At 41.6% G+C, this 144,179-nt stretch overlaps 1 protein-coding gene and 3 long non-coding RNA genes across 6 annotated transcripts; all 4 read right to left on the bottom strand.

The window, feature by feature from the left end:
• Positions 1–20,608: 20,608 nt before the first annotated feature.
• Positions 20,609–23,202, bottom strand: LOC307020467. The gene is made up of 3 exons (XR_013802899.1): positions 23,085–23,202; positions 22,009–22,131; positions 20,609–21,452 (listed from the first exon to the last, which is right to left on the bottom strand). It is a non-coding gene; the product is annotated as an uncharacterized lncRNA (long non-coding RNA).
• A 16,754-nt stretch (positions 23,203–39,956) lies between these two features.
• LOC307020466 lies at positions 39,957–43,425 on the bottom strand. The gene is made up of 4 exons (XR_013802898.1): positions 43,309–43,425; positions 42,691–42,804; positions 42,571–42,611; positions 39,957–41,533 (listed from the first exon to the last, which is right to left on the bottom strand). It is a non-coding gene; the product is annotated as an uncharacterized lncRNA (long non-coding RNA).
• A 14,911-nt stretch (positions 43,426–58,336) lies between these two features.
• On the bottom strand, positions 58,337–63,043 carry LOC307018546 (uncharacterized protein). The gene is made up of 2 exons (XM_079648828.1): positions 61,243–63,043; positions 58,337–58,371 (listed from the first exon to the last, which is right to left on the bottom strand). Exon 1 carries the CDS (start codon positions 62,989–62,991, stop codon positions 61,987–61,989), a length of 1,005 nt encoding a protein of 334 aa, XP_079504954.1. The 5' UTR covers positions 62,992–63,043; the 3' UTR covers positions 58,337–58,371; positions 61,243–61,986.
• Positions 63,044–63,055: 12 nt separating this feature from the next.
• On the bottom strand, positions 63,056–134,341 carry LOC307018548. Of its 3 annotated transcripts, none has more exons than XR_013802427.1 (5): positions 134,208–134,341; positions 73,853–73,989; positions 71,694–72,067; positions 69,820–71,420; positions 63,061–63,446 (listed from the first exon to the last, which is right to left on the bottom strand). It is a non-coding gene; the product is annotated as an uncharacterized lncRNA (long non-coding RNA). The 3 variants fall into 3 exon arrangements; XR_013802428.1 differs by lacking the exon at positions 134,208–134,341 and adding an exon at positions 87,070–87,266; XR_013802429.1 differs by lacking the exon at positions 134,208–134,341 and having other exon boundaries at positions 63,056–63,446; positions 73,853–79,847.
• Between the last annotated feature and the right edge of the window lie 9,838 nt (positions 134,342–144,179).

Below are 144,179 nucleotides of genomic sequence, written 5' to 3'. Positions count from 1 at the left end.
CAGGGGTGGAAACGCGTACAGGAGGACCGGAGGCCAAATGTGCGCGAGCGCGTCCACGCCTAATGGTGCGTTTTGGTCGCGCATTGAAAAGAAAAGCTGACAGTGAGCATTTTCTTTTGATGCGAACAGATCTACCGCGGCTCGGCCGTAACGCACCCACAGCTGGCTCACAACCATTGGATGTAGAGTCCAGTCTGCATATAGTGGTACGCTTCTGGACAGCAGGTCTGCTCCGAGGTTCATCACACCCGGTACGTGCGTCGCTCTCAGAGAGAGGAGACTGCCGCAGCTCCACAAGATCAGTTTGCGTGCCAGCATGTGTAACTGGAGAGAGCGCAAACCTCCTTGTCGGTTTATATACGATATTGTGGTCGTATTTTCCGTCCTCACGAGGACATGGTGTCCTCTGAGAAAAGGCAGAAAGCATTTTAGGGTGAGGAACACCGCTAAAAGCTCCAGGTAATTTATGTGCGACCGCTGGAGGTCTCTGCTCGAGAGACCCCTCACCGGACGACCTTCGTAAATACCTCCCCAGCCTGTCAGACATGCGTCTGTGGTGACCACCTTCCGTGAAAGGACAGCACCCATAGACACGCCCCGTACCAGAAAAGTCGGATACAGCCAGTGGTGCAGTGCCATTACGCATTTCACAGTAACCATCACTCTCCGCGCGCCATGACGCGCGGGTTTAGTTTTAAAGCGGCTATCCAGCGCTGAAACTCCCTCATGTGTAACCGTCCCAGTCGTACGACCAGGATGGCTGACGCCATGAGCCCCAGTAACCGCAGGCATGATCTGAAAAGAACATGTTTGCGCAGCTGGAAATGAGCGAGGCAAGCTCTGAAAGCTTTCACTCTTTCCGCTGACAGGCAAAGTAAAGGGCACCGAGTTCAGGTGTAAACCCAGGAAGAGTACAGTCTGTGCCGGGCACAACATGCTCTTTTCTGTGTTTATTATGAAACCCAGGTTGAGCAGGTGCTTTACGAGGACATTTGTCTGCGTAATAGCCTCCTGTTCCGACTGTGCGAGAAGCAGCCAGTCGTCTAGGTAGGTTGCCAGGCGAATACCCTGTTGTCTTAACGGGGCTATCGCGGCTTCCGTACACCGTACAAACACTCTTGGACTGAGAGACAGACCGAAGGGAAGTACTCTGTATTCGTAACAGATCCCCTGAAATGCGAACCTCAGATATTTCCTGGGTGGATAATATACTGGGATATGGAAATACGCATCTTTCAGGTCGACTGATGTAAACCAGTCGTTTTGTCGCACGAGACGCAGCAGAGATGTGTGAGTGAGCATTCTGAATTTGTATCTTTTTAGATACGCGTTCAGAGCCCTCAAATCTAGTATTGGCCGAATTCCGTTCCCTCCCCGTTTGGGAACGAGGAAATACTTGGAAGAAAAGCCGCTCTGACTCCGCTCGGCGGGTATTATAGATATAGCCTTCTTTTCTAGAAGCGAGAGGATCTCTCTTTCTAGAATGTGGGCTGACTCCCCTCGGGCCTGTGAATACAGAACGCCCGAGAAACGAGGGGGGGTGACAGCGAATTGGAGTCTGTAGCCCCGTGTAACTGTCTTGAACACCCAAGCAGACGTTGTGAGCATCTTCCGCTGTTCGCTCCTTAGAGCCAGCGGAGATGTCACGTCTTTTGCCCTCTGAGTCTCTATTTGTTGTGTTATGGGGCCCTCTAGTGTCTGAACACGGTGGTACCCCGATTTGACAGTCCCCACCGACACTGCGCATGCGCGTGACGGAGGTGCCTTCACAACCCCAGCCGGCACTGCGCCTGCACGTGACGGTGGTAGCCTCACAGCTCCAGTCGTCACTGCGCATGCGCGTGGCAGCGGTGCCTTCACAGACCCGTTCATTGTCCGCCTTTTGAGAGAGGCCGTAGCTGCTCTCAAAAGGGGAACAAATGGCGGGCTGTTTATTGGTTTTATTGTTTTCATTGTTTTCTCTTTCATTTTTCTGAGCTGCGCCCTCAGCCTGAGGCCTGGATGCGTCAGCGGAAAATGCTTTATCTGAGAAAACAGAACAATATTGTGACATGTGTTTTGGTGCACTTGAGGATGGCGTTGAGGCATCTCTCGAGGCAGCGGGAACACATCTGGAGCTGGGGAACCTTCCAGCTCCGTCACCGAGGGAAGAAGAGGAGGCTGTCAGGCCGCCAGCTTCTTCTTCCTCGACTGCTGGCCGAAATTCCGGGTTGGCTGCGCCTGGGCTGCAGCCGGAACCGGAGATTTTCTGGGCCAATTCGCCTTCGTCTCCTGCCTGGGCTGGGGACTCGGGGTGGGCCGTAACCTCTGCTGTTTCTGTACTTTAAACCGAGCAGCTGAGGTAGCTTGGGCGAAGGACTGCCGCTGTGAAGGCAGCGGCTGGACCCTTCGAGGAAGACAGAGGTGGAGGGCCTCGTCTTCCTTCTTCTTGGACTCGCATCTCTTCTGCATAGAAGCGAGCGCAGATCCAAAAATCCCCTCGGGAACGATGGGCATGTCCAGCACATCCTCTCTTTCCCGGTCTGGGAGGTTGGTGAGGTTGAGCCATCTAGCTCTTTCCTGCACGACTATAATTCCCATTGCCTTTCCCGTGGCCTGGACGGCGCAGCGTTGAACGCGGAGACAGATGTCCGTGATCGCGGCTATCTCGTCCAGTACTGCCGGTCCCGGATTACTTGACAGATCCTCGCAGAGCTCCGCTTGGTAAGCGGTTAGCAGCGAGGAAACGTTCAAAGCCCTGGCAGACAATGGGATGTCTAGTCTGGCTTCGGCACGCTGACACACGGCCTGCAGGTCCATACTCAGACAGGGCGAAGCTGGTGTGCTATCGCCCGGGAGAGCAGCCATCGCTCCCGGCGTTGCAGCCTGAGCCGATGACATGAAGACGTTGTCTTCCCGCTCATCAGAGTCGGACAGGAGGAATCCAGAGGTTTCATCCTCTTCGTCCTCCGTATAGTCCAACTCCAGGACATCTTCTGCGGGCGAGACCATGGTGAGGTCCAGCCGGGGGCCCCAGCTTGGTATAGCGTGGGGCCCCGCTCGCACGTCTCTCGCTGCCACCGAGTCCCAGCCTGACACGGCGCGGGACTCCGGTTCTGCAGCTGCCACTAATGATGAGCCCCAGACCGACACAGTGCGGGGCTCCATCTCTGTGGCGGACGCCCCCGTGTCTTGATTTCCGTCCGGTAAATCAGAGGACATGAGGGGGTCCTGACCCGACAAGCTAGCTTGGCGAGCTAACCGTCGGCGGAGGCTCTTCACGGTGAAACAGGCACAATGCGCGCATGAGCCGGGGTTGTCGATAGCCTCCTGGGCATGTTGCAGCCCGAGGCAGGACGAGCACACCTGGTGTGCGTCTGTGTCCGAAATCTCCAACCCGCAGCCGCAGAGCCGAGCCTCCGATTCCCTGGCTCCTCTGGTGTGAGGGAGAGACGTGTCCATCTTGTCCACCATTATGGCGACGTGGGAAGGACGCGCTCGTAGCAGGTGCGTTGCTGAGAAAAGAGAATCACAACCTGTCGTTATGAATGAGAACTTGATGTTGTGTAATACATACTATTTTGAAGCATCTGGGACCTCATAAACAATGAATACAAGATAATTCCAACAAACAAAACTGAACACAGAAAAACATTGAAATAGTAGCATCATATGAACCTGATGTAGAGAACAGAGCATCTTATGAACTCGATGCATAACGGAACAGAGTATCGTTGAACTCATGTCGTGAACTTTTCATGCATGAATAACAAGCACTATTTTAATAGACCTTTAGATCGGTGAAGTGGTGTTCCATCTTTTGTCACCAAAGTGAGCAAGTACTCCCTGGCTCTTGACTAAAAATGCTTTCCTCTCTATCCTATTCAAAGCACCCAAGGGAGATTTGAATCCTTTGGCACGAGGATTGCGTCCATTCATTGTGTCAAACAGCCGGTCAATAATCTATAAAGAAATATCGGCATCTAAATCACTATCATTACAGTGTTTCATTAGGTATCAGATAGTTGTAATCAATACTCATCTATTCAAGATATAAAGAGAACAGAGTACTTATTTCTAAACTGTATGTTCAACGTGCAACATGCAAACTTAGTATTTGCTTGACTTCCTTCTCTCCATAGGCCTGCTTTGTGCTACAGCAAAAAAACAATATTTAGATACAACTTTTAGCAGCAGAGACATAACTTGTACAAATAGGTCTACAACAATTATCATTTACCTGCAACATCTTACGTGCCAACTTCAGCATGTGGCATGCATCCATCATTACAAATACTTTGTCACCAGTCGAGGGATGCGGGAAACTGGTTTTAAGTGGCTCCTGTGGGTTTCCCTTCAGCTCACACCCAAGTTGGTTGCACATGCTGACGTTGGAGGCATACCCATCCATCGTGACAGATACCACCCGAATGCCCCGTGCATGCAGCTCCTCCAAAGCATGACTGAGAAGGACCCTTTGTGTTTCAGTTGACAGAGACTTCGTCAGGTAATATGCAATGGGAGCCTTCCAATGTCCTTGTAAGCCAACCACCATGAACACAAGAGCCTCAATAGCAACATCGGTCTCATTGTTTCCATCACCCATGTCTACAAAACCAGACATTGACTGGTTATGTGGATTATATTGCACATGTTTTCTGATGGCCATGGCATCCAACATGAGTGCAACACATCCATATTTAGCCTGGTCTTCCTGGCATCTTCTCTCCAGCATATCCAGCATCATCTTGTTCAGGCCAGGCTTGCCATCCACCGAACACAGCCACCTGTAAACAAATTGAGAAGTAGCTATTTAACGTATTTGCAACCGTAATTTCCAAAAATGAAATTGAACAACATTAAGACTACCTTTGTAATGTATGTGGATGAGGGAGGGGAACATTTTTAGTCTCTCTGAGGTATTTGTATGCCTTTGGACCATGTAGATAGAGTGTGAGGGCAAACTCTCTGTGGTCCTTTGAGTACTCATGGCCCTGCTTTGCCTTGAAGTCTATTTGAAGATCTGAAATTGTATGAGAAAAAATTAATCCCCTTCATATAATAACAAAGGAGTTTAATAAAGAGTGTAAGAGTAAGATGCACGTGAATTTCAAAGTGCTAATTTCATTTTACCTGAGTAGAAATCAACCCTCTCTTTGAGTTCTTCATTAATGAGGTTATTTTCCCTCAAATCCCCCAAAAGACTCCTCACTGTGGTCTTTGCCCTCTTTTCTCTCACCATGGCATTCTTCCTCTCTCGCTCGAGATTCTCCACTCTTACTAAAGCTTCATTGAGTCTGGCCTTAAGAGCAGTAGGAGAAGCAGGCAAGACATAGCTATGATCCTAGTAGAAAGTGGGATGAACATGGTCTGAGTGATGTTTCACTTCACACACATCACTTTGACACAACTAGAGTATGGCTCACATTCTTTCTTATAGTCATCACCTGTCAAAGCCACTGCCAGCATTGTGTGTGTGTGTGTGTGTGTGTGTGTGTGTGTGTGTGTGTGTGTGTGTGTGTGTGTGTGTGTGTGTGTGTGTGTGTGTGTGTGTGTGTGTGTGTGTGTGTGTGTGTGTGTGTGTGTGTCAGGGATGCATGTTCAACATGTCTTCAATTATGTGTGTATGGGTTTATTTGTGAGTGTGTTTAATATGAGGGGCAGCAAACAAGATACATTTTACTTTGTCTAGGACCATTATGATATGATGTTGAAAATAGAAATACTCACATCATTAGGCTGAGGTTGTGAGTGTGAGGTTGAAGCTTCTGGGTCGTCCCGAGGGGCCACAGACAGGCTCTCTTCAGCTTTTCTGGAAGTAGACGTAGTCCGGCCCTTTTCCGGCTAAAATGAAGAAGCATAATACTTGAAAAGAATATATATATATACACACACACACACGCACACACAGGGATAGGTATTTCACCCTGTCCTGTTATTGATAATAGAATATTTACATTTATGAATGCTAATAGCCTTATGATGATACACCTACTCTTTGTAGGTGAACCGGGAAGCTGAAGATGGAGGGAATAACACCATCTCTGAGTCGGACAATCTGTCCTGTCCTGTCAAGCTCGTCCTGCTTAAAATGCTCACTGCAAATCACGGATGACTCGCGGATGTGGTGGTCACTGCATTAGGAGAAACGAGCTGCGGTTTCAAAATACAAAACGCGGGGAGACCAGAGCGCTTACTGAGAGATTATAGTTGGCCAACTGTCACTGTTGTTGAGGGTTAGGGTTATGTTTATTTGACAATGTGATCACATGATTCCTTCGGATGTTATTGCAGAGCTGCTGAAAGCTAGCTAGCTAATGTAGCTAACCTTGTCGGTGCATCACTTTTTAGTGTCCCCTGGTTTCCGTTGTCATCATTCTTTAGTAAACCCTGCACATTTTTGCTCAAGTTGCTGAATGTATTCTATGCTACATGGGTTGTCAAGTGGTTGAAGGTGTTTTTTTATTTGCACGTGTTATGGTGCATAATGTTTTTATGTCTGCTTCGTTTTAGAAGCTTCAGCGTGTTTCTCATGAAGAGAGTGTTTTCGGTCATTGAACTGGTTTGCACCAGTCGGCTACCATACTGTTTTCACTGTGCCCTTACTGTAACTTCTACCAGCATATAATATAGCAGGGACAGAAGCCTGAATATTACTACCAAAGTCTCAAGTAGATGTATGGATATTCAATGTTACTGTCCTTATCTATTTAATACAAGTACAGTTCATGCTTGTGTAGATGGATAAAGTCACCTTTTTAAAGATGGCATATTTAAAATGAAATGTCCATTTGTTGATAGATGTTTGCCTTGAATTTGTTTGAAAGCTGTAAAAAAGTGAGTATATTAAAATGGGACATTCCCTCGTATTCACTCATGATGATTCGCTACAAAGCTTTATTCACAAAATATTATAAAGAATTAATAGCAGAAATAAACATGTTTCTACCCCTGGTATAATAAAAAGTATTCTGGATATAGTTAAATTCCACCTTCATGATTATCAATTGGTGAGTAAATTGTTTTATAACGCGACCCTTTTATTTATTTATTTATTTATTTAAAGTGTTTGCATACATTAGGGCGTGGTCACCTTGAGTGACAGCTCTCTACAGTGAGTGCTGCTTCTAGCTTTCTGTCTCTCTGCTAGCTCAGTAAGCTCCAGGATGCTACAGGGGCGAGGCTGTGAGGCTGATGCGGGGAACACAACTCGAACTCGGACGTGTTTGTTGTGTTGGTGCCTGGTGGAGTATTCTTCATTTAAATATCAGACTTATCTTATGGCTCTGCGGTTAAAACAGACCGTCCCTGAATGCAGTTTCTTCGGTAAGTGAAATTCAAGCACTTTATTTCTTACTGGTCTTTTTATTCAGCTAACGAGCGAGAGGAATTTCCATCTGTGCTAACAATGCTATTGGTAGCATACAAGTTAACACATATTAGAGAAGTGTAAAACATTAAGAAGGATTATACTGTAGAACAAAAGGCTTCTGTGTGAGGTTGGTAAAATAAGGTCATGCTTGTACATTAGTTGGTTTGCTAGTTAGGTAACTGTATGCATTCTTATTGTTCATTTAAATGAGCTATGCTCGACGATGCAGACAGCTAGCCAGTAGTGTTGAAGACCAGCATACTGTATATGAGATTAACCTCACTATAAGATCTGTGATACCTTAGATTATTATTGAAAGTTTTGCTGAATAGTTTCATGTTTACTTACCTTAAGCAACGTAAAATGTGCAGACGTAGGTTAGCCGGCTAGCATCACAGAGCAGCACTGAGCGACTAAAGCGACTTGAACCTAAAGGGTCATCACCCGAAGATGAAGAGTTGTTATGGTGAAGGCTTTACTCATTTACTCTCTCACTCAAAACACGGAATCATCTTCATCTTTCTACAGCATGTTGCTTTCATGCAGTGACATAAGTGGACAGATTTCACACATAATATTAAACTTCAGCAGAGTTGAAAGCCGGCTGCTGCTGCTTGTCTTCGCGGTTCTGCTGTCAGTTAATGATGATTTTCAATTTAACGAACACAGTCATTGTTTTTTTACTTTTATTTTTAGACAATAGGAGGAAATTGGAACATTGTGCATGCTGGACTCAACTACATGTCTGAAGAATAATGTGAAACTTTTCTAAAAATGCAGTTTAGGTCAAAGAGAAAAAACGCTTTTAAAGTGTTCTGCAGTTGCAATAATAAGGAATTCAAAGTCAAGAATGAAACTTTCTGCAGGAGGAAACTTATTTACTCTACACTAAAACTTTAATGTAACTTCCATAGCATAACTTGAATTTGATATGCTTTGACAGCAATTATGAGCAAACTTTGTTGTGCCTGACAGAAGCATGCAGATATCTAGCAACAACGTTCATCCAGACTTCTAGCCCAGTGTTTTTTAAAGCATTTAGCACATACGTTGGTGGTTGGAGGACACTTTGTAAAAGAGGTAACTGTTGTCCTTTAAACTTTAGAAAGGGTAAAGTTAGGATTTGTTAATGCTATAATATTTAATCTTATTAGAGTGATGATTACCAACTGACCTCTTCTGCCTTCATAAGTCAGTATTACATGTTTCCCCTGTGGAAGCATTTTGTATTTCAGCACTCTGATCTCTAGATAAATTATTCTACACATATCCCTTTTCATATCCTCATTTAATAACCCATTAATCAACCATCTAACACTCCACCACTGCATGTGTTGTTCTTTTTAACCCTGTCTCGTGTCCCTGACTCTGCTGAAGTCACTCTGTGCATGTCGGCACAGGTCACTGCTGCAGACACATTTTAAATTTGTCCCAAAAGTAAATACTAGTAATTAGTTCCTCAGTTCCATCGTGTTGTGTGAAGCTGTCAGAGGAAGTGTCAGGTATTCTTCACTGTCAGACTCTGCTTTACTCTCCTGTCACATATAACACTCATGTGACCTGAAACATATGCTTTGAGAAAAAGGCGCATTGCATCTTAATAATTATAATTCAGCAAGCTGCAGTTAATGAGTAAATCAACAAATTCAGTTTTAAAGCAAGTGGAGAAAGAGCTCTGTTTTCTCTTATTACATAAATCAGCACTTTGTAATTGAATCCATTTATAGACAAGAAAGTCATTTTCAAAACCACTTGGTGTGTTAATTATGTGCTGTGTCCACATTGAACATTAAGACCTTACCTCTCACTTTCGAAAAAAGTATTAATTTAACAATCATCTATGGACATATTTTTGTTCATCATAATGTGTGGACTGCGTATTAATGTGGCTTAGTCTAGTCTCAAAGTGACAGGTTTGTTTAAAGGCTTTATTTATCAAATGCAAAGTAGCCACAGCCGTTTTGGATCCTGAAACAATGCAACACAGTATAATTTACATCAAGAAAAAGGCATCAAAGAGTGCAATAAACGTCTGCTGCATGCAGAAGTGACTTGTGTCTCTTATATCTTCATATGTGTGGTGTCCTGCTAAAGACGGACATGTTTTATTTGTGTTGAGATAATTGTGTTGAATGATATGATTAAATATAATTAATGCACAAACTCTGCATGCCACATGTTTGTTGTAAACAAGGCCATGAACAAGGTTGAAACAAAAGGTTAAAGGGACATTTTCAAATGTAGATTGAAAAGAAAACGTTAGTATATACCTTTATGGATTTTATATTTATTTTTAAAATAAATGCATAAATCCTGGCCTTCCCATTCAACATTCCTGCCCTCCCCCAATAAACACAAATTGTGTTATTTATAAAAAAAAAATACGTCTTCATCTGATGCAGCTTTTACTGTCAAAGGTTTTTGCGACTGGAAGCACGCATTATAGACTGATAAAGGACTGCTAAGACATGCCGCATCAAAAGAACACACTTGATGTTAGAGTTTGTGGAGAGAGAGACAGATACGTGAGGAAACAAATAAGGAAATTAGTACTTTGGTGCAGATCAGCTGGCACGGAACCGTTATTACGTGTCAGCTGTCGTTGATATTATAGCTTTTTTAGCTGTCAATCAACTCCCTCTCAGAGGTGACCACGATTCACTCCACAGCATGTCCGAGTCAGGCAGTGGGCTCTTCCTATCGCTGTTTGAGTATACGCTGCACAAAGATGCAGAGTTGGCCAAAATAATGGAAAGCATTCCCCACAGCAACATACACCTCTCACGACATGCAAAATGCCATAATAGAACTAACAGCAGTTCATCGTCTCCGTCTCCACTATTTCTCTCCAAGTGCAACAATGAGGAAGCTGCTATCCTTAACATTGTGCCTTTCTCGTGATTTACCAGTGTTTGTGCTGCAACGCACACAAAGTTTCAAAAGTGGTTTCTATGTTGCCCTTTATTTGTGTATGTATTTGCGATAAGTGTGCCTCTTTACGCAATGCTGTTGGCCTTGCTGTTTGATATTTGTGCCGCAGGCCGGCAGCACATGACGGTTTTGTGTGCCCTCCCATGAAAATCATATGCCCTCCCTGTAGATTTGTTCTGGCGCCGGGTCTGCATACATTACTCATCCAAGGAGCTCTGCTTGTGAGACATGGAGTACAGGACTGCAGTCTGGCATGTTGAACTGGCTCTATTGGCCATATTTTCACATTTCATTTCCTTTTTAGGAAAGAATCATTGAGCAGCATCTGAAAAGCCAACCGTAAGCAATGCAAATGACATAAGTAGCATGTGAGATTAAAGGGTGTCACATCACAAACTCTAAAGGAGACGGAGGGAGGTTTGACATGTTTCAGTAACTAACTGCAGCACCAACGTGTTCCCTCTCACTGTCAATGTATAGCTATGTAATGTTCTGCAATCCTTATTAAATATGTGTGTGATTACACATTAAGTATGTTATTAGTTGACATGGCCTCATCGCTATAAATGCATAAATCCCAGGATGCATCTTGATGCTTGGGATTTCTGACTAATGTCGCCTTGAATTGGGCTGTCAATTTGAACTATATCAGATTTTGCTTATCATTCTTTGAACTAAAGTTTGTGACGGATGATTTGAAAGTGATTCATTTTGCGTTTTATGTTCAATTTTTTTTAAACCTCTTACTAAAGAAGCGACTCTTGAGTTCTGGGGAATTCTGAAACGTCAAAATATTTTCTGATAGAATTTTGATGCATGATTTTTCTTCCAATCCTCTCCCTTCTGGTTAACATTTGGAACAACTGCAATGAAATAAAAGTATGCCTGTATATAAATACTCCTAATTAGGACCCAGAAATAGAGGAGGGCAAAACACAGCGCCGAGAAACACAGATGAGATGCTGGATTCAAAGAGCTGTTTGCAGGCTTTTTTTATGCATTTGTGGGAACAGCAGGGTTCGTTTGCAACACCCAAGGGATCGTACATTGGATTGCCAAGTCCCAGGAGAAGAGGCGGGGGATCTTGGGAGGGGGGTTACAGCGTGAGTGGCAGATCTGTAGCTTTGCTCTCAAAAACTAGTGATTAGAGGAAATTGTATATACAAATATTGTGCTTCCTACCATGCCACACGGGCCCAGTGATTCAGAATCAATGTGACGTGTAGATCAATGCACTGCACAGAATAGGGCTTTAGTGTAATCACAAACTATTATTCCTGCCGTTACTGCATCGTGTGTAACACACACACACACACACACACACACACACACACACACACACACACACACACACACACACACACACACACACACACACACACACACACACACACACACACACACACACACACACACACACACACACACACACACACACACACACACACACACACACACACACACACACACTTAAACTGCCTATAGTTGCACTCAATGTGCTGTTTATAACATCAGTTGTTGACTTATTGGGTAGACTGACCCATGTGATGGAATGCACTATTAGAAGACCTTTGAGCAGCTGTTAGCATGCTTTAGTATTCCCAGCAGCACCCACATTGTGAGTATGCGTTCTTACACATTGTTCAATATCGCATGTGGAGGCAAGTTAAAAGTGTTGGTGATATTTAATGTGTCAATATTGAATCTTAGAGATTTTGTTAGCTGATGGGGTTTGTAATTTGGATTTTACTCACTTGTTTGATAACTCTGAATAAGTAAAGCTGGATTTCTAAACAATGTGTTTTCGTCATGTCATATTTTAAATGCATAATCCCAAAGACAAACAATGAGACATAAGCACACACAGTTTGGAAAATCCTAAACCGTCAGTTATAGACTTACTGTGGTAATGCACCATCTGACCTGCTTTTAACACAGTCCTGAGTGCAGTGATAAGAGACGCTGCATGACTCCTGCCACTGAGCGACCACACACAGGCTCCAATAAAAGAAAAACATCACCCCTGCCTCCTCAACCTCTCAGCTCTCAGATACTTCTTGTTAAATCTGGTGACCCTTTGACCCACCTCGCCTCCTCCACATCCAACAGTCTTACCTTGCAGCTTTAGCCAGACCCACAGGGATTTGTGATGGATGTGGCCCGACAGCAGTCTGGAGTTTGGATGAGTTTCTAGCAACTTGTCAAGGGAGAGGTGAAAAAGAAATGCAAGAAAAAGTATAAAATATGAGTTGACAAACAAGATAGATGGAGTGTTCCAGAAGCCTTATGTGTTCATAGAAAGATCATATCATCAAAGCAGTTTGCTTAGGATCTGCAAAGTGTTCCTCCATGTCCGTATCCCAATCTGCTACTGAATGCATCACAGTGCTCCGACTGTAGGGTGATTGAGGGCCATATTTTGAGGATTTGTCAGTGCTGCGCTTTGTCTTAATATTAGTGTATGATGTGAAGTGGAGTTGGCCTAAAACACATTTGCTGGATCATAAACTTTAGGGAAACTGATTGGAAATATAGGTGCTTGCAAAGAGGGCAAACTAATTCGATTTTAATAAACTGAAACTTCATTATCTTCAAATGTTGCAATATAATTACATTCAGAAATTAAAGCTATGAGGAATAGAGGTATAAGCAATATATGGGGTTTATGAATGATTGCTCGTTTAGATGTAAAATCTCAAATAAAGAACTTAATACTAGTGGCTGTATGGTGGAAGTTAGATAATGACATTTCATTGATTAAGTCAGCAAGTCAATATGATGCCATTAAAGGATAAAAGTGTCAGTGAGATTTCATCTAAAAGTATGGATCACACTTTCTGGTCTTCATTGATTCTGTTTTTTGTAGCATATTTGGCAATATCCTATGACATCTATTCATGTTTTATTACGAATGCACCAAAGACGCATCCATATTTATTCACCACTATCGATCCACAATCCAATTTTACAAATGAACCTAGTGAGCTCACCACTAAACTCCAACTCTTAAACTAAAACACTAAAGTCTGCTGGCAGTTCAGATAAACAATAAGCAATGGACTTAAAAAAGCCCTCTTATGTCTTTGAGATGCAACAATGAATCTTGAGGAGTTTCTTAATAAACACAGATGTTGATCTCTGTAAAGGTGTTCTACACTAAGGGAATTTACATATACAGGCTTGGTGCTCTTGCAACAAAAGTTACACAAAGTAAAAAATCAAAACTACAGCATGGCAAACTTTGCAACAGGTTCCAAATATATGGTATTTGTCTCTGATCTAAACAGCCAGGTTTTGACGGCCACATTCTCAACTGCAGGCTTGTTCTTCTCCCCTTCCACAGATCTGTGGGCAATGATTCAAATCTCTACAATAAATAGAGATAATTGCATTTCACTGAGCTGAGATCATGAGCAATGAGTGGCAAGGACTTTAGCAACAGCAGGCCTCAGAGCTTTGCATGTGTTTTTTTAAAACCTGAGTACATGTCACTTTAATGACTTTATGAGGAAGACGGATTTGCATCAGTCAGTGTCGAGAATACACGACACTCAACCAAAGCACTAAAACCATGAGAAATTGACAAAATAGCACCGTGGTCTTATAACCTTCTTGTGGGGCTTACATCTCTATGAGTCCTGGGGTGTACACACTATTCTAGTTCCCACGCTTCATTGACTCCTGCAACTCCCAACACAAGTGAATGTAGGTTCCTTTTCTTATGAAATCCTGAATTTGTGAATTGACAGTTCACTCTCATCCACTGTAATTGCATCATTCCAACCAGCCTGTCCTCCTACAAAAAACGACCAAATAGGTTGATTGTTCAGCAGCTTATTACGACCCATAGTCAAGTGTAGCACCTCTAGTGGTCGTGTAAGAAGCAACATGCTCCCGTTTATTCACAAATAACCCTCTTTGGAAAATCCTAAATTGTAGGATAGTTCGGCCATTAAAATGCTTAAAAGATTTGTAGCGAGAAGTGAATATTGTACTTTTAAAATCTACGTCAAGCGGATGCGTAGGATCTATAGTTTGATAGATATTACGAAGATGATTTGAGGTCCCGCCAGGAGAATGTGTACTACGTCTTTATGCGGCTTCCATGTAAAGTTAGCGTGGGTGAAAACAGTATTTCCGGTCTAGAAGTTTTCATAATAATACTGGATATATTCCCCTCACTGTCAAATGATTACAAAGTGATATCTGCATTACTCATCCACTAAAAACATCAGTTTATCCTTGTTAATTACACAATATTGATTGGTTTAAATTGTGTATGTGGCATACAGAGCCATCAGTGGGTTGATATACCTACATTATTAGTAATTACATGGTTAACATGATTTGCATTTAGTACAGCTCATGTTCAGAGTGTGGTGAGAATTGTCTGTGTGTTTTCTGATAAGGAATGGTTGGTTTATTGTTTGAAAAATGTAGTGTTATCTAGCAGTATGTAATGTCTAACTCCGACCAGCAGAGGGCGCGTTTGCTACACTGTGTTCGGGGACAAAGAGAAGTCTCGCGTGAATAGAATTCAGAGAACGTAAACACACACTTGAGTGAAGTCGCGGTGTGTGTGTGTGTGGCAAACTGTGATAATAAGATACATATTTTTGCTCTTTGCAGGTAAGAATCGAGAGTTGGAATTGTGTAATTGATGGGTGTATATGTTATGTGTGAGTTTATGATCCCGGTTGGATTTTATGTAGTAGTGTTTATGAACGTTACTTGTTCAGCAAAACGTAACGTATTGAAAATGACTAGCCAGTAGTTAGCACTGGTGGCCTAGTTAGCTTGAGCGAGCGTGAGGCGGGAGAGTAGAACTATGACCCGGTCTAAAGAGCCCGGACTGCTCGTGTATAGTTAATAGATAAATAAATAAGTTAAAAGAGATACATAATTGATTTGGTTAATGTGACCATGTTCGGTAGACATGATTGGCTGACTTTGTATCGGAGCAACAAATTGATATTGAATGTACAAGATGAAACTGGTCTGGAAAAGCAATGCAATAGACATGATTATTTTTTGGATGTTGATGCAGATGTTCATTATGTTTCTGTGTTAGTATAGTGAATACGTTTAGAGAACGTAAACACACACTTCAGTGAAGTCACGGTGTGTGTGTGTGGCGAACTGTGATAATAAGATACATATTTTTGCTCTTTGCAGAACAAAATAAAAGACTTTCAAATTAAATGTGTAGTGGAGGGCTACTTCACTCTGCACCACGCTACATGTACAATGCTTTTGTGTTTTTAACCTTCGATTCAGAGAAACAAATAGTTTTTTCTGAGTTTAGACACTACAGAATTTCCGAAGACACTACACTACCCAGAATCCTCAGCTATCGTTCGGGACTACAACATCCGCCTTGCTTTACAAACCCCGTGATTAGTCCTCAAGCTCTGTGATTTTGGATGTTGGAGTGGCAGTGCGACAAGGTTACGCTGAGCGTCAAACCGCTCTTTGAAATGGAATGTAACCACGGCAGACTATCCAAAACTGGACTCGAACGTGCCCCGAACTACACATGCTGGCTAATGTGTTTCGCAACATGTTCTATGGCACGTCTCTACTGGGAATTGTAGTTCTAAAAGACATTTTCATATTTCCCATAATTACAAGTTGCCAGTATTAAACTGTTTACACTCCTGGAGGTTTAGGGGATACGAAACACAGTGGTGTTATCAAATGTAAAACATATAATTAATAAATGGGTGAAAATTGCTTGTGTCCATAATGGGCAGCATTAATATACCCACATGACAGCTAAGGTCAGAAGAGCTTTATTTAACAGCTGGTCTTATGTCTGTGACCCCTCCTGTTGTTAATTGATAAGCCTGAAACATGCATTTGTCAAGGTTCAGAGACACATTTTGCAAATATGGCAGTGGCCATCAATCATCTTAAGATAAGATAAGATATACTTTATTGATCCCAAATCTGGAAATGTTTTTGCAGCAGCATTTACTACTTTGTCCTACTCCACTACAATACAGAGGTTAACCTGGTATTTTTACTCCACTACATTTATTTTAGTTACTTTGCAGATTCTGATTAATGATGTGAAATATAAACAACCCTTAAAGGTGACCTATCATGCAAAATGCACTTGTGTGCGTCTTTTATACATGAATATGTGTCCCCGGTGTTCCAGGGAACTCACCAAGTGTCAGAAAACACAACCCTCTCTATTTTCCTCCATACCCAAATCTCTTAAAAAGGAGCTGCAACGGATCTGATACAGACTGATCCAGATTTGAACACTTCTATGACGTCACAGAAGTGGCGCTACGGCTATTGGGCCAACTCCACCAATCAGGAGGAGACAGCCACGGACATTGCCGTTCGAAAGCGCTGGAGACGCTGTAGTACATATGCCAAGCCTGTAGATGGTGCTGTTCTCACAGAATCAGCCCATGCTAAGACAGTGTTAAATTGAGCGAAATGAGGAATGGCTAAAATGCATGATCTGTTTGGTATTTTGAAAAAGAAAAAGTATAAATATGCCTTCTATAGGTATGGTCCTACACTATATTATTCAAATATAGCATGATAGGTCCACTTTAAATCAGACTTTAGTTACACCTGAGTCAAATTCAGGGAAGGTGATTGTCAAGTGCCAAAATAAACTATGCAATATATTAGACGTTAAGTACTTTGTCAGACTTCATATTTATTTGTTGATAACCCCAAAGTTTTGTTCTTATTCAAAAGAAGACCTTAACTTAAAGTATTTTTTCATGTTTAAATAAAGCCTTATTAGTTTGTCTGTTTTGCACATCCTCCTGTTAACCCTTTCATGCATAGAGGTCACTACAGTGGACAGCTATTCAAAAGGTGTTTTCTTGTATATGCTTTTTTTTTTTTGCATAGTTGCACGATCAGCCACTACATAGGACCCTATTGCATCATCCCATACACTGCCACTCAGTGGAAAGTCAGTGTAAGTGCATGATACATGTCTCTAGTCTAAACTAAGATGGACGACAGAAAGCCACATGGACCAAGTCACCCATCTATATCTTGCCAATCCTTTTTATGGAAAGCGGCCCCTGCAGGTATAAACAATGTGGTGGCATCAAGTAACAACTAAGGAATTATATAATTCATAAATTCATAAATTATCAAAGTCTTGATTTTATGTTTGCAGGAAATCATGATTAACCACCTGTCCACTACAGTGGACGTCAAGCATCACTGGCTATATTTCAACTACAATGAATACTGGTACTGCTGCTGCTGTACCCAGGGCCGTCCCTCCCTACAGGCAGATCATGCAGACTGTGTGGGGCCTCACCTTGTGGAGGGGGCCACACCTTGCGGAGGGGGGCCTCATCTGGGGCGCACTATGCGCTTATGTGGCGCAATTAGGGTGGCGCAGCACGGTTTCGCCGCTGCGAGGCTCCACTAGCACTCATCAAATAACTGTGCGTGGGGCCTCAAATTGGCCCCTGGTCCTGGTTATTCTTGAAAATACTTCATCTGCAATATCTTTTTGGGCCGTAAATCAATATACTTATGTTATTATAATGTAATTTTAAGTTTGCACATCTTTATTTATAATTTTTTCAAAATGTACATCTCTTCAGTTCGAAAACCCTGAACGCATACTGTCTACCTGAGTGGACATATAAAAATCTCTTTGATTCTTAGATTAAAAAAAAAAAAGTTCAAATCTTGTTTTTCATGCCCCAAGAGCAATAATAATACTTGGTAAAAAAATCCTGATTGAGGCTTTCATAATTCATGCATGAAAGGGTTTTAATTAGGGCCGGGACTTTAACGCGTTAATTAAGATTAATTAATTACACGTTAAAAAAATGTACACATTTTAATCGCACTTATTTTTGCACCGCGGAACGTTTCTCACTGGATATGTTTCAGGGGTACCGATTATACTGTAGCACCAACTAAAGTTTATGACTTCAGACAACAACAAACCGCAGTGAACAATAGTCAAACATGAACGAAGAAGCTGATGAGACCGCTTTGGTTGGCCCCATGGATGGGACATTTTGTTTTAAAAAACGGACGGATGGAAGCGTCGATAAGAGCACGGTTGTTTGCAAATTATGCAAAAAGGAATTTGCATATCACCGCGGCACATCAAGCCTCAAGTATCACCTCAATGCAAAACATATAGCAGCTAGCGTGGAAGCTAGCGTGGATGTTAGCCCGACTCGGAGTACAAGGACCCACACCCAATTCGCGTTGATCAAACAGTGTTGCAACAGAGAGATTTTATTTTTCATCAGGATATTGGAAGAATAGTAGGGATTGAGGTCAATCACTGGCACTTTTTTATTTTATTTTAAATGGTACACTTTATGTTGAACTATTTATTATGTTGTTGGTGGAACTGGCACTTTATGTTGAACAGTTTATTGTTTTGGCCGAGGTTATTGAGAGAGTTGGACTGAAATTGATTAGATTTTTTAAATCAACTGTTGGTAAATCAACAAAGTCTGTTATGGCCTCTGAAGCAACAGAGAGATGTTTTCTAATAGTCAGGGTTTCCAATGTTCTGAATGTACTTGAAAGTATTGTGTTTTACTTAAAAAACAAAGTGTTATAGTTTACAGAAGGTCTACCTACCTATAGGCTACCTGAATCTCTGAAATGTACTATATTCCTAAATATGCTATTGCTACACTTTATGGCAAAAATTGCACTTTTCTGTTGGTCTTGATTAAGTACCACCTTGAAAAAAATAAACAATGTTTTGTTGCTTAAGCTTATGTATTCAGTCAATATTCAATGGTATGCTAAATTCCATGTGAAAAAAATTGCTTCTCACTGTTCTCAGGTCAAATAGTTATATGTGATTAAAAATGCGATTAATTTCGATTAATTAATTACAAAGCCTCTAATTAATTAGATTAATTTTTTTAATCGAGTCCCGGCCCTAGTTTTAATATCTTTGGACGTCCTGCACTAAACTGTTTTATTGTAGAGATCACTAGAGTATCTTCTTGATATCTTCTATTTTATATTTATATCATTGACCTTCTACTTTCCCCCTATTTTGTATGTAGGCTACTCTTAATATTTAAATGTTTTCATCAAACAAAACTTATTCAACAACAACATTCAATAACGTGCTTTAACCACTAGGCGGTGCAGGTTAAAAAACCAGTGGTGTAGTTAATAAAACATAATAATATCAAACGTGATATTACGATTCACTTTATTGTGAAATTAATACAGAACGATAAAGAAAAATCAGCCTCTCGATTTGAAGCATATGCATTGTGCCATGAACCTATATAGACCTGTCAACTGCATGAGGAGTTGGAAAGGTAGTTTCTGAAGATGTTACAAATAACACACAGCATACAATGCCATAATAACTTTGTATTATTGGTGTAGGACACTTATGTATGTATAACATCTGAGGATGTGTAGTTTTATTCATGTTTTCACATAATTGTACAGGATATTGCTATAATATTTCACAAATTGTTGTTCTATAGAACTAAAATATGTGAAATATTATAGCTGATAATGTGTATATATATATATATATATATATATATATATATATATATATATATTATATAGTGTAATATATCAGATATTAATGTGTATATTACATTACATGTCACTTATTAGACGCTTTTATCCAAAGCGACTTACATACTTAATACTGTGTACCATCCCCACAGGAGCAATTTGGGGTGAAGTGTCTCAGGGACACAACGACATGCTGACTGCAGTGGGGTTTGAACCTTTGCCCCCCTGATCCGAAGACCAAGGCTCTATCCACTGCGCCAGGGCTGGGGAACAATAGTTTTGCAAGGGGGGGGGGGGGGGGGGGGGAGGGGGGGGGGGGGGAAAGGAGAAGAAGGGGGAAGAAGGGTGAAGAAGAAAAAAGAGGGCGAAAGAGAGGAAAAAGAGAAAAAGAGGAGAAAAAAACGAAAAAGTAAAAGTATTCATATACAGAAGTACTTTAATAAAGACCAACAACATATGCGTTTGTTGACTAATAACACTTGTGTTATGCAATTAACCATTAACACATTTCTATTAAATATTATATATTTCTAATAAATATTAAGTAAAACGTATCTACTTCTTTCAAGTTTATTACATACAATTATTATTATTTTCTTTATCAGGGATAGTTTTGAAGTAACCAATATGGACCTGTATTGAAGCTCATGGTTTGTGTGCTGTGGATAAATAATTAAATGTAACCATTGCATTTAATATGAACTAAGAAGGTATTGGTGTTATGATGTATTTCTTTTAACAAACAAAGAGAAAACCTATAGAAATTCTAAACATATCACTCCACTCAATTATTGGACAGTCACATACTTGATAGAACCAAACCTTTATTTTAAAGTAGTTCAACTTAATACAATGTAAAACAACCCATACAAGTAAGTAAGGTGCAGTATAACAAAATAACACTCTAAATGAGTTTTAACATAAAATAAACATTATCATCAACTTAATAAAATATATATAAATAAATATCAAACTATACACCGAACTATATACATAAAGAAGTGTCCAGTGTCCATGCCTCTGGTGGGGGGGATATACATGTTGTTATGCCCTCCAACCATTGCTCCTTTGGCACAATGTAGTACTACTCACTACTCCCTGTACTGGCAGTGTCCAGTGTCCGCTGTCCCAAACCTCCCACACCTTCACACGTGTTGGGCAGTACTTTGTGGGTCAGTGTTTTGCTGTATGGAGCAGGAGCAGGACTAGGAGCAGGAAAAGCAGAGAGGCTGGCATTCAGAGCCTGTGGAGCAGCGACCAGGACAGGAAACTGTGAGCTCACTGGTGTATATATCATGGAGCCCAAAGGTGGAGCAGGGAAGAGCTGCAACACCACCTGAGGAGCTGAGGGTGGAGCAGGGAAGAGCTGCAACACCACCTGAGGAGCTGAGGGTGGAGCAGGGAAGAGCTGCAACACCACCTGAGGAGCTGAGGGTGGAGCAGGGAAGAGCTGCAACACCACCTGAGGAGCTGAGGGTGGAGCAGGGAAGAGCTGCAACACCACCTGAGGAGCTGAGGGTGGAGCAGGGAAGAGCTGCAACACCACCTGAGGACCTGAGGGTGGAGCAGGGAACAGCTACATCTCCACCTGAGGGCCTGAGGGTGGAGCAGGGAACAGCTGCTTCACCTTGCTTTGATGCTTTGTGATCTGGAATGTGACAACAGCGAAGTTGAGGCATTTATTAGAAATGATCTATAGCAGTTCATGTTTCCAGATTTGTAACCGAACACATTTATAATAAAAACTAGTTTTTAATGCTATTGTTTATAAGAGAGTTTAACAAACATGGAAATCAAATACACAGTCACGTTATATTTGACCTTTTTGGTTGAGTCCATATTTAAGATGGAACCAAATGTGGAGGTGATGCTGGCCTTGATATGGTCAATTTGGGAGAGGATATCCCTGCCGTACATGGACAGCACCCAGAGACTGCTTGGGAGGAGGCTGGGCTCTGGGGGCTCCTGGCAGACCACAGGGACGAAGCTGGGGTCTGGGGGTAACTACTGGGGGTGTGATATAAAATGTATGCATGAGGCATTTCTTAATCTGAAACTATCATCATTATGTTTTAGTCTGGAGTGAGTCACTCAGTGTAAATCCTTTGATTGATAATATTTGCACCAGTAAATTGTAAATGTTCAGTAATATACTTATCATATGTGAATAATAAGTAATAGGTACACATGTTTCTATACTTTACCTTCTGACAGAGGTCACGTCACTTCAGTTTCCTTGGAGCGGGTTTATCCCTCCTGAAGGCCAAAGCCCGTCCATTCCGCATCTCCCATTTCTTTATGGCTTATAGGTTTAGTGATCATCTAAACTTGAAGTAAAATAACAATGCAAGTGTTAGAAAGAACCACACTGCAAAACGAACAACACTGACACCATGTTAACCATTATTTATACAGGTTATCTACACATATAATCATGTATAAACACACATCATGTTCATAAACGGTGAAGTTATCCTTTTATCCATAAATGATTTATATATGTATATTGAATTACAATTAATGTAATGTTATATACAGTATATAGCTAGCTTGAATATATATTCAACAATATACTTTATCCTTCCTGGAGCATATAACACACTTTATCATATCATAGTGAGCAACGACCCCTTATCTCACATAAAGATATTTATATCATATAATATATGATATACTTTAGGTGTCTATATGAACAAATAAACTGGTAAACATAAACTCATAAAACGTCACCAGTAACCAATAGGCATCTTAACCAAATCTGTAAAGTAACTAAAGGTAAGCTATTAAACACATGTAGTGGAGTAAAAGTGCACCATTTACCTCTGAATTGTAGTGGAGTAGAAGTACACAGTAGAAAAATATGGAAACACTCAAGTGAAGTACAAGTATTTCAACATTCTACTTAAGTACAGTACTTGAGTAAATGTTCTTAGTTACTTCCCACCTCTGTGTATACAGTATATGCTGTATGACTACTGTACCACTGCTCACAGAAGTGTAGTTACTAATTACAACATGCCAATCATACAAGAGTCGTTTAACAGCTTAAATTACTGTTGTCAATCGGATGTATAACACATGGCTGTGTTGACATTGATTAATATAATAACGTGTATTTAACCTAGACACGCTAGCATTAGCAATGCTGGCTTGCTAACTTTATGCAGACTGAAGTTGCCGAATATACCGTAATGTAAAAGTTGACGCCAAAACGACGGTTGTAAAAATAGGTTTTATGACTGTAAACGGGAAAATAGAAACATATAGTGTTGTTACTTACTCTACTTCTGATTCGTCCCGCGACTTGTCCACTGTCAACCAAAGCGTGAGGGGGCGGGTTCGGGTAGAAGCCGTGCCGTGAGTGGCTCTGTCCATTGTGATGCCGTGACGTGATTGGCTCCGTCCATTGTGAACTCGCGTCGTGATTGGTTTAAATCCAATCTCACAATGGACTGCGAGTATCATGATTGGGTGATAGATTGGAATTTGACAGACGGTCCTGCACCAACTAGCGCCACACGCCTCCGCGTATACTTAAGCAATAGCTTACGACAGGCCGTGGTATATGCTCATTATATCACAGCTAAGGGGCGTGGTTCGGCCCGACGCGAAGCGGAGGGTCGACAACCCCCTTAGCTGTGATATAATGAGCATATATCACGGCCTGAAGTGAGCTATTGCTTTTATAAAACGGTTACCAAGTGTGGCAATATGAAAGAAAAATACACACTCTAATTTAAATAGTTTTTATTAATAAATAATGATGTTCAAAATAAAATAGTCCCTCCGTTGCCTTCTGCACGAAACCTAGTGCGAGGTGGTTGCTATGCAACAACACTAACAGCTAGCGAACATATTAGAGCGTTGATCCATTATTTGGCTATTTATTTACATTCATTTTTCTATGTTGTCGTTTATTGTGCATCCACTGAAAAACTGTCCAGCATCAGTAGCATGGCTTACGTGGTTACTTGTATAGGTTGAGGCTCTAATCTAGGCTGTTGCTTGGCGTGGCGAGAATATTGCTCCACTTTCTCCGGTTCCCGAGATTGGGCTTCCGGTAGCTCTGGAGAGAGCTTTCGCACCTGTGGCCACTAACGGTCATAATTTCTCTGCTTTGTTTCAAGACCCGCATCAGAAAACTTTTGAATGGTGGTACTTTTCCAGTTGGTCTACCTGCTCTTCACGTAGCTCTGCATGTCGTAGTTTAGGTGCTTTTTTTTCTGGAGATAGGCACTCCTCAATCCACTCCTCCATATTAAGACCCCCCCCGGAGGTCGAAGTTAATCTTAAATGTTTCCATCTTATGCTTTGTAAGTTTGTTTCGTAATGGAAGAAATGCAAATATATTTATAAAACTGACAAGTCAAATCAAGCAATCTGATTGGTCGATAGCGTTTTTGCGGACCTCTTTGATTACAGATTTGAAAACATCGTTGCTTGCTTTAAAAGTAGCACAATTCATTATGTCAAACCTTGGAGAGTATCTAGATATCCCTGCCCTAGTGCTAAAGGAACTGCATTCTGAATATGTTTTGCCGTTTGATGTCTATGTCTGGGCCGCTGCGTAAAAAAGAGGGTTTCTGCCCCGTTACTTCTCCGCTGCTTTCTTGTTCCAGTTTCAAAAAAGCAAACTGCATGCAGTTTGCTTTTCAGCCCAACTGTATACTGTTTGTCTCAGGCGCGGAGGGATACTGACTTGTTGTGAAAAGTAACTTACAATTCTACCCGTGGTATACGCTCAGTATATCACGGCTAAGAACCAATCAGATTGCTTGATTTGACTTGTCCGTTTTATAAACATAAATATCTGTCTGTGATGTCAAATCACATACAGAAAGGTATATCCGTCATTTAATGGTAAGCTATTGAAATTGTGATTCCATAGATGTGTCTCCCATCACCCGAAACCCCTGACTATTCTCTCAACTCAGTATTTACATTCTTATATTAAAAGAAAATCAGTAATATCTTTAAAAACAACAAGTCCCTTTCTATCGGCTCTGCACCAGCTGTGTATTTATGGTGTAAATATAACCTACCAATCTACCAATTAGATCAAATATAAAAGTCAGCCGAATTAGTGTTGATACTGTGAGGCAGAGTCCTGCATCGGGTCGGGTATCCGCGGGTACCCAACGGGTGACCCGCAAAAAAGGTGATTTGCGGGTGGTATTTTTTCAAACGCTTTTTTCCGGGTTCGGTTCTGGGTAAAACAAAGATGATGCGGGTCGGGTTGCGGGTGTTGCATAATAAATATATTTAAATAATAATAATTTAGTTTAATGTTTAAATCCTCAGACCTCTCCCCCGCGGGACCGAGCATATTCATAACCTCTGCAGCGCATCTATCTGCTGCTGAGCGCGCCACATTCTGAATGGCTGAGGTGAAACTCTCTAGCGGAGAATACAGCATTTTCAATAACTCTTCCTCAAGAGCGAAATCCAACGTCTGGGAGGCTTTTGGTGTCATCCTAGATGCAGAAAATAACCAACATCCGAGGCTTTTTGAGCCAAATATGCAACTGCGTGTGTTAATAATTGCACGTTTTCACTGCTTATATATATGCGGGTTCGGGTCGGGTTGCGGATCTTGTGCCGACGGGTCGGGTCGGGTTGCGGAACTAATTGGCAATATGTGCGGGTAGCGGGGCGGGTTCGGTATTGCACATCGCGGGTGCGGGGCGGGAGCGGGTCTTGAAAATCAGACCCGTGCAGGACTCTGCTGTGAGGAGACGTATTGTGTGAAGAGAAATTGAAGATGTTGTTTAATTGCTGATATATTTATGATCCACATCACATATTCAGTTTCGGCTGCAGTTCTTTCAGTTTGTCTAGAAGTCTTCTCATCAGGGCTCTATAAATAAAGAACTACGGCAGATATGTAATATTCAATGCAGCCGAACCGTGTATTACAATGCCGTTATGTGATGACTTCCAAAGAGAAAAGCAAGCACACTCGGAATAAAGTATTATTATTTTTTTTTTAAATGTTTTCGGATAAACACCATATCCCAACGTGCATTGCGGCTAAAACATCCAACCACCAAGCTTGAACGGTAGCTGAGGATTATGGGTAGGTAGATGTTTTAGGGTTCATCAAAACCTCTGAAAAAAGAAATGTGCCTCTCAGAATCGAAAGGGAAAAACCTATGGGAAAAACACAAAAGCATTGTACACAATTTAAACCAATTAATTTTGTGTAATTAACAAGGATAAACTGATTTTTTTTAGTGGATGAATACTTCAGATATAGCTTTGAAATCATTTGACAGTGGGGGGAATACGGTTTTATTATGAAAACTTCGAGACCGGAAATACTGTTTTCACCCCGTGAGTGTTGACGCTAACTTTACATGGATGCTGACGTTACACGTTCTCCTGGCGAGACCTCAAATCATCTTCGTTATATCTATCAAATTAATTTTAATAACAATTCAAGTTAGTAGCTATTAAAGGCATAAAAAGACAGAAATGTATAATTCTTTCTTTAATAGAAATGTTTCTTCTGGCCGTTAAGCGTCCAAACTGGGCTTTTCTGGATAAGCGCATTTTTAAAACATATTCATTATCCATGCCGGTTTCAGTTGGATTATTTGTCACAGTTGTTTCGACCAGATCGGTCTCCTCCATTTTGTAGATTATTTACGACTTTTGAATCCACATAAATACATTGGCAAAATCCGGCTTACTTTGAGCATGTGTTTTAAACAGTTTAATCCCTTTGTGAATTGTTTCCACTTCCGTGCCGTCCTTTAATTTCTTCATACAGCGAGAATCCAAATGAATGAATCCTGAGTCCAATAACCATCAAAGTCACTCCAATAGTGCTCCTTAATTACGCTTTCATCCTCCTTTAACAAAAATACTTCACATTCATCCAGTTTGTGACAGTAGTTGTAGCATTTTTGAGACTTTTAAACTTTAATTACCGCTGTTGCGCCCCCCCCCCGCCCCCCCCTTGTGCCTGGGTCAACAGGAATAATTTGGGGGGGGATCTTGGGAAAAAAGGTTGGGAACCACTGCTATAGATCCTACACATCCACTGGACGTGGATACTGAAAGTACAATATATACGTCTCGCTAGAAATCTAATCAAAAAGCATTTTAATGGCCAAAATATCCTACAATTTAGGATTTTCCAGAGAGGGTTATTTGCAGTGTTGGGCAAGTTACTTTTAAAAAGTAACTAGTAATAGTTATATTTACTGCTCTCAAAAGTAACTAGTTACTTTATTAGTTACTAAATTATAAAAGTAACTAATAACAAGTTACTTTACTTTAAAAATAATAACAATACAAATACAAGTTTTTGTGTTGTTTTTTGCTGACTAGTTCTCTGAAGGCAACAGACTTGACCGCTGCGATGGACAGCATGTCCTCAACAACATACCTGGCAATCAATCTGTTTAGTTGACTGGGTGACATGTGGTGATCTAAAAAAACGTTTTTTGGCTGTTTAGATGGTGTTCCTCCATCGGGGTCACTGCCAGTGGTTGAGACGGTGGGGTCTTTGGCGACTAGTTTTATAGCCACATGTACATTAGTTAGGTGCTTCAGGAGATTGGCATTGCTGTTTTTCGATGTGGACAATGCTTTCTGTCCTGCACACAGTTTACATTTTACCGTAAGATTTTTTGCGTCCATTATCCCCACAAATTGAAAATAGTGGTTATATTTCCAAGTTGCAAATGCGCTGCTGCTCTCGCTGATACTTGCATCTGCCATTGTGTGTGTGTGTGTGCTGGTGGTGAGCTTTGCCGTGTGTGCGTGTTAGCATTAGCAAGTGTTCGTGTGTGTGTATTTTCCCCATAAGACAAGACCCGCCAAACTCTGTTTCTGATTGGCTTACCCTGAAATGTTACCCCACGTTAACCAATCATCACTCCTCTCTGGTTACTTTCACTTTTCCATGGTACTGTGAGAGGACATCGCTGTATTTGCCTGTAAGTTACATCCGCAGGGAGATTCGGTTCAGTTCCATCACATAATGTAACGCAGTAACGCACCCATTTAAATCACAGTAACTATAAAGGCGTTACTTAATGGGAATAGGTAACTAGTAACGCTATTAGTTAACCGCAAAAAGTAGTTGCGTTACAGTAACGCTGTTGGGCTAAACGCGTTACAAAGTAACGCGTTAGTCCCAACACTGGTTATTTGTGAATAGAGAACCGCAGTGACGCGTCGTAAAACCCGGAAGTAAACTTCTTCCGGTTCCTTCTTGAAAAAGCAATGCAAATTCTCCATAGGATTTTGGAAAATAACTCGAAATAAGGTCTGTGGTTGACACACATTTAAGAGAGGGATCACGTTTTGTTCAGCCGGATAATCTCCACATGTCAACCCTACTTTTATAATTTTTGAATCATAAATCTAGTCACCAAAAGCGAAATGCTAACGTTATGCTATAAACGAACTACAAGCCAGTACAGCAGCAGGGTCGCACGACTTCAACGTCACGCCAACTTAAGATCGTTTCAACTGACTTGCACTGAAACTGCACTTTGAACACTTTAAATATATTAACATTTTAAACTGTATACCCCGGTTATCTAGGCCCGTTTTGTTTAATGTATACCACGTTTATTTAGGCCCTTTTTGTTTTATGTATACATGTCACACTGTGGGAAACAATATTTTGATATTTCTGGATGTATAACACATTTTTGACAATAAAGCTGAATTTGACTTTCACGTGCTTGCATATTTTAACAAAGCTTTTCATTTTAGCCACACTGAATTTAACTAGAAGTCATGGCTGTGTCAATTACCAGTCTGATATCGTTTTACAAAGATGACAAGAAGAGTGTAGATAGAGGAGAGAACCACTACAAGTCAGGACACGTTACAGTGCAGCCTAGATGAAGGTGTGCTTACCGGTGTTGTCAGGGCTAGCATGAGGGACAAGGTTTATAGTGTCGGTGAGTAGTGATAGCAAGAGTACCGTTAACCTAGAGTTAATTTATTCACATTAATTCCCATCAACAAATCAATTGTATGTGTCACATTAAATCTTTATTAGGCAAGGCAAGTTTATTTATATAGCACTTTTCAACACAAGGCAATTCAAAGTGCTTTACAAAAAATGAAAGACATTAAGAAAATGGCATTTAAAATCAGTCATTAAAAAGAAAAGCTAATAAAAGAAACATTAAAAGAAAAAATACATGGATAAAAGTTACAGTGCAGTCTAAGATATTAATAGTTGAATTAAGAGCAGCGACAAAAAGAAAAGTCTTCAGCCTGGATTTAAAAGTAGTAAGAGTTGCAACGGACCTGCAGGTTTCTGGGAGTTTGTTCCAGATATTTGGAGCATAATAACTGTACGCTGCTTTACCATGTTTAGTTCTGACTCTGGGGACAGAAAGCTGACCAGTCCCTGAAGACCTGAGAGATCTGGATGGTTCATCATTTAGCAGGAGGTCAGAAATGCATTTTGGTCCTAAACCATTCAGTGCTTTATAAACAGCAGCAGTATTTTGAAATCTATTCTTTGACACACAGGAAGCTAGTGTAAAGACTTCAGAACTGGAGTGATGTGATCCTCTTTCTTAGTGTTGGTAAGGACTCGAGCAGCGGTGTTCTGAATCAGCTGCAGCTTTCTAATAGATTTTTTAGTGAGACCTGTGAAGACACCATTGCAGTAGTCCAGTCTACTGAAGATAAAAGCATGGACACGTTTTTCCAAATCCTGCTGTGACATAAGTCTTTTAATCCTAGATATGTTCTTTAGGTGATAGTAGGCTGATTTAGTAACTGTTTTAATGTGACTGTTGAAACCAATAACTAATTTAACCCGCTGACAAGAGAGCCCACCTCCGAAGATCGTGACTGGCTGAGGGACAGACTCGGGGGCAGGTTCTCAGGAATTTCTTGGCTTCTCTCCCCCGAGCCAGAAGAGGAACACTACAGCTTGGAAACACTTACTGTTCCTGAAATTATCAAATCTGTTGGGCATCAGGGACCTGAGGCAATTGTGGCAAGCATGGCATTGTCTGAAGAGCAAAAGAGGGCAATTCAGGTGGCTACCACTGGTCAGCGAACCAACCCAAACTGGCATTTGTTCAGGAAAGGAAGGTTGACTGCCAGCAACTTTGGAGCTGTCCTGAGGTCAAAGCATGTGACTGCTTCCTTTATTGCCAGGGTGCTAGGGAAACAACAAGCCCTTGATGGTGTTTTGTCTGTACAGTGGGGGACTATGAATGAATGTGAGGGCGTCAGGGCATTCACCACTGCAACTCAGATGCAGGTCCATGAGTCAGATTTGTGGCGAAAAAAAAGATTTGTGGCGATCCCTATCAGGATTGTTGGGGGCATCTCCAGATGGTCTGGTAGGGTCTTCCGCTGTGCTGGAGGTAAAGTGTCCCTACGGAGCCAGGGAAATGACAATTAGTGAAGCCTTGCAAATCAAGGGCTTCTGTGTCAGTAAGGAAGGAGAAACATTCAGCCTGCGTGAGGAACATCCTTACTGGCACCAAGTGCAAGGTCAGCTTCACCTCACTGCAAGGAAGAAGAAATAAAAAAATTGTGAATTGTTTTTAATTTACATTTACTCGTCTTTGCAATGTTGTGGTTGTTAGAGTGTTAGGTTTCCTATCAGCTCGTCTGTTGGGAAGATATAAAATATTAGTTTCATGGAAGTCACTCCGTCACATATACTGTAAGAGCATTAAGACATACAGTACATAGGCTAAAACAAAACATCTAAAGATATAACCTTGCACTTTGATAAGTCTCGTGAACATTTTCACTATTTTGACATTTTTATAGATGAAAATTGAACTAAAGAAATAAATGGTAGATTAATCCATATTGAAAATAGGTGTCAGCTGCTACAATAATTATAATAGTTATATTTCTTCATTAATTAAGATAAGATATTACTGTATTGATCCCAATTTGGGAAATGTTTGTGTTGCAGCAGCATAACAAGAAAAACAAAATATAAGTTATTATATATACAAAAGTATGTGAGGGATGGAATATTAAATTGAATATAAATGTAAAATGTACATGTGATTTTACGTCCAAGAGAAGCTATGGAGCAGAGAGTTCTCTGCCAGCCAGAGGTGATTTGTTATTAGTTCAATATGTCAAACTGATTTCCCTGACTACAATCTTTAGTTACATGGTGAAACGTTATGCTGCTTGTACTAATAAGACTTATCATATAAGCCACGCAGGTTTTAATAGGATGTATTCATTATCTTGACTTATGTTGCGGTCTTTTCAGCAGCGCCATCTCTATAACGGCGATACAGTCACTACCCATTATTTACATTTCACCGTGACATGGACAAAAATGTAATGTCAGCTTACCTCATGGCACGAATCCAGACTCTCCTTTGGAAAACTTTGGCCGGGAAACGATAGAACAAGCACGTTTCATGCGAAGACCTTTGGCTGCAACCCGGAGCAAAGCAACAAACCATTGCGTAGCTAACTAGTAGCGCTAGCTTTAGCTAACGTTAGCCAACGAAACGAACTGCCGAGTAAAATTGGAAAACACTGGTAATTAATTAAAACTACGGTGTTAAAAACGACAATTTCAAAAATACAGATTCTAATGGTCAGATATAGATATACAGATACTAAAGATAGGCAGGTACTTGCTTTCAAGCAGAACACAGGGGAAAACAAATTTAGCTGGAGTGTTTACGTGTTCGGCGTAATGACGTACAACGGCCTCGACAATTTCTGTAGTCCTATTCAGCCATTCGGTAACAACCATCGTTTTTCAGACACGTAAACTCTTCAAAAATCCCCAGTGGGGTCACTACTGATGTATTTAAAGTCGTAGAACAAAACGTGATTTACCTCTTAAATTTGTGTCAACCACAGACCTTATTTCGAGCTATTTTCCAAAACCCTATGGAAAAAATGCATTGCTTTTTGAGGAAGGAACCGGAAGTGCTAAAAATGCTAACTTATTTCCGGGTTTTACGACGCGTCACTGCGGTTCTCTATATAAGACCCTCCGGAGCGTTTGCATTCAACGGGAGCACTAGAGGTCGAAAACTTTAAAATGTGATTATAGGTCATAATAAGGACCTGAACAATCGACCTATTTGGTCGTATGAGTTGGAGGACTTGTTGATTCGAACATAATGTCCCGATTAAGGGACGTGCTTCCAATAAACGTTGTCCTGCAGGTGTTCAAATGGAAAGGCTGGCTCTGGACATATAGGGAACCCCTCCTCACTTGATGATTACCAAGCCTCATGAATGCAGAATTCTCTTTTTTCACATGTAGCATACACATTAGTGTGTTCTGTAACGAGGGAACGTCCGAAGTGGAAGCAGACCCTGCCTGGAGACACAGGAGTAGTGCAGGTCTGCCTCTCCTGCAGGCATTTTATGTTAGTGTCACCTACCATGAGAATAGTTATGCAGTACTCATAATGGCCCGCCAGCATCAAGTCACTGGAGAGTCCTGACACCTATGATCTGGGGAAATCTCCACACAACATGGTTGGTAATGATGAATATAAATGCAAATGGCAACATGACAGGGGGAAACAAATTACACCCATCACTTGGCCAAATTGCTCCAAATTGAAGACGTGTTCCAAACCTGAGCATATTGCACCACTGGTTTATGAACAAAATAGAATATAGAAAACAAGGTAATAGCTCATTTTCACTCCTCGGTTACCATGGCCTGAGGAAGGCACTGATTTTGATGTATGATTACACATCATTAAGAGACATTTGAACTGTATCTTTTGTTGTTGTTGTTGTTGTTGTTGTTGTATTTCCATGTCCTGTTTTCAGCACAGGGGATCCATAATTTGCCTTTTGTGTTCTCTGAGTGCATAACTAGAGTAAAGCCTGTACAGGCTCTGTTGACATTAGTTCCCTCTCCTGTGTACGATGGTGCCCTATTGAAATGCTTAGGAGAGCAATGGGAAATCATGACCAATGTTTAAAGTAACGTGTATCTGTCTCTGTATTAGTGTAGCAGTTGTTGCGATATGTGTTTTCATGGTGCTAAAGCTTTCCCTGACAGACTGACCGCGTGTTGTTGACCTCCCTCCATCCCATTCCCGCTGCTAGTCATTTATTTCCTGGGCACCTTCAACACCAACTAAATGTGTGCTTCATTGAGAAGAGCTAACATGGGAGGGGAATATTGTCTCTTTTCCCCCATTAAGCCACAGAGGATAAAAGAACCTCCTCCTTTTCACCCCGCCACTCACTCCATGTTATCCTCACATTGGGGAATGCAGGCAGACTTGAGATCAACGGCGCGAGGTGCAGAATACAGATCAGCAGCAGGGAGAGCTGCTGCCCAGACTATTAGCATACCTAATTGACCTCTGGCTGAAAAACCCCTGTGTGCTGTGACTGACCCCAGCCCCTGCCCCCCCCCCCCCCCCCACTCCTCACACATCCACCATAATATTATTTTCCTCAGTGTCTTCTTTGCCGTTTTCAGTGATAAGTGAGCATTGTTCAAGCCACCAGTATGCTTGTCTGCTGCGTGCTTTGCAACAGAATGAAACCCCTGTGAGTCTACGGTTTGTTTTGTACTTTCCCCCTCCCCCTAACACCCTCCCTGCTGTCATCCAGAGAAAGGATTCACCGAACCTTGACTAGAGAGGAAGTGAAACTCTGTTCCCTTTAATTGTTTCAATGATTTATCTAAAGTAAGGCCCAGGGGCCTCATTTATAAAGCCTTGCGTAGGATTGACGTGGGAAGGTTGCTTACGTAGGACAAAGCAAATAAATACGCACAGACATTTTCCGATTCATAAAAGACTGCGTACCGGCGCAGGCCTTGCGTACTCCACATCCTACGCCGGTTTCCCTTTATAAATCACAATCAACTCGAAATGCGGCGCAGCTTTTGCGGGCTTCACGTAACGCCCATATTTGGCTATAAATAGTCAAAGAAACGCCCATTCATTCATTCATTTTGACTGACTGCATGAAGAAGATAGCAGGAAATGACGACAGAACAGCTAATAAAGACATCTTACACCGTGTCGGATGTTGGTTATTTTGGGGAGGTCGAGATACATCTTATTGTTTGGTGGATGCAGTTTGAACCAGAGTAGCAGCATGGAGGTCGGATCGTCACAAAAATGAATAAACAAATGGTCCGAAAATTTTTAAAACCTCTTAAGCCCCAAGCCTGTTTTTCAGCTCGAAAATGACATTCCCAGAACAAATGACCATATCTTCCCTTCTAAAAGGGTTAAATTAATAATCTTTTTTTCAAAGTAATGATAAACCTGTGAGTTGAATGTAGATAAATCAGAATCAATATAGATGTTTTTTATTTTAAAGAAAATTCAGATTGAACATGGTAAAAAAAATTAAATTATAGTGTCCGTCCAAAATATATTTTGTACTTATAGTGAAAACTAACCTTGGATGATGGATTAGTAGACTAACAACTTTAGGAATCCAAAGTACAACATATAATAAGTACCATGTATCAAGATTGATGCAAAACAAGTGATATTTGACCTTTTTAGACAGATTTAGCAAAACCTGTTCTGGTGTCATTTGGGTGGATTTTCCTTATCTCTGGCCCCCCTTCTTCGATTTTGAAATGTGACATCTCTTTCTGACCGTTAGAGCCAATAGATTCGGAGGGAAATCGTCCCGCACACACTCATGTTAAAAAAAAAAGATGGCGTCTTCGTGCATTCAATCTTGCTACAGAATGTATGAATGGCCTGCTCTGATGTTTGAAAACGGAATTGCAGTTTTATTGCTTATAGATTATCAGAACATTTCAAAGGGGACACAGCCACATTGGATATTAACCTATGGATTAACGACAGCATCGTTGTTATCGTTGTAATGCCATTGAAGACCAGTTTAGACCAGACAAAACCAAGGTAAGCCATGTTAGCGTTGTAGGCTACCTAGCGCCACATGTTTTGATGTACGTTTTTGTTGATAACGTCGCAAGTTTGCATCTTTCAGAGGTGGGCACCGTTAGATTATGTGTCTTTACGATCAAAAACGATGTGTTCGATGTGCAACTAGGATAAGTAATAAGGGAGCTAGGAGACATTTTCGGTGCAGTAATAGGTTAGCATTTTTCGCTCTGGGCTAATTCAGAGGCTCACTTTTAGCATTGTGTGGTTTTAAAAAAAATAAAAATGAAAAAGATCAGTTTAATGTGTTTTTTCCCGTTATATGGATATAAAATATTCATAGTTTATTAAATATTAAGGTTCCTTAGACGTTGTTTCCTGCAAATGACGCGATTTCGGCCCCGGAACCGGGTCCGTGGGGCTTAAAGGGGACATATCATGCAAAATGCACTTTTGTACGTCTTTTGTACATGAATATGTGTCCCCGGTGTTCCAGGGAACTCACCAAGTGTCAGAAAACACAACCCTCTCTATTTTCCTCCATACAGGTCACATTCCGACCATTATTGTTTTTTTTGACTAAACAACATTATTTTGTTAAATAACAACATGGTGATGTTTTGTAAATGATTACATGTCTCTTATTTAGCACAGAGCATGATATCCGTGACATATGGATCTTAACAAAGTTCCTCTGTACATCCAGCGTACTGTATCTGACTTTATTTCACATGAGCTCCAGTGTGGAACCCCAATGATCAATGATCCATTGCAGCTGGCTTCATTATAATTACATTTATTTATCACGGGGGTGGTCTCAAGTCAAGCTGGAGGTTTGCCCTTGAGCGAGGGCAGATCACGTACCAATCACGGCCCTCGCGTTTCAAACTGTCCGAAATGAGGTGCTACATCTGTACCCTGTATCAAGATTGATGCAAAACTAGTGGCATTTTTAGAGAGATTTAGAAAAAAAAACCACTTCTGGGGTCATTTGGGTGCATTTTCCAGATCTCTGGAACCCATCGTCGATTTTGATGATTGACACCTCTTTTGAACCGTTAGAGCTAATAGAATCGAGGGGAAGTTCATAAAATCCATCTAAATTACCTATTGGTGAATGAGTGATGCCAGAATGCCCGAAACTGGAAGCTGTCATACAATCTCGTAGCAGCATATGAAATCTCCGTTATTGACATAAATATGATGATGGATTATCAGTAATCATTTCAAAGTGACACAGACACATTGGATTAACCTTCAGCAGCGTTTTTATCGTTTTAATGCCATTGAACACAACTTTTGATCAGAAACAGTAAAAGGTAAGACATATTTCCCGATTTTGCTTCGTAAAGCTATGTTGTGTGTTGTCTGGGTTTGCTTCCCCTGCCGCGAGTTTTGATCGCGATGATACTAATACCCCTAGAATCCGTGGAATCTCAGCTGTCTAGCTAATATCTTGTTTGTGCTTCGCGTCGGGCCGAACCACGCCCCTTAGCTGTGATATAATGAGCATATACCACGGCCTGTCGTGAGCTCTTGCTTAAATGTATACTAGGGATGTTAAGATTCACCTATTCGCATCGGTGCACCGGCATAAACGTTCAAGATGCGAGTGCACCGGTTAAAAGAGTGCACATCGGCTACAGTTTGGGTTGAACTCGCGATGCATCGATTGTAGTGTCTTTGCATGGTAAAAACCCTCATCCTGTCAGCACTCAGCAGAGACGATCTTTGATCTTTGCTGCGCTCTACGGAGGCCGAGAGTCTCAGTTATCAACACACACGGAAGTCGAGGAGAAAGAGAAACACAGCGCACCGAAAAATACCTACAAATCAAACGTTTGGCAACACTTCGGATTTTTCAAGAAAGACGGACAACTTGAAAAATCGCTCGCAAATTATTAACGATGCCGAGCCGCTTTAAAGTACACAAGTAGTACGAGGAACTTAGCGACGCACATAAAGAGGCGACATGGGGCGCGGCTGAAAAGAGAAACCTGAAAGTTAGACATATGAGTTAAATCACCCAGTGAGGTGTTCTGTCCAAGAGATTAGTGTTTAGTTTACAGCAGCCTGTGACTGCCAATAACAGATTAAATGTCTTCCTTGCTGTAAGCAGTTATGATAGAGCTGTTTGGGAAAGGTTATTTGTATTCTTTATTGTTCATATAGAAACCACTGCCTTCTGCTCACTGGTGAGTTAGCCTATGGATGAGTGTTAAGCACATCAGGCTGGCAGCTGTGTGGGAATTGCACTATGGTAGTTATTTACACATTGTTAATCATAGGCAATGCATCCTTAAATTGTTTAACTGTGAGGTGTTATACAATTGTACTGTACTCTGGAGAGTTTTTTAAGGTCAAAAAGAAACAGCATGATGGGATGTGCAGTACTAGTAGAGAGAACCAAATATGTAAAGCACTTTTTTGTTAATTTATGATTTGCTGCATATGAGGAATAAAACAAAAATCTTCTGTCGTACCCATAGACTGTATATATAAATGGACGTAGGGTACGTGAGGTCACCCATAGGATTCTGCAGAGTTGCCGAGAAGCCCTTAGTAGGCGGAGTCGGCCACTAACGGCTCGACAGTGACGTCAGAGTTCAACTCCCGCCTTCTCCAGCCTGCTCCAAATAAGGGCAAAGAGGCGGAGCCGAGGCGGGACCTGCTGCCACCGAGCTGAAAGTTCCAGTGCTAGCTGAAGCTACCAAGCTAAGCTAACATGCTCCCCATCTGCACACTGCCGTGGCATTTTACGTTTCTAAGGTAAGCGGACATGAAACTATTCAGCAAAACTATAAATAATAATCTAAGTTATTGAGTTTTTAGCATAATACTTCAGAATCTTAAAATCCCTTAACATTTGTATGCAATTGTGCTAAATTCAACACTGGAATCAAGCAAATATTAATATGTTTACTTGACATTAGTTATTTATATTTTGATATCACTTAACTATACGTTTAATAGATTTAAGTCAAGCTAAGGTACATGTGATGGTAGCTAGTTAGTGCTCTTACCTGTGAGGCCTCCTCCAAACAGCATAATAACCAGACTGTATCATTAAAACTAAGTACCAGTTCTAGATCGTTGACTTTAGACAAACAATTCAAAAGACAGAATGTATTTAAAGACCAATCTTTATTTGAATGTGTCTCTTAACCTGATATATTAGTAATACAGTAATAGTATTGACAATCTAAAATAATTGAGCAACTCAACAGTCAACTTTACGTTTCTTATTGTCTAAAGCAGCGATTTTCAAAGTGTGAAGCGCGCCTCCCCTGGGGGGCGCCAGAAAGCTTCAGGGGAGGCGCAGCGTGAGACACAAAAGAACGAGAAAAAGACGAGTAAAGTGACACTTGCCCACTTGTGGCTGTCTGTGGAGACCGAGTTTCCCCACCTCGCCAAAAAGGCTGTAAAAGTGCTCATTCCCTTCACCTCCACCTACCTGTGTGAGTGCAGGTTTTCCGCATTGACTTTGATCAAAAGCAAGTACCGGTAAAGGCTGCAGCCAGAGTATGATCTGCGTTTATTCCTGTGTGCATCAAAGACGCAGACTCATTGTTCCCACTAAAGTAGGGGTGAGTGTAATAAGGAGGCAAAGTTGACGTTCAGTGTGTTGCCGGGAGCATATAAGGATTTATCCACCATGTTGAAAATGTTAAAAAAAATATGTCTTGAGAACACGGCGTGCGGAAATATACGGGTCGTGCTGCAGCTAGATGTGCCTGTCCTGTGTAAGAAGGTGTCGGCGACTGACATGCAAGGAAGAACGGCTGTCCACAGGCTGTTCCAACTTTAACAACTGTATTAACTTCCAGGGTAGTGAATTGAACATGCAATTGTAATTGGGTGTGTGGTATATTTTCATGCACGGACACGCATGTTCCACAACACACAAACTGAACAGCACTCAATTTTCCGATCGCTACCAGTGTCCTTGCGATCTTGTTATAATAACAAGTGCACGTTACTGATGTAATATGGTTGAGACCATTCGGGCTTATTCTAGAGGGGTGCAAGGAATAGTCCAAGTAGTGGGGGAGTTTTATACAATATGTTTAAAACATAAAAATAAAAATGTTTTAAAAAGTTATTGTTTCATGTTTTAAGGAGGTGACGCTACTCAGCCAATCAAATCAGTGCAGTCAGCACGATAGATTCAAACACACACACACAGAGACGAGACAAGACGAGAGAAACAGTCGGAGTAATTTCAAATGGCGGAAGGTAGACAGCGAAAACAGAGCATTTAATTACATTTTCTCTTACTGGACCTCTTTGAAATGCAATTGAATACCCCTGCATTATAGCAACAACAACAATAATAATAATAATAACAGCAATAATAATTGGGAGGGGGGGCGCGGCTGTTCTTATGTTCTCTGAGGGGAGGCTCACCTGCCCAAACTTTGAAAACCCCTGGTCTAAAGCATTTGTTATTTTCATTTTCCCCCTCTCATATTCAGTGTGGACGGATTGAGACAGCGTGGTGTCCAGAGAGCTGCAGAGACTTCAGGGAGAAACCTCCGTGTGATGGACGTCCTGTCTGTTGGTTTGTAGAGGACTGAGGGTCTTTCCTCAGCGAGGGGGACCAGGCCTGATGGAGGAGCCCATGCTGGGCAAAGCTGATACCAACTGCACAGGCCTAGTCTGTCACTTTATTTGACTAAATGTGTTTACTTATACATTTAATAGTTTTACACCTTCTGTCCATATGTGCTTTTTATTTAAAACATGTTTGATTAAGTTTTGGTTCACATTTCAATAAATTGTATTTGTATTTGCACTCCTTTTGTCCATTATTCTTACTGAAAATGTTAGATTACACATTCACATCTGACTGAAGATTGGCCCCATTTATTTGTGACGTTGCAAACTCTGTGGTACAAGGCACAAGTGATGTGAAGCTCATAAAGCGAGGCAAATAGAAATAATCAGCGGATGGAGTGTAGATGTGGAAATAGGTGCATTCGATCAGCTGACTGTTTTTACAATAAAAGTAGTTTCTTAGTGTACACTGAAAAAATTGATACTTTGGACTAACTTAAAAAAAATGCACTAATTTGTTACAGCTAATTTTTTTAGTTTATTCCAACTTGATTTTTCAACCTAAAAAAAAATTAAGTTGAGTTAAGTGAAAAATATTGCTTCTGTCTATGATATATATTTACATTCACACAAAGTAATAAGATGATTCATTCTGAAGACAGCACAACATTGATTACTTTGTTATAACTTCATTTTTCCTTTTGGACTAACCTCATATTTATATTAGATCTAAGTAGAGTTTTTAAGTTTGTGAAAACAAATAAAAAAAAATACTTCATTTTGTTGCAGGCTATATTTTTTATCATAGCTTAAAATATTTCATTTTATTACAAAGCAAACACTTTAATGTACATCAATACAATACTGTGTTTTGTTTACTGTAAACAAATTACATTTGACTTATAACACTTTGTTTAGCTCAGTTCACATAAAGACAGGAATATTCTCTTCAAAAGACCTTAACATTTATTGGGATGTCTTTAAAATATGCATCACCTATTCTGTTTTATAAAATACAATATTTTTTTAATTAAAAATAAATACATCAATAAATTAATACAATTAATTGATTAAATTATGCAACCAATTTGCACTTATGTAAAAAATAAATAAAAGTAAATCAAGATCACTTTGGCTTTTTTTTTTACAAAACTCTCCTGTAGCCTTAACCACATGCATATTAACATGTTAAACTAGCTTGCATATCTCTCCTTTAAAATGTAAATATATAATGCGTTTAAACCTGGCTGCCTTTTAATTAAACGTATGCATGACATCTTGTTTTTCTTTACATTTTTAAACACTTCAACAATATTTTCTCCAGCTCTTAATTACAACTTCAGATAAACATGTATTAGCCATTAAGAACGGTTTAAGTAGCATTACCAGAATCTGTGAAGTCACATTCTTTTTTAACTTCAAATGAAACATACAGAGGCCAAAGCAATTAAGCAACGACAAATGCAGTTCAATCCCTAGCATTGCAAGCTTTAAACAAGGTTGGCCTTTTGTGTCAGTTCAATAATTTCAACCAGATACGAGTTCTTGTAGAGACTGAGCTGGAGGGTGTGGACAAGATGTCAGTATCGTCTGATTGAGCAGACGCTGCTTCTTCACAGACGGTAAAGTTGTATTCTTGGACACCATCATCAGGTATTGGGATGACCTTGATAGTTGTCAAATCTTCAAGGTCAACAGAGGATGTCAGGTTGACTAGTGCATCTCCAATGTCTCTGTATTGATATTGCATTCTACAACGTCCACTTATAGAGTGCCACAGTGACGCGTCCTAAAACCCGGAAGTAAGTCAGCATTTTACCAATTCCGGTTCCTTCGACAAAAAAACCAATGCAATTTCTCCATAGGATTTTGGAAAATAGCTCGAAATAAGGTCTGTGGTTGACACACATTTAAGAGACGGATCACGTTTCGTTCAGCCGGATAATCTCCACATGTCTACCCTACTTTTATAATTTTCGGATCATAAATCTATTGATCATAAATCTATCAATTAGATTTATGATCCGGCTGAACAAAACGTGATCCGTCTCTTAAATGTGTGTCAGCACAGACCTTATTTCTAGCTATTTTCCAAAATTCTATGGAGAAATTGCATTGCTTTTTTGTTGAGGGAACCGGAAGGAGTTTACTTCCGGGTTTAAGGACGCGTCACTGTGGCACTCTATTTCACACACTTTCCTGACTTCATCAGTAAGCTGCGCCATTGTCTCTGGAATTCCATTAGGCAACACTAGCTTCCTGGTTTCATCGGGATTCAGAAGAATTTGTTACTTGGCTGGCGTTTTCACGGTCATCTCAGGCAACCCAAAAGGAACTAGAAAAAACAAGAACATAAACAATAATATTAGTAATAGTGCAATGATACACTGACAACTGAATGTCAGTGTATGTCTCACAATAGTGACATGCCTGGAATGACAGAGCAAATGATTGCCACCAGTAGCTCTCAATAAACATACAGATGTGAGGATTGACTTTACATGCAACAATATTAATGAATTGCAGTCTTGTATTTTTAATTTACTTGTACAATACATACTTTTTCTCATGTAACTTTAATATTTTTAATTACCTTACTTAACATTTGGGTACATAACTAGATATATTATCGCTTGAGATTAGAGTAGAGTAACGCAGTGTCCACACGGCAGCGTGCGTTGAAGCTAAATTCAATCACATCAATCTCCCGCCCCGGACACACAAGCACGCGGTTTGATTGGCTAGAGCTTGTACTGGCATATAATTTGATTGGCTGACGCTTCTGTCGAAGCTTGAAAAGTTGAACTTTTCTCAACTTTTGAAGCGAGCAACGGAGGCAAAGTGAAGCGACGGAAGCACAATGCAGTTCGGCAAAGCGTGACATCAAAGTAAATTGGACGATGCGTTGAAGCTTCAACCAGGTTCAAGTTATAAACTGAGCTCTATGGGGGTTTAAACAACAACAACACACACTTAAATATGAAAAGGTTCAACTACAAAAATCATCTTGGCTTGCGCAGCACGCTCACAGGCATAGATTGCGCAACCTTGGAAGTGCAGTGCAGGCATATTGTCATTCAAGAGATGCGTAGTTCTTTTGGAAAACATGTTTTGAGTTTAGCCTATTCACCTCGTTAGCATAAATAATACTCATTACATTGACACATGCATTATTTTTGATCAAAATAATGGTTGTTGGTAATAGCGACCCACACAGATGTATGATTTCACTGCGTCCGTTGGCTCCCACATAACTCAAACCCTGGCTTCAGCGCACGCTGCCTTGTGGACGGGCCTTAAGTCTCCATTTTGGGTTTTTCAATCCTTTTTAAACGTACATGAAAACTAGTTGCAGTTCATTTTGGAACTTACCAAATCAGCATACATTGTGACCTTCAGTGGAAACAGCAAACCTGTAAACACAAAGGAAATAAATAAATAAACAAGGTGTATTTAAACAATCTTAACCCAGCATAAATCACACACCCTCACCCTCAAAGCATGGTCAACAAGACGGGCAGCGTGTTACAAGGAGATTCGGGTTGTTTCCCCCTCCCCACTGTTTACAGTCCCCTCTCCGGAGCGGAGTGGTCCGACTGCGAGTTGCTGCGGAGCATAGATACACCTTCAGCCACATAACTATAGCGGTCCCAGAGCTTTAATAACGGCTCGCCAAAAGTATAAACATCTCTAACGCTGGCTGGGGTCTGGCTCTTAGTGTATTTAATATTCTGCTGTGTTTTTTATGAGCTGAGCACGCATTGAAAATGACCTGGTTTAACAGCTTAAAAACTAGCTAGCACGTAGCTAAACTTGCATAGCCCCATATAAAATACCTTATGTGAAACCAATATAACATTTGCAACTATTTAAACTTTTCACTAGTCAAACCGACACAACAAAAAATCGCCACTTGCATGATAAATGTATGAAAATTATCTGGTTAAGCCATCCTTAAAAAATGGTTACACGTGGTTAAACGTTGCTAGCTAACACATAGCCAAATACAAAGACAGATGGTAAATGAGTTGTTTATCTTGACACGACACTAAATGGATAAACATTTAAACATAGTTTAAAACAAAAAAAGCAACCATTTCAAATCCTTACCTTATTTAAAAGTGTTTCTGGGTCAGACACTCTCACAGAGAGTGGGTAGAGGTGTAATGGAGGCTGCAGCAAATCTTGAAGTCACCTTGCTACGTCACGTGGTCATGTGACATGCTTTGAAGTGAAAATAACGATTTAGGTTGAATATTGTTTTTAAGTTATTTCAGGGGGGTGTGTGTTTTGCTTCTGGGCAAACGGAAAAAATCATGTCAAAAACGGAAATCATGATTCTTAATTAGACCAATTTAAAAATGTACTTTGATTAAATGACACAGTCGTTGCACTTTTTTCAGTGTACTGGTCTTAAAATCTCATAGCATCCGCTTTTAATTTTCCTCTTGGATGTTCTTCTTGACCCTCAGAGAAGGAGAAAATGTCGTGTCTTTCAGGCATGTCCTTTCCGAACAAAAATTACAGGAAACATAAAACATATTATTGCAGAACAAGTGTGTTATTTATGAAAGCGGTGTGTTTTTGTGTTTAGGGGCTGTAGATATAATTATTTTGTAATAGTAATGTTTTTTTTTATTTCAATAGTGAGCTACAAAGACAATCAGATTATGAATGAAAAGTATGAAGTTTATCAACATTGAAATATATGTTATTATCAAAATAATATTTAACTGTTATCAAAACGTAGTGTAACTGTAGAAGCTTGCTCTGTTGTCTCACTGAAAGAATAACTTTTACCACTTTTTTTACAGATAATATTTAGAGATAAATAGTAGCAGTTCTCACTATGTGTTAAATATCTTTGCCTTTAATACATTAAATTAGAAAGCTGACAAAATCATATTGCTTGTTAACATCTAAATGTAAAAAAAAATTCACAGAAAAAACCCTCAACTTCACTGTTGTGTAGGTGATCTAGTATTGTTTAATTGAATGTATATCAGTGTATTAAAGTCAATACTTCATTCATTTAAACCAATATCTTTCTTGATTCTTTGTACAGTATGAAAAAAAGAGTTTTTGTACCTGAGCTGAAGTTCACTGCTGTGAGGAGTCCAGTTATGTCTCTCACTCTCTGGTCCAGCCTGTCTGCATCACCAGGAAACCTTAAACAAACATATATATGTAAAGTACCATGTGTACAAACAATATAACTGATTCTCTTCTGTTGAACATGTTGGAATGTGTATTGTCCGAGTCAGGGTCCTTTTTATTTTACTGTAACTTTGGAAGTTGTGTTACCAATGCTTACTGTTTATTTGATACCCATTTGGTAATGCAATTAATAAAAACAACAAGGTTTGGGTTCGTTCTTCAGATGACTGTGACGTTAATGTGTAAGCTCAATAATGAACTCCAGCTCAACTAACCATATTGTAATATCTAAGTAATCATCTTGAAATATGACATTAATAATTGTAATATACACACATCTTATTGTGAGGTTGATTTCACATACACTACTTCGACATTAGCTTGTCTACATACTTGAGCATAGCCAATTTAAATTAACCTTAGTGATGCATACAGTTCCTACCTACATAATAAAATATCTCTCTAAGTTACAAGGATGACCTTATTTTATCAACCTCAAACAGAAGCTGTTTGTTCAACAGTATTATCCCACTTTACGCTTAACACTTCTCTATTTCGTTTTAACCTTTAATATACAGTCTATGATTTTAACTTGGATGCTACGATTAGCATCGTTAGCACCGATGTAGCTACCACTCGCTTACACGCTAACCCAAGCCTTAACATTCATTGCGTAGATTAAAATCATTAACACATAAATAAAGCACTCAAATTTCACTTACCGCAAAACCGCATGCACCGTCTGTTTCAACCGCAGAGCGAGTCACAATAGCCCGATATATAAGCATGAAGAATAAAACAACCACGACCGGCTTCAAGTTGTGTTTCCTGGATGAACTGACCAGGCAGAGTCCCTGTAGCTAGCTTCACGGAGCAGCTAGCAGAGAGACAAGAAGCTAGCAGCAGCAGTCACTTGACAGAGCCGTCAACTCATTATTTAGCATCGTGTTGAATCGTATCATATCGCCCCAAATCGCATAATGTTGAATCAAATCGTATCGAACTGTATCGCAACAGGGGTGAATCGTATCGTATCGCATCGCCTGGTGTTTCAAATGTATCGTTAATGTATCGTATCGTGGCAACGTATCGAGATGCGCATTGCATCGGCCTCAGTGATGGAGATGCACATCCCTAATGTATACGTGTGTGTTTCCAATTGTTCCCTGTTGGTTTCCTGGTTTAAACCTTTTTTATTCTTATTTTAGTTTTTCCTTTTTTTTGCTATTGAGTGCTCAGTTTTAAATGTATTGAAGCCCTTAGGTTATTTCTACCTGCCTCTCTTTTGTACTGAATCTGGATTCAACCGCCTGCACATGACAATACATCAGATAAAATAAATGTATGATTGGTTGAAGATACTCAAAATATTTTTAAGCGTACAGGGAAATTCAGAATATTTTTGTTGTAGTTTGGGCGAACATACTGATAAATCTCACTAAGCCTTTGACTTTATGGCTTAAGAACCACTATTGAATTCTAACAATACAGATTCACTACAATGTTATGACCAATAGAAGTAATGTTCCAAATGACAACCTAGGCTTTAATAAACAGTTTTTCCTTAAAACTATCTTAAAACTCAGGCATTACACTATTCTCTACATTCAGTCCATTTGAAACGATCATTCGGGATCATTTAAAGAATAAGAAGCTATTTTCAACAATTGTGTTTTATTGACAAAGTAACTCTTCACACACCTCAATATTACTCAAATTACAGTAGCATAATCAAGTCATAGGAAACATAATGTCTTACAATGTCATATTCACAAAGTGCAATGAGGACTTTGAGTCAGACTCAACTTCACTAAGATTACTGAAGCATCATGGATGAATGGCTATACCACCGGTATCAGGCAAGGTGTCCCACACACTTTTCTTTCAGAACTCTGAGTGATCTATCTGCGTTGGACACAGTGGACATAGCCTATCCAGTATTTCCTAACAGGATGTCAAACCTCAGTGGAAATCCTCACTGAAATGGAGAGAGAAACCTAGCTTAAATGTGATTAGAAGTAATGCAGGGGTGTGGACACGGTCATCTGCACTGAGAGTTTGAGCTACGACACTTGGGATTTATACACTGCCACCAGTTCAATATTTGGCAATACAAAGCAAGACTTCATTAAAACAACTTGAAACCAAGCCACGCTTCCTTGACTCCTGCAACACAAGTCATGAATCTTCCCATGCACTGTGCTGTTACGACAACGGGGCACCAGTTGGACAGACAGTGAATCCACAGTTTGATGGACCCTGAGCTGTAAATCTTTCACCAAGAACATTCCACCTTCTAAGGATGTGACACAGTACATGTTTTTTTGGCAAAAATGTGCACAGCTTCAGTGCAATTCATGAGCCAGACAGCTGAATCATCATAACTCCACATTATAACAGAGCTATTTCTAATTCTTGTTTTTATGACATCTTCAATGTCCTGACCCTCTTAGTCTGGGCTTTACTCACTGAGATAAAAGCAGAAAGGATAATGTTAGTATATTGGAGAACATAATTAGTCCAATGAGTGGATAGTAACATCAGTCACAAGTGCAATACACTATGCAACTGGACATATAATCAGCTGCACATAACTGGTGCACAGGAGAGAGAGAGATTTTTTATTTATTTTTCAAACCACTTTTATTCACAAAGCAAATAACCAAACAGACACATTGACACACATTGTCAGTTCAGACAACGACTGAAAATAAGATCCTCATTCTCCACAGAACACAAAGCATTTTTTAGGCACCACATGGCCTCAAATTCTCCCACATCTTTTGTTAAGCAAAAGTAACCGTAGTCCGCTTTCAGTCTTGCTTTAACCATCCTCTGGAAAATCGAAACTGCATCGGTATCCAATGATTCCGCAACTTTATTCCTCCTGCTGAGGTAAATGGCCATTTTAGCCTGCCCCAACAAAAAATTCAAAAGCTGACTTTTGCACTTTTGCTTCTGACTGTACCTACAACCCAAAATCTACATTGTCTTAGAAACAAACACATTAAACAAAAACAACATCTGAGTGAGTAACTGAAAAAGACAAAGGAGTCGACCACATTCCGTAACACAATGAAAAATGTTTTCCCTCTGTTCACAGAAAGGACAGGCATCAGACACTGTAGGGTTGATAACTGAAACAAACGCATTTACAGCTACCGCAGCATGGAGAATCCTCCACTGGAGGTCCCCACCCCTCTTAGTCAGCGGAGGCTTGTAGAGCGCTCTCCACTCAGGCCTCTGAGCCTCCGTCAGGCCCAGGTGGGCTCTCCACCGGGTGTCCACTCGCTCCTGGAGTCTGCTCTGATTTAGCACCTTTGTCACCAAATAATAAAATGTTTTGTTGGACATGGTGCTAAACTTAAAATCGGTAACATTGTCCAACTTTAACAAAAAACCCTCACAACTGAGATCAGGAAAACATCGCATCTCTGGAAAAGAGTCATTGTCATTTGGAGACTTCAGTCCGTTACAGTGAGCAGCGATCAGCGCCAGCTCTGACTGGCTGAGCCGCTGTCTCCAGCTCTGCAGCAGGAGGCTGACCACCCGGACTGACCTGAGGCTCAGACATGAGGCCAGGCCTGCAGCGTTGTCCAGACGGGGGCCACACACCTCCACCACCTGGCCCAGCGTGAGGATCCTCTCCTCACAGAGTCTCTGTTGTAGAGAAGGCCCTACTCCACACACAAACCGAGATCCACGGACCACCGGCTCTCTGAGGAGCCAGAACAGTGAGCCACAGCACTCTGGTCTCTCTTTTCTGAGTAGTCCCCACACCTTGAAGAGACCTCCATAGAAACCCGAGAGATTGTTCAGGCGTAATCCTTTTAGGTCCATTAGGAACAGCGACTCAGCCAGACCCAGCCCACCACAGCGCTCCAATAAGGCCCGAGCTACGGGTCTCCAGACCAGGTCAGCAGGTCCAGTCAGGAACCTCTGGACGAACCGGAGCCTGAAGGCAGCCCCTCTGCTTGCCAGGTGAACCAGGCCATGTCCCCCCTCCTCCTTTGGCAGGAACAGGACGCTCTGAGGGACCCAGAGCATGCGGTCCCAGAAGAAGTCCACCATGAGAGCCTGCACCCTGGACAGCAGGTTTACGGGTGGGTCGGTGCATGCCAGCCGGTGAGCCAGCATGTAGGAAACAAGGTTGTTTAAAATAAGGATACACCCTTTAAAAGAAAGTTTGGGAAGGATCCACTTCCACTTCTTTAACCGGCCTTCCACTTTCTCTATAAGCCCGTCCCAGTTTTTCAAATAAAACGTGTCATCACCAAGATAAATACCCAGGTACTTTAACCCTGCCCTTTTCCAACCAAGGCCCCCAGGTAACAACAAGCTGTCAATACTGCCCTCTCCTACTGCTAAGGCCTCACTTTTCCCCCAGTTGACTCGAGCAGATGAGATTTTGCAAAGATTGCTCACAGTTTCAGTTAAAACATTGATGTCATCTTCTTTTTTAACAAAAAACATTATGTCATCCGCATACGCAGACAATTTAAAAACATCCCTACAGCCAGGAAAAGAGAAACCCTGTAACTTTGACCTTAACCGGTGTAAAAAGGGCTCTATGGCCAGGGAGTAGAGCATCCCGGACAAAGAGCAGCCCTGTCTGACTCCTCTCTGAGCTTCAAAAGGAGCACACAAACTACCGTTTATCTTCAGTACACTCTCAATGTACCTGTATAAGACCTGGATCTTGGCTATGAGACCAGAGCTGAACCCAAAAGCTTCCAGCGTCTGCCACAAGTACTGGTGTTCAACTCGGTCAAAAGCCTTTTCTTGGTCGAGAGAAATCAGACCAAGCTCACAGCCCAATGAACCGGAGAGGTCCAAAACATCTCAAATTAGTCACGGGCCATTTCTCAATCGCGAGGAAACTGGCTTCCAAGCCAATATTTCAAGGATACTACGTCATTGAGTGGCGCCGAAGGACTGTTCCAATCTCCAGCATACTTGGAATTCCACCGGGGCCGCGTCCTTGGTTTGGGGGTAATTTCTAGGCTGCACATGGGTAGACTTCGCGTCCTTCAAATCCCTAAAATGCTTTGCGCACGAACCAATTTCCCCAAATCGGTGGCGGAAAATGTAAGGCGGAGCCTCTCATATGACGCACACCTGCACACTTGCTAGCCTGTTCCACTCTTCGTTTTCCGAATGCCAGGAAGGATTCTTGCCTAGCTTCTGAAGGAAGTGACTCGGAAGACATGTGCTACCAAGCAAGCATCCTCACGATTGAGAAACGGCCACATTGTCAGTTATCAAACTGCTGGGCACACAGTATGTCTGGTCTACGTGAATGACATGCTCCATCACTTTTCTCAGCCTCGTCGCTAAAACTTTGGAAAGCAGCTTGTAGTCGGTACAGAGTAGAGACACAGGACGCCAGTTCTTAATCTCCTGCAGGTCTCCTTTCTTAGGGAGGAGAGTGAGCACAGCTCTCCTGCAACTCAGAGGCAACCTCCCGTTACTTAGACTGTCTCTGAGCACACTCAGCAGGTCATCAACTATAACTGGCCAGAGAGCCTTATAGAAGTCTGCAGGCAGGCCGTCTATGCCAGGAGCCTTCCCACTCTGCATGCTCTGCAGGGCCTCCTGCAGCTCCTGGGCAGAGAGCTCCACCTCCAGCTCAGCATGGTCCTCCTCAGGGACGTTAGGAAGGCCCTCATAGAACGACTGCGCCACCTCTGGCTCGGCCTGGAACTCTGTTTTGTAGAGCTCTTTGTAGAACTCCACAGCACACTGACGAATGTCGGCGGACTCCTGAAACAGCTGCCCAGCATTGGATCGCAGGGAGTGCATCAGCCTCCTCTGATCATTCTTACGCTCTAGACCAAAGCAAAAGTGAGAGGGAGCATCCATTTTCACAATGTTCTGAAACCGGGATCTGACCAGAGCACCCTGAGCAGAAAACCCCAGCATGTTCAACATGTTCTCGCTCTCCTGTAGAGTCTGCCAATCCCTGCAGCTCCACCACTTCTCTCTCCAGAGCTCTCAGAGATCTAGCCATGTCCTTTGTGACATTGAAAGTGTACTGTAGGCAAAGCTGCTTGATCTTCACTTTACCTACATCCCACCACTGCTGAAGAGAATTGTACTCACTCTTAGATAAACGGTAGTTTTCCCAAAATAATTTTAAAACATTTTTAAAATGGTTGTCGGCCAACAGAGAAGCATTAAAGTGCCAATACGCACTATTACACTTAACATGACTAATAAAAACTGAGACTTGTACGAGGGAATGGTCAGAGATTCCCACTGGACTGATGGAGCAGCTTCTGCTTACATTAATGTGATGATTAAAAACATAGACACGATCCAGTCTAGCTAGAGACGACAGGTTATCCCTAGAGTGCACCCACGTGTACTGCCGCTGGCCCGGGTGGAAGTGCCTCCAAACATCACATAGCTCAAAGCTTTCTGTTAATCTTATTAAGGCACTCTTCGAGGCAGCATGCGGTTCCTGGTGGTTCCTATCCAGCACAGGGTTCTCTGTGCAGTTGAAGTCACCTCCCAGGAACAGATACTCCTCACTATCACAGGTGCTAAGAGTGTGTTTCAGTTTCTCAAAAAACAAAAGCCTCTCTGCGCCCACACTGGGAGCATAAATATTTATAAAACATATTTTAACTTTTTCAAATTCAGCATTTATTTTGAGCAAGTGTCCTGGGATAACCTCATCGACCGTACAGGAGAAGGGTGTAAAGCCCCTCGCAAAGAGAATGGCAACCCCTCCACTATTGCTGCGCTTATGGCTGAAGAAGCCCTCCCCCCCCATTCCCTCCTCCAGTCACTCTCGTTCTCAGCAGTGCTGTGAGTTTCCTGGAGAAACGTTACATTTAAACTCTTGTTTCCTAATAAAGTAAATAAAGATGCTCTCTTAGCATCCCCTCGAGCACCGTTAATGTTGAAAGAGCCCAGCTTTATGTCACTCATAATGAAATTATAGTTGCATCCTAACAAAATCAAAAACCTGGCTGAAGAAAAAAAATAAATAAAACCAAGATGTACTTATTCATCATTCTTTGCAGTTTCCTCTCTAATCCTCCGAAGTATCTTCTTTAACCGAGCCTTCTCTGGGTCGCTGAAGAAAGGTTCCCCTAAGGCTTCTTTGCGCCGCATGAGAACCCTGGCAGAATTGTGAAAGATCTGCAAATCAGCAAAAAAGTCATCTAATTTCACCCCCCTCCACCCCTTAGTTTCCACCAGAAAGGATCTGATCCTCTGGAAAGAGTACTCCTCTCCCTTTGCTACCTCAACGATGTCAAAGAAAGACTCACTGTCACTATCCTCTGAGTCCTCTGAGACTCCCTCTGGCTGAGAGGAGGAACACAGCAACTCCTTCTTTGACACCTTCCCTTTTTGAGCCACATTCCCTTTGCTCACTTGTTCGTTTTTCCTTTTAACAGGTAACCTTAACAAATCCTCATCCATTACCACATCCTCTAGAACAGACTCAGCCACTCTGGCTGCAGTGTGCTCAGTATCTGCTTTCTGTGTGACCTGAGTGTCTGTGTGTGTGATACTGTGTGTACCGGCTGCCTGTGTGCTTTCTACGCGTGAAACCGTTGGCTCTGCCACGGACCGACTGACCTGCGGTTCCACCACCGGCGTTTCCGCCACGGGAGCGGGTCCGGCCGTGGACAAAACAACCGGCAGCGGCTCCGCAGCTGGCACGGACCCCAGCACCGGCGGCCCGGCCGTGGACAAAGGGACCTGCAGCGGCTCCGCCGCGGGCGCGGACCCCAGCACCGGCGGCGCGGACCCCAGCACCGGCGGCCCGGCCGTGGACAAGGCAACCGGTAGCGGCTCCGCCGCAGGTACCGTCGGGCCGACTGCGAGCGCGGACACCACACGCGCGTCACCCGCCCTCTCCGGGCACGCGCGGATCAGGTGTCCTGCCGCTCCACAACCATAACATCTCAAAATGTCAGACGTAACATGGACAGTATACACAAAAATCCTCAATTTTAAACTTGAGAGCCAGATTAAGTTCCCCTTCATCCTTCTTCAGGACCATAAGCACCTGTCTCCTAAAAGACACAACGTGCTTGAGGTGCGGGGATTTACAGCCCAAGGGGATCAAATTAATGGGAGACGCAAGCTGCCCGTGTCGAGCCAGCTCTCTCTCTCCAACAACTCGTTTTTCAGAAACGGGGGTACATTAGAGATGATTACTTTTTTAGCTGGAGTGACAAGGGGTAGCACGGGTAACAGCGTCCCTTTAATTACTAGCCCGCTCTCCACCAGCTGGTTACCTTTCTCCGTGCAGTCTAAAAAATTAACCACTGCACTGTTCATGCGGGAGGCAGATTTAACTCTGCCATATCCCACCACAGCCCCCACAGCCAGACCACACTCCTCCACCGACACACCGACAGGTGGAGAGAGCTTGATGGCGTGTTGGCGAGTCAGCTTCTCTAACCCAGCACAGCTGCCAAGGAACGCCATGCCGGGCCGCGTGACTGCAGCTGCAGCCGCTAGACAAACAATTCGACAAACAATTCACCAGTGCAACCAAACAACACCACCAAAAAACACCAAAGTCGATGAAGTGATGCACAAAGACATAAACTATCACCCAGAGAGAAGTGAATTGTTAACAATGGTTTGAAAAGTTGTAAACTTTAAACGATCGCTCTCCGCTATACTCACCGGTCCACTCACAATGAGAGAGAGAGAGAGAGAGAGAGAGAGAGAGAGAGAGAGAGAGAGAGAGAGAGAGAGGTTTTCCCACACATAGACTTTACAAAGTATAATTCGCGAGCCATTTAGGTTTAATTTTTTGTATCCGTCCGCGAGCACGACGGCATCTGCGATCCCTCGCTCTCGACCTCGCTATCGCGTGAAGGGTCTGCTTTATGCGCTCCGCACAGTAACCCCGCTGCGAGGCTCCGGCAAACAGTTCATGAACGTGCTCACTAGCGCACCTGACGTTCATAAAGTCAAGTACCCCTCAAAAGGTACGGTTTATTTCATTTTAAGGATGCGCACCAAGCAACAGCTCCAGGTGCTCCTTTGAGAACCAGGAAAAAAAGTTATGTGCACCCCTGAATATAGTGCTCTATTTTCCCTTTTCCACCATGATCCGTTCTTGTGCTTTTCTGGTGCTTAACTGGTTCTTCTCTGTAGCACCACTTGTGGTTCCACCGCTCAGAGCCCGACTGGTGCTGCCGCTGCTGCGTCATGACGTCACCATTTACGTCGCTGATTTTCTCTGACTGCGTCGGGTCAATGACCGTGTTGCTTTTAATCATACGAAGCCAGATGAAATGAAATAACTACTTCACCCCTACTTTGCTCCAGAGTGCTGTAGTTCATTGTTTATTAATGTGATTCAGCGGCATTTATCGACCGCTGCATTGCTGCTCGTCCACCGGAGTTTATTCTCCCGTTGACTCACGGCAGAGTTTAGTCTTCCTTTAACTCACGGCAGAGTTTAGTCTCCCGTTAACTCACGGCAGAGTTTAGATCCCGTTAACTCGCGGCAAAGTTTAGTCTCCCGTTAACTCACGGCAGAGTTTAGATCCCGTTAATTCACGGCAGAGTTTAGATCCCGTTCACTCACGGCAAAGTTTAGTCTACTGTTAACTCACAGCAGAGTTTAGTCTACCGTTAACTCACGGCAGCGGCCACTGTAAAGTTTTCACTGTCTGACTGTCACACAATCATAATGTTGGCCATGAGAGGTAGTGCAATAGGTCGCCATTGTCAGTATGTGCATCTGTGTTTTGTGTTTGTTCAAACGGTGTATGACTGACGATATGTGTATGTCTCTTAATGTCCACTATGTTTGTATATGTACATGTATGCGGAACTGCAGGACGGAGTCCAGAACAAATTTCCTTACGGGGACAATAAAGTATATCGTATCGTACAAGCAGCTGATAAATATCCCCCATCCCCATAAGTGAATGTGTCAGTATGAATTGACGCTGTTTGTCATCACAACGCTGTTGTCACAGGTCACATGTCATGGCCATTTCCACTGATCATAATTCCATTGTTGAGGTATGCTAAAATAGAAAAATACTGTGCAATTTTCAAAACTCACATTGGTTTCGCATACAGCATCTCTGTATGTGTATTCGCTCTCTGTCCTAAACGGCTCATTGGAGCTCTTGCCCCCCACTCCCTGTGAGCCCATTGTGCTCCGATTGGTCAGCTCGGCCACTCTGTTCTGATTAGTCAACCACCAGAGAGGCTCCGCCCATGCCTAACAGTACTTTTTTCGGCTCGCTCTGAGCGGAACATCAGGCGTTGTCACAGCCGTATATTTTATACGCTAACAAACCAAACTGTACCTACAACTGTTGTTATAGAAGAGTAAGTTATTTTTACCTGTAATAAACTACTACTGTTTCATGAAAAATGAAATCATGGTTTGCTATATATGAATGATATGTTATAGGAGCAAATGATTCAGGGAAGAAAGGCTACTAAGTTTCCATCAAACTTTATTTTTAGAAATGTACAAAATGAACATGTGTAAATATACATATATACAATTTATATCATCCATTCCTCCCCTTATAGGCGTTTTCGGCATCTTGCCTATCGCAGCTTTGCAAGCTGCTGCCGGGGCTTTTTAGGAGTGGTCATCCCATGTGTGTGTGTTGTCCGCCAGATACGCCAGGAGTTTCCTGATCTGGCAGGACAAAATCAAATGCAAATCACAAAATATTAGAGAAACTTAGTTGTTTTAGATTCGTTAGTAGTAGTTGTGGTAGGAATGTGTAACTATCTAATCCATCTATCTAATCAACACAGTTAGCTTGCCAGCTAATATGCTAACCTACGTTTGCTAGTTATTCAGTGTAATATGCCAACCTACTATGAACAACAGCTAGTCTAGGCTAGCAAGAACATGTTTACAATTGCAATCTTATACGGGTAGTCTGCTACGTTCGGTCATTCATTGTAGCTGGCATGAAAACAATGTTTTCCCTAGCATGTCTAGCTCTAGGTAGCCTTCTTGTTTATACACGCTATGAACGGTAGCTCACACGCCAGGAACGCCAACTATAATGTACTGACCGTACGGTATTGCTGTAGCGATGCGTCGACGATGTCGACTTCAAAATATCGTCGACGACGCATCGCCACACACACGTGGGTCACCCAAAACAACAACAAGCAGTTCGCAATTGCACTTTATACACTATGGAGACTGAAACGGCTACCACCTCCTCCTCACAGGATTGCGCACGAAGCCCTGCAAAAACAAAAACATCTCGCCCTAGGTCTTTCAAATTGAATTGATTGAAATCTCCAATATCAACGTAAGAGCTTGTTCGGGGGGTGCTAACACTTAACCATAAACTTTATCGTTTACTTTCTCCGTCTTTATATGTAGATATTACTTTTCTCCTTTAATCTCCGTCAGGTTGTTTCCATAGCAACAACAACTTCCTGTCAACAACGCTACCTCTCCTTCAAAATAAAAGCATATTCATAAATAGGAACAGCCCTAGTGTGTTGTGCAGCTTGAGTTCTGTGCACTTCGGTAGTGCTAACTATCTTATAGCTCTCCGTGCGGTTTGTTCGTGCTTGGTTGGTTAGTAGTTAATGTTAGCTACCTAGCTAGCGGCGCCAGCTGTGTGTTAGTTAACGTTTGCCAGCATTTAATGTTGGCTGGAATGGTAGCTAGTTTACGTCTGCAGAACACCGCTATCTAGCCGCTACTAACCCGGAACGAACAAACTGCACAGAGAGCTAACTCATGTTGTGGTCGTTTACGAGTCAAACATAACATTAGACTAACGTTAGTCAGCTTATAGCAGGGGTCGGCAACCTTTTTGATATGAAGTGCCATTTAAAAAAAAAAGTTTTATCAGCGTGCCAACGATCGAGAACTATCAGCAGGAGGGCGGGGGAGCCTCGCTGGAAGCAGTGTGTGGACCTGTCATTGCAACTTACATGATGCCGAATTTAACAAACACATTTAAATAATTGGTATAAACGGCATAATATAAGGACGATCGTCCGTTCTGTGATTCTCCAGAGCACACCTGTATTAGGGTCATGCAGAGTGAGATGAGATCGCTGTCCCTTTAAGAGAGAGAGAGGGGTGTGTGGCTTGTGCATGTGTGTGTGGATGGTAGAGCGACAGTGAGGGAACGTGTATGTTTCTGGAAGTGAAACGAAGCAGCAGAAAAACAGAGGTATGTGATGTATTTTGTGAAACAGAAGAACAGCTAAATAAATGCAACGGCCTCCCAAGAAGAGCTCGCCTCTCTCCAGTCATTTAAGCTAAAGTGGGTTATTGAACCTGAAGCTTGCTGCTTCTGCCCTCCTTGACTACGGTCTGCGTGCCGACAGGAAAGTTCAACACACAGATGGCCAGTCCGCCCCTTTGTAGCATATTATTTCGATGAGAGATGAGCAGATCGCCACTGGGCTCTCAACTAAATACACAGCCACGCAAAAACTGCGGCATTTGTACAGCTCCTTATGGGTACTGCAATTAGTGAAGTGCTTTCCTCCGTGGTGAAACGATCAGCTCTAGACCGCGGAGGAAAGCGGCAGAAAGTCGCTTGGAGTTAAAGAGAGCGGGGCTGCGTTGCGTGCATGGCTTCCTTCTGCAGGTAACGGGGAGACACGCTCTGGCGGCGTTCTCGATCAGGATCCGAAAATACAATTTAAATATTTTTGCACACTTATTCCACTTATTCCTAGTGTGCCACTGGTTACGGTGCCGCGTGCCAATACTGGCACGCGTGCCAGGAGTTGCCGACCCCTGTCTTATAGTATCAATGTATGTCAACTAACGGAACCAAGCAATGTCCAGGCCAGGGCTGCACGTAAGCTGGTGCGGAGTTGTCATGAATGAAGTAATGTTTTTTAGTATTTATTTGAGATACATTATGTTATTTATAAATCGAACAACAGAAAAATAATCGTTAGATTAGTCGACAAATCGATGAAATAATCGCCCGATTAATCATTTTCAAAATAATCGTTTCCCCCCAGCACTACCGTACGGTAAATCACCCGGAGTATACTGTCTATGAGTATGTTGTGTGTGAATGCAGACATTCTCCTGCTATGAGGTACATATAAGGCATCTGCAGACATTGGAGTTGATATATGGAAACGCTAGCACTGTGTCAATGGCTTAGCAGCCAGAAAACGTTTACCCATTTACACAGTTGTGGTAGAATAGATATACCTTGTTTTTTTTAAACATCATAAATACACAAACAACAATGAATACTTACATTCCAACAGTATATATGCTAGGCTGGCAGAGGGTGCGGCCATAGCTCTGGGCGTGGCTACTGGGTGCTTCTACGACACAGCACCCAGGAAGTAAACAGTGGACAATGACGTTTCACCAACGAGGCGTTTTGGGGAGGTATTTTCTGTTTTAGAGTTTTACTCGCTACAGGGTGTACTTTGAGGGTTTTGACTCTGCAGACCGTTTACATGCATAAAAACCTTCATAACACACAAGGGGATGGTAATAACCGGAAAAGCATGACATGTGTCCTTTAAAGTTTCTCTGGTATAAAATGGGTGATGTTAGCATAGCAACCGAAGCTAAACTGACTATCTTGACTACTTCTTGTTGCTATCCTATTGTGGCACAAGCCGTTTTCTACAGTCGTATTTTTCATTATGATTCTACTTGTGATAGTCGGACATGACACCCTGTGCAGCTAATGTATTGATTCCATCCAATAGCTGCTATAATACTAAACGTCTGCCTATCTCCACAATGATCAATGACAGTGATCGGATGGTCAAAGTAAGGTACAAATAAACAGAATCACACGAAGCCTGGTTAGTGTTGCCTGACTTGTGAAGTGTGTATTTTTTTATAAGTGTGTGGTCACGTTCTAGTCACTTTGCTCAACGCTACTGCTTGTTACAACTTGTATTTGCCGTACTCACCATGAACTTTTATTGCTCAGGTTAATCTCACCGCCCTCCGGCGTAAGCGTGAAGTATTGGTTCTTGCCGGGCAGCCTAGTGGGGCGAGTTAAGAACCGGTTTTCGTGTGAGCCGGCTCCGCTGCGGTGGAAACAGGAAGAACCAGAGTCCTTTAATAATCGTATGATATTTTCATGAATGAAACCAAGACCCCTACTAGTGTCCCATCCAGTCAGGGGCGGCCTGGCCATCTGTAGAATCTGGAGAACCACAGAATGGCCGGTTGTCAAGGGCCGTTGACGGCCGGCCGGCCCTTTAAACATTTTTTGTTTAACGTCATCATTTAAGTTGCGCTGACGGCCGACAGAGGGCGACAGCGGCCGCTAATGCAGTTGTGTGCAGGGTTCTTACACCTTTTCCAAAGTCAAATTCAAGCCCTTTTCAAGCATTTTCAAGGTGCATTTTCCAGCTTTTCAAGCATCTTACAGCTGTTGTAAATTACATATTTATATACACATACTCAAATGATTATTTCCCTACCTCACATTAAATCAGATGTTCTTTATGCTATAAACAAGCAAATGTGTGTTTCGTGATAACCTTCTACACGAGGATGAAAAATTAAAGAAAAGAAAACTAAGTTTAATATTTCAAAATTAGTGATCTGTTATCTGTGATATTGGCTGAGCCAATATAAAACAATCAGCCAAATAACTTTTCAATACATTATTGATTACTATTTTTGAGGTACTCTTAGGTTGGCAGTAAACATAAGTCAGAGGTAAATGGTGTACTTTTCCTCCACTACATGTATTTAATACCTTTAGTTACTTTACAGATGTGGATGAATGATGTGAAATCTAATCAAGTGTTAAATCAGACTTTAGTTCCACCTGGAGTAAATCCACAAGCTACCCTGCAGTATACAAAGTCATTCAAACTAGCTGCACCTTTAGCAGCTTTGAGAACACTTTCATGATCAATCATTATAAAACATATCATATCTATTATTCTGAAATGGACCAATCTACACAATGACTACTTTTACTGTCGCTACTTTAACTATATTTTGATGAAATACTTTTCTACTTTTACTTGAGGAACATTTTGAATGCAGGACTTTTACTGTGACAGAGTATTTCTACACTCTGGTACTTCTACTTTTACTAAGTACAAGTTCTTACACCTTTTCCAGAGTCAAATTCAAGCACTTTTCAAGCATTTTCAAGGTGCATTTTCAAGCTTTTCAAGCAGCGTACAGCTGTTGTAAATTACATATATTTATATGCACATACTTATACTCAAATGATTATTTCCCTACCTCACATTAAATCAGATGTTCTGTATGCTATAAACAACCAAATGTGTGTTTCGTAATAGCATTCTATATAAGGATGAAAAATTAAAGATAAGAAAACAAAGTTTAATATTTAAAAATGAGTGACCCATATCATATATAGTAGACTGGGCATCCCATATAACCTGGCTGAGCCAATATAAAACAATCAGCCAACTAACTTTTCAATAAATTCTTTATTAACATTTTTAACATTTTTGAGGTCCTTTTAGGGTGGCAGTAAACATACGGCTCTCCAAGGTTAGGACAAAACCATTGAAACACAAAGCTGATGTAAAAAAAAGCGTGTGCAGAGATCCTCTTTCTGTGTAAGAGTTTTGGTTTTTACAATATTGATTTATCGTAAGATAGTGATAAAAAACACTTTTTAAATCAGATCAGACCACTGGCCTGCAGAACACACGAGTCCCTGAATGCATCCTCAAACAACACGCAGGAGCAATCACAGGATTAAACTATTTCCATTAGAGATGTCCCGATCCGATCACGTGATCGGGGATCGGAGCCAATCAGGTGATTTTCAAAAGATCGGAATCGGGAGAAAAAAATCGGGGATCGGGATTTAAAAAAAATAATTTTTTAATAAATAATTCTTTTTTTTGTATTCAATGTTACAAAACAAAAATGACCATGTTCAAGTCTTAAAGTCATCCTGAGGCCTTAGTTTTGGTTTCAAATTACACAACATCATGTATGTGTTGCTTCTTTGGGGCTTGTTTTCATAGACCTGGTTGCTTATTTCTCTCAAATCTGGCAACAGAGTGGGCAGGGCGCAGTGTCTAATTGTAGCAGTAAGCTAACGAGTACTGATAAGCTTGATTTTGTTTTGATCCAATGCTGCACAACTGAACTGATCCAATGCTGCTCTGAAAAAAAGAAGCTATATCCATGTTGGATAGAATATCCAATTTAAATAAAAAAAATAACCTTAAGGGACAACTTGAATGCTTTTTTTCTTTTTTTTCTCTTAATGCATTGCATAAAGATCGGATCGGGAAAAATCGGTATCGGCAAATTGTCAAAATCAAATGATCGGAATCGGATCGGGAGCAAAAAAAGGTGATCGGGACATCCCTAATTTCCACCAAAGGAAACGGAAGTGGGAGACACAAACCGCATTTTTTAACTTTTTTTCTTTATACCAAACAGCATAGAAATCTATTGAGGTAAACAAACCGACATCTTACACAGCCAAGGTAACAATTAGTTCCCTGCCTTCCTGACTACTGCGACACTACGAGGCCTACAGAGCCTGACTGTGGCCGAGCTGGGGGGGGCGACTGATGGAAGGTCCTTTGGGTCAGTAGGTTGTGTGTGTGTGTGTGTGTGTGTGTGTGTGTGTGTGTGTGTGTGTGTGTGTGTGTGTGTGTGTGTGTGTGTGTGTGTGTGTGTGTGTGTGTGTGTGTGTGTGTGTGTGTGTGTGTGTGTGTGTGTGTGTGTGTGTGTGTGTGTGTGTGTGTGTGTGTGTGTGTGTGTGTGTGTGTGTGTGTGTGTGTGTGTGTGGGTGGGTGGGTGTGTGTGTTAGCTGCAGCAGAGGCAACAAGGCTTATACACTGAATCATCAGGGCTAAATAGCATGCAGCCTATTAGGGAGTGTCTCTCAGTTCTTTGAGTTTATCAGTTAGCTGTCTCTCCAAAGTCTCCAGATGTCTTACCTTTTCCTTAGCAGCTCTTCGAAGGCCATTGGACTTGGAGATGAAGCTTAGTTCTCCTTGTGACTCAGCTTTTTTCTGCGTTATTATCAGCAGACTTCATGAGGACCCATAAGTCTTCTTCCATTCTCTTCTTTTTGGCTTTCATCTGTGTTATCTCCTCCATCATTCCTTTCCTCTTGTGTCTTCTTCTCATCTTGCTTTAGACGTCTTTGGTCATCAAGATATATGTGATATTTCTGCCTGGCAGATGCTGCAGAGAGGAGCAGCTCTTTTGTTTAGGCTATGTTGAGCAGCCCTCCAACACTGTGCACATGGTCATTAATGACCCGCTGAGCAATCAATGAATGCTCTTTGACGTTCTCCACCATAACTTCCTTGTTAATTGAAAACCCTCTCTCAACGGATGCTTGACCATGGGAAAGGACCAGGACGAGTTTTACTACCTCCCATAGATGACGACACTCTGCTTTGTTGGATAAATGCTCCTGGTAGAATTCATCCAATCTTCCACTTTGTGGGTTGAAATCCCTGAAGGAATCTGACGCTGACATCAGTCTGTGGTCATAGAAGTGACCAAACTCCCTAATGATCTCATCGCAACATTTTTCTTCAATGCGGCCAGTTTCCACAAGGAGCCGCAGAACAGTAGTGCATTTTCGTGTGCTTACTTCTTTGCTCTTGAGGAGCACCCTTGGATCCAGAACAGACACGTTTCTTACAAGGGGATATTTGAGTGGAGCCTTTTCAAAAAGCTTGGAGACCATCTTCAGCAAAAACAGCTTGCAATTCTGTCTGAACTCCAGCACCTGAGTTCTTCTTCATGTGTTCCTCCAGACCTCGCTCTGTGACAAATCCCACTCTCAGTTTGGTGACATCCATGTGGTTGACTGGGTCAGTTAAGTCAACTTGCAGAAGCTTGACCGTGGTAGTTGCATTCTTCATGACACTGGGCTTGATAAACTTCTCCATTAGACTCCTCAGTATATTAGAGAGATCCTCACTCATAAATGGCAGCATCGGTTTATCAGTCTGGTATAACTTCAAAAAAGGTGTGACTTCCCTTGCCACCATTAAAAAGAAGTTGAGCTTTGCTTGGAAGAGGTCATCTTGAACAATCATCTGAGCAGTCTTAAAAGACTTAGTAGATGGTTCTGTTACAGTTTTCATTTTGGCAGCATCGATGTATATATTTAGAGAAGGCAAAATCTGTAAGGCACGCTCAGCTACCTCCACATTTTCAAGCCATCGATGATGACAGAAGTCAAGAGGGAAGGATGAGGTACCAGTGACTTCTGTATAGTCCTCCCTACGAGCTGGAACATCCTTGAAAAGCCATTTAAGGGCTGACAGAGCATTTCCCAGCTCCCAGTTTGTGGATGCACACCCTGCTCTAAAGGAGTTGTGTAGTATATGCAAACCACAGCTTCCTACATTTAGCAATTTCTTGCCAGTTTGTCCTTCAATGTTTTGCTGGGCTATGGAGAAGAGTTTCCAGTTCACATTTGGACCGTCCATTGACAGCTGAATCAGGTTTTGGAAGCCTATATCCAAACACACTGTCTCAACCTTCTCATAGATTTGTGCTGCAGGGTGATGACCCATGAAAAACGATGTCAGATACCTTGAGTTTACTTGGTTATCATTCCAGAATCGAATGTGGATGTTAAGCTGGCTTTTCTTCATTTCCCGATTCAGACTTTCATCGAACAGAAGAACATATCCAGACTCTTTCTTGGCTTTGGCCTTCATTATGGAAGAGAAATGAGGACCAATCCCAAATGTAGTGAGATATGCCACTTTATTCTCCCCACAACTGAACTGCTTCGCTACATCACTGTCAGGAAACATTTTCTGGAAAATGGCCCCTGCGTTCTCACATGATTTGTACGAATAGTGGCTGGTTACAACTTTTGTTGCCCAACATATTTCTGCTTTGAGTGTTGGATTAGAGCTAACAAATGATGTTAAAAGGCCTGTGGTCTTGCTGGATGACTTGGGTGGATTTGATGAACCTGCTGATATTAGAGGGGCAACTCCTGTCGCTACTCCACTGGCGGCTTCCACTGTATTGGCTCTCTCTACACTGCTGGTTGCTGATGTGGATGTAGCTGTGCTGCTTGATGCATCCCTCGTCTGTTGGAAAAAATCTCCCAATGTAGGACCTGGAGTTTGAAGTCTTCTCATCCAATCTTGATGCTTCTTTCCTAAATAACATATCATAAACACAAATTGTTTATTCATAAAACAGTTATCAGTAAGATGCTGAAAATGATAGTTGTCATTCAGTTATGTCGCTGTATGTGTTATTTTATTAAGTTATCTACTTGTTTAAAAAAAAATAGTTGTTCAGGGCTCGGGTGTTTTGTTTGATTTTAAATAAACAAAGTCTTGGCTTTCAGAATATGAAACTTTTATTGCCAAAATCTCCCGATAAATACATGTTTGAAGCTTGTAAAGGGAAGATGACAGCTCTCCCTCGCACTAATGCTTTTACGTAGCGATGCTCCCCCCTCCCTCCCGCTGACATTATGAATGTATGGCGTATAGTAATCATAGATAACACGGCAGGGTCCGTTACAGTTTGTTTTCATCTGATTTCAAATAAAAAAAGTCTTGGCTTTCAGAATATTAAACTTGTTTCGGCAAATTCAGATTATAAATACAACTTTGAAGCTTGTAACGGCATAATTACAAGCGGAGAACGGAGTAACTTTACGTCAAAGCAGGCATAACAACAGCCGGTGTACACAATACACACAAACGCAAAAATACACAAACACACTCGCGAGCTTCCCCCAGACCAGTAATACAAACGAAAATATGTTTCCTCCGTTAGAAAGCTAGGAATATCCTCTTTCCAACAGTGTATAACTCAAAATGTGTCTTCGGGTCAATGTGACTGATTTCGATGGAGCAAGTTTAGGCACGAAAAATACTACCAGTAGAAATACATTGCTTTTATGTGCTTCATCCTCTGAAAACCACAGGATGGCGACTTTCGCACATACTGACATAGGTACGCTCCTTTTTATTATTGTCACCTGCATAAGCAATAATCCACATCGAGTTCGCTAACGTTACTAGCTTAAACAAACGTAACATGCAACGTTAGCCTAATCCAAAATGCTCTACTACGGCTTACCTTTCATATTGCTCGTCAGCGCAGACTCTCCCATCGCGAATAATTGAAATTCTTTGTGGCAAACTGTGCAGAAGGCGAATCGTTGGGTTGATCCTTGTTTTAGCCACAGCTTGTATTTCTTTTCGGATATCCAACGCTCGTTAAAACAGCAACCTCCTGGCATACTGTCATTCTCTCATTAGAATGCCCAGGTCACACAAAATAAAACACTTGCAGGTCGCGCGCATAGCGCGGGAAGGCCGGAGCGGAGCTGTTTTATGTAGAAGCGAAGCAACTAAGCTCGCTCCGACTTCTTTATTTTCTTTTAATCTAAAAAGCGAACTATTCAGTCAGACAGCAATTTATTGTAAAAGTAAAGCATTTACAATTTCAAGCACTTTATCTCAAATCCAAGCACCATTCCCAAAATCAAGCACTTTTCAAGTCATGAAAACACCTCGTAAAAATTCAAGCATTTTCAAGGATTTCAAGCACCCGTACGAACCCTGAGTACTTCTACTTTCACTACAAGATCTGAGTACTTATACTTTTACTCAAGTACAATATCTGAGTACTTATTCCACCTCTGGTAGTGAATTGTAGCCACAAAATCACGCAGAGCTGCATAAAAATAGACTCACAATGGTAACAAGTGGAAAATAATATTTACAAATGTGTACAATGATTTGTAGGTAATTTTGACTACTCAAGACACCTGACAAATACATATTCAAAGGAAGACTGTGTTCATTCTACAATTACATGGGATTAAAGCAAAATGTAGTTTTACCTGTATAATACTTCAATTTTATATAAAAGACAGTTTGTTTTCATCTGTTTTCAAATAAACAAAGTATTGGCTTTCAGAATATTAAACTTGTTTCAGCAAATTCAGATGATAAATACAACTTTGAAGCTTGAGACGGCATAATTACAAGCAGAGAACGGACTAATGTAACATCACAGCAAGCATAACAACAGCCGGTGTTTCTTGTGAGTGTTTCCCCAGTACACAAACGCAAAGATACACAAACACACACACTCGCGAGCTTCCCCCAGACCAGTAAAACAAACGAAAATGTGTCTTCGGGTCAATGTGACTGATTTCGATAGAGCAAGTCACATTTGGTTTAGGCACGAAACATACTACCAGTAGAAATTGCTTTCAAAATCACTCTGTGTCGAATCAATAGATTATATTTCGTGACTATAACACGAAATGCTGTGAGACTGGGTTGAATTACAAGTGAGTGCTTCATCCTCTGAACACCACAGAATGGCGACTGTAACGCACATAACATATGTACGCTCCTCTGAAATGATTGTCCCCTGCAATTATTATTATCCCTCAATCGAGTTAGCTATTCAGCTCGCTAACGTTAGCTTAAATAAACGTAACATGCAACGTTAGCCTAATCTAAAATGCTCTACTACGGCGTACCTTTCATGTGGCTCGTCAGCGCAGACTCTCGCATCGTTATTTTTGCAAACTTTGCAGGAGGCTAGTCGTGGGCTTGACCCTCGTCTTAGCCATGGCTTGTATTTGTCTTCTGCTAGCCAACGCTTGTTGAAACTGCAATCTCCTGGAACACTGTCATCTATCACTCTCATCAGAATGCCCAGGTCACACGTAACACAAACACTTGCAGGTCGCGCGCATAGCGCGGGAAGGCCTGAGCGGAGCTGTTTTATGTAAAAGCGAAGCAATTATTTTCTTTTAATCTAAAAAGCGAACTATTCAGTCAGACAGAAATGTATTGTAAAAGTAAAGCGTTTAGATTTTCAAGCACTTTTTCTCAATTTCATGCACCATTCCCAAAATTCAAGCACTTTCCCAACCTTGAAAACACCACGTCAAATTTCAAGCATTTTCAAGGATTTCAAGCACCCGTACGAATCCTGTGTGTGGTTCTTATCCGTCAAATAATCACACACGAAGAAGAAAAAGACCGGCCACACGAAGAGAAGGGATTAGACGCCGTGGCAGACAGGGAGAAAGAAAAAACATGGATAAAAATCAAAGAAAACAAAAAGAAAAAGGTGGGGCCGAGAAGGCAAGAGAAAAAAAGGTGAAGTCACTCGCAGGTGAAGCATATAAATGTCGCTAATTGACAGACCTTTTTGGCAGCAGCGCTGCTACAAGCACTATCAGCAGCAGCTTAGAACAAGTGCAAGATGATGAAGAGAATGATGAGGGCGCGAGTTCAGACATACAGCCAGCCTGCGTTCATGATGAGGGACAGAGTTGAGCTGGTGGAAGAACCAGCTCAACTGGCACATACAAGTGCAGGGCAAGAGCAAGAGATGGGTGAGAATTATCCCTTGAACTCAGTGGCGTTTTCTCCTGGAGGCCAAGGGAAGCCAGGCTTCCCCTGTTTTTTTGGATTGTAGTTATAATTTTTTATAAATAAATAAAAACACTTCAGTTTCGGTAGTTATTCTGCCGGCCCATCTCTCGCCCATTCTCATTGTGTATTTTACAAAGAGTGAAACAGCGCCCCTCTAGATGTTATGGTGAAACAGTAGATTGCACTCTCTGTTGCGAGAGGAGGCTAGCCGAAATTTGCTTCCCTTGGTCAAAAAAATTGAGGGATTGACCAATCAGATGAGGCTCACGTCATGCCCCACAATCCAATCAAATCGCATCAACTTCAGTTCGTACTGTAACTGTCATCACCGCCCTTAACAAGTAGCAAGCAACTGAAGCAAGTGCAATTATGGAGGGTGGAGATTTGGAGTATTTCATAAAAAATAATTTTACTAAACTTCCGCTACAGCAGCAACTAAAAATGAAATCTGATGACAGGCCAATGCCCAAACTGGAGCTGTGTACAGAGAGGGAAAAAGGAGCGAATCGGACGTAAAACTTTAAATAATAAACAGCGGATTACTAACATTTGACATTTCATGTGGCCGGACTGGGTCAGTTTCTAGGGCGGAATTTTAGTCCCAGTCCGCCCCTGCATCCAGTACTACCCCACAGAGCACTCCTTCATATCCATGGCCATGTGAATGCTCGTCAGAGAACAGTCGGCATGCCTCCACTTCCAACTCCTCTTGAGTCTGCAGCAAACTCGCCTTCCTGCTTTAACACTGCTCTACCAGTGGATGATGTGTCCCTATCCCTCCCATATCTAGATCTGCTGTTCACAATTCGTAGTACATTTTCAAATTATAATCACTGGTTAGAGCAGGGGTGGGGAACCTTTTTCCTCTCAAGGGCAATTTCAAATTTTTCAACATCCTCCGAGGGCCTTACAAATTATTGACCTCTGCTTAAAAATACTAAAATCACAGCCCATTCATTTCGCCTTTCTTTCATGCCATGCAAAGAAAAAGCAACCTCTTAATCCAGATATTTTACCATGACTCGTGCATGCATTCACGTGCACGGTTGTGGCATGACCACCAAAACAGAAAGTATATTGGACACAAGATGTGTGCAAAAGTATTTAGTTTCCTATCCATGTGGACTGATTTAAGTGGGGGGGACCTAACCTCCTCTAGGGGGGTCCTCCCCTCCTCCAGTGGGGTCCGAGGGGCAGACTCCCCCGGGAAGATTTTTTTTTAAATGTTGAAGTTAAAATCATCAATCTGGTGCACTTTGAGAGCAACATTAGGAGATCTATGGATAGATCTCTCAACATCAATATGAAACAGAACTGTAAGCAGATTTATTTTTCTTTATGGATATTTTACAAATCACTCTCCTTTCAAAGTGTATTCTTGTTTATTAATAACAACTTTTATTTACTGTCATATCGTATTTTATACCTGTTTACTTTATTATTTTGTTTTTTTATAACTATAATGATCATATAAAGATGTGCCTTTACCTCACTGGTTGTAGAAAAAGCTTCTTATATAGCATAGCTTAGCTAACCAGATGCTAATAACAACAAAGTTATTGACTGTATGATCAGTATGACAGATGAACAGATCGCCACTGGGATTACAACTAAAGACACAGTCACGAAAAAACTGCGGCATGTGTCCGGCTCCTTATGGGTCCGACGTTCTGGTGCTCTCCGGCAGAACTGCACCCCTGTCAGACGAGACATATAACACGTGATGACACGTTAGGCTCGTGTTGTGTTCAAGGACCCTGACCTTGGCCAGGAAAAACAGGCACTCGCTTGTTTAATTTTTTTGCGGTATAGATTTCTCAAATGTTTTTCTTTTTTGCGCGTGTTTATAAATTACCTCGAGGGCCGTAGCAAATGGTCTCGCGGGCCGTATACGGCCCGGGGGCCGGAGGTTCCCCACCCCTGGGTTAGAGCCTTCTATCAGCAGTTCAACATCAGGCCACAGTGATATTGGTGTAATGAAGTCAGAGAACTTGAGCTGCCTGCTAGGCTTGGGCGGTATGACGGTATTACGGTATACCAGGGTATTTCGAAATCCCGTCGGTATGATTTTCAATACCGTGACGTCACAGACTGTGCGCAAAATCACAGATGCGTTTCATTCTATTACACTGACACGGAGTTTTGACAGGGACGACATTGGTTGTAATGCACAGCACGCGCCAGCAGAGGGCAGGGGAGGGCAGTCCGTCTTTCCCGCTCTCAGAGCTCAGTACAGAGCTGAGCTGAGCAAGATGGCGGCAGCATTTGCCGGCCCCGAACTCGGAGAACTAGTAAAAAAAGAAAAATGCCTCTGCGCCTGTTTGGGACTATTTTGGGTTTACTCCCAATGACTTCGCCAGTGACTTCATCCAGCACAACGAGAGACAGAGGCACTTCTTTGGGAATGTTTCAGACGGGGTGAGTGAGTGTTGACATTTTTTAATCCTATGCAACTGGTTGATGGTTTTGTAGTCGAGGTCGGACGGTTTTAAAAACGAAAGCATTTACGTGCTAAACATTCACGCGAGTAATCCAATGAATCAAATGGAAATAAGGTTAACACATGCACGGAATAATATTGCCAAACTAGTTAGTGAATATAGCAAACTTTATTCAATAAGTCAAGTATTTACTCCCGGAAAATCTTCATGTATGACGATATATTGTTAACTTAGCTCACAATGGAAACAACGTCGGAAATCTACAAACGCGTCCTGTATTCGATCTCGAAATGTGCCATTTGTACAATATGTCATGTATGCAGCCCTTGTTTTGCACTTGCGCGCACGTCGCGGCACTTTGCGAGCGTCTACCGGCTCGGGCTGCATTTTACACCGAACATATAATATACCGTTCGAAACATCTATTTGCCGCCGTTTGAACGCCACCTCACTCAAGTCGACCCAAGTCATACCATCATATACCGTATACCACGGTATGATGTCAGCAAGGTGTGACGGTATGAAAAAAATGATACCGCCCAAGCCTACTGCCTGCCCGCCTCCACAAGCAGCTGTCATTCAGTGAGTGGGCTGTACACACTCCCGACTGTTGTTGGGGCTGATCTGGAGAAAGAAATATGGCATTTGGGTGGGCAGAGGTGCTTACTGCGGCTGTTGGTTGATATGATCCCCTTTGCCTTCAATACTAGTGATGTCAACAGAATTAGAAGCCTTCTTTCAAGAGCTTTGGGCAGCTGCTCAGTATCTACTCCACAGTTTCTACACTGGAACATGTCCGGTAGAGGTCTTCTGTTGATGAGAGGCAGATGTCAGACCATGAGAACTTGAGCTGAATGACACTTCAACACCTAGTCCACTCTCCATGATTCCACATACATACTCAACCTGGTGGTCTGTGCCATTCCATGCCAATAAGGCTGTTTGTTTGGTTGATTTGGAATATCAATGTTGTCTTTGCAGGATTAGATGAACAAACACATTGTGATCATGAATCAGAGTACACTGTAAAAAAAAAAACTCGTAAAAAAACGGTCAAAGTACTGGCAGCAGCGGCTGCCAAACAGAAACCCTTAAATTAAAGTAAAATACTTTAACTGAAATAAAGTGAAAAAGCCATTGATTTACGGGAATTGTCCTTAAAGATTTTACAGGAAAATACTTTAATTTGACAGATTTATCCTCTCTTTTTACAGTCAATAACCTTTAATAAAAGTATGGCACTAATACTTCTATGGGCAAATACTGTAATTTTACAGATTTATCTCCTCTTTTTACAGTCAATAACCTTTAATAAAAGTACAGCACTAATACTCTAACGTGCACACACTCTAATTTTACGGATTTATCTCCTCTTTTTACAGTCAATAACCTTTAATAAAAGTACGGCACTAATACTTCTACGTGCAAATACTCTAATTTTACGGATTTATCTCCTCTTTTTACAATCAATAACCTTTCATAAAAGTACAGCACTAAAACTTCTACGGGCAAAAAACCCGTAAAAAAACGGTCAAATGACTGGCAGCAGCGGCTGCCAAACAAAAACCATAAAAATTAAAGTAAAAATACTTTAACTGAAATAAAGTGCAAAAGCAATTAATATACAGAAATTGTCCTTAAAGATTTTAGAAGAAAATGTCCTCTCTTCTCAAAATCCATCGTCTTAAAATGTTAGATTCAAATACCTTAAACAAAGTTCTGATGAGAAAAACGGTTTTTTACATTTTTTTTATTAGATTTGTATGATCTAACACTAAAATAAATACAGAACCTAAAGTTCTACAGCTAGAATACTGTTATTTTACAGCTTTTTTCTAACATTTTCCAATCAAACAGGTTCAATAAAATCACAAAATGTTCAGGAGGAAACAATTACTCTGAAAACTTAAAATATAAAAATATTTGTAGAATTATAGTACAAATAATGAATACAGCATTTCATATTTAAACACCATACTTATAAACAGTAGAAACAAAAAGTAAGTTTAATTTTTTAAGATTACTTTGAAACATTCTCAACAGAAAATAACAGAAATTCCAAAATGGCAACATATGTTCACATTGTCCATTTGAAGGAGCAGTGTGCAGGATTTAGGGATGGGGATGTAGGTTCCAACCAATGGATAACTTGTTCACTCACCCTCCTATCCCAAGTTTGTAGGAGAATGTATATTGGCCGCAAAGAACTTGAGGCCCAATCATGTTTCCTCTGTCCATTCTGCGCTGCTGTAGACGTGGCAGTGCAACCTAGAGGACAAAAAGATCAGAATCAGAAACGGGTTTATTGCCAGGTGGGTTCACACGTACGAGGAATTTGACTAGGTGTCGTGGTGCATACATACAAATAAAAAATAAAAATAAAAAAGGTACACAGATAGCCAACTATATTAAGAACACTGTAATAAAAATATAGTAAGATAGCAATAAAATAAAGCAGTAATTTAAATCGAAATAGAATGAAATAAATTAGAGAATATAAAATATGTGCAGTAAGCTATATTTAAACATTGCATTATTTACCATCCTGTGATCTCCATTATGTAATGCATAGTCTGCGTTGTGGCTGAGGTAAAGTGTCAGTGGGGGGGGAGGGCCTTGTAGAGAAGGCGAGAAGTTTTGGTCCTGATGGAGAGAGGTTCTGGTCCTGATGGGGAGAGGTTCTGTTCCTGATGGAGAGATGTGTTGGTCCTGATGGAGAGAGGTTTTGGTCCTGATGGAGAGAAGTTCTGGTCCTGATGGTGAGAGGTTCTGGTCCTGATGGAGAGAGGTTCTGGTCCTGATGGAGAGAGGTTTTGGTCCTGATGGAGCGCAGCCTCCAGCCAGAGGGTTGTGTTGAAGGCAGAGCTGAAGTCCACAAACAGGATCCTGGCGTAGGTTCCTGCTGTTTCCAGGTGCTGGAGGAGGAAGTGAAGTGATAACTATTAATAAACCATAATGATGGATGTTATTATCAGCAGCTACCAATAGATCCCCTACATGTTGTATGATGGACCTTTGAAACACACACACACACACACACACACACACACACACACACACACACACACACACACACACACACACACACACACACACACACACACACACACACACACACACACACACACACACACACACACACACACACACACACACACACACACACACACACACACACACACACACACACACACACACACACACACAGGACATCCCAAGGGCATTGATTAGTTCATAAGTTTAGAAGGGGGGAACATAGTCTAACAACAGTTAGCTTTTGTTAACTTTACCTCGAGACAAACTTGTGAGACTTGTTTCTGAAATCCCTTTCTCTTAAAGGGAATACATAAAAAATAAAACAATGGAGCTTACCCTAAAACTAACCACTCGATTGGTTGTCTAACATGGCCTAGTCCATAAATGAGGTAAGGGTGGGAACAATCAAACGCACCCTCCCAGGCACTGCGTGTTAGCGAAGTACAACTGGGATTTTCGAAGAAGAAGATATGCTAGGTCAATTCTTAATAAAAAAGAAAAACCAACAAATGGAGCACTTGAGTTTTCATTAGCAGCCCCTAGCTACAGCTGCGGAGCTTTGGTCAATACCACTAACAGTCTATTTCCTTAAAATTGTACATATCGCTGAATCTATATTTTCATCTTCAGGTGATTAAATCTGCATAATGTCCCTGTACAATAACATTTGAGCATTTTGTAATCCAGTGAGGAAATTCAAGACCAGTAAATATTGATTGATTAAACAACACGAAATAAAATGTTAGTGTTTTCTTTAGGGATGCACGATATTGTTTTTTTTAAACCGATACCGATACCTTCCTGCTTCTCAAGACCGATACCGATAACAATATAATATATATATATTAAATGTACCTGTAGTTTTTTCCTCGTTTTAGCCCTGGGGTCGTCTCTGGCAAACTTCTTGCCTTTTTCAAAAGCCTCGTCGATAGCTAAAAGCCCCGGTGCCTTTGCAGCTGGCTTTGGATTCGCCGCTAGTTTAGCAGCGCAGGCGTCTTCGTACGCTTTTAACACACCATCGTAGCGATGGCGATGTTTCAGGTGACTAATCAGGTTGGAAGTATTATAGCTCGTTGCCTTTTTCCCTCCTCGTGGAACTTCTGCATTGCATTTGTTAATACAAATAGCAAGCAAACTATCTAACTCTGAAACTTTGAAATAGTCCCATACTACCGACGACATGTTTGTTTACTGTCCTGGCTTCACGGCCGCACACCATTTACGTCACAGCCAGGCATGAGTTAGGGAGCGCTGGATTTGTGAAAAACTCCCCTCTTCCTAAACCACTAATACCAAAGTACTGGCAAAACGGGAGGAGCCGAGTAAAAAAAAAGCGCCCCTCATCCCAATCCACCCGCACCGCAGTATTATTTTCTTTCTTTTTTTACCCAAAACATATATTGTATATTATCGGGGCTATTAATACTTTTATCGGGTTTATCGGGATGACGTCATAATTCCTAATATCGGACCGATAATTATCGTGCACCACTAGTTTTCTTCAAACTCAGACACTCTGCTGCGGCTGTACCTCAAAGACAAAACAATTGTCTGAGGATCTTTGTTGAACAAGGTCTGATTGTCCTGTCCAATGTGGGGTATTTTGAAATACTTTACTAAACCACATTCAATATTATGTTAGACACAAGTTAGTTATTACTCACATATCAAAGTCTTTCCATCTGCAAGATGGAAGAATAGCTGGGTGCTGCCTGGAGAGACTGATGAGGGACACAGGCTGGCTTCAGCAACTTTCCACACAAAGCCATCAGATCTTCTCTTCCATAGTCCTCACTGTCCACTGGTCAAAAGAGTGAACATCACAGCTGTCATGTTAACCCTTTGTTACACAACATACAACCAATATGTGTCAAAAGTGACACGAATTAGATTTAATTGTAAATATCTTTGCAATAAATTACTTTAACCATTCAGGATTCCAGGTATTCCTCAATTAACCTGTTTTGGATCAACACCCATTCTAATTTTTCCCTTTCTTACTTTTTGAATAGAAATCATGTTTTTATCACTACACTTCTATCAATCAATCAATCAATGTTTATTTATATAGCCCAATATCACAAATGTTACATTTGTCTCAGTGGACTTCACAGTTTGTACAGAATATCAGTATGACAATACGACATCCTCTGTCCTTAGACCCTCACATCGTACAAGGAAAAACTTCCAGAGAAAACCCAGTTTAAAGGGGAAAATGGGAGAAACCTCAGGGAGAGCAACAGAGGAGGGATCCCTCTCCCAGGACGGACAGACGTGCAATAGATGCCGTGTGTAAATTGAAAAGATAATACATTTGCAACATAGGTAGTCCAAATGTTTGGAAATGCATGTGTGTATAATAGGAAGATGAATCCATGAGTATATCCATCCAGGACTTATGATCCAGGACCACAGCCACGACTCAAGATCCAGGACTCGCAATCCATGACACAGGACCGCAGGATCATCCATGACTCCGGATCCCGGCGTATATAGACACCAAAAACAAAGACATTTGGGGAAGCTGGGTTAATCGGAACATGAGAGTACACAGGTATAGACAGAGAGAAGGAAGAAGTAAGATGTCCCCCGACAAACTAAGCCTATATCAGCAAAACTAGGGGCTGAATCTAATCAGCCCTAACTATAAGCTTTATCAAAAAGGAAGGTCTTAAGCGCACTCTTAAAAACGGATAGGGTGTCTGCCGTCCGAACACAAACTGGAAGCTGATTCCACAAAAGTGGAGCTTGATAAGAAAAGACTCTGGCTCCCATTGTACTTTTCGAGACTCTAGGAACAACCAACAACCCTGCATTCTTGGAACGCAATGCCCTAGTAGGACAATAGGGTATAATGAGTTCTTTAAGGTAAGATGGCGCCTGCCCATTAAGGGCTTTGTAGGCGAGAAGAAGAATTTTAAATTCTATCCTGTGTTCTATAGGGAGCCAGTGTAAGGCAGCCAGAACAGGAGTAATGTGGTCCCTTTTCCTAACTCTGGTTAGTACACGAGCTGCAGCATTTTGAATCAGCTGAAGCGATTTGACTGACTTCTTGGTACACCCTGAAAATAAGGAGTTACAATAATCCAGCCTTGAAGTAACAAATGCATGGACTAGTTTCTCTGCATCGTTTTGAGGCAAGATATGCCTGATTTTTGCAATGTTACGTAGATGGAAGTAGGCGGTCCTTGAAATTGATTTTATGTGGGCGTTAAAGGATAAATCCTGATCAAATATAACACCAAGATTCCTTACAGTCTCACTGGAGGCCAAATTAATGCCATCCATAGTTAATATATCTTTAGATAATTTGTTTCGTAGATTCTTCGGGCCAAGTACAATAACTTCAGTTTTGGTCGTGTTTAACATCAAAAAATTTAAGGTCATCCACGTTTTTAAGTCCTTGAGGCAGTCTTGAATTTTATTTAGATGATTAATTTCATCAGGCTTGATTGATAAATATAGTTGAGTATCATCCGCATAACAATGAAAGTTTACAGAATGATTCCTTATAATATTGCCTAACGGAAGCATATATAGGGTGAACAAAATAGGTCCAAGCACTGAGCCCTGTGGCACTCCATGGCTAACTTTGGTTTGCATGGAAGATTCATCGTTGACACGTACAAACTGAGAGCGCTCAGATAGATAGGACCTAAACCAGCCTAAAGCAGTTCCCTGTATGCCAACTAAGTGCTCTAGTCTTTGCAATAGGATATCATGGTCGATAGTATCAAATGCAGCACTAAGATCGAGCAAGACAAGAATAGAGACAAGTCCCTTGTCAGAGGCTATTAGAATGTCATTTGTGACTTTAACCAGAGCTGTCTCTGTGCTATGTTGTGTTCTAAAGCCAGACTGAAAATCTTCAAATAAATCATAGTTTTTTAAGTAATCACACAGCTGTTTTGCGACTGCTTTCTCAAGAATCTTTGAGAGGAACGGAAGATTAGAAATAGGTCTATAGTTGGCTAAAACCTCTGGATCGAGGTTGTGCTTTTTAAGAAGCGGTTTTATCACTGCTACTTTGAATGATTGTGGAACATAGCCTGATAATAAAGACATATTCATAATATTTAATAAAGAAGTGCTAATTAATGGAAAAACTTCTTTTAACAGCTTAGTTGGAATCGGGTCTAAGATACACGTTGATGGTTTAGAAGAGAGAATCATTGAATTTAATTGTTCAAGGTTTATGGCTGAAAAGCATTCTAGTTTACTATCTAGTGTAATATTAGAACTTACGTTTCCGGGAGCTGTTGATAACACTATACTGGTTAAAGGCAAGAGGTCATTGATTTTGTTTCTAAGAGTAACAATTTTATCGTTAAAAAAGCACATAAAATCATTACTACTGAGTGCTATGGGAATAGAAGGCTCAGTCGAGCTGTGGCTCTCTGTCAGCCTGGCTACAGTGCTGAAAAGAAATCTTGCATTATTCTTATTCTCATCTATTAATGAAGAGTAGTATGCTGCTCTGGCTTTACGCAGTGCTTTCTTATATTCATTGAGTGTAATTTGCCAAATTAAACGAGATTCTTCAAGTTTAGTGGAACGCCATATCCTTTCAAGTTGTCTCGACTTTTGCTTTATTTTGCGGGTTTCGGCATTATGCCATGGAGCTAATCTATGTTGTTTTATTTTCTTCTTTTTCAAAGGAGCAACAGAGTCTAATTTTATTCGCAGCGCATCTGTAGCACTATCAACAACATGATCAATTTGGGGTGGTGTACATTTTATATAAGTTTCCTCCCCTACATGCAGACATGCTATCGAGTTAAGTATTGGTGGAATCTCTTCCTTAAATTTGGCTATAGCACTAACAGATAGGTTTCTGCTGCAGGAGCTTTTGGCTAATGCTTTGTAGTCTAGTAACAGTACTTCAAAAGTTACTAAGAAATGGTCGGATAAAGCAGGATTATGCGGTTCGACTAATACTTGCTCAATTTCAATACCATAAGTCAGAACAAGGTCAAGAGTGTGATTATAGCAGTGGGTTGGTTTATTTACACTCTGACAGAAACCAACATAATCTAATATAGAGTTAAATGCAACAGTAAGGCTATTTTTATCATCGTCAACATGAATATTAAAGTCACCTACGATAATTACTTTATCTGTTTTAAGTACCAAAGCTGATAAAAACTCAGAGAATTATGATAAGAATTCTGAATAAGGACCTGGTGCACGGTACACTGTAACAAATAAGATTGGCTGCAAAGTTTTCCAGGTCGGATGCGTAAGACTGAAAATGAGGCTTTCAAAGGAGGTATAATTTAATTTTTGTTTAGTATTGATAAGTAAACTTGAGTCAAAGATTGCTGCAACTCCACCTCCTCGGCCCGTGCCTCGGGCAATATGAGTATTGATATGGCTGGGTGGAGTGGCCTCATTTATGCTGACATATTCTTCATGTCTCAACCAAGTTTCAGTGAGACAACATATATCAATATTATAATCTGATATTAAATCATTTACCAGTATTGCTTTAGATGCTAGAGATCTTATGTTTAAGAGACCACATTTAATCTTCCTGTTTTGTTGCACTGTAGTAGTTGTTACATTTACTTTTATTAGGTTATTATGTATGACACCTCTATTAGGTTTTACCTTAAATTGTCCTTGGGCAGACACACACACCGTTAATATTGGGTATTTTATTGGGTTCGGGATTCCTATGGATGACTGCCTAGGAGAGAGCGCAGAGATGCGTGTAAGACTGCGACTCTGCCTACTGGTCTCAACTCTAGTTTGTCATGGATTAAGTCCACAAAGCCCTGAAATGTTTGCCGAAATGAGATTTGCACCTTCCAAAGTAGGATGAATGCCGTCTCTCTTAATCAGACCAGCTTTTCCCCAGAAGGCTGTCCAATTATTTACGAAGCCCACATTGTTTGCTGGGCACCACCAAGACAACCAGCGCTGAAATGATGACATGCGGCTATACATGTCATCATTGATCAGATTGGGGAGGGGACCAGAGAAGATTACGGTGTCCGACATTGTTTTAGCATAACTACACACCGACGCCACATTAAGTTTGGTTCTAAGGCACTTCTAAGGCACAACATGGGTCAAACATTACACGTATTCTTTTGCTATGTTATTTCATGCATGGCTGAGTGTTTCTTTGCTATACATTCTCAAAAATAATTAATTTTAGCAGTGATTTGGACCAAGCATGTATGATGTAGTAATACAAAAACTATGTTAGTTCACAGTGTGACATTAGCTAGTCCTGTTAGCTTGTAATATATAGAGCAGAGCTAACTAGCAAGTTAGCCGAACGTTAGCGGTTAGCTTTTTATGCTATGCTAGCTGTTGGCTACTGAACATTAACAAATTAGATTCTGCTGTAAGAAAGCTGTGAAACTTTAAATTAAACTTGGCGACACTGTGACGCCCCGCTGCATGTTTATGTGTAATTCTCCCGTGTTGGAGACGAGAGGGTGGGGGGGCAGCACTGCAATAAGCTGTAAGCTAACGTTAGCAGCCACCTTTTAAGCTAGGTTTCCCGCGCAACATCTTGCAAGAAACAGCATCTCAGGGCTTTTTAACATTTAAAAACCTATTAATGATGCATACCAATTTAACGGGAAGAAACTCAGCTAACTAGAAGAAGAAACGTAACCTTAAATAAAAAATAAAACATTCACAAACTAAGGATTATCTAAATACATGTTTCACTCCATTACAGTTGCAGGACTCATCAGATCTCAAGTCTTCTGTTCTTTGTTGACGTCCCGATGCTCATATTTAACGTGTAAAAAAGATCCCGATATTAATCCATAAACTCCTGCAGCAAACATACAGACAGACAGCTGTAGCTCCAGCAGGAGGAGACCGAGGAAACCCGCTCAAACTGACGGTGGATGTTTCAAATGTGAACGAGAGGCGCGGACAGTTCTCATTGGCAGGTTTCTTCGATGACGTTTATATTAACCAATCAGGAGTGTTGTGGACTCATTCCAAACATGCCTGACTTGTCTGCCGTGTTCTGGCTGAATTCTATTTCAAGTGCCGTAGCTCTGGCTGTCGGCCAGAATCCGAAAACCATACATTATACTGTAAAACTAAGGTTTATTACTGTATATTGACAACCAATGGAAGAAAAAAACATAGCAACAGAACACATAAATAAAACAAGGATAACTGTGACTTATTGTTGAGTAAATAACAGTGTGTGTTTTAAACCTTGGTCCTCCCTGTAGAGATTTCTCCACTTTCTATGCTTTTTATTTTGTTTAATGATATTGTCAACTGTAGATGTTTACAATATAGTAAGTTAGGAATTTAATGAAAACATATTTATTTACTTTTGTTAAAACATTGGATATTTTGTGTTTGTGGTGGATTCAATTGGATATTGAGAAAATTATTTATGTAAAAATGTTTTACTTATATTTTACGTTTTTTTTATTTGACGCTTTTTTTACAGTTTTATGTTTACCTTAAAATTACAACGAAATATCTTAAAGTCTTATAATAGTAGGCTAATACACTTTTATATTACGAGTTACATATTTAATTACGGATAATACTTTTTATTTTACGTACATCTGCATGTATTTTCTGAAAGTGCAAAAATACTGTAAATATTATATAGTACATTTACTGTAAAAAAAAAAAAGAAGGAAATAAACGTTATTTGTTGTTATTGTCAAAATACTTAAATTAATGTTTTGAGTTGTTAATTTATAGTTAATATCTGTCATTTTACAGGATTTTGCAAGTTATTTAAAAAAAACATGATAATTACTATAAAAATGTACAGTTATTTCCTGTAAAATTACGATCTTTTTTTACAGTGTAGGTAAACCTTGAGACCCAGTACACAGGCATTACAATCACTCTCTGTATCACAGTAGTATCTGAGCTACGTTAAGACAATATAAAGGGTACTGTCAATGCACTGTATATACCAGGCGCTATATTCCATCATAGTTCAGGTTTTTATTTTTAGTATCACGATTGACAAAGTGTCCAAAAAATGATGCACCACACGCACAGACACACATTCTGGCTTTGCACCAGTTAGCTAGCAGATCAGTCAGATGCAGTTCAAATGTTGAGGAGTAGAGCAGGGATGAGAATTTGTGAAGGCTGGCAGCATGTCTGCCGATTAGCCTGGCATCGGTTAGCACCGCACAGGAGACATTTTTCCTGTGCCAAAGCTAGCATCACACAAATGTGAGAGCAAGGGGAGCTAGAGATAGCAGCATCGGGGGGAGATGCAAATCTGCCAGTCGTCGCAGACACAACAACAGAACAAACAGAGGGCCAGGAGGCTACCTATCAATCAATGCTGCGCCGGAATGGGCTTAAGTGTCACATAGCTGAATATGAACTGACAGCTTTGTGTGTGTGTGTGTGTGTATGTGTGTGTGTGTGTGTGTGTGTGTGTGTGTGTGTGTGTGTGTGTGTGTGTGTGTGTGTGTGTGTGTGTGTAGTCTATATGCCTCTGTGGGTCCTGCCACACTGTTTCTGCAACGTTCACAGTGCCTGTCCCTGTCCACATTGATTGCACCATAATCGAAATGTGAAAGATGAACGAGCACAGAGAGGGTAGGCAAAAAAACAATAAAACAAACAATGGCAATAATCAAAAAGCTCTCCTGAGCACACACAAAAAACACTTAAATGTATGCTCTGCTTTAGCATACCTTAACTCGATGGTTACACTAAGTCAAAGTTTCAGTGTGTTTATCAGAATAGATCTTTAAACCAGGGCAGACAGAAACTATGCCTTACCTTCTCTCCAAAGCATCACATAAATGTATAAATGCTCACAGCTCCGTGGGAATTATTATGTGCAATTCATTTCTAAAAGGCTTTCACATTACTATAATTATATTTTTATTTAAATGTAGGCTACATTTTACACCAAAACGGAACACAAAAGCAGGACCAACCATCATACATTGAATTCCTTGACTAACAAAAGAAAGATTCATTCATTTAAATACATATTTAACCAGAAATGGGCCGGTTCTAAAGGGTTATTCAGTTTTTCCCGATGAGAGGGGATACAGCTGTGCACATGTCATCATTAACAGACGTCGTTTAAGAGTGACGTTTGAGTGAACGAGGACATCCCATTTAATACCTGAGGACTCCTCTGTCCTCTCGTCACCTCCTCGTGTCTCTCGCTCGCATCTTACGGAGGCGGAGCTAAGACGCAAGGAAGGGACGCGAGTGAGGGAAAGGAGGATTCGAGGAGGGGTATTGGGATGAGGCTTCAGTTAAGCCCGATGAGAGGGGATACAGCTGAGCAGCACATGTCATCATTAACGGACGTCGTTTAAGAGTGACGTTTGAGTGAACGAGGACGTCCCAATTAATACCTGAGAACTCCTCTGTCCTCGCGTCACCTCCTCAGCCCAATACCCCTCCTCGACTCCTCCTTTTCCTCACTCGCTTCCCTTCCTTGCATCTTTGCTCCGCCTCCGTAAGATGCGAGCGAGAGACACGAGGAGGTGATGCGAGGACAGAGGAATCCTCAGGTATTAATTGGGATGTCCTCGTTCACTCAAACGTCACTTTTAAACTAAGTCTGTTAATGATGACATGTGCACAGCTGTATCCCCTCTCATCGGGCTTAACTGAATAACCCCTTAGAACCGGCCCATTTATTGTTAAATATTTATTTAAATGAATGAATCTTTCTCTTGTTAGTCAAGGAATTCAATGACAATGGTTGGTCCTGCTTTTGTGTTCCGTTTTGGTGTAAAATGTAGCCTACATTTAAATAAAAATATAATTATAGTAATGTGAAAGCCTTTTAGAAATGAATTGCACATAATAATTCCCACGGAGCTGTGAGCACTTATACATGTATGTGATGCTTTTCCACTCATCTTCCAGTTGTCGGTTTTTCCGACCAGCTGTGAAGGTGGGGGCGGGGCTTTTATACGCGAGTAGTGAAAACACTTCTGCGTAGTCTGCTCGCGTGTATCCTCCCTTTCTTCTCCTCCCTTTGTCTCCTCCCTTTCGTCTCCTCCCGCACCCCTCCTCCCTCACCCCTCCTCGACTCCTGTGCATTTCAGCTATTGGGACGTCCTTCAAAATGGCGAGTCTTGATCGATATCCGGGTCAAGTCCCGGAGGAGGGGAAGAGAGGAGTCGAGGAGGGGTATTGGGATGAGGCTCGTGTCTCTCGCTCGCATCTTACGGAGGCGGAGCTAAAACGCAAGGAAGGGAAGCGAGTGAGGGAAAGGAGGAGTCGAGGAGGGGTATTGGGATGAGGCTAGTGTGAGATCGCTCCTTTGTGCCACGCTGATCTTCGTATTTTTCTTTTTGTGGATTATAGCCTGAAAAGGCCTACAAACATTTCAGTTTTTGCCGCCGACGGGCGCAGGAGCAACAGCCTTTTTTTTTAAATGAACGATGGCCTGAATTAGGCAGTAAAGACATTTCGGTGTATCGCCGACTTTTTGTGGGGGTTTTGTTTGTTTTGTTTGTTTTGTTTGGCTCGAAGACTGTGAATACACTGGAATAACGTATAAAACCTGTCTTTGTTTATTTTGTGAAAGATTGTCCGTTTATCAGTTCTGTTTACCTTTATAATATTATTTCATTCAAGAACCCCTTGTGCATTTAATTAACACAACTATTTTAGATAGTTGATAGTTACAAATGTTTATTTGTATAGCCCAATATCACAAATGTTACATTTGTCTCAGTGGACTTCACAGTTTGTACAGAATATCAATACGACATACTTACCACCCACAGCAGCCTGGTGCTGGGGGGCTTTGCCAGAGGTCAGCTGTGTGGGCCTGCTAGTCTCTAACTCCTTTGGGATAATCTGCTTCGGTCTGTGCCCAGACCCCATATGCTCCTGGCCTGCTGAAAATCCCAATGGCCACTTGGAAAGTAACCCCTGTGAGTAAACCATCTCTGTCAGGTCCGGGTTTAAACAAAGATACCGTGTTTCAAATCCAATGTCTCTGCCCTGCAGCCCCTCTAGAGTAAGACTGAACTGATGCTGTCTCATCATGGATATATCAGGAATCTTGTAGAAAGCTTTACAAATTAAAATTAAAATAAGATATTGAATGGTTATTGGTATAGTTATTTACATACAGTATAAACTGTATATACATATGTAAATGTATTTAATGATAATGAGAGTATAACAAATAACAATGGCAACAACATAACCCTGTAACTGTTTATGGACACCAGCTACAGCTTTGACAGAGGAGGCGTTTCACCAATTATCTTCATATGACAATATTAAGTTGTTTTCTTCACTATAAAATCAATGCACAACCATGGAAATGTGTTCGTTTTGGTAGAATAGGTTCTACAATTAAAAGAAAAGATGTTCCAATGACTTTTATCAATTAATAACCAGAAAGGTAATTAACTTGCAAAACTAGAGTCCCTTGACTATTACTAAGTGATGAAAAGTAGATGAAAGGACGGAGCAGGCGCTATTTTAGTATCAAGAGGAACAATTAGAGTATCTTTGTTAGTTTGCCAGTTTGCAGTCAGGTTTTGAATTCAGATCTTGTTAGGCTAAAGTTGTTTGTCTAAAAATGCTGATGCTCAAATGATGTTTGAGTGAAAAGCATGTCGATGTCAAAATAAGTCTTTGGCCCAGTATCCAAAATCTAGATCTTTCTTTCCGTGATTCCATTTTTTCTATAGTTTCTATTATTTCAAATGTCCTTATGGCACTATTACATCTCTATAGACAGTACAACCAAAGCAGTGCTTCCAGTGTCATGGCATCACAAACCCCACTCTGCTCGTCAATACTTTGCCACGCCTCAGTTCAGTTACATTGAGGTATGCAAATTAAAACAGGACGGCATGATGCATCAGGTGATCTGCTGTACGTACTTCACAGACATCCCTCAGACCTTGTAAACTGCTCCCATCCTCTCTGAAAAAAAAAATGGAACAAAGCATTAAAGCAGTTCTTTATCCTCTGAGGGAGACTGTCCCTGGGCCTCATTAATAATCCTGTATGCTCTACCCACATGCTTTTCATGAGTCCACCATGTTGAAGCAGGATTGATTGAGCCCGAGCATGTCCTTGAAAAAAACATTAAAGTACTAATAATGCCGGCCATTCACTGAACATTGTTAAGAAATGTAAGTGGTCTTACATATCTGTTAACATTGTCCCGAAGATCCACAGTGAAATAAATCATTCAAAGATAACCTTTATTATTTATTGTGTATAATAAATGTGCAGTTTCTTTTCTACAAGAGCATATGCTTTCAGACTTTAGATTGCAATAACATGATGTCTTTAATAAGCATTGTGCTCCAAAGTTCAAAATAGTTTAAAATCGGACTTGTACCTTCGACCTCACCGGGTCACGGTGTGCCACGAGTGAAGCATACACTGAAAAAACGATTAGGTTAGTTGAAAGCAATAATATTAAGTTGAACCTAATATATAAGTATCTTTTGAAATATAATTGCTATTATTGCTTTCAAATAACCTTATACAGTTATGTGAAATCTGTCAACACTACATTTAATTCAAGTCAAGGTTTCAGCTTTTTCAGTGCACTATACTGTATGTCATCCATTCCATCTTTTGTCTCTCAACTTTCAAAGGTTTATCCTTTTGTTGAATATCTAACATCAGACGATAGAAATGCAATTTTAGCTTTAAAGGTATGATTTCCTCCCAATTAACACCGTCATGGTGCAAAGTGAACAGAGCTGTGTACAGGTAGGTGTACATCTTCATGGTCTTACTTTCACAATAATAATGCTCAGGTAGTGATTTATTGTTTAAAAATCTAAATCAAATATTTATTTATACCCTTAGTTTTTCTCCCATATGGACTTCTCCCTGGTCTTGAACTGCCCTCACATTTGCACATCCTCACTTCCACTCCAAATTTTTAACATTTTGAAAAAAAATCATGATTTGCCCCAAAACACCCTTTCACATGATCACACAGAGAAAGTTAAATGGTACCAATGTTGGACCTGGTAATGTGTCTTTATGAGAAACAGCCCTCCAGGTATTCACAACATTTATTGCAGTAGGGGAAGTGGGAGAGGAAACACTTACCTTCTCCAGCAGTACCATCAGTCTTCTTTAAAAAAGAATATCACGCTGATTGAACAATCCATCATCACATCCCTACTCCGTTCTCATAAAGCAGAGAAATAAAAGCTTCTGGTGTTTGGCAGTGTACCTACAGTCACACAGGATACTTCTCAAAGTATTGATCCAACTTTGACAAAGCCTGGATAAATTATGTGAATTGTTTTCAGAGGCTTTTGCAACACGTCAAAGAGACAAAAACAGTTAGCTACACAGGTAGTTTCTTTGAGATTGGAGCCATTATATGGTGCTCAAAGTATTCTAAAATGTCTAATAAAAAAAATCAACAGGACTATTTATTCCCAGACATTTTTTCCCAGTTACTCAAGATTAAGACCTCAGTGAATTCTGAACAGTATTCAGATGAACTACTTTCTAAACTATAATTGTTATGAAAACTGTTGTTCAGTGTGTTGTTAGGCTTACATGTTGAGAAAGAACACTTTGTGTCATGTCTAAGAAACTTATTGTGAACGTGTATTCTTTATGTTAGTTGTGTCATGTCCCTTTGTCCTGTGCTTTATGTTTATTTCGTTAAGTAATTCTCCCTCTCATTTCAGACCTCCACGCTCCCCGCCCCTATCTGTCTCCTGCGTCCGTGATTGTTTTCCCCGCCCTGATTGTTTCCACCTGTTCCCCTTACCCTGTGTATATATTGTGCTAGCTCCCCCCTGTCCATTGCCAGTTTGTTTCCTCATTCAGGAATAATGTACCAGCCTACTCCACGGACATCTCACGTACCTTTTAAGCGCCTGATCTTAGTTCTTGTTTTTCCTCGAAAGACTGTTATTGTTTTCCCTGTTTTGGTACTGTGTCAATACCAGTAAAGTCTTTATTTTGAACAATATCTGATTCTGAGTTTGAGTCGTGCATTTGGGTTCATGCCTCAGAGTTCACTCCTTGACACTTTTGAGAACCCCAAGATATGTCATCACTTTTTCAAAGTGGTAGGGAGGAGGCAGAAATCTGATAGATGGATATAGTATAATAGAGAAATATAATATATGATATTGTATTACAAAAAAATTAACTATTTGTGTGGATGTAGGAAAAGAAAAAGGGTTTATTTTGTTAATTTTGTGAACTGATTTTTACACTGAGATGTTGCATTATGTTATGGATATAATGTTAGATTCACCCTCAAACTAACATGGTGTGATTACAGAGAGCATTCCCTGCTGATATCACTGAAAGATAGGAAAGGGAAGTGTTTGTGAGGAGCAGTAGCGTGGTGTGGGTAAAAAATGAGGGGATGCCAATAATACGTCCTTTCTTTTGGGTCGGGGGTGTGGGGGTCAATGTAATAATGTAACCAGATGAGTGATTACAGCACCCGGTATCTTTTTACAAACATTTGTATCATACAGATGCAGGATTTACACACGCCTGTTATCTAACTGACAGGTCCGCAATGCACTCTCCAGCCGAAACTCTAATAAGCATTCATTCACAAACTAAATCAGGAGACCTTTAACGTTTTACGTCCGATTCGCTTTTTTCCTTGCTGTAAACAGCTCCAGTTTAGGCATTGGCCTGTCATCAGATTTTATTTGTTGTTTCTGCTGTAGCGGAAGTTTAGTACAATTATTTTTGATTAAATATTCCAAATCTCCACCCTCCATAATTGCACTTGCTTCAGTTGCTTGCTACTTTCTAACGGCGGTGAGAGTGGTGAAGTGGCGCTATCTATCTTCTATGGATTATATTTATGATTCGAAAATTATAAAAGTAGGGTAGACATGTGGATATTATCCGACTGAACAAAACGTGCATTTATCAAACAGGTTCGTTTTCCACTGACCTTATTTTGAGCTATTTTCCAAAACCCTGTGGAGAAATCCCATTGCTTTTTGTCGAGGGAAACCGAGCGCAGCTTACTTCCGGGTTTTAGGACGCGTCACAGCACCACTAAGTTGATGCGATTTGATTGGATTGTGAGGCAAGGGAAGCCAGCCGCCTCTGGCTTCCCTTGGCATGGCCCTGACCAATCACAGGTTGACAGGGGCATGATGTGAGCCTTGTCTGATTGGTCAATCCCTCCATTTTTTTTCACCAAGGGAAGCCAATTTCGGCTGGCCTCCTCTCGCAACAGAGAGTGCAATGTACTGTTTCACCATAACATCTAGAGGGGCGCTGTGAGAATGGGGGAGAGACGGGCCGGCAGAATAATTAACGAAACTAAACAAAGTGTTTTTATTTATTTACTAAAATTATAACGACAATCCGAAAAAACAGGGGAAGCCTGGCTTCCCTTGGCCTCCAGGAGAAAACGCCACTGGTGAGGAGAGCTTAAATGCATACTTTGTTCATAAGAAGTAATCTGCATCCTCAAGTAATCCCCATGGAGACTACTCTCAGGCAGTATTTAAGTAAACCCTGTCATCCTCCTTCTCCACTGACTGAAATACCGACACAGTTGAGAGTTCGCCACTAAGCAGGAGCTTTACATTTCCCTGTCCTGTGTCTCTTGTTTAATTGCTGATTGTGCATCTGCTTCAAAGACTATAAAGACTATCCACACCCTTTCCATTTGCCTTTCACAAGCCATCATTGCCTTTTCATCAGTGCAATGCAAGATATAGACACACACATGTGCAGAATATACCATGTTGGCCCTGCATCCGGACACCACCGTTTGCAAATAGCAAAGGTGAACCAGTTTTTTTTTTTTTATATATATATATATATATATATATATATATATATATATATATAAGTATACAGCAAAACAAATTTGGGTTATTTTTAACTCTCATGCACTCCAACTGTTATAGCTTTTGGTCGATACATACTGTATATGATGACCATGTTTGTTAATCTCATGAGTTCATGTGAAAAATAATTATATAAATGGTACAAATAAAAAGCTTTGTTCATTCTTGTTTTTGTAGAATCACTATTTACTTAGCTTTAATTATGTTCCATATTTGTCTGGGCATTCAACTCAGAAAGCCTTATGTTATGGCCATCATCTGCTTTTTTCATTGTTTCATACTTCAGTGGTAATTGTTGAGCCATTCGCTCTACATTAATTTAGCTCTTTAAAGATCCTTCTTCCACTGAAAGATGTTCAAGGCCGTTCCTTCCAAATCCAAAGAATGAACTGTACCTGAAGCGCAGACCCTCTGGGCGGGCAATGGAGGATGGTTGGATAATGGAATGAGCATACATAATACTATTTGGTCTCCTAGCACCTGATTAGGACATCTCCATTCTGGCAGAGCAGCCCCAAAAAGCTTGATGTATGAAAACCCAAAAGGGAACAGACATTGCCTCCAGACAGAAAATCAGAAGTTATATTTAAGTTAATTTGGCCGATATAATGTCTGACACTTTGATAGGCTGCAGGCTCAGAGAGGTGCACCAACAGTATCTGTAGAACATGATTGGACATCCAGCTCCTTAGTACATGTCTTAGGTTGGAAAAATGAAAGTTGTCCTAATTATTGGTGCTTTAATGACATACATCTTGGCACAGCATGACAGTGAGCTGGCAGAAGGACAGAATTGTCCTGATATGAAATGCTGCTATTAGCCAAGTTTCCTAGACACAGCGGCTTTGGTTGAAACAGGAGACTTGGCTCTGCACACTAATTGCCGTTCTGTTTTATTGCCTGCCATGCTGTTCTTCATCTGTTCACATTTTGTCAATTTAGCTGATCTTTATCTCTCTATCCATCAGCTGTCTTATCTACTGACCTGCTGTAAATTAAGTGTTGGTGTCTCTTAACCTACCCTGAGCCTTGAGAAATATAAGATTATATCTGTTGGATCATTTGTCTGATAGGGAGACCATAAGGCCTTGCAAGTCAAATGAAAACATGTTATAATCAGGCACTATTATTGTGCACATCAAGAATCCAAAGTTCCCGCCTTTAATTCTTGGTTCAGATAATTCAGGCCACACACACACACACACACACACACACACACACACACACACACACACACACACACACACACACACACACACACACATACATTCATTCTGGAGTTTGAAGTAGAGTAAGATTGAAAAACATGACAGTGAGGTAAAAAAATTATTAATAAAAAAAAAAAAGATTTAGTAAAGCAAAACAAAACAAGTTAAAACGTTGGTCAAACGGTTATATTAGTAAGTTTGTTATTTATATTAATAATTAACAGTCATTGCTCTTTATTAATAACCAGACAACCAGAGCCCCTGCACTATTTTTTATAATGTTGAAATTACAAACATATATTAGGGCGCTGCGTGAGTTGGATAAGATTTGGTGAACAGAAATGAGTTTGGGGCATCATCAGATCAAAACACAGTCAGCAGGGGCACTCAGGTGTTTGGGGTGGCTGGTCAGTCGCTGCAGGGGGTCAAAGATCAAAGTAAGCAGGCTGACTGGTTGATCAAGCAGAAGGGAGAAAAATACTCTGCTAGGATCCTGAAGCACAGCGCTGCATCTCCCTCTGCAGCACCTTGTTGTTGCCCTGCTTCTGGGGGTCAGGGCTGTGGGGGGGGCTCTGTGATCAGATAGACTCTAAAAACAGAGGTTAGCCTTTTCATTACACTTTTTGATATATTTGATGGAATATATCTTATACTATAAATATTTGATAAATGATTAGTTTTGTTAGTGAGATAACCAGTTGGCCAGTATGAAGAAAGCAGAGGAGCATATCATCAGATCTTAGTAGCTTTGAACAGCATGTGTTTGGAATGTTTTGATTGAAATGTGTCAATCATGTTTGTGTCAGTGTGTGTCCTCTTTTTATTTATTTGGTTTTAACCAGGTATTTAGTAGGTTTATTTGTATTCTACACCAATGTCTGAAAAACTTTTTATTGTAAACACAAGAAGTTCATAACCATGATAACATGGTATGCAACGTTTTGGTCACTGTGTTTTCTTCCTATGGAAATATGCTTCCTCAAGTAGATCCACCTCTTCATCCCCAGCAGCAGACCACCTATCAGGATGTGTAGGGCCCAGCAGGGGGGCTGCTGGGGCTCTTAAATGCCTCTCATACATCTGGAAACTTGCTGTCAGAGCACTTTTACCAAAACAAAGCAAAAGAGCATTGCGAACACTCTTAAGGTCATCTACTTTTAATCTTTGGTACAGATTAAATTGCAAGATTAAAATGCAAACCACGTCAGTCTGTCCTTCATGTTCCTACATCAGCCTGTTGGGAAGAGCAGCCCTCCTATATAACTGACCCCCCCTCTGCTTTCCATCCTCCTCCCTTTCCTCCCATCCATTTGGCTTGGGGACAAAAGGGACAAAGTCACAGACTGCACCCCCCCCACCGCCCCAATGGTCCCCCTGGAAAGCAATGTCACCTTTCATTTGAGAGAGGCTCCAGAATACCTTTATTTACTCAGCACGAGATGTAGCCTGTGTGTGTGTGTGTGTGTGTGTGTGTGTGTGTGTGTGTGTGTGTGTGTGTGTGTGTGTGTGTGTGTGTGTGTGTGGGGGGGGGGGGGGGGCATCACTACCAAAGGGCCAAGACACTAGTAGTATTATTCATCCTGCTTCCATCACATTAGTATGCATAGAAAGTGACAGGTGCTGTGACAGGTCACACCTCTCCCCACTTATGCTAATGAGCTAAGTCCCGCCTCCCCTTTGTTCGAGGTGTGAGATCTCAAGTAGGTGTGATATCCCAAGTAGGTGTGAGATCCGTCGATAGGAGGGGGTTGATGTGTATTCACAGGTGTGAAAAGCCCCCACTGTTGCGCCTTATGGTGTATAATAAAAAATGTTTCAATCACATTAGTATGCATAAAAAGTGACAGGTGGGCCCGCCCCCAAGTCTAATAAAACAAAATGCCGCTTCCATCACATTAGTATGCATAAAAGTGACAGAAGGGTCCGCCCCAATTATGTGATGTCAGAAGACCGAGGGGGTGGAGTGAGATAAAAAAAAAGAACCCCGTGCAGATAAAAAGCCAGTCATTTCCAATCATCAAGTCATCTTTCCAAAAAGAAAAAATGGCCAAGAGACGCCTCGATATGGGTTTAATCAGCGAGACGCCTGTGACAACTTACCGCCATCCGTCCGGAGCGCCAATCAAGAAACGGATGCAGTATCTGTGCCGGGTTCAAACACCGAAGATCTTGAAGAGAAATGGCTTCTGGAAAATGAACATGTTTGGGGGTACGTATTCAACTATATGGCGAATGAACTGGATTTCTACAATCTGAAGAATGGAGAAACGTATGGACCCCACAGTGTTAAAGCAACGTTGACCTCAACAGATTGGGCTGTGTTAACTCTGGTGTCTTCCAGAGATCTCCATGCAACCATTGTATCGGAAGAAGTAGTGCATCAAGAAAATACTGTGGAACCAGCGGTGTACAAGATATTTGCAACAAAAAGCAAAGAAACGCAAACAAAAAGCGAGATCAAAGAAGAGTTTTCACCGTTACCCCTCAATGTGGAGGAAGAAGAAGGAAATATCCCCCCGCCGCCAGAAGTGAAAAGAGTACTGACAAGCACCGTCTGGGAAACTAAAAGCGGACCATCTGGGCGATGGTATTACCGCGCAAGCCGTTTGCTGACGCAGGGGGGAGGGATTCTCTCTAAAACACAGTGTCTGTACAAGTGGGGGAGACTGTCTTCTGTGTGTCGGTGTTTCAGTGTTTTGGTCTTTTTGTGTTTCTGTGTTTCTGTGTTTTCTCTGTTTTTGTGTTTTTGTGTGTCTGTGTTTTCTGTGTTTCTGTGTTTCTGTGTTTCTTTGGTTCTGTGTTTCTGTGTTTTCTGTGTGTCGGTGTGTCGGTGTTTCAGTGTTTTTGTGTTTTTGTGTTTCTGTGTTTTCTGTGGGGGTATAATACGCACATTTCAATACACATGTATCTTACATCTTCACTGTTACCCTCCCCTTGTTATAATGAAGACAACAGTGCATGTGAAGGACTGTAATACACATGTATCAGACACGCTCCCCTTGCTATAATGAAGACAACAGTTTTTAAAATGTAAAAAACACTTCTTTTTTTTTCTTTTTTTTTAAATGTCCTATTTACATTTAAATTTGTTCACACACAAAATCAATAGTTATACTGATTGTAACATCCCCAGGACCATCTCCAGCTTAGAATTCCCCAGATTACTGGAAATATCATGATGGAGCTTTTTCACTTCAGTCAAAATATTCATGTGTATGCTGTTTTTGACACACAGATGCATTAAATCTACAAACAGAGCATAAAATGAGAGCACATGATACACTTTTGATGTTTGTTTCATTTATTTGGTAATGTTACAGAATGTTTCGGAAAATGAAGATTCCAGGACCACTTTAAATGTTTCGTTTACAATCGTTTCCCAATGACCAGGAATAGTACTGCCAGAAAGAACGATATCCAAAATGTCTTCTAGTTTACAAACTTCAGCCATTCTGTTTACACGGGGATCACTATTCACTCTGTTTTCAATCGTCCTCATCACCACACTTATTAAAAGGGTATTGACTACATTCTGATCAATATATACCGAGCGTTTTGCATAGTAGTAGCATAGTGTTTTGCATAGTAGTTTTGCATAGTAGTAGCATAGTAGCATAGTAGTTCCCCATTTTTATTTTACTTTAAAGAAAAAGTCAATGTATCGAAAAAGAAAAAATCCCTGGCTTCAACCAACCGCAGGTTATTAGTCTTCTTCTTCTCCATCCAACTCGGCATGGATCTTTTCAAGTCTCTCCTTGAGGCGTCTACAATTTTTGAGATTGTGCAGAAAAGCCTCCGAAGCGCCTTGGATCCTCCAATCATCCGTGAAGATTTCTTTATCAATAAGAGTCTGGTCGATCTCAGTAATGAAGTCGGTGAGCCAGAGTCTTTTCTTTAACGCGTTGTAATTGTTTCTGAAGAAAAAATCGGGCATGTCATTCAGACAATCGTGTTGCCTCTGGCCGGGGTGACTGACTCGGCATCCGTTGGATATTTCTTTTCTGTACCGATGTATCACCCTCTCCACAATATCAACCAACACTGATTTCACTGTGTCCATAAACAGAGACGTCTTGGCCCAAGGAGCAAAATAAGCAGCAGTAGTACTGCAAGATTCGGGTGTCCAGAATGGTGGTGATGATGGTAGTCCAGGAGTTTGTTCCTGGCTGCAACTCACGGGGGGAGACTTGGTTTTTCTCAGATCCATAGCTAGTTTTCAAACTGTCGTCTTAGTGGGGTCCTTAGTTTTAGATGCTTTGCTGAGTGGATGGAGGGACTTATTGCGTTCAGTGGGGGGAGTCATCTGTAGAATTGAGAGTTTTCTTTCACCAGTATAATGTCCCTCGCTGTTTGAGTCTTTTTTTTAAAAGTTATTTTTCATCTATCATTTTCAACCAAGCAGCAAGAGGTCAAATTTAAGAATAAGTAATAGTTTGTCACGATTTTACGGGGAATAGTCAGAGCGCAATGTCACATCTTAAAGACAGCTTGAACTGGATAAATGGTTAGTCTTCAAACATACCGTACGTTCTGCATGTTAGTATATCTGGCCAATTGGTTTAGACCAGTGGTAACCAACCTTTTCAAGCCCAAGATCACTTTTTATTCCAAAATTTCAACCGAGATCTACCAATCTGATATCTTCCAAAAAAAATACTTGGGGGTAAGACTATTCATCGTCATATTTATTTTTGCAATCAATTTATGTTACAACAGGCTCAATGTACATGTAAAGATGCACACAAAGAAAGACAGAGTTATGCACAGTTATCGGTGCAATGTACAATATTCATATTTACGGTAGGCATATCTGTTCAATACAAACTATTAATATTTACCGTATCTGTTGAATACACTATATTTAGATTCTCAGTTCAATTAGTAATATTCACATGTACAGATATTAGCCTACAGTTCAATGTAATCCATATTAAGTTTCTCTGTTCAATGCACAATATATTTTCAATGCTCAAGTTGCTCTATCAGCCTGCCTTTAATGAGACTGCTGTGACTGCACATTATCTGTAAGCCTTTTGAAATCTGGCTGATAGTTATTGATTGCCAGCCGGAGGCAGTCAGTAAGATGTGCGTCAGTCATACAAGTTCTATACTTGGATTTAATTATTTTCATTTGTGAAAAGGCCGTTTCACATAAGTATGTGGAGCCAAAGTAGGCCTTCAGTTTAAGCGCACATGACACAATCAGTGGATACCTCTCTCTACTCACGAGTGACCAAAAGTCCTGATCTCTTGCTCTTGCCTTCAATTCAATGTTGCTTTGCATTCCAATGATCTCCATGTCAACACCCATAGGTAATGTAAACACCTCCTGCATTTTAGCTGACAGTTGTTCAATGTCAACGCTGAGGAAAGGGTTTGATACAAAACCAACTACTTGCCCCATGTCTTGTAGCTCAACAAATCGAGCACCCAAATTCTGATGTCAGTTTGTTCAAATGGGCGCAGAATTGTTCAGGATGGAAAGCCATTTTGTCTGTGAGGTTTTGTGACACCTTTTCAAGATTTGGGAAGTGTGTCAGCCTCGTATGTCTTAACTGAGTGGTCCACAAACTGAGCTTCCCTTTGAATGCCTCCACTGCGCTAATCATGTGACCAAGCTCTCGGTCTTTCCCTTGCAATTCTCGGTTAAGGTCATTGAGTTTTGCAGTTAGATCGGTAAGGAACCCCAAGTCCAATAACCAAGTATCATCGGACAGCTGCTCATACTCCTCGTCCCTCGACTTCAGAAAACTGATGATCTCTGGCAGCAAATCCAGAAAACGCTGGAGGACCTTGCCCCGACTGAGCCACCTTACATCTGCGTGAAGGATCAAATCTCCATACACAGAGTCGAGCTCATCCAATAAAGACTTAAATAGCCGGTGCTGGAGTGCTTTTGCACGAATAGAGTTGACAATCTTAACAACAACATTCATTACATGTGACATGTCAATTACTTTAGCTGCCAATGCCTGTTGATGTATCACACAGTGATAGTTTACAAATGGTGGAAAGTCTGGGTCTTTTCTGCACAGCGCAACAAATCCTGAACGAACACCGAGCATCGCTGGTGCCCCGTCGGTTGTGAAGGACACTATTTTATGAAAGGGAATCTTGTACTCACGAACATAGTCCTTGAATGCCTTGTACACATCCTCACCCCTGGTTCTTTCTTTCAATGGGATAAGGGCAAGAAAGGCCTCCTTGACAGCAAAATCCGTGAAAACCATTCGGACAAACACACCTCGCTGGGCTGTGTCTGTGGCATCGGTAGACTCTTCAAATTGAACTGAAAAGTATTCCGAGAGAGACAAGTCTTTTAATACTTGCTGGGATACATCTTCGGACAATGACTCGACTCTTCTGGCTACAGTAGGTGCACCAAGTGGTACACTTTTTATCCTTTTTTTTATGTCCTCTTTGTTTTTGAAATCCGCAAATAAGACGTCAGCTGTGGCGCTCATTGCTTCTTTAATCATCTCACCATCCGTAAATGGTTTTTTGTGCTGAGCCAAAATATGGCTAATCCGGAAGGACGTTTCTGTAGCTGCATTGCTCTTTGCTGTAGGCGCGATGAAAAGTGACTGCTGTGCTTTTAGTCCTCTTTTCACTTCATCAATTCTTTTGGTTCTTAATGCGCTGTTGAGTGGATATGAGTCTTTGAATTTACCATGGGTGCTCGCATGATGGCGCTCCAGGTTGCCCCGTTTCGCCAAGGCTACCGCCTGTTGGCATATGAGGCATATAGTCTTCTCTTTCGCTGATGTGAAAAGAAATTCATGCTCCCATTCCGGGTGAAAATAATACGTTTTTGATTTCTTTTTCGCCGGACCCTCGCCATATCGATGTTGGTTAAATATTAGCAGAACTTGGTACAGTTTAAGTTACTCCTCAAGATGACCGTTAAGATACGATTGTTAACCCCGCCCACAATTGCATGCAGCAATTCATAGACGTCAACATATCTAATAACCAATTGGAGTTTGTAAAATGACCTGTGCGTGATTCAAATCAACAAACCAGAGCATGGTCTAAAAAGATTGTTTAAACAACCAACCAACCAGAGCATGAACATTTTCTTTTTTTTGTGGAAAATATATATATTTTTTTAAATGCTAGGGATCGAAAGTGAAGGCTTTGAAGATCGACCAGTCGATCGCGATCGACCTGTTGGTTACCCCTGGTTTAGACCCTACTGCCGAAGACGCATGCTCTCAATAGGGAAGTCACGCTTTGGGAAGAGGTGTTTCATTTCACAGATCCACCTTGATTCTTGTTGTGCTGGCTGAAGGAAGAGGGACGGGGGAGGAAAATTCAGAGGATGAAGAAGCAGAAAAATAACTTGTTTTGTAAAACGGGCAGCACGTCAGTTTCAAGGAAAAGATGACACCGTGTTTATGCATGACATGCAAAATATCTTGAAGCCCTACAACCACAAAAAAATATTGTGTTAAAAATAAGGCAAAAAGTTGTAATATTGTATAATGTATTGTTTCATCGAAACAGTTTTAAAATCACAAACTTGCCTTTTAGAGTCGCAGTCTTTTACAAAAATTCAGTTTTGTTAAGAGTTACCAAAACAAAGTAAACACCGCAATTATTTCCAAAACAAACTGGGAATGGGGACATCGATAACATATTTTAATGTTTAATTTTCTTCAGGGCTACCGTAGTGCACATTGATGAACACTTTAGAACAAAAATAATGCTTACAAGTGTAAATGAGCCGGATTTTAGCTTTGAGCTAATTTCCATCTATAGCCCCGTCACATACAGCATATAAGAACATGACATTTGAATATATACAGCAAAAATAAAATACATGATATGCAGAAAGAGCATGAGCAGCATACAAGCATTTACCACATGGCAGTACAATGTAGCAGCTATGATATATAAAGTGCAAGATAAGATAAAAGCGCTACATAAAGTGCAAGAGGAGATACCCCTGTGTTAAAGTGCATTTATTTAGTGGTGATTACACGTCTGTTTGTTGCTCAACCATTCTTTAAGTTGACCTTTAAAACTATTGAGAGTGGGACAATCCCGTATCTCAGTTGGGGGGCTATTCCACAATGAGCTGCTTTTAATGGAGAGGACATTTTGTCCAAAGGTGGTCCGTCTGTGGTGGACTTCACAGTCTCCTCTGGTTTCTGACCTAGTGCTGCGTCCAGTGTGTTTTCTGTGGATGAATTCCCCCAAGGGGAGGGGGGCCAGCCCATGTAAATATATATTTTTTTAAAAACACATACTTTTAAAAGACATAAAATGGTCAAAAACTCAAGAATTGTGATTTTCAAGGATGGTACAGTGGTGGTATGACTGTGGCTTTCTGTCAAACACCTGGATAGCTCTCTTGAACAGCTGTTCTATGGGTTTCAGGTGTGTGGCACAAGCAAACGACCAGTTTGTAAAACAGTATTCAATGTGGGATAGAATCATACAGTGGAGGTATGACTTTGCAGCATTGACAGTTAAGAAAAAGGTCTAATTTGTTTAAAATGTTGCAAGTTGAATTTAATGGTATTGGATACTTTCTGGATATGTTTCTTAAAAAGTCAAGTGCGAGTTCCAATATGACACTCCCTGTTCAAGATACTTGCACTGGGAGACTAGTTATATTTCTGCTCCATTTAAAAATACATTGGATCCTTCGATTTTGATTGATCGTTTACTGAACATCGTCGTTGAGAGACCAAAACACAAAAACACTGAAACACCGACACACAGAAGACAGTCTCCCCCACTTTTACAGACACTGTGTTTTAGAGAGAATCCCTCCCCCCTGCGTCAGCAAACGGCTTGCGCGGTAATACCATCGCCCAGATGGTCCTCTTTTAGTTTCCCAGACGGTGCTTGTCAGGACTCTTTTCACTTCTGGCGGCGGGGGATATTTCCTTCTTCTTCCTCCACATTGAGGGGTAACGGTGAAAACTCTTCTTTGATCTCGCTTTTTGTTTGCGTTTCTTTGCTTTTTGTTGCACATATCTTGTACACCGCTGGTTTCACAGTATTTTCTTGATGCACTACTTCTTCCGATACAATGGTTGCGTGGAGATCTCTGGAAGACACCAGAGTTAACACAGCCCAATCTGTTGAGGTCAACGTCGCTTTAACACTGTGGGGTCCATACGTTTCTCCATTCTTCAGATTGTAGAAATGCAGTTCATTCGCCATATAATTGAATATGTATCCCCAAACATGTTCATTTTCCAGAAGCCATTTCTCTTCAAGATCTTCGTTGTTTGAACCCGGCACAGATACTACATCCGTTTCTTGATTGGCGCTCCGGACGGATGGCGGTAAGTTGTCACAGGCGTCTCGCTGATTAAACCCATATCGAAGCGTTTCTTGGCCATTTTTTCTTTTTGGAAAGATGACTTGATGATTGGAAATGACTGGCTTTTTATCTGCAAGGGGTTCTTTTTTTTTTTATCTCACTCCACCCCCTCGGTCTTCTGACATCACATAATTGGGGCGGACCCTTCTGTCACTTTTATGCATACTAATGTGATGGAAGCGGCATTTTGTTTTATTAGACTTGGGGGCGGGCCCACCTGTCACTTTTTATGCATACTAATGTGATTGAAACATTTTTTATGATACACCATAAGGCGCAACAGTGGGGGCTTTTCACACCTGTGAATACACATCACCCCCCTCCTATCGACGGATCTCACACCTACTTGGGATATCACCATAGGCGAAGTTTGGGGGGGTTCCCGGGGTGCCCGGCACCCCCTGGTGGCCGGAGTCTTTTTTTTAATTTTTTTTAGTTATGATGTACAGATAGTAGGTGGCCTAGATAAATATAACTCTGGAACACTATATCAATAAATGCAAACTCAATAAACATAATACATTTAAATCCACAAACATATTGTCTCAGTGTGTACTGCTGTCAGAGACAGAACATTACTCAAAAATGAGTCTACACAGACGATCTGTGCAGCTGCTGCGCCCTCACACGCTGCACGCACATGCGCACTTTGAGCACTCAAATTCAGACAAGTCGAGTCTGCCAGCCGCCAAAACCTGACAGGAGAAGACTAAAAAAATGGATATACGCAGGTTCTTCGCAACCAAAACAACTCCAGTTTCGGATTCAAGTTCCAGCGCCACCGTTGCTGCCACCCAAGCTGCACCTGCTCCGGACCCGCCAGTCCCGCCTCGCCCGTCGACCAGCCACCACATCTTGGCGCCGGTCGGCACCGCAGCTCCCGCCGCTTGCAATCCCTGTGAGACAGCCTCTGATGGCGGTCAACTTCCCAGTGACCTAGGAGATAAAAGTGTGGGCCCCAAACAGCCAGTGCTTCCCGTTTTCCCAAGACACAAAATTGGAGATAGAAATCGTTGCTTTTCTGCATTCTTTTATAACAAGCATCCGTGGCTGGAGTACTCGGTTTCAAGGGACGCAGTGTTTTGTTTTTGTTGCCGCCACTTTTCCAAGGAGATTGGAGAGGAGGAAGACACACTAGCTAAACAAGGCGGGCGATATTGGAGTAAGCTAACTGAGAGGCTGATAAAGCATAGCTCTTGTGAAAAACACAAGGCCTGCATGAGACTGTGGGAGGGCTACAAGGAAACTGAAAAGCATGGATCTGTCAGAGTCCACTTGTCAACCAGTCACCAGAACACAGTGGATAAAAACAGGGAGTATTTGACAAAGGTCGTGGATGTCGTTAAGCTGCTGTCTCAACTGGGCCTCCCTTTCCGTGGACATCGGGAAATACAATGGAGAAAAAAGGAAATACAAGAAAATAAAAATGAAAAAAAGCACACAAATACAGTCGATACAGAAACAGATAAAAGCAAGCCGGATGATGATGATGAAACAAAGGGAAACTTTTTGAGTCTGTGCGACTTCCTCGGCAAGTATGACCCAAGTTTCCGCAAAATGCAGGATGAGAAGTACTTTAATTGTACAAGTCCAGATTTTCAAAACGAGGTCATCTCTTTGTGTGCAGAGCTAGTCAGAGAGGAAATAGCAAATGCAGTGCGTGAGACTGGTTTTTTCACGGTTATCGCGGATGAGGCCAAATCATCAAAGTCTGAACAACTGTCTGTGTGTATCAGATATGCAGAAAAGCTACAGGTTAAGGAGCGATTAATCTGCTTCATTGACTGCTCTGCCTCCCGAGATGCTGCTGGGATTGTTGAGGGTATCAAGCAGGGGTTGGAGTCATGTGGACTGCAGGACGTCCCAATAGTCGCACAGTTGTATGATGGGGCCTCAGTTATGTCTGGGCATTTAACTGGAGTGCAGCAGCGTATCAAGGAAGATTACCCCTTTGCCATCTACGTACACTGCATGGCCCATAAACTTAATCTGGTCCTGGTGGAATCATGCACAGTCAACAGAGACATCAAAATGACGTTAAATGTTATTGATAAGCTGTACTCCGTGTTTTCAGAACCAAGCAACCACCACAGGTTTCTGGCGATGCAGAAAACACTCGAGATGAAGGCAAAGGAAATTGGGCAACCCAGTGACACGCGTTGGGCGAGCAAATGGCGATGCGTCTTTGCGGTTAAATCACATTATGTGCCTATCACACGCTGTCTGAAGGAGATGGTGGATGAAGGAGAGAAATGGTCAGTGGAAGCAAGTGGGTTGTATAATCACATGACCACACCTGGCTTCATCGCCTGCCTCATTATCCTTGAGGACCTACTGCGGGTTGTGCACGTTGTTCACAAGAAACTTCAGTCCAAATCCACAACACTTGCAGATGCTGCCTCCACGATCAACAGTCTGAGAGCACACGTGAGGGAACACAGAGGAGAGGAGGAAGGTTGGCAAGACATATGGAGCCAGATCAAGCAGTTTGGCGAGGACGTCGGCATGCCAGTTGCCACTGCAGAAAGTGACCCCCCCTCCATGGCAAAGCGAAAAAGAAGTTCAAGACCCCCTTTGTTGCTTTACCAGTATGTAGTGGGGGCCACACTTGGGCAGCGCCAACGAGATGAAAGGAATGAGGAAATAGACGGACAATTTGAGGCTCACGCCATCTACTGTCATTTATATCTCCCTGTGCTGGACAATATGATGGCCGAGTTGGACAGACGGTTTTCAGGTGAAGCCATGGAGCTTGCAGCGGCATGTGATGCTGTGATAAAGTGTGAGAAGAAAGGCATTGAACCACTTCTGAGAAAATATGCAAGCCTCAAGATCGTCCATCCACAGCTGGTGACAGCAGAAATGGACCTGATAAAATGTGCTGTCCAATCTCCCATTAACCTGAAGGACCTGCAAAACGAAGTGAGCAAGGAGAGCTATCCAAACTTCTTCCTATTACTCCAGCTTGCACTGACACTGCCCATTGGATCAGCGACATCAGAGAGAAGTTTCTCAGCAATGAGGAGGATCAGAAACTGGCTGAGAACTACAATGATCCAGGAGAGATTTTCTGATCTGGCCCTGCTGCACATTGAGGGAGATTTGACTGCAAAACTGTCAGTTGAGAAGATAGTGGACATCTATGCCAGCCGGAAAAAGAGGCGCCTGATACTGCACTAGGTAAGCCATTCATTCAAATTATTTCGTTTTGTTGAGCTTAAATGCGTAATTGCGCAGCATCTGCATCCGGGGATAGCCAGCTGCAGTAAGCAGCAGGCACCGCTCCACGCTCAAACCAAAATCCTCCAAATCCTCCCGTTTGCGTTGTGCTCACATGCTTCGGTCCTGCTAGCGGCCGCTGCTGACAGTTGTGGGGCAGAGACGCTGAATGCATGGAGATCATAATCACTAGATGACGGTGAACAAAAGTCATTACTTTGTTGGTTGGCTTTGTTTTCATCGCTGAAATTAGGTCAAAATGTGATAAAACTGCTGTGCTTATATCCTACAGTTATTAGTTAGTATGCCTATACAGTTCATTAAAAAGTGTGTGAGCATTGGGGAACATTGATCCTACAGACCTCTGTGTTATAGCCTAATTATAGCAGCAGTATGTGCCGCAGCAGCCGTTTTATTTTGCAGCGAGTTCCGCTGCCATAGTAATTTCATCTATTGGGCATATTAGTTATGAAAACACACCTGCAGTAGCCTGTAGGCTATCCTGATCAATTTTCATGTATGAATCCTTGTGTTGCAGCCTATAGCTATACATTACATTTGTAGTTATTTTTTGGCACCCCCAACCTTAAAGTTCAAACTTCGCCCATGGATATCACACCTACTTGAGATCTCACACCTCGAACAAAGGGGAGGCGGGACTTAGCTCATTAGCATAAGTAGGGAGAGGTGTGACCTGTCACAGCACCTGTCACTTTCTATGCATACTAATGTGATGGAAGCGGGATGAATGATACTACTCACACGTCTGCCATATCTGTTACCTCCAGTGTCTCCATCTCTTTTGCGTTCCTATGTCCCCTCCTCCACCGTCACTCGTTCTAACCAGATGCATACATCTGTCTGCATTCACTTGCAATCGTTCATCTTTAAATTGCCCGTGTAATGCACCATTTCCGACCTCGCCTGGTCGAACTGCTCAGAGATCCACCGTTCTGCATTTATTGTTCCCTTTTACAGAAATATTGGGAAGCAACGGATATTCTCTGTTAATCGGATTAAATGAAATGCATCATTACAAGTGACATTCTTCCTATTCAAGTGCAGCCACACATAGTATTTTCCTATTTGTCCATAAATGGATATTTATGTGACACGTCTCCCCTGCCAGTCTCTGTTTCCTTCCCCCTTTTTTAAAGTATATATATATTTCCATGATGCTTAAAACATATTGTGATTTTACTGCTAAGAGTTTTTAGATTAATATCATCATTTTGAAACAGCAAACACAATAATTGCATTTGGTGTAGCTTTACAAAAATGCAACCTTCTGGTAGCCTTTGCTTCCTTCCCAAATGTTGGCACTTAACCCCATATACAGCTCGCAAAAACATATGAAGAAATGTATTTAAAAAAGCGACATAGTTTGTCCATCTAACATATTTTATTTTGGACCTCTTGCCTTCAAATGTTTTTAATTGTATGTTTCATGTTAAAGTTAGTCAACATGACACTTGTTCCTTTGTATTTGACATGAAACATGTTGCCATGCAAAAGCAGGAGTGTGCCCCGTGGTCCGGCTGTCCTCAGTGTGTCGGGTGCTGCAGAGTGAGTGTGTGCTGAATAGTCATATATCTCTGGCTATGGGGGCTCCCTAAGGGCACAGCACCAAATCAATGTCATCATTTTCACTGGGGTTCCCAGCCTACCCGTTTAACACAATACACAGCCATTTGACCAGCTGGGACTCTCATACACACATTACATTTCCTGCTGCTTTTCACAAATGCCTCTGCCTGATGCATGGCAGGACATGGTGGGGTTATTTCCTTTCTCAGGCCTGAATTGATGATCATTGCATTTTCCCTGCATGCCATTGGAGGAAGTTGTCTGACTGTCGGCTGGGATGTAAGACATACCCCTCTAGAGGTATTGGTGATATTGCTCTTACATTATCTCTACTATCTCGCACACCGGAGCGAGGGGGGGGGGGGGGGGATTTGTGCTTTGAAAGGAACTTCTGGGCATGTGAGGGCACAAACACTGTTGGCAATTAGAATGTAAGTATCTGGGAAAACATTGGTAATATTTCTTTCTTCAACAGAAGCTCAATGACATTACAATTCACATTATCAATAATTAATGTAAAGTTTTTAATCTAGTTTAGTGTCTCTCAAAGTAATTATGTAAATATTCTTCCCGAATGCAAAGTGCTCTGGGATTACGGTGAGCAGCGCCAACAAGGTGGTTCTACACTTGTAGAAAATATTTTTTTTGAAGTTAGTTTTATAAAGTCTAACGTCATGACTCTAAACTCATCCTTTTCATCAGAAAACATTATCATCCTTTGGAACTTTCAAATATTGCCTTCAAGAAAGGAACCTTGGAATTCACTGTCTATTAAAAACACCAGAAATTATCCATACTCCCCTACTTGACATTGTAGTATATAAGAGCTATACTAAAACAGGACAAGGTGGTACGCTTTAAAGGTCCCATGTCATGTTTTTCCGGTTATTACCCGTCCCCTTGTGTGTTATGAAGGTTTTTCTGCATGTAAACGGTCTGCAGAGTCACAAACCCTCAAAGTACACCCTGTAGCGAGTAAAACTCTAACACAGAAAAGACGTGTCTGTGCTGCCCCAGAACGCCTCGTTGGAGATTTCTCATTTACTTCCTGGGTATCGCTACATAGGGATACCCGGTAGCCACGCCCAGAGCTCTGCCAGCCTTTCACGAAACAAAGCTTCCCAAACCTTCCAGCGATTCATGCCGGATGTGTACAGCGTAGGGCACTGAAGAACGATGCTGTTCCTACTTTGTTTAGACCAGCGGGAGATTCGGGTACACAACCTGTAAGTATTCATTGTTGTTTGTGTATTTATGATGTTTAAAACAAACAAGGTATCTACCACGACTGTTTAAATGGGTAAACGTTTTTCGGGCTGCTAAGTTGGGATGGCGGAGAAATGCTCTCTGCAGACCCATGCTCACAGCGTTATAAACCTTTTTCTTACTCAATATCAAGCCACACTTATTGTTTTTACTTCGACTGTGAGTGTTTGTGTGCTCAGGATGAGTTTCGCTTGTTCTCGCTGTATTTGTTTCGCCAAAACGGAAGCCCTGTCTGCTCCTCACAGCAGCTCCTCACGAGCAGCTGCACGTCGCTTGACCAATCAGAGCACAGTGGTGGGGGTGAGCTCCAACAAGCTATTTAGGACAGAGAGTGAATACACATACTATACAGAGAGTATCATTACCCTCTCTCGTCTGGGCGCTAAGAGGGGAGCCCTCAACCAGTGCAGCAGCAGCCACTAGCAGCTGACTGTTGCTATCTGTAAGCTATGGCTCCGAAACATAATTTCAGCCAATCAGCGTCGTCAAATCGGATGATCACCGGGCGCCAATGTCAGCGCCCGGTGCAGGGTTATGGCTAGAAAGGATCCGTCTTGTGTAAAACTCTCGCGAGAGTTTGCGAGTCACGTGGCTTAATGTTTACGTTTGACAGGCAGCCTTTCAGTTACGATCGTTAACATCAGTGGGCCACAGCAAATAATGGTGAGAAGCGAAACTATATATTAATTATGTCAATTGCAGGGAGTGTGATTGTAACTGTGTGTGTGACTAGCTGGATGCAAAGAGGTAAACACTGTCTTTTGTTTCCCATGCTTGCTCTTCAAACAGCCGGGGACAGATACTATGCGCCCGTGCTAAATAAACACACACACACACACACACACACACACACACACACACACACACACACACACACACACACACACACACACACACACACACACACACACACACACACACACACACACACACACACACACACACACACACACACACACACACACACACACACACACACACACACACACACACACACACACACACACACACACACACACACACACACACACACACACACACACACACACACACACACACACACACACACACACACACATTATTGTAGTTGAGTTTTGACAGCATCCATCAAACTAGATGTTTCGCCTTAATGGTCTGTTTTCTAATATTTCTGTGTTTCTGAACCACGTCTGTGTCTCCTCAGGGTTCCCGCGGGGTCTTAAAAAGTCTTACATTTGATAATCTGAATGTAAGGTCTTAAAAAGGTCTTAAATATGACCAAAAAAATAAGAAAGGTCTTAAATATGATTTAGAAGGTCTTAAAAATGATCGGATTTGAAAGGTACTTCTGTGTTGCGATAGCGTCTAAATGTGTATTGGGGGAAATGTCCGGGCTGCAAAGTAACCAGTACAGTAATAGCCTTTCAGTTCCCCCCAACAATTTGTATTGAATTAAATCAACATGGAACCAGTAATCACTAACTTTGTTTCCCCCGGCCCCTTATTGGAGAACAACCAGCTAGTAACCTAGCAACCAAGCTTCAGCTTGCTTAAAAATTAATATGGGGAAGTGTCAGTTCAACCGTATTTGGTTGGAAAACATCGAATTTAGTGCTTGGTTGAAACCAGTGGAGGGGAACGTGTTTGAAGCCCGCCGCACCATTTGCAAAAGAAATAAGCGTTTGTTTTGCTAATGTAGCGTTAGCTAATGGAGCGTTAGCTAGTGCAGCAGCTGCGACGTTTGGGTCTACGTCAACCCTAAAAGTGGAAGTGCTGTAGACGCTAAACACCAATCATACAACAACAACGATGAAATAGTGTAGCCAATTTAATTTAAGGGGTAATTTCTCAAAATGTTCCCAGTGTGGTTTATTCACCATTACAATAGCCCCACCTAAAATAATTTCCACTAGCCACCACTGTATTGTCCCCTTGAAAACCGTTACTGAACTGATTTTGGATATTTGTACTTTGATAACCATTAATCTGCCCTTCAATGTTGACCATATTCTGGATCTTCTCGGGGATTCTTCAAATCCCGCCAAATTATGTGTGACGTCATTGCGGTCCAAGCGCTCCAGCTGCACCGTTCAGGATCCCAGCATCTGCATGCAAACGCACAATGGCGCACACAGCAGCAAGCTCAGACAGCGATGACAGTTTAATTTTGAACGTGTCTGAGAGCTCATATGAGGCTGAAGGATTGGTTTATGTTGTATCTGTTAGAAGTTTAGGAATTAGGTGCGTCAATATGGGCGATAACACGGTCATGTAGCCAGTGGTGGACTGCGACTAAAAATCAGCCCGGGACTCTCGACCGGCCCACTTCGGTACCGCTAGTAAGTTGTCAACGGGGGGAGTGGGGGATGTGCTAGTGACTTATCCGACCGGCCCACTTCGGTACCGGCCCATCGGGATTCGTCCCGATGGCCAGTCTGCCACTGCACCCAGCCCAGCCCACGTAAAGTGTCGACGGGGGGAGCCTCGCTGCGGGGAAATGGCGTACCTAGTGTCCCGATCGGAGTGGGCATAATAATAATAATCATAATCCGTGCATTTTATCCATTAATTTCCCCAACATTGTGGTAAAAAAAACACACGTTTAATCCATGTTGGTGTACTACAAGTACAAAAAGCATTGGTTTGTTTTCTCATCAGGAAATGCAGACCGGCTCAAACAAACAATTTTTAAATCATCCTCCTCACGATAATTTAATGTAGGCTATCATATGTTCGCCGAATTAACATGAAAGCACTAATAAATGTAGTTTCATCCACTTGAGTTTACAACTACTAAAATAATCGATTTGTTTTTATATTACATCCGACGGGAGGAAATTCAGCAGCTCTCACTACTGATTTTTAATCCTAATTTAATCATGATCTTCACCACGATCATTTATGTTTATGTTCGCCGAATTGACATGAAAGCACTGACGAATATGAATATACTGTAGTCAACTTCATTAACACGTTATTAACGTGCCTAAACTCAGTAATTCACCATTTCCACGCATGACAACACACTTTGTCCGTGTTTGGCTCTCTCGTCGCACAGTGAAGCGTTCCTGCATTGACGTCACTTCCGGCTTCCCCCAAAACTTCAAAATGAGCCGAAGGAATTTCCCCGAGATGTTCGAAATTATTGATATTTATCGGAACGGTATCGCACCTTCTTTTTTAAACTGACGGTTCGAGATTACTAGTAGCCCAATATTTCATTGCACAACAGTTTTTGGGAGGCTGTCACAGACTCTTTAACTGTACTCAGTTTCAAAAGAACGTCAATATTTCTAGTTAGAACCTCACAGAGTTCAGGATCATATTAATGCTTGTTATCCTTACATGTTTATTATTGAGTTTCTTGAAGCAAATCCAATCTTATAATTTCATATTAATTTCTTTAAACAGCTACAGAGACTTTAATGAGAAACGGTCTTCTTTGTAGATAAAAAAAAACAGAAAGCTGTGTCTAAGGCTTTAATTGATGGCTTCCCATAATATGCTTTGTTTGCAGTGCTGTGTGTTCCGGTGGGGATAAACACTGAATTCCAGCACAGATTTAGTGCAATGTGTGGACTGTAGAGGCTAGAATTAAAGCAGATTTAATTAAATAACATTGAATGGTCCAGTTTCAGGTTGAGGCCCAGTGAGAAAATGACAGATGGTCACGGTCAGTATCTTGGTATTACTTGGAACATTAATTACACTCACAACAACATGGGCTTTGTTTTGAAAGGGAATGTAATGGAGGAAAAATCTCCTAGGACCAGCTTGCCCATTTCCTGTTGAAGAACCACAATGAGCTAACAATGTGTAAACAAAGAAACATAATGAAGCCGTGGGAGATCCTCATAGAGCACACACTCTTTTAAATGACTTCAAGTAAACTTAAACATCCAAATTATGAAAGTAAACACTGATCTTCATCAAGCAATAGTGCATGTTTAGAACCCATCCCTGTCCACCTGTGCGTCTCTCCAATTCTGCTGTCTCAAATGGGCCAACTTCTGAGATGAGACAGTTGTTGGAATATTTTTCCGCACCCCAGGAATGAATGTGCATTATTAATACACAAACACTTTGGTGGAGGATTACTAGCTGTGCATTGTGCTGTCAACCAAACTGCAGCTGTGATCGGTAAATTAGTGCCCATTTGCCTGTGTAGGGATTATGATATTAGTGGCCTGCCAGGCAGGGAGTGCTGCACTTTGCAGACGTTTAGATATGCTCTGGTATTTTTATATTTTTCATGCTGTTCTGAGTATGAATTCCATTTTCAATGAATGTGATCCGAGTTTGCTCACTGTGCGTGTGGAGATTCTAACCAACTCTTATTTAGATTCCACACATTACTTGCTGGTCTCTTTAGCTTTAAGACAATGCTCATTCTGTTGCTGACTGTTTGGTTACTCCTTCACTTTATTGCTCTAGAGAGCAGGGGTATCAAACTTAAGGCCCGCGGGCCAAATCCGGCCCGCAACTTCATTTTATGTGGCCCGCAAAAGCTTGCAAAGAACATAATACGTTTATTATAAGGTTACATGCCGCTTTACAGAAGCGCTTTGGCCATAAACTATATGTCCCACAATGAATCTCATTTTGTGACATGCGCAATGAAGAGACTTGAAATTATTTGCCCTAGACTTCTGCTTTCAGACGTAGTTAATTATGAAGTTATTACCCTATCCGATAATAATCCAATGCAGAGGCAATAATGTAATATAATACGTTATTTTATTTATATTATATATTAGGGGTGTAACGGCACACGTACCTGTCCCGAAATTATTCGGTACGGGCCCTTCGGTTCAGTACACGTGTGTACCGAAGTGTACCGAACAAATATAACGTTAAACGTAAAAAGTTGAGAACGTGAACAACTTTTTGGAAGTAATCTCAGGTGCTGCGGCGCAGCATTCAGATTAATTTGCTCACATTGGGTCAACGCGTCATAGAGCGACCAAGTCATTTCATTGGACGAGAGGCATACTATCAGAGCTGGTCAGAAGGATGCGTTAAAATTTAGTCAGTGATTTGAGGAACTGTCGAAATGGAGAACGCAGATAAAGTTGAGCTCCAAAATCCTCCAGCATCATTGAAGTCTCCGGTTTGGGAACATTTTGGTTTCGCAGTTACGTACAAGGATGACGGACAAAGACAGGTGGACCAAACCAAAGCTGTTTGTCGGCATTGTTCAACTAAAATTGGTTACGCGGCTGGCAATAAATCAAACTTGCACACTCATTTGAAAAGGCATCACCCGAACGTGAATATCACCGGTACCAAAAGAAAAAAGACTGAAGTTCAAACCCAACTCCCACTGGCATTTAAGCCTCCACCACTCGCAAAAAGTTCAGAACGAGCCAAAGCTATTACCAACGCCAAATATCCTTATGTTGCCATGTTAGCAAAGCGCTACCTGGCTGTGTCTGCTATCTCTGTCCCTAGCGAGAGGGTGTTCTCCACAGCAGGAGACATTGTTAGTGCCAGCAGGTCTGCCCTTTCGGCAAGCAATGTGGACAAGTTCATTTTTCTTTACAAAAACATGAAAATACAATGACAAGCTAATCATAATGTCAAACTGGCTGCTTAGGTATTAGTACAGTACAGTTCAAATACAGATTATTTCAGTTCATCGAAATGCTGCACCTTAATGTTTATTTTATTATATTTTGTATTTATTTGAGTGAATATTCACAGTTTAATAACCGAACCGTGACCTAAAAACCGAGGTACGTATCGAACCGAAATGTTTGTGAACCGTTACACCCCTATTATATATGTATATTTATATAGTCTTATATTTATAACCGGCCCTTTGCGTGCAACTATAACTTTGTGTGATTCTTCTCTGTGAATAGTTTCTGCTGCAGGGCAGTGTGCTCTTGTCTCATACAGCCCAGAGTTTCACCAGCTTTTCTCCTGCAGCAGTCAAAATAAATACCGCAGATCTGTTGCAATCTGATAACAGCTTCATCCTGGATTCATATCGAAATCTGAGCATATCTATGATGTCTCTACTTCAGCAAATATCACTGCTGAGATTCTATCAGCGCCAATCCAGAAACAAATGCTTTCTCCTCCACTAAGGGGAGAATCAGATGCAGCATGTGTCGCTATCACTCTCAGTTCTGGTTGTCTGCCTGTCACCACATCCAGGAAGCAGCTTCCTGCATTGGCCCACTCTACAGCCATCCTCCGTCCCAGCATGCAACACAGTCAACAGGTTTGGTACATGGCCTTTTCTATTGCTCCTCCAGTCTTGAAGCTTCTCCCTTCCCTGTGGCACGAAGATCATGAAAGCTGTAGAAACTTCCCGACCACACTTGTTCTGCTTCAGAATGCTGGTGCAAAATTCTCACGGATGGATCAGAGGACAGAGGATGGGGGTGTGGGGGGTTATTGGGGGGGGGGGGGGGTTGTCAGATGTTTCTGTTCTGTAGCTGGCCTTGTCAAATTGATTGATGTTAAGGCGAGCTTGTGTTCTTGGCAGGCTGGGACTCTTCCTCCAGGCGCTGCTGATATACTTATCTGGGTTTAAAGTGGTTGGCTGTTGGGAGGTGTTGCAGTCACACTGCAGGAGCGTTAAGAAGGAAATGAGGCTGCTGCATATCATGTCAAATTAGATCGGCACCAGCTGATGCACATGCAATGTCATGCGACCGTGTGCAGGCACTCGCTATTCTGATTAAACACCCAGGAGTATGGGATGAGTGATGGAGAGCCTGGAGGAGAGATGAGGTAACACAGGCTGGAAGTCTATGTTTTCTGTCTCTCTGACTCTGCAGTTTGAAAAGAACAGCGTCATTGGCCGAGGTAAGGAAACGGGGGGAAATTAATAGCACAGGAAGTCTTCTGTTGTGAAAGATGATGTTCCACCTCAGCGGCTCTGCGGTACTTCGGGTCCCCTTCAGCTTGATTTCTCTGCTCGTTTTTGTGCAGTGACCCCGAGGTCTCTGAGCATCATAAAGTGAATTACAACACGTCGGAAGCCTTTCTCTCCTGTGTATGCTGTTGACAAATGCAGTGAAATTCATGGTATCAGTCTGGACTGGAAATAAACTGAGCCTATTGAATTTACCCAAAGCCGCGACTCTAAATGTCAAGACCAAAGGAGAAAAAAAAATGATGTCTCTTTAGTGACACAGATCATTTCGTATAAGCAAACTACATTTCACTTCCTGCCTGGTTATTTTTATGGTTTACAATGAGTCTCTGTTATTTCAGTATTCTACAGTTAAAAAAAGCTTGTATCACACTAAGAACACTTTGATATCATGCCTGTAAACAATTGAGACTTGGAAGTCTCAGTATACAGTACATCAGAGGTGCCCAGTACGTCGACCGCGGTCGACCGGTCGACCGCGGGGGCAATGCTGGTAGATCGCGAGTCATTCATAAATTAAAAAAAATCCAGCTCCGTTAAAATAGACAAAACAGGTTTTGATCCCTCCTCCCTTGGCCTCCCTGCCACTTAATTCAGGAGTTGACTTGATTGACAGAAAAAGCGACCTATTGCTTTCCAGTCTGTTAACCCAGAATGCAAAGCGATACAAAATCAGTCAAGTGCCGGGAGAGACAAACAACAAAATGAGTGCGGGAATGAGCAAAAAGCTAAAGACATACCACTTCCACACAGAATGGGAGGGAGAATCTTTTTTTGTGATGTCACATTCAAAGGTTATTTGCCTTATTTGTAAAGCAAGCGTCGCTCTGCCAAAGAAAGGTAACGTGGAGAGGCATTATCGGAGTGTTCACAAGGCATATGACAGCGACTTCCCTCCGAGTAGCGAGTTGAGAAAGAGAAAGGTCATGTATTATTGCTACACAAACATTATCTCTTAGTCTTAGTGTCGCCAACTCGTTTCTAACATGCAAAAAGACAAACAAATGCGTCTATAGTCGGTGTATTTTCTATCTCCAATCCAGAAGAGATCTCTCTCTCCCCCGTCTGTTTGCAAGGGGGCGGGGCAGTTTACACACACGCATCTGCTACATGCAGCAACACACGGAGGAGATGGTGGAGAGAAGCGCTCCAAGGTGTGGTTACATGTTACCCGTCTTGAGGTGGACAATGCTCGTCACCAAGAGTGTTTAGCATGTAAGGGCGGTAACACGAGCAATTTGTCTAAACATTTATCAAAGTGCTCCACATTCAGACGGAGGAATGCACCGGGTTCCACTATCTTTCTAGTAGCTCTGTGGCCCCATCCACGAGTAACGTTTCCACGTCAGGTGTTATGTATGCTAGCAGCAACACACGGAGTTAACTCAATGATACAAACATGGGTTAATGATTAGAGGTAACTGAGTTATTTAGTTTGTTAAAGTTTCAGCTATTCTGTTTCCAGTTCTGTCATCAGATTATTTAATAAGATTTGTCAAAACATTGTTGTTTCTTTTTATGTGAAATATTATTTATTTAATTCAAATAAAAAGCAATGTTAATTTTGTTCACAATTTGTTAAGTTAATTTAATAATATATGTATTTTTGAATCAAGTATTCATCTTTATTGTCTTCATTGTTAGTTTCCACATGCCTAAAACAACCTCAAACTAAATCTAAAAGTTGATGGCTAAATAAGAGCGTTTGAGAAATTGTGCAAGGCACACAGTAGTAGTCCGAATAGTCGATTAATCGTTTCATTAATCTATAGATTAATCGATAATCAAATTAATCGTTTGTTGCAGCCCTATTGTAGTTATCCCATGTAAAAATAAAACGTGTTATTCAGCAACCCTTGCAATTTGGGTTTTTATTTTTGGTTGGTAGACCTCGGTTAGCTGGTCATTTCAAAAGTAGCTCACCAGCCAAAAAAGTGTGGGCACCCCTGCAGTACATGATCAAAGGGAATCTGCCTCGTGCAATGATGACAACACACTCACAAGCACACAAATACGTACTTAGACACACACACATGAAGATCAGCATACACACAAACAATTTAAGGCAATTTTTAGATATAATTGCAATTGTTTTACTATAGCAGCACCTTTTTCTATTAACAGTTATACATTGCATGATAAAACATTACTGTTGACAGAGAGCAATGGATATCAGGTGTAGGCTATTTTAGTTTTTTAATAAGTAAATTTCGTAGCATTTGGAATCGGAAACCTTCAACTTTCATCTCTGAATGGACAGCTGCTCCTTCCCAGAAAAACGCTGGAGGGGGAGAAAGTGTTCTTTCAATCTCCCGCCAGTGATAAATGAACGAATGAGATCTTTATTGCTTCCCATTACATCCTGCCCCGAGAGCGCAGAACATAAATGCAGACAACAATTCCTTATTCAGGCTTTATTTATCCAGGGAAGCTGAGCAGAGATTTTAGACCAGACGAGGCACCTCTGTTCAGGCTGAAAAAAGAGCCTGTGCACAGGAGAGGATCCCCCATCAGCTGACCACTATCATTCCAGCAATCAGTTCTTTAACCTGATCTATTTAACCACCAAAGGATATAACCCCTGTGTCACACGTTGTACCTTGTACTCTTTTTTTTAGATGGAACATACATTAAACTACTATGTTACATTGAAAAAACTTCAACGTTGACTTTGATTAAATGAATAAGCAATGTATAAGCAATAATATTAAGTTTGAATAGGTTCAACTTAATATTATTGCTTTTGACTAACCTAATACACTTATGTGAAATCTCTTGACATACTACATTAATAATACCAGCCAATGTTTCAGTTATATCTCACACAGGCTCCGCCCTCTACTGGACCTCACTATGCGAGCGACTGCCGTTCGGCTACTCCCTATCCCCACGCACGTTCAGCAAATGTGTGGCCACAGCGCTTCAGCCGCTTCGCAACCACGGCATGAGGGTTTTCTTTTATCTGGACGACCATAGTCATGGTCAGGTCCAGGGAATGAGCAATGTTTCACACTGCCCAATTTATCTTACACCTTACCAAGTTGGGTTTTGCGGTCAATTGGAGAAAGAGCAATCCCATACCTCACCAGCAGGTGCAGTATCTGGGGATGGTGCTCGATGCAGGCAGGCTACGCGCTTGGACATGTCTGGCTCCTTCTCATCATCTGTGCTTGCTGGGGCAACACAGGACTGGTGAGGAGGGGGGAGGCAGGCTGTGGGTCAGTAGGTATCTGGCCCCCCCCCACCCCCTGGACATAATGCACTTATGGTTTCCCATGCACCTTAGGGACCTGAGAAACATGATGCGCAGTGAGCCCCATACAGGGCTGGCGGGCCTTCCTCACTATTTTCTCCATGCACACCCTTCGCGAGGTAAGCGTGTCTGGGTGTGCTCTATCAGCCTAGTCAACTGCGGCCCCGGCTCCTCCAAGGTCACAACCAAGGGAGGAGAGGTTGCGGTGCAGTGGCTGTTAACCAAAAAAAGCCGGTTAGGGGCAGTGTGATGGGTTGTTGGACGACAGGGCGTGTATCCATCAGGAGATGGAGCAGGAGTCCAGTAGAGGGCGGAGCCTGTGTGAGATATAACGGTGGGTTACGCATTGTAAACCTAGTTATATAAGCACAGGCGGAGCCCTCTACTGGGGTCCCCGTCTGTCCTATGCTGCTTGCTGAAGAGGGTGTACGGTGACGGGCGGGAGGCGAGGGCGCCTTATGTACTGTGGGCCTGCGCGCGCACTCAGGTAGGGCCGCCCCCGGGGGTCGGCTACATTTATAGATTTCTCAGTAGGTGAACGCTCGCATAGTGAGGTCAAGGGCAGTACTCATAGAGTCCAGTAGAGGGCTCCGCCTGTGCTTATATAACTAGGGTTAAAATATGTAACCCAACGTTTTTACCATCTATATTGCTATATGTATTATAGTTCCTCCAGTATCACAACAGCTTCCTGATGCTTTTATATTGTTTACATGTTTTTATAATTCTAACAAAATATATGAAGTAATAAATATGCATTTTATAAAATAAACATTCATTACCACCGTTAAACCTGTAAACCTAAACTCAGGCTTCTGATGCCTGCACTGAGCAGCTCAGCAGAGACATTTATTTTGCATTTATGCTCCATACTACATGAATAAATCATTATCTAACTTTTGCCTGTGGCAACAGTCAAGACAAATGTAGATGGAAAAAATAAAATAGAATGTGCCTTTTAGCGATCAACGTTCCAACTCTGTAGTGGAGCCGAGCAGCTAAGAGTCCAAAAAATGTGGATCAAGTGGGCAGGACACAAGTTAGTGCTCACATCCCAAAGCAACAATCATACAGTAACCTGCTATTTTAAAATGATAGATTTGGACTCAACAAAGATGCATGCACCATTTATTTTCAGTATGTAGCCTGCCTGAACCAAGAAAAATCTAACCGATACATTTCGTTTTTTTTATTCAGTCTTGTATCATTTCAAACTAACTTTACTTTTGTATTCCAGTTATACTGTAAATCTCACCTATTAGGCCTATAGTCAGGTGGGAGGAAAATGCTGAGCTTTACATGCCGCAGAACAAATACATGAAATGCTTTGACAATAAATACATAAACACATTTCATCTGTGGAAGCCGTGGTGCTTTAAAAAGCACAACCAATCATCTGAGCCGGCCCGGCTAAAATAACTGGATGGCCTACCTGCCTGTCAGCCTTCCATCTTGTGCACAAACTTATCTCATGCCCTCATTGGTCATGTGCACGTTCGTGTGTGTTGGAGGAGGGGCTCTGTAAGGAAGTCTGAAGGAAGGGACAGATTTTTTTCGGCTGCGTACTTTCAAATTCGAGCGCATTCGAGCTGGTTTCTCCATTCTTACTTACCCTACCTTTAAGTGAAGTATCTGAATACCCATCCACCACTTGTGTAGTGTTGGATGCTGCATTATTCATCAAATTCTGACCAATTTGCTGCCCTAGACAAGATTATAGCTGGCCAGAATTACTTGAGACCTGATCTAGGGGGTACAACTTTAAACACCCATATGAAAAAGATCGGTTTACCGATTATTAAAATTAATAATTAAATAAGTATGTGAACATAACCAATAACCTACCATAGCCAATCACAAATACATTTAACATATTTTATTTTTGTTGTTCATTTATATCTTATTTTACCTAGTTAACATTTATTTATTTATTTATCCATTTTTCTTTTTAAATCTCTCCCGTTTTAAACTATATTTTTGGTTTACTGTCCTATAGTATACATTGGAATGATTTCAAACCTGTTTTTATTTATCCTAATAATTATAAAGGAGTGCCTTGGAAATATTTGTTTACATAAATTGTTATGGAAACGTTTGAGACCCACTGAGATAACTTAGACTAAAGTGAACTATCTGAGCAGTCCTTTACCTCACTGAGCCTTTCCGTCTGACAGGAGAGGACTCTCCCTCCAAACATCTTCTTATATCCGTTAGAGCAGCTAGCACCAGATGCTAACAACAACAATCGCCGGTACCGGTGCGCCCTCTCTCTCTCTCTTTCTCTCTCTCTCTCTCTCTCTCTCTGGCTGTGAGCTGCGGGCGCCTGATAAGTCAACATCCTCCACTTTCATCACTTACAGCGCCCATCATACAGGGCAAATGGAAAATGTAACCGGGGTGAAAAGGGTGTTACATTTACTTAATTATGAATGTTGTTACATCAAGGCCGAAAATTAGGATGAGTACCAATGGTCCAAAAAAATGTTTTCCCTCACAGAGCTGCCAGCGCAGAGCCCCCCCAGATCTGGCGCACTAAGCTACCGGCCCTGCTCATCAACCACAGTATTACAGTTACAGAACAATTCAAAAAACTTAGTGTAATGATGCATTCATAATGGTAACCACCCATTAGTTCAGTATTTTCAGAACATAAATGGTAAATATTGCTATTAAAAACAGCTGATAATAGTGAGTGACGTCAGCACTGCCATCCATCTTCCATCGATGCCTAGACAACCAGACATCGTTTTTTAACCTTTGTTTAGCAGTTTAACACTAGAACCGCCAGAGGTCACTGTATACCTAAAACCGCCAACGGGTAAAATGTACCCGCTATTGATTTTCAAGGTATTTTATTTATCATACAGAACAGTGAGTTTTGATCGCACAGGGATGAAATTTATACCAATATAATCTGTGGACTCTCGGCTTTTCATATGATATAGTTTGTGCAGATAGCATGAAGTATAAAATATCGCTAAGAGTGCTGATTTAAACGATTGCTGTTAGACGTGTTTTGTTTAGATACAAATCTCTCTGTCTCTCTATCTATCTATAACTATCTATAGATCTATCTGTAATGTTCTGTTCTATGGACATATAATTGTCTACATCAGTGGTTTTCAAAGTGTGAGGCGCGCCTCCCCTGGGGGGCGCCAGAGAGCTTCAGGGGAGGCGCAGCGCGAGACACAAAAGAACGAGAAAAAGACTAGTAAAGTGACACTTGCCCACTTGTGGCTGTCTGTGGAGACCGAGTTTCCCCACCTCGCCAAAAAGGCTGTAAAAGTGCTCATTCCCTTCACCTCCACCTACCTGTGTGAGTGCAGGTTTTCCGCATTGGCTTTGATCAAAAGCAAGTACCGGTAAAGGCTGCAGCCAGAGTATGATCTGCGTTTATTCCTGTGTGCATCAAAGACGCAGACTCATTGTTCCCACTAAAGTAGGGGTGAGTGTAATAAGGAGGCAAAGTTGACGTTCAGTGTGTTGCCGGGAGCATATAAGGATTTATCCACCATGTTGAAAATGTTAAAAAAAATATGTCTTGAGAACACGGCGTGCGGAAATATACGGGTCGTGCTGCAGTAAGATGTGCCTGTCCTCTGTAAGAAGGTGTCGGCGACTGACATGCAAGGAAGAACGGCTTTCCACAGGCTGTTCCAACTTTAACAACTGTATTAACTTCCAGGGTAGGGAATTGAACATGCAATTGTAATTGGGTGTGTGGTATATTTTCATGCATGGATACGCATGTTCCACAACACACAAACTGAACAACAATCAATTTTCCGATCGCTACCAGTGTCCTTGCGATCTTGTTATAATAACAAGTGCAAGTTACTGATGCAATATGGTTGAGACCATTCGGGCTTATTCTAGAGGGGTGCAAGGAATAGTCCAAGTAGTGGGGGAGTTTTATACAATATGTTTAAAACATAAAAATACAAATGTTTAAAAAGTTATTGTGTAATGTTTTAAGGAGGTGACGCTACTCAGCCAATCAAATCGGTGCAGTCAGCACGATAGATTCAAACACACACACACAGAGACGAGACAAGAGGAGAGAAACAGTCGGAGTAATTTCAAATGGCGGAAGGTAGACAGCGAAAACAGATCATTTAATTACATTTTCTCTTACTGGACCTCTTTGAAATGCAATTGAATATCCCTGCATTATAGCAACAACAACAATAATAATAATAATAATAATAACAGCAATAATAATTGGGAGGGGGGGCGCGGCTGTTCTTATGTTCTCTGAGGGGAGGCTCACCTTCCCACACTTTGAAAACCCCTGGTCTACATAAACAGACGACGCGGACTACTTCTCTCATTCCGAGTGTCCATCTTTATTCAACTGGCACGTAACCTGCACACATGCATTACGTCCTAAACGTGAGCTCAGTCATCCAAGATCTTGTATTCTCCAAGATGTTACACTATCTATAACTATCTATCTCTCTATCTCTCTTTATATCCATCTATCAATATATCTATCTATCTATCTCTTTCCCTCTCTCAATCTATCTCTCTATCTATATGGAACCACAGTAGACAAAAGGCATTGCTATAGCAACACGTCATGTTTACGCTGCATTTTCTATGAGGTAAATATTACCCGCTGGCGGATATAGGTATAAATGGCATTTTTTTGGCAATTTTTTCAATCTGACTTCATATTGACAATTGTTAACAACAGAGGGTGCTACATAACACACTTTCAGGAAAAGTCACGGACTGGGAGACTTTAATATGTTATTGAAAAAAAGTTACATACAATCAAAAAACAGCTGCGGGTCAAATTTACCCATTGGCGGTTCTAGTGTTACCTTGAATGAATGTACAATTTTGTCAAAACAAATGATTCAAAAAGCAACAAAATGATCACAGTGTTGTATTTCAGTGTTAGGGTTGGGCTGAAAGGGATACTATAAATCTGCTTTCATATAATTCATGTATCCCAGGAGTGATTTTACATGCTATTGCTAAAAGTTTAGCAAACCTCCATTATAAATGAACACATTATCTCAGATATGATTAATGAACCAATTAGAGGGTTCCAATGTTTAAAGGCTCCCTAAAGTACACTGGGGCTGTTGTAGTAGAAGTAATAACAGTTGTAGAAGTAATTAAGATAGATTAAACTTCATCAAGCATCTGGAAATCTCTTATCTTAAATTAAATTTAGAATATTTCAAAATCTCAAGCCCAAAGATTGATTTCCAAAACGTCTTACATTTGTCATACAAAGAATTTTAAACGTATAGTTATTGCTATTTTCCTATAATGCATAAGCCCTCATATGCTGTGAGAAATATGTTTTATTCTCAGAAGCTTTTCACTGTGAACAAGTGAGAGGAGGTCGTTACACACCCATAGTAGAATAAATCAGGTAAGTGTTTATGTCCTGTATGCACCTCTTCATTATTTCAACACATATTTATTTACCTGCTCTTAACAAATATGGTTCTGTGAAATTGCAAACCTGGTGGTATGCCATCTATTATATATAACATAAGCTCAGATTCATGACTAGTGTGGTGTAACATAATTGCTTATAACTGTAATAACATTTGATGATGATTCAACAAATGTAATTCAAATCCAATCGAGGGAGTCAACAGCACATACAGTATGTGATTGGAGACTGATGTTTTACTCATGAAAATGATTAATCCTGTGGAGAGCTTCCCTTGTGGCACAGATAATCGTATAAGTTGAGGTAAACAGCATTTGGCAGAACCAGAGAAACACAGGCCAAGTATTCATTCCAAGATTGCTGTTTTAAGATGAGCTGTACGCTTGCAGTAGCATGTGATCAATTAAGACCCACAGCTGGTTATATTTCCATCTGTTCTCCCGGCTGGTGTTTATCTGGAATGCATGTCAGAGCCTCCCATGGGCATTCACATGTGTTCATGTTGGCCAAGTCAGCGTTTGATGTCTCTGCAGGATTTTCTGCAGGTTAATGTCAAACTACAGCACATCAGCGTATACGATAACATTCACCATGAGACATCTATTTAACTGGAGTCCAGCAGGTCGAAAAAGCAGCAACAGACCATCAGGTGGAGAGTGAGAAATATACTAAAACAGTTGTGTTTCTCAAGAACGTGAAATTGACTAAATGGAAAAAGAGTCCAACGAGAGAGGTTCTCTTCACCAACACAGCGCGTTCTGCAGTGACTGCGGAGTCTTCCTGATCCTGGCAGCTTTCCCTCATTGGCTCATGGTAGAACTTTTTGTATCAGAATTGTTCAGTTACTTTCTCTGTAAGCTAAAACGCCACTGCCATCATGAAGGCAAAGGCAACATCCTAATCGCTCCTTCTACTGCCACGTTACAGTAGCTGTACTTTTTCTGTATTTCTGTTTGATGCATCCAAGGTTTTCTGGTGAATCAAAAGAAAAAGACTAGGCTCTACTAGAACATCCCATGCCTTTTCCCAAATACGTTTTCCAAATCAAAGTATGGGAGAGTACTACCCAAACTAAACCCCATACCACAGTGAATTAAGTTAAAATGAAAGACTAACTGATGTGCGCAACCTGAAGCCTGCGGCAGAACTTAAAACTAGCCAAAAAGGAGCCAAGCTGATTCCATATATATATATATATATATATATATATATTAGGGGTGCACCGAATGGGAAATTCTTGGCCGAAACCGATACCGAAAATAGGAAACAGTTGGCCGAAAACCGAATGCCGAAAGGCCGAAAATGATTAATAGAAATATCTATATATATATATATATAATGTATACATTTTTTACCAATGTTGTTCAGCTACCTGATTATGGAAAAAGACATGATTATTGCAAAACTTAACTTAAATAATAATCACTATTATGGGTCCATAAAACATTTATTCAGCATTTTTGAATGCATACAGTAAATTAATTCCAAGTCAAGTGCATTTTCTTTTCTCTGTAGGATAACTACAACAAAGTGCATTCAGAACAAAGCCAAGGTGCTTTAAAACTGCATAAACATCTAGGCCAGTAGGCCTACAACAAAATAGTGTAAATAAAGACTGTAACAGCCAGGCCTTCAACAACAACAAATGCACCTATAAGTGCATGCATACAAATGTGCAAACTGGATAAATCCACATGAATGTAACTATTTACAAATGAAATTACAATTGAATTTCAAGAATCTGTAAATAAGGCTGTCTGTCCTCATAAGCAAAGTAGTAAACATTGTATAAAGATACATAAAGTGAAAACTGGATACAAAATCCACAATCAATTACAAATTAAATTACAATTTCAAGAATCTGCAAATAAGGTGGTCTGTCCTCATGAGCAATGTAAACAACATTGTATCATTTCGATACCGAAAGTACAATATATTGAACACTGTGCTGCTGTCATTTCCCTCTAATGATAACCTGAGATGCTGAATTATAACTCACAATGAAAATTGTTCAGGAAAGTGGGTATAGAGTAGACATGTAGAACTAGATAAGCTTATGATAAGCCAGCCTTGTCTACTTATTAAGGAAAAGTGGGAGGTTCTTTTTAATGAACAGTAGCTTCTCTGCTTTATCAGCCATAAGTCTGTTCCTCTTCTCATCAAGCACATGAGAGGCAGCGCTGAACAGTCTCTCGCTGTCAGTGCTTGTGATTTGATCTTACTCCGCATATTTGTCCGGGTGTTTTGATTTCAAGTGGTGGAGTAATCCCGAAGTGGTGAAAGTCTTTGCAGTTACACCCCCTCGAGAAATGTCAGCTGAACACGTTTTACAAATCGCAATCCGCGCCTCTTTCTCTGATATTCTTAAATATCTCCAAGCGGCAGACATGTTGGCTGTGAGCCAGCCGCGAGCATGGTCGCCCGCCGTGCTTGTCGCCGCGTTTTGATTACGTCATCACAACAACACGTTAGTTTACCAAAGTAACCCTGTTCTCTGACATTCGGTGATATTTTTTCGGTGCTAGAACCCTTTCGGCCGAAAGCCGAAAGGGCCTTTTTAACCATTTTCGGCCGATAATTTTCGGCGGCCGAATATTCGGTGCATCCCTAATATATATATATATATATATATATATATTTTTTATGTTAATTTCTGTTAGGATGTAAAGAGTATATTTATAAGAGTACATATAAAACAATATTTCCCAAAATACATTACCCACCCTAGCTTTAACTGAGTATATTCTCTATTAAGTTATATTCTACTGATGCCTGTTCATGTGGTCAGGTCACATGACCTCCAAATGATCTTCCTTAAATAAATAAAAAATATTTTGCTAAAACAGTTTTTTCTGCCTTGGGTAGATCTATAATATTTCGCATTGCAGGGGCCAATGACAATCAAATTAACCAAAATTATTCATTAATATGTAAATAAGCCCAGATTTTCAACAAGCAACAGATGTGCAGTTGGTGTACATAACAGCTAAATATGAAAAACTGCACAGAGATGGTGACATAGAATAGAATACAGAGCATGGGTAATTGATTACATTGCATTTAATACCCTCTTATTGGAGATCCACACACATTACTATTTATCTTTCAGTATGAAGCCAGTTAGTACATTGTCATAAACAGACTGAACATCTGGAAGCAGCTCAGAGAGGAGGACGGTGATAAATAAACACAGGTGAACAAACAAACACATAGATGATTTACGTTCACTGGCATTTCTCAAATGCATGTTTTAAACAGGTGCATTGTAACACTGGACGGCCATCTTGCTCATGATAATACATCACTGTTGAAACTCAAATACATAATTCCTACTGCTTCACAAAGCTAAAGAAGAGGGACATGTCTATCTACAGCGCAGCACACATGAACACATGAGCTGATCCAATGACCTGCAGTCACACGACCAGACGTTCCTATGGAGCGTTCTCTCCTTCAGTTCTGTATGAAATGAAGCTCCTTGGAAGAAAGATAAATAATCAGCCAGCACGAGTCTATGAAATTAGTGTCCAATTCATTTCCCATAGTGCTGCTCCTGCTTTGTAAAACGATTGTTATAATGGAAGCAAAAGCTGAACAAGATGTCATTTAGAGTAACCCACTGTGGATAAGAGAAGACGTTCTGCTTCAGTTGAAAGAATCAAAAAGAAAAATAATATGTGATGTTTAATATACTGACGTTGTTCTGCATAGGGGAGAGTGGGGTAAGATGAGCCAGTGGTTAAGTTGACCCACCCCCTGTATCTAGGCAACTGTGCACATGTGTTGTCATGTGACCATAGATTCAGGAAGCACCCAACATGTCCATTTGGCTGTGATGGAGAGAAGCACATAGTAAAGTGATACCTTTCTTTTTTACAGTTGTATTTGAACAAAGCGGCTGCAGGGCAAAGTGAGCCAGTGGTTCAACTCAACCCCCCATGAGGCACTGAAGTAAAGTTAAGCCTCTGTAGTATACAATGGTATGTAAATGTAGTTTTACACAACTGATTTGCATTTTATGCTTTAAACATTTTAAAAAATCAGTATCTTAATATAATTAATTATATTATTTTAGGTCAAGATTGTTTCAATAATCTTAAGGCACGTTTCCGCCAGGGGGGCGTCTTGCCGTCATTTGACGCTCTTATTCAGCTCGGAATGCCCTGAACGCGAGCCGAGGGCGTCCAAAAATTTTTATAATTTGAGAGAAGATCAAGAGTTTTTATCGCTTGAAATGACGAAAAGGAAAAAGGACAAGGACATCCCTCTGTTGGAGGGGCAAAGGAGTCTGGTGGGATTCTTTTCAGAGTATTGCTGATGCCTGCCACAGGACAACACGGAACGTGCACGATTTGGACGCGATTAGTGGGCGCTCTCGGGGTGGACGCCCTCTCAGCCCTGGTCAGGCGGAAACACTGATATTGTAGCTTTGCTGCTTCAACAGCTGAGGCTGGTTTGGATCTGTACGTGTTGAACAGAGATCACTGGAACAATTATTTGTGCCTCAGCTTCTCTTCATATGAAACCTCCATTGAATCAATAACTGGGCTCAAAGCAAACAGAATTAAAACTCTACAGTGTTTCCACAAACATAAGCATCAGTTGGACAGTGGCATAGTTAGTGTAGCTCATCGCTTTGTACAGGGCCTAGCTTAGCTTCCAACACATGAAAGACTCCTAATTTCTCCTCTGCCATTCTGTTTGACATCCATGTTAATATGCAATGTGTGAGGCCTAATGGGGTTTAGTGGGGCATACCAAACAATGTGACTTCCCCTCAGGATGTTTTCTTCTGTATGGAATGGAACTCCTTCGGGGGATTGCAAATAACCACTGTACCACCATTGTTCCTATTACACTCTCTTTCTGTTTCACTCTGTCCGCTCTTCCCCTCAAGCATCACCAATTATTTGACTGCCGTTGAGCAAGCTGCTCTGTAAGCCACCTGCTCGTTATTCCCGCTTCCTCCACTTCATCTCTAGAGTGCTTTGTCCCCTCTCGGAGAATTTCCAAGACCTCAGTCTCAATCAATGAGCTTTAGTAGCAAAGGGATGCACCAAGAAAACAATGGAGCATGTGCAGTGGCACGCTTATTGTAGGAGTAAACACAGTCTGGATAAAAAGATCCATGCTGCCTGAATTCATTTGCATGCGATTAGGAAAACACAAAGTGAAAGTTGAAGTTTCACTTGAATCTCTGTTTTTTATACTCTCCTTTTTTTCTAAAACTTGGAAATGTGTAGCTGATATTTTTCGGAACTGTAGGGGATGAGTTTGTTTCTGAAGGCATTATATCAGCTACAGATATAAGAAGAAAAATAACAGTGTGAAGACTAAATCGGCTTAATCTGCATGTGGTACATACGGTCACTGATTGGCAGAGGTGGTTCTTGTGGTGTGTGATCACAACCCCCGAATGGATGTCTGGGTTGGGGTGTCTGAGTGGATTACACCCTCACTGTTTTATTGCAAATTGTGGCATTACCTTCTGATATGAAAGAATGAATGGTTCCTTTGTGTCACTGCTTACATTCACGCTGTGTATCTTGGAATGTAAACGCCTGGGTGTAAGAGAGGCCATTGTATTGTTTCTTCCTCTGCATTTATTTTACAGCTATAGTAATTGTTCACTTAACAACCTAAATGTTTTACATGCAAAATGTGTGGTCAGTATAATATGCTGCCATGTTATAGCTTAAACCAGGCATCCTCAAAGTCCGGACTCCGGTCCGAACCACAACTGTCTCTGGACTCTGAGAAAATTATACTTTTCATAATGTGTTATCTGCGAGACATAGCCACAACGCAACGAGTCAAAATGTTCCACTATTTCCAACAACAAACAGCGCTCTGCATGTCCGACTGTTCCACTGTCTGTGTGTGTCTGTCAACGCATTGGTCCAATCACATGTCAACAGTCTGCGAATCAGAGGCACAGTAGGGCGGGTCTTCGCGGAATGCGGGTGGGAAAAATACGCGTGTTTAAAAAAAAATAAGTCAGAGCGAGAGTTAACAGCTCATCTAGTTGCATCTGTACTGTAGCTAGTAGCCTAGTTTCACCTACTGGGGTGGCATGGGGGGGCAACTGCTACCCTCAAAATAGGCCTTGCCACCCTAGCTGCCACCCCAGTTGGCAGCTTTGTTTTGAAAGAAAAGTTGTGGCTCATCGGACATTTATGAGAGAAATTCTCTAATGTCCGAGTACAAGTGAATGCAGCACAAGACGCACGCCTTGTAACCCCTCCCCCGGCCCTGGCGCGAGCGTGGAAATATGATAGGTGGCGATTTCATTTGAACGGTACGGCGTAAAACGAGAAGCATTCGGACCCAAGTACTGAAGGAATGAGGTATTTGCTAGACCCTCAAGAAAAACGCGATTCTGCGATCGCAGAATTTCCCGCATAATCAGCAAAATGCCGCAGATTTTTAAAAGTCTGCATATTTATCAAAAGGCTGCATAATCCCCGCATTTTTCCACACAAAGTTGAGAAAAAAAATTAAAAAGTTAACTCGTCTTGACGAGTAGTGATTATGACGCAACGTCATCAGCCTGCGCATCACAGAAGGCAAACACCGTCGTGTGAAGGTGTGGAATTCACACACCAAGATGAACAAATCGAATCCATGACATTTACCCACGAACATTTCAGCTAAAGACCGGGCAAAGCAGTACCCCAATGTCTTGCACGAAAGTGGGGGGAAACTGTTCTGTACCCCGTGCAACTGTGTGTTGGAGCATAAAAGGAAATCGACTGTGAATACCCACTTCGATTCGCTCAAACATTCAAAAATGGTTTCTGCTGCGGACAAGAAAGCCAAGCAACTCACGCTCACAGAGGCTTCAACCTCCAAAACCCTTTCGAGGGTTGCAAGAAACGAGGTGAGTAGCCTACAATATTGAAGCTGGTCAGATAACGAACGAGTAAATGAAAACAGAATGAGGAGGAGGTAGGTGTGTGTGTGTGTGTGTGTGTGTGTGTGTGTGTGTGTGTGTGTGTGTGTGTGTGTGTGTGTGTGTGTGTGTGTGTGTGTGTGTGTGTGTGTGTGTGTGTGTGTGTGTGTGTGTGTGTGTGTGTGTGTGTGTGTGATGTAGCTTGCTTCTAGTATGCTTTTTTATCATAGCAACTCTTTAAAAGTGCTCCCTTTCATTCAGTAGTAGCCTAGTAACAGGGTGCGGGAGAATAATCACCTTTTTTCCGCTTCCCGCATATTTCACAACTGTTCGCATATTTCGCAACTTTCCGCATATTTCGCAACTTTCCGCATATTACGCAACTTCCCGCAATTTTCCCGCATAAAATCACATAAAACCCCCGCATTTTTATCGCATAATCAAGGATTTTAGCCCGTATAATTAAGGATTTTGGCCCGCGTTTTTCTGGAGGGTCTAATTTGCGGTCTGCAATGACAGAGAAGAGCCTGTCAGGTTGGCTGTACTCAGCATGGAATCAAAACGCACTAAAGCTGTTGATCTTAATCAGTTTGTGAGGCGTTTTGCTGAACAAGATGGTAATCGCCGCATTCAGCTGTAATAGACATGTCAACTTGATGCTCTGCTCACGGATGAGCATACAAAACTGTTAAGATGATCACCTTACGTGTGTAAATATATTTTTTTCTTTGTGGGGGTCTGCCCCCAAAAAACTGTTTTAAGTCCTGAGAAAGTCAAATAAGACGGTGTGTAAAACTACACTGCCCAGCCAAAAAAAAGTAACCACTTTGATTGAACTAGGCCAGTAGGTAAGGGCTTTCCACTGGATAATAACTGAAGTATAAAATAATGCATGACTGAAGTGATGGAGACCATGTTCTAAAAGAGGAAATAACAGGTCAAGCAAATCCCCCTCTCAGATTCCACAGCAACCAGAAGAACAGAAACACTGGCTGGTGATTTGATTCATCAGCTTTGTGATGGAATACAAAATGCACAGTGCATTTATTTAGCTGTGGATGAGTCCATTGGCACCACTGACAATGCTCAGCTGCTGGTGTTAGTGAGTTTTTATGATGAGGCAAAGGGGGAGTTTGTTGAAGATGTTGGGCCTGACGAACCTCAGTGGACACACAAGGGGGCAAGACATTTATAAAGCAATAATGGGAATGCTGAATGAAAGAGGGTGCAGCTGCCTTTATTCATATCTGTGCAGCTCTTACACTGCGACTCTGAGGGATCGAGCACAGACACAATAACAATGAAAACTGCTGCATACAGATTATTTTTGTTTTTGCAACCTCGTGTTAAGAATCTTGTTATAATTGTTTAAAAGTTTGAATGACCGTAATAAACGGACCTTTGTCTTATTGAAAAAATAGTTTTGGACCTTTAAGATTTGTATTTGAGTACCCCTGGCTTAAACACATTATTTTTCCATTGTGATTTTTGACCATGATTCACATAATTGAATGGAGATTCATACTCCCTTCTAAGAATATTCAGATTTCTGTACATCTGCGTTAGAAAATACATGTCTTTGACTCCTTCAAATTCAGCCTCTGTCATTTCTCATGAAGTCACTTTAATCGGAGCATAAACCCCTTTGGTTTCTGGCAGCCTGAACATTGATGCATTTACCACTCTGCCAGTAAACAAGATAAACTAATGTTTCCTCATCATTGCTTCTCGAGCATCACTTTCAAAATACATGTCATCATTGTAATGAATGTTTTTCTTACTGACTTACAACCGTCATGAGGTTTTAGATGGCAGCTTCTGAGTTATCTGCAGTGATATGAAACCTGCACCTCCTGGTTTCTTTCAAAGCTCCCCAGCACAGTTAGTGTTTTAGGATGAACAGGGACTTCTAGGATACTACAAACACCTTACAGTATAACCAATATACAAGTGAACACACTCAGTTATGTGGGATTACATTTAAAAAGATAACACTGATAGTCTGTGGAATGACTTACTTGGTTCCTCCAGTATTGGTCTTTAGGTTTCAGTAAACCACGTGCACTGAATCAAACCATGTGTAAAACAAACCTATTGCCCTTGCTGTAGGAAATCAGCAGTGGATTTCAACGAGTCTAAATAAACCCCGGAGTACCAATTATGTAAACATATTAAAGTCATCTGGAAACACAGGCTGCTTTGTTTGCTTGTGGCTGTGACGCAGCTTTGAAAGTCAAGGACAGAAAAGGAGCAAATTTACCAAGAATGCAATGAAAATCACAAGCCCTCTCATTTCCCTTTGTGTGTAGCTTTGTAGGAAGACAGAGGCAAAGAAATAGTTGAAGCGTGACCAGCAGTGGATCTATCAGGACGATGTTTGTAAAATGAGCTTGACCTTTTAACGTATAAGGACTCGTGTTCATGCTGGCATGCACACAAAACACACAATCCTTTGTGATGAGAAGCTATTGAAAACACTACAAGGAGACTCAGGATTATTTCTCCACCATGCATTAAATGGAGGACATATCTCTGCTTTCTTCATTATAATCCAGTACATATGGGTTCAAGGCTTTCTCTGCGTCATTAAAGCTTTCTCCCACAGCAATGGGAAAAATATTTTAGCACATACAGTATATAGATAATTATCTCTTAACGTTATCATGATTGAATTGCCATTAATGGTGTGCAGGTTACTTTGCTTCTCCAACCTAATGATCTAATGATTATATCTAGAATTGACCTAGAATTAATAATGTGAACTAGAGGAATACCGTGGAAAACCGTGTCAAAGAACAAACTCTACCTTTGCAATCCTGCTGATTATGCAAAAATGCCGGAAGCTTTAAGAGAACATAATACCTGATGCTAACATTCATTATAGTAAGGATAATTAATATCTGAGTTTAAAACGGACATTTGGGAAGAAAATCAAACCATATATGTCTTTTGGTATATAAAACAGTTCTGTGCGGTGGCTGACCCGGGGAAACGAGCTACAACGGACCCAAACATTTCCATTAGGAGAAACGGGCCGCAGATTTAAGAAAGAATGCACACCAACACCACCGGAGCGCAGCTTCCTGAATGCCGGCTTCATAACAAAACACGGAGCTTAATTAATAAACCATAATTAAATCATAATAAAAGCATAAATATATCATAAACGTGCAACGATTACTCGACTAATCGCCTGAATTGACGACTATTGGTAGACTAGAAAAATATTTAGTTGAGGGCAGCCCTTGTTGCAACGTGCATTAATTTTAGGGTTGGATGAAAATCAGTACCACAGGCTACAGCATATCACAGTATTCTTGTACAGTAGGTCAAGATAAGTATGTCGCTTGGGCAATGCCAAGGATTATGATATTTAATAAATCCTTCCTGTGTTGCCACAGGGAAATTCACACTGGTGAGATTCCGAGCTTACAAAGATGAACTTGATCTCGGTCTGTACATGGTTAATGCAGAGACGTTTAATATATATTTCAAGGATCTTTGCCAAAGTGCGTTTATGCTATGCCCTTTTGAAACTTTTCTCAGGTACAAGGCAATTATAAGGTAATCGTTAATCATTTACCAGCTGATGGCAGGGACCTTAACCCTTTTGTCAATGTTCCTCTGGCCTTATTATTATGCTGGACATGGTTCATTCCCTATTTGATGTGGAACGGTAGGTTTCCATGCTGAGGACCCTCTGAGTAAATGAGGTCAATGCATAGCGTCAACTGGAAATGGATTCAATTGCAGCCATATATTACAAATGACTTGTTGGCTGTCTTGTTACATGACCTTATATGACACAGCTCTGCTCTATGGTCAATAACACTTCCACAAGGATTGTTATCCCCTGCTAAAATGTAGAGGTTGACTCGCAAAATAACAGTGGAATCACTGCCAGTGTTGATTAGATTACAAAATCCCATCTACAAAGCAGTTATCAGGCACGGCACGGGGCTCTTTTATGCCAGTTTGTCAATGCAGTGGTTGTTCTCTAACCGCAGTCCTGACCCTGAAGAGGGCTCTGGAGAATATTTGATCGAGTTAGACTTACTTTATTTGCCTGTGTAGCATTAAGAAAAGCTTTTGTTCAGTCTTGACGACAATGCTGTAAATGTAAAACATATGCATGAAAAGGCTAGGGCATGCTGATATGATTTTCTTTTTGGTTCTGGTTAAAGATGAAGACTGACGTGTTAACCTTCTCAACCCATCTTCTTATCTGTGAGGATTTAAATAACAAGCTTTGAACTGACTTGAAAACCCAAACAGGACAAACAACCACTGTTGCATACTGACTGTTAAACACATGCTTACACACAACATTTGAAGACTAATAATGATAAACATACATGCCTGCATACACACTGACACACACAAATACACACACACAGGAAGCTCTGTAGTCAAATATTAGTATAAGTCCATATGGCATAATGAAACATGTTCTTTTTTGTTTTAAAATAAATGCTGAAGGCCCTCTTGGAGTAGTAGCCTACAGTAAATGTTCTGCATTTATGTTAGAGCAGCGGTTTTCAAAGTGTGAGGCGCACCTCCCCTGGGGGGCGCCAGAGAGCTTCAGGGGAGGCGCAGAGTGAGACAAAAAAGAACGAGAAAAAGACGAGTAAAGTGACACTTGCCCACTTGTGGCTGTCTGTGGAGACCGAGTTTCCCCACCTCGCCGAAAAGGCTGTAAAAGTGCTCATTCCCTTCACCTCCACCTACCTGTGTGAGTGCAGGTTTTCCGCATTGACTTTGATCAAAAGCAAGTACCGGTAAAGGCTGCAGCCAGAGTATGATCTGCGTTTATTCCTGTGTGCATCAAAGACGCAGACTCATTGTTCCCACTAAAGTAGGGGTGAGTGTAATAAGGAAGCAAAGTTGACGTTCAGTGTGTCGCCGGGAGCATATAAGGATTTATCCACCATGTTGAAAATGTTAAAAAAAATATGTCTTGAGAACACGGCGTGCGGAAATATACGGGTTGTGCTGCAGCTAGATGTGCCTGTCCTCTGTAAGAAGGTGTCGGCGACTGACATGCAAGGAAGAACGGCTGTCCACAGGCTGTTCCAACTTTAACAACTGTATTAACTTCCAGGGTAGTGAATTGAACATGCAATTGTAATTGGGTGTGTGGTATATTTTCATGCACGGACACGCATGTTCCACAACACACAAACTGAACAGCACTCAATTTTCCGATCGCTACCAGTGTCCTTGCGATCTTGTTATAATAACAAGTGCACGTTACTGATGTAATATGGTTGAGACCATTCGGGCTTATTCTAGAGGGGTGCAAGGAATAGTCCAAGTAGTGGGGGAGTTTTATACAATATGTTTAAAACATAAAAATAAAAATGTTTTAAAAAGTTATTGTTTCATGTTTTAAGGAGGTGACGCTACTCAGCCAATCAAATCAGTGCAGTCAGCACGATAGATTCCAACACACACACACAGAGACGAGACAAGAGGAGAGAAACAGTCGGAGTAATTTCAAATGGCGGAAGGTAGACAGCGAAAACAGAGCATTTAATTACATTTTCTCTTACTGGACCTCTTTGAAATGCAATTGAATACCCCTGCATTATAGCAACAACAACAATAATAATAATAATAATAATAATAACAGCAATAATAATTGGGAGGGGGGGCGCGGCTGTTCTTATGTTCTCTGAGGGGAGGCTCACCTTCCCACACTTTGAAAACCCCTGTGTTAGAGCTACCAAACAAAGGTTACCTGCTCAGTCACTGTAGACTGCCATCAGGAGCCATTTGGGGTTTAGTATCTTGCCCTAGAATACATCAACATGTTGATGACACAACCTTCCAATTGATGTTCGACCACATAACTCCTGAGCCAAAGTATTTACTGGAAGAGTGTATACATGTCTATTAAGCTCAAAAATATGTTATAGGCTGGTTGTGTAAAGGATGACATGATGAATGAACTGTATGTAGATTTTGGTCTGGGAAGCTACTGCTGAAACACTGGGCTACCACCCCTTACAGAAAAAGCACATGCATTTTATGTGACTTAAAATACATGGGATCACATGTGAAATGTGTGGAATATATCTGCTTTGAACATGATATAACATGTGAAACCCATACATGTGAAACCCATGATGTTACATGTGAAACCCATGATGTTATGTGAAACCCATACATGTGAAACCCATGATGTTATATGTGAAACCCATGATGTTATATGTGAAACCCATACATGTGAAACCCATGATGTGACATGTGAAACCCATGATGTTGTATGTGAAACCCATACATGTGAAACCCATACGTGTGAAACCCATGATGTTATATGTGAAAACCATACATGTGAAACCCATGATATTACATGTGAAACCCATGTTATTATGTGTGAAACTGATTGGTTTTTATGTGAAACCCATGATGTTATATGTGAAACCCATGATGTTATATGTGAAACCTATGTTCTTACATTTCCACATGCGCATCCACGCGTACTGTAATAGTAGCATAATGCAGTAGCATAATGCAGACTAGGGCAGCCTTTTTAAGAGAGAGTGGGGGATACGTGTTTGCAGAGGCGCGGGAAGGTATTTTGAGTGGGGGTGCTGAGGTGCTGGACTCCAGTGAACACTATTACGGGCACTATAGAGCACGCACAAAAAAACTCCCCACACGCAAACACACAGTAAACCCGCGACTGTTACAATGAAGGCTTGATAATCAGCTCACGGCATATAGGCAGGGGTAAAGTGCTATTTTTTACGAGTAGGGAGCGGACCTCACCTCCTCTAGGGGGGTCCGGGGGGATGCTCCCCCGGGAAGATTTTTTTTAAGTATTGAAGTTAAAAGCATCAATCTGGTGCACTTTGAGAGCAACATTAAGAGATCGATGGATACATCTCTCAACACCCAGATGAAACACAACTGTAAGCAGATGTTCTTTTTCTTTATGGATATTTTACAAATCACTCCCCTTTCAAACTGTATTCTTGTTTTACTGCCATATAGTATTTCATAATTGTTTTTCCTTTATTCTCTTATTTTTGTTATAACTATAATGATCATATGAAGGTGTGCCGCGGAAATAATATTTTGAATAATTTTTGACCAAACCGTTTGAGACCCACTGAGATAACTTAAGACTAAAGTTAACTATCTAAACACTTAGAGAGTCCTTTAGCTCACCTGAGCCTCTCAGTCTGAGAGGAGAGCTCTCCTCCAGCTTGTTGTGGAACAAACAGCTCCGTATGTCCGTTAGTGCAGCTAGCTAACCAGATGCTAACAACACGGTCCCTGCTGCTGGCACCGGTCCCTCTCTCTCTCCCCTTCTGTCACACACACTAAATGCGCTATTTCCGCACACACACAGAGCCGCGAGCTTGAATGACACAAGCACACTTTTATTTCCATTCAACTCTCTGATTGGTCTGGTGTCTTGCCTCTGTTGCATTCACTGAACACGGGAAATTACAGTTCTGCCGTCCTTTATAGTGTCTTGATGAGGTTCACGTAAAGCACGGTTAATGTATTATATTATTGAGGTAGAATTGTCCGGGGCTACAGAAAAAACATTCGGGGCAGGCCAAAATATCATTTTACCAACAATGTGGAATTTATTGGCTACATATTACACAGATTATGCACAGCGGGAGCAGCAATAACCGTCAAATAATAATTCAGACAGGGGAGCTCCGCACCCCCTGCCTGCCACTAGCGGGTGCTGCAGCGCCCTCAGCACCCCCCTTCCCGCGCCCATGCGTGTTTGGCACATACATGTGTAGAGCGAGAGAGAGAGAGAAGTTGAGCGAGCGTAGTTTCAGGAAGTGAACGGGAGTAGCAGCAGTATAACAAAGTCAAAAATATAAACAACAGCCTCCCAAGAACATTGAATGCTGGATTTCATCAACCGATCCTGCAGACACCGGCTGTACGGAGCAGCAGCAGCTCCTCACACAGAGGGGAGGGGAGAGACGACCCCCCCCTCCGAATGACTTGAAAGGCATGTTAAAATAGGAGGCGGGGGGGGGGGGGGGGGAACTATGCCTGTCCTTTGTCTGGGAGGGGAAATCTTAGATGACTGAATGTGTATTGTCTATAGAAGCCTCGATCCACTTTGCAATTCTGTCTGCCACCAGGTCAGGATGTCCCTTCACAATCTGAGCTCTAAACACTTAAAATCCATCAGTGCCTAGCAGAGAGCATTTTGCTAACTGGTCAATAAAATAGCTTATAACTCAACAAAGAGCTTACAGTAGCTATTCCCAGAGTACTTTTGAATTATTTACTCAACATTGCAAAGACCTTTTGATGGAGGAGGGAAAGAAGGAAGGACAATGATACCCACATTTCTGATACTAAGCTCAGTGGGGGTTCTAGAACATTTTACATGGGGTGGCAAACGGGGGGCAAGAGGTCATGGCTGGGTGGGAGGGCGGACAGTACGTGGTATTTTATACAGTATATATATTGCTAAATCACGCCCTAACACAAGTGTTCTTAATGCACAAGAGAAACAAGGTGCTCAGACAAACAAACTCAAATGCAGCTCATGATACCCTACAATTCTGTTTACTGTAAGTACAGTAAAAAAAAGTATTTAGTTATAATTAAGTCCACAAATAATATCACCCATCTCTTCCTTCTCTTGCGTTAGGTCATACCCCCCTTCCCATACTATCTTCGGTCAAAATTGGCCGGTGTGTTTTGCACAGTGATATCTCTGGAACCCCTTATCCAATTCTGATGGTTGACATCTCATTTGAACAGTCAAAACAAGTAGAATCAAGGGGTGACAGACAGACTGACAGCAGGGGTGAATTTCATGTTATAATTGTGCAGTAAGTTCAAAGATAGTGCTTACTATACATGACTGTATATTATAAAAATGCTTGCCATGTAGGCTGTATTTACTGGAGATGGAAATGCTTTAGTTGGTGTTGTAGCTGAGATTCTTCCCGTTCCGATGATGTATGGGATTTATTGATTTGATACAAGCAAGTCAGTGGGCCCATCAAGTTCAGCATTCACTGCATTCACTGTGATGAATATAGAATAAGACACTGTTACTGTTTTCCTCAATGAACATTTAGAGAACAAATAAATAGTCAGGGCTCTTCTCTCTCAGGGGCCTCTCCCTCGGGGGCCTCTCCCTCAGGGGCCTCTTCCTGGTCTGTTGACTGTTGGTCATGCTCTTAGTCTGGATCGCTGCTGTCTTCCATTTCTGAGACATCGTCCTCTATTTCTGGTTCAACCTCCTCTTCATCTGGTTCAAAACATGTGTCCAGAGCCTCTAATCGGTCGCCTACTCATTGTGTCAATGAGTCAAATGCATCTGGTTCCAGCTAGCTTAGGGTGACCAGACGTCCCCGTTTTCCGGGGACAGTCCCCGTTTGTATTGGCCTGTCCCCGGTTGAAACTGTCCCCGGAAATGTCCCCGTTTTTTTATATACGTTAAAAACACATAGCAAGGTGAAATAAAACGTTTCATGGGAGGAAACACTGGGTAAACAGACTGTCACTGTGGTCAAGCTAGCCCCCACTTCGGAAAACAAAGTCAAGCCAGCACGCACGTTGTATTGCGGTGCGCGAATATCCTATGCATTATGGTAGAGGCCTGTAAAAACTGCCTTCAAAATAAAAGCGTTTACTCGGTCAATAACAAATATACCTAAAAAACACACCAAACATATTCATATACTGGAGCTTAAATTAAGCAATATGTAATGTGATCAATAATCATTTAAAACAAACTACGTATAACTGAGTGAATGTAAAATGTAAGGATACAGTTATGAAGACATATCTGACATTTCCACTGGGTGACTAATTGCAAATGATGTTGACACCATCTCACAACAGAGTCATTCGAAGTCAATCAAATACTTATTTCACTTCAGGGTGATAGCAGGAGACCCCATCTAGTCAATCAGAGAAAATCCGGACAATCTGATCTAGAGTTTCAAAATAAAATACTTTTGAAATCTCATATACTGTATGGGCTATCGTCCTTCTGTTTTTATACAAGAATAAATAAAAAACTGTCAAATCATCAAAGACTTATTTCACTCCAGGGTGATAGCAGGACACCCCATCTAGTCACTCAGTGAGAATCAGGACAATCTGATGTAGAGTTTCAAAATAAAAGACCTTTGAAGTCTCTATAGCTATCGTCCTTCTGTTTGTATCCAACAGTTAAAATTTTCTAATGACATTGAACCAGAATTGCCCCCTTTTTTTCTTTAACAGTGAAGAAAATTGGATATGTTAAAGATATTTTGACCGCAAAACTCAAAATGTCCCCGGTTTTAATTTTGAAAATCTGGTCACCTTAAGCTAGCTGCGCTAACGGATATAAGGAGCTGTTTCAATGAAAACAAAGGAGCGACAACTGCGCCGAGCACTTGACTTTATGCAGGTAGCCAGACAGTGGGACATTGTGTTGTGTTCTAATATACTCCTGCCAATAGGGGGCGCAGTGTAACCAGAGTATACATACAATGTTGAGAGAAGAAGAGTAAGCCCGGGAGTTGATGCTGTGGCAGTTAAGCATGACGAACAGTAAAGAGTTGAGTACCCGTATCCTCTGTCCCTTGTTTCATTAATTTCTTTCTACTAATACACAACAAATTGGCGACGAGGATGGCCGTGGCTTCTACTCCTTTACCTCCCACCTTTCTTCAGTGTCCGGGAGAACCTACTATGCCATTTGGAACATGGCTAAAAATGTTCGAAAACTATCTGCTAGTGATCGACGTGGAAGGAGCCAAGTGGCCGGATACCCGTATACGTGCAACGCTGCTACACAGCCTCGGAACCGAAGCACAGAGGATATTCTACACATTGACTGAAACGGGAACTACATACAACCATGCCGTGGCTGCACTACGGGCGCATTTCGTGCCGAAGGTAAACGTAATTGCGGAGAGACACAGGTTCCGCCAACGAGTCCAGAGACATGATGAAACAATTGCACAGTACGTCTCTGCGCTACGTGAAATGCTCGTTTTTTGTGAATTTGGAAATGCAGAACAGGATATGCTGCGTGATCAGATCGTGGAAAAAGCCTACAGTGGACGCATACGTGAACGCTTGCTGCTAGAAGACAAACTGACACTGGATAAAGCCATTCAGATTGCAAATCAGGTGGAAATGGCGGCGCGCAACGTGGCCGAGTTCTCCAACAGTGAAGTGCCTGTGAGAGAGATCAGCGCGCCAAAATGGGAACAAAAACATCCCACTGCAAGTAAACAAAGGCAAGGTGAGAGAAAGTCTGAGCAAGCACGAAGATGTTACAGATGTGATTCAGATAAACATATGGCCAATTCCACACAATGCCCTGCTACAAACAAAATATGCAAATCCTGTGGAAAAACTGGGCATTTTGCCAAAGTGTGTCGTTCAGAACAAAAACGTGAAGTGAGGGAGGTCGTTATTCCAGAACTGACTGTTTTATTGCTGAATAATTCTGCCCCAAAAGAGAAGAAAATAATGTGCACTGTAGATTTGGGACTTTCTCCTGCTAACCAGTCATTTGAGATGATAGTAGATACTGGTTCTTCAGTGTCACTGCTGCCGGCTCATGTGTACGAGACCTATTTCAGTCACATACCACTGAAACCTACAAAGGTTCCTCTAGTCACATACTCAAGACAGAGAATCCCAGTACTAGGGAAACTGCATTTACGTGCATTCCATGACGGAAATACTGCCTCAGCTACCCTTTTCATTGTGAAGTCAGGTTCAATACTGCTGGGCCTGGACCTGTTTGAGGCACTGGAAATGGTCATCATGAGAAACAGAGTGGTACTGAAGTCAGAGCACACAGTCAGAGAGATAACAACCCCACCTGCAACTCCTACTACACCGACACCTACTGCATCTGCACCTGTTAATACAGTTTTACCTATGGGCTGTGTTAGGAACGTAGTACACAAAGTAAGAGTGAAAGATGAGGTGAAGCCTGTGCAGCAGAAATTGAGAAGGCTTCCATTCTCAGTCAGAGATGCTGTTTCTGCAGAGTTAAAGCGCCTTCTTGATGCTGACATCATTGAAAAAATAGATGCCTCTCCCTGGGTATCACCGATCGTTGTGACTCAACGAAAGAACTCATCTAAAATAAGGATGTGTACAGACCTCAGGGAGCCTAACAAGGCCGTCATAATGGATTGCTACCCCATTCCACACATGGAGGAGCTCTTCTCAGAACTCAGAGGAGCTACCATATTCTCAACCCTCGACCTGGCTAATGCATACTACCAGCTTCCACTGCATGAGGACAGCAGAGATCTGACTGCTTTCATTACTCACGAGGGACTTTTCAGGTACAAGCGAGTTTGCTATGGGCTAGCATCAGCACCCTCAGCATTTCAGAAGATGATGTCCATGGTGCTGAAAGATTTACCTGGAGTGCAGGCATATCTGGATGATATCATCATTTACTCCTCATGCCGTGCTGAGCATGAAACCCGCCTGAAAGCAGTACTGTACCGACTGCAGGAAGCTGGACTAAGTCTCAACACAGATAAATGCAAATTCTACCAGGACAAACTAACGTATCTAGGACACAGCATAAGCAAGGAAGGTCTGCTGCCAAATGATGACCACATTGCAGCTATTCGGGATGCTCCATCACCCAGTGATCCAGTGACTCTCAGGTCTTTTCTTGGCCTAACATCGTGGTACTCCAAGTTCATACAGAACTATGCAACTGTGGTGGAACCAATGAGAGATGTGCTACGCAGAGCTACATTCACATGGACTGATGAGGCACATAGTAGTTTTCAGCAGGTTAAACTACTCATCACAGACAGTTCACCATATAGTGTCTACAGATGCCTCAGACTATGGCATAGGTGGGGTGCTGACACAGATACATCGTGACAACACTGAAAGAACAGTGGCATTTGCTTCGCGCTCTCTTAGTGCTGCAGAGAGAAAGTACTCTGTGGTAGAAAAAGAAGCTTTGGCCTGTGTGTGGGCTGCAGAGCGTTGGAGAACCTACTTGTGGGGAACAAAGTTCACCTTAAGGACTGATCACCAAGCTTTGACCACACTCTTGGCTACAAAAGGCATGGGGAGAGCTGGTATGAGAGTAGCACGCTGGTCGGCCAGGCTACTCTGCTTCAACTATGATATTGTCTACAGACCCGGTGCTCAGAACCATGCAGCAGATTGCCTTTCCCGCCTGCCACTACCACACGGACAGGACTGCACCTCAGACACGGAACCAGAGATGGTTGCTGCTGTCTCTGCCCTGCTGACTGCTGTTCCCTCGTCTGACTTCACAGATGCCTGCACTTCCTGTCCAGAGTTACGTCAGCTACGCAACTACATGACAGACGGGTGGCCAGCTTCATCCAAAGGCCTGCCTGCTAACATGTTGCCGTACTACCAGGTGAGAAATGAACTTTCTGCACATGAACAACTCATTCTGAGAGGGAGTCACAGGTTAATTGTTCCAGTAAAGCTACACTCACACATGGTATCCTTAGCACACGAGAGCCACCAAGGCATTGTACGCACAAAACAGAGACTCAGAGACTTGTATTGGTGGCCTAAAATGGATGCACTGGTACAATCGGTTATCGCCGCCTGTGTGTCCTGCCAGATGAATGATAAAACAGCTAAAACTCACCCTGCACCTATGACACCAGTCCCTCTGCCTCAGGGGCCATGGCAAAAGCTTGCCCTCGACATCGTGGGCCCATTTGAGACTGGTCCGGTGGACTGTAAGTTTGCTATTACTATGACTGACTACTATTCAAAATGGCCAGAAGTGTGTTTTGCCCCAAGATGCACTACTGCAACAGTGATCACCTTCATGAGATCAGTGTTCAGCCAAAAAGGGAACCCTGTGTCTGTGGTGACAGATAACGGTCCACAATTCACATCCTCAGAACTCGCCTTTTTCCTAGAAGAAAGAGACATCCAACACATCAGGACTACAATCTACCATCCAGAAGGAAATGGAGCGGTGGAGAGGCTAAATAGAGTGCTGAAGGAAAGCATTCTCACGGCACAGAGAGAGAACGCTCCGTGGAAAGCTCACGTTGCTGAGTTTCTTCAGGTCTACAGAGCTACACCTCACGCCACTACAGGGACATCTCCGTTCCAGCTCATGTATGGAAGAAAAATGCGAACCAAACTCTCAATCCTGCCACAGCTTACGGATACTCAGGATCAGGAACTGAGAGACAGAGTGGAAAAGAAACAGTGGCACATGAAAACATATTCTGATGCAAAAAGAAATGCCAAGATTCCCAAAATACATCCGGGAAGCCTGGTGCGTGTGAGAAACCCGCTGCATGTCAAAAAGGGAAAGCCAAAGTTCAGTGAGCCTCTGAAAGTGACCAAGCAGAAAGGACCTCACAGTTACACACTTGATAATGGAAAAACCTGGGATGCTTCACACCTGTCGGTGCTTCCAGAAACATTCACTCCTCCATCAGAAGAAGTGAGGCCTGCTGAGCCAGCTAGAGTGCATGGTGCTCAGAGCAGGAACCAGCGAATCAGAAAGCAGCCTGTTTGGATTGAGGACTATGTCACTTAAACTGTGGTTGAATTAATGTTTGAAAATGTTCTGCATATTGTGATATGTGAAGTTATTATCATTACAGATGGTTTCATGGTTACTACGTAAGTGTCTGTTTAAAATGCTAATGTTATGCATGCTGTTCAAGGGGAGAAGTAACTATTTTTAAGAATGGGGGAAATGTTGTGTTCTAATATACTCCTGCCAATAGGGGGCGCAGTGTAACCAGAGTATACATACAATGTTGAGAGAAGAAGAGTAAGCCCGGGAGTTGATGCTGTGGCAGTTAAGCATGACGAACAGTAAAGAGTTGAGTACCCGTATCCTCTGTCCCTTGTTTCATTAATTTCTTTCTACTAATACACAACACATTGTACGAAAAGTCAGCACACTCAGCACGGATAGTGCGCGCAACATGATTGCAGCGTCCAGGCAGCTCCCGTTCGAGCATATGCCTTGAGTTGCATATAGCTCCAACGATCCATCACAGTGTCTCTCCACACACACACACACGCACACACACGCACACACACGCACACACACGCACACACACATAAATGCTACAACTACTGTCACAAACTGGATGAATGTGAAGTATTTTGTTAATGGAGGATGAAAGCGTAATTAAGGAGCACTATTGGAGTGATTTTGATGGTTATTGGACTCAGGATTAATTCAGTTGGATTCCCGCTGTATGAAGAAATTAAAGGACGGCGCAAGTGGAAACAATTCACAAAGGGATTAAACTGTTTAAAAAACATGCTCAAAGTAAGCCGGATTTTGCCGATGTGTTTATGTGGATTCAAAATTCGTAAATAATCGAATGGAGGAGACCGATCTGATCGGAGCAACTGTGACGAATAATCCAACTGAAACCGGCATGGATAATGACTATGTTTTTAAAATGCGCTTATCAAGAAAAGCCCAGTTTGGACGCTTAACGGGCAGAAGAAACATTTCTATAGAAAGAAAGAATTATACATTTATGTCTTTTTATGCCTTTAATAGCTACTAACTTGAATCTTTATTAAAATTAATTAATCAATTATTTTGTATATGTTATTGTAATGTAGAGACAAGGCTTTTAGTGACAATCATGTATTGCCTTACAATTATAAGTAAAAAAAAAATGTCTAAATATGATATTTGACCTCAAATCATCTGAGGCCTGGCTCTGGCCTGCGATCTATGGCGCCCCCCAGGTTGGGAACCACTGGTCTAATAAATATATATGTGTATTTGTTGTAATAATGACAAAAAAAAACACTGGCCGGGGTCTTGAACGTCTGTGCAAAAAGACTGGACTCTTAATCCACACACAGCTCTACAAAGAACATCTCTGCCTTTACAAAAACGCCCTCACCACCGCTAAGTCCTCCTACTACTCCAACCTCATCAGTTCTGGAAAAGGTAACACGAGAAACCTCTTTTCAACCGTCAGACACCTACTTCAACCTCGCACAACCCTCCTCATCTGATGACTGCAATGACTTTCTGAATTTCTTCAATAGCAAAATCAACACCATCCACCTGCAACTGGCTGCATCTAGCACCTCCAAAGACTACCCACAGTGGCTGAGCTCCACCAGTCACCAGCTCATCCCCAACCTGTCCAATTTCTCTGCAGCTACTGAGTTCTCCATCACTGAGCTCATCCGTAAATCCAAACCTACTACCTGTCAGCTCGACCCACTCCCCACTGCCCTCGTTAAAGCCTGTGTGCCCTCTACTTGCCCCTTGATCACAAGAATCATTAACTTGTCCCTCGCAACTGGAACTGTACCGCCAAACCTCAAAACTGCTGCAATAACACCAACACTCAAAAAACCTGGAGCTGACCGAGATGACCTGAATAACTACAGGCCCATCTCTAACCTCTCCTTCATCTCAAAAACCCTTGAAAGAGTGGTTGCCGACCAACTTCAACAACACCTGGACAAAAACAACCTTCATGAACCCTTCCAATCGGGTTTCCGCTCCAAGCACAGCAATCAATCAATCAATCAATGTTTATTTATATAGCCCAATATCACAAATGTTACATTTGTCTCAGTGGACTTCACAGTTTGTACAGAATATCAGTATGACAATACGACACCCTCTGTCCTTAGACCCTCACATCGTACAAGGAAAAACTTCCAGAGAAAACCCCACAGTTTAAAGGGAAAAATGGGAGAAACCTCAGGGAGAGCAACAGAGGAAGGATCCCTCTCCCAGGACGGACAGACGTGCAATAGATGCCGTGTGTAAATTGAAAAGATAATACATTTGCAACATAGTTAGTCCAAATGTTTTGAAATGCATGTGTGTATAATAAGAAGATGAATCCACGAGGATATCCATCCAGGACTTATGATCCAGGACCGCAGCCACGACTCAAGATCCAGAACTCGCAATCCATGACACAGGACCGCAGGATCATCCATGACTCCGGATCCCGGCGTATATAGACACCAAAAAGAAAGAAATTTGGGGAAGCTGGGTTAATCGGAACATGAGAGTACACAGGTATAGACAGAGAGAAGGAAGAAGTAAGATGTCCCCCGACAAACTAAGCCTATATCAGCAAAACTAGGGGCTGAATCTAATCAGCCCTAACTATAAGCTTTATCAAAAAGGAAGGTCTT

The sequence above is a fragment of the Notothenia rossii genome (genome assembly GCF_949606895.1).
Source record: "Notothenia rossii genome assembly, chromosome: 9".
NCBI classification, from domain to species: domain Eukaryota; kingdom Metazoa; phylum Chordata; class Actinopteri; order Perciformes; family Nototheniidae; genus Notothenia; species Notothenia rossii.
Note: the sequence above shows the minus strand (reverse complement) of the source record. Positions and strands in the feature narration are given on the sequence as shown.

Bases quoted from the DNA above. Each gene is read 5' to 3' on its own strand.
- LOC307018546 (XM_079648828.1), bottom strand. From the start codon at position 62,991: ATGAAGGCCAAAGCCAAGAAAGAGTCTGGATATGTTCTTCTGTTCGAT.